Here is a 144,179-nt window from a genome sequence, read left to right on the forward strand (position 1 = left end):
AACCTGAAGGTCTAACTGCAGTCTCGTGTATCGTGCAGTTTCTTTTTGATGCAAATGAAGCTGTGTTTTGTCCGACAGACAGAGAGAAATCACACACTGCCTGACTCTCGCCTCTGACTGGATGTACTATGATCTACTCTTTACTTAATGAGGTGTCATGTACAGTTTATATAAAAAGGTATGACCTTATTAAACTGTGAGAGAAAGAGTGAAGCCATAGCTGGGGAAAGATACATGGCAAGGCTGTATAGAAACTCATTTTGCCTGTAACATCAATGGGACAAGAAGCCTTCATAGAGATTGTTCAGAGATGTATTCCTTACATTTGTGGCTCCATTCAAATGGTGCTTAAGGATGAAATATAAGCAATATTGAAACTCTGAATATTACATTTACATAAAAGAGTTCTTTATTGATTTTATTATTTTATTCAAGCTGTTTGAAAAACAAAATCTGACAAAAGATTTGTCCATTTTCATTCATGTGTAGCTATACAACAGTAAGGCTGTGGCTGTAAAATACAGGAATAAACAAATCAAATTAATATTTTAAGTGCAGATGAATTCATTGAAATCACCACATACAGCGAAGAATCCCCCAAAAATGTATTCATGGTCTCTAGATAATATCTCAGAGATCCAGACTGCTCTTTAAATCAAACCCCTTTTCCTGAGAATACTCCAAGCTTCCCAAACCCCGTTCTTGTTATTCTTTTCCTTTAACTTGATTTCTGACAGCCAATTCAATTAAGCTGGATATGTGTGGGTGTAAAAAAAGGCAACATGACAAACCCAGAAGATGGATGGCAACCTTTGCTTCACCATTAAAATCACAATTGCGTCGTATTGAAGCTCAGTCCATCGGCACATTACCAGCAGCAGCAAAATGAACACAGTTTGGACTGCTGCACCAGACAGGGTCATAACTAATCACCCTCTGCAGTTTAGTTGCTTTCAAAAGCATCTGCGTGCCAGATTTTCATTTTTGGCTGCCAGTGGAAGAGACATTATTTGTTAGATCGACCACTATTAATTAAAAGTCTGTCAAACAAAAAAACAAGATAAAAATAAAGCTATAAAAAGACAGACTGAGACTGTTTTAATTCGGCAAGTGTTTTGTTTTACAAAGGCAAGCCATGGTGACTCATTGGTCACCTGACCTTAATGGCAGTCTGTGGGGACATGCTGTCCGGCCGCGCCCTGGTTGGAGTCATTGGGCGCTGGGGAAGAGCTGACCTGTTGGTAGATGAAGGAGTAGAGGCTGACGTCAGGGCGCCGACTGAGGCAGCTCTTGCACACTGAGCTATAGTACTGCCCCAAGAGATCATAGACCTCCCCTACAACAGAGACAAGAAGTGCATGTTGGCTAGTGTGGAAAATGTGAACACGTTTTCAGAAACAATAATTAGCCATTATACTTTTTCATGAGACCACATCATTAACAACTAAATCCTGAGAGGAGATGTTATTCTAAATCACTATTAATCCTATCATTATTCCATGGGATCACATCTGTAGCAGTGCGATCCCGATACAGAAAATAAAAAGGCAGAAACACAGTTGCTTATAAACAAGGAGCTTGCCTTACCGACACTGGTGTTTCTCTGTGTGAGGAAAGAGTGCATGTTGTGGACATCTGTCATGAGCTGGCTGTCACCAAAGGTGAAATAGGCCACATCTCGGCCCGCCTCGGCAGCTGCCAGCATCTGGAGCAGAGCTGGAAAGAAAATAAGCCTGTGTTAAACCTCAATAGTGAGAGTGACAATTTGTTTTAATGTAGTATATGGATTGGCCATGTAGGGCTTTTTTATGTGAGACAGATTTATAGATAAAACAACTACATAACCTGTAAACAAACGGAATGTCTACTTTTTCTCACTTGTTAAAAAGGTTGAATATACGGAGGTCTGACTAGACTTCTAGCTGCTGATGTTATCATTAAATGTGAGCGGCAGCAGCCTCTGTGGTATGTACAGTAAAAGGTAAATAATCGAGGGAATAGGTCTCACCCCCACTGAGAACTGTGGATTAGTTACAAAGAGAGGCCAGGTCTGGCCCCGGAGAGCTGTGAATATTTTAAGAGACTGGAAATATGTGTGCTGATTAATGAAGGTTGGGAAGGTGGCAAGTTAACGAGCAAAATTGAATCAACATTTCTTTTTAGAGGAAGGCTTAAGCTGAAAATTCAGCAGTTTCTCTCCCATCCTGTTACAACTGCTTTCTTCACAAATGATCTGACAATTAAAAAAACAGGTGGCTATGAGAGGCCACAGAAGGTAAACCTGTGAGGAGAACAGTGTTGGAATTACAAAAGCTCTTCCCAAGAGGCATGTCATTAAGCAGACAGCAGGTTATTGTGCCTATAGAAGGCTGTACATTGCTACAGCTAATTAACAAATATGTATGTGTGTGTGTATAGTTTGCAGGCACAGGGGTAAAAAGTGAGAAATAGAAGCAACTACTGCACACTGTTAGCATAAACTGTCTTGACACTCCCTGCTCTGTGACAGTGATACAAGGCTCAGGCAGAGCAGTCTAACAGACTGATGGACTAAAGCAAGCGATAAATTTCACTATTAATGAAACATATTAACTTTGTCATTTAATCAATAGGGGGAAGGCGACGAATAGGCTTTAAGTAAATGAATGTATATTCCCGGAAGACAAATGAATGCCCACACTGATCTACTAGAGCCTTTCAATCCTAAATGTATTCTGTTATCTCCAGGAAGAGAGTCCACTTAGACTGCCAAGTGCACGGCAATAATCTAAGCTCATTTTTCTACAAGATCTAGTGACGGTAGTGTTACGTCAGCACTTACCTTTCAGACGTGTGTCACCTCCAAAAACTCCACAGCCCCAGTTTCCTGTGGCCACCGCTGCAAGGTTTTGACTTTGTTCATCAGGGCGAGAAAAACCACAGTAGGCCTAAATAAAAATTAAAGATGAAATAAAGTTTGAAAGCAGCTAATTAATAAAGGTATGGTCAACATAAAGCAAAACACAATTTGATATTAAAGGACAAGTATTCTGTTCAACAATACTCATAATAATATCAAGGAGATACATAAATACACTCTGATATTAGTCTGAAATCATTCAATATTCTCTACATAGCAAATATGTAATATTTTACCTTATAATGAGTACATTGAAAGAGGATCATTGAGATTGTAGTCACTTATGAAGTGCTGCATTACTGTAATTCAAAGGCAAAGCAGTGCAATATGGGATTTTTAGCAGTACCTAACTAGTATGTTTATTGTGTGTGTTACATTTTTTGTTAATTTTGAGAGCTTAAATTTTACATGTAGAATTTTGACACTGGTGGAATATAAATCAAGTGCACCGGTTAGCATATAGGAAGTGATTTCAGACACTGCTGTCATCTCACAATAAGAAAAATCCTTTTGTCATCAAAAACCTGAATGAATCTGGTTTTCCTAGGTTGACATTACATCAAGTTGTCAGCCACATGAGGCTATTCACCAGTAAATGGAGAATGATATGTCATTTGGTACATAAAGCTGGAATCAGCTCTGATGAGCCTCGGGTCTCGGGATCACCTTGCTGTTCCAGATCACTGGTATGCTTCATAAGCTTGCTTCAAACTATCAGATGTAAATTGAATATAGAAAGCAACACAGTAATTCCATTTACTTGCAGGCTTGTACTTGACACATCGTTCAATGCATGAACACATACATGTTAGTAAGATGTGGTTGGCTTGGCTGAAAATACATTTTTAACTTTGTATCATCTGGCAACTTCTTACCTTTTTCCCCTCCGTTTTTACTGCTAGACACGACAACATGTCAGGTGGATTGTGTGTCACATGATAAATCATTTGTAAAAGCCAGGGATGTTAAATGAAAGATCTGAGGGGGCTCTGCCCATTCATTTTCACAATGGAAATTAAGAGAATAGTGAAAATAAATTGTAAGTGCCCATCCTCCCCCTGACCAGTCATAAATTCTTCCTGTGAAAGGGCAGATATGACAGTTGGCTGAACAATATTCGAAACGGGATTGATCTTCATGTTGATGCATTCTTCACATCCTTGCAAGAGCTGTCAAACTCCTCCAAGCTTTCTGACTGCACACTTGACAACATCAACATCTTGATTTTCTATTACAAATGAATACCTCTGCCTGGGAGAAGAACTGTATTAATAGAAGGATTTACGCATTTAAAAAAAATAAAAAAATAAATACAAATCTGTGATGTAAAATTAATAATTGAGATTAATTGCCCTGAGGTCAGAAATGTTCATTAAAATTCATTCTGCGTCTAATGGACAGGGTAATGAATTAAATTAAGCTTATTCTCTATAAACATGACAATCCATCAGTCTGTATTACAGGCATATGATATTTGCCTAGAACTCAATATTAAATAAATATTAAGTAATAAGATTGATTTCCAATCATCAACCAAACGGATTGACAGTGAAGCCTTCAAATATCTGCAAACAAAACATGAGGTGAAATGCTAAATAATATATTAATATATAAAATAATAAAAGTTAAAACATTACTGCAGCCATATTTTGTTCTGTTAAATAGACTTGACTCTACGTAAGATCAAAGCGTAACATCAAAGAGCAGTGGTACATTGCCCCCAAACTTCCACTGCCATAAATAATACAAACTCTTCATTTGTCTACAAAACATTTTTAAACATTTTCCTTACGGCAGCACTCGCCAAACAGTTTCTTAAGCCTGATTTGCGATGAGCTGACATTGTTTTTTGTTCTCAAGAGGTTTCATTTAAACTGATGACGGATCCTCACTAATGCCAAGCGCAAGAATTAAAGGCACAACCCTACACTCATATTTGAGGACACGCAGAGTGAAACCAGAAGAAAGCGAACAGACAGATGAGAGAAAGAAGCAAGAAGGGTAACCTTGTTGAGCTCCCGGTTGATTCTGTCTGGGCGAAACTGTTCAAGAAGGCTCCTGAACTGCAGGGCATCAATGGCCACGATCTCTGTGCATCTCCTCTTCCAGTCATCTCTGGAACAAATAAAACAGATGGTTTTTTTTTTTTACATTTTTATGTGCAACAAAGGGACTGGGCTTTGGTCAAATGAGGCAAATATTTCTCTTGGTTACATACATGTTAGAGCACAAAATTAAGTCAATAAAACCTGACACCAAGATTTGTGATGCTAAAATGTGCTCATTAGCACTAAACACAAAGCACAGCAGAAGCTGATGGGAATGTCATTAGTTTTGCAGATAAGTGGTCATAACCCGAAGTAAATCAATAGTCAAAGAGACATTTCTACTAAAGGAAGGAATCTGTGTGTCTGTGTATATGTCCTTCGCCTATCTCTTGGACCGTTGATGCGATTGGGTGAATTGTTGGGGAACAAAGGGAGTGTCATGTACGTGATATGTTTAAGCTGCTCCTCTCTGTGCAGGGGCAGGGAGAGACCAGAGACGAGGCGTGACACGAGTCAGAGAAAGGAAAAGCAGACAGCGAAAACAGAGCTTTTATTTAAGAATGGAGACTCTGACATGACTGTAGTTAAGTGAGTAAAACGGAGCAAAAACTTCCACGGGTATTTCAAAACCAGTTTGTCTCATGTGTGCTGAGACTGCCACTACAGACAAAACAAACATTTTTGAAGCAAACATACCCACTCAAATCCGAATTGAAAGCGCAGAAAATAGGAACGATATAAGAGCCCGATATATTTGATCCATTTTATTTCTGTTTTATTTTTTAAAAGCAGCCCTTATTTTACTTGAAATGAAAAAAGAACATTTATTTACTAGTAGAGTATTAAAGTATTATTTATATATATATCAAATTTTGTTATTATCATGTTGTACAAGCTCATTCACACCTCACATAAACTGTATTAATTTTTCTATGTGTTGATGTAGTGGCCAGAGGTCAAGCAATCAGCCCATTCTGATCAGCCACATTAGTTTTACTCAAAGCCTCATATGTCAACCTCACTAAAGGAAAAGTCACAAGATCACCAAAGTCATTAGGATTAATCCTCTGGGGACTGTGAATCTCTTGACATATATCCATCCAATAGTTGTTAAAATACTTTAGTCTTGATTCAAGGTCACAGACCAACCGACTGAAATTGCCTTCCCTTGAGCCACATCACCAGCATGGCGAGAGGAGATGATTATGAAGGGGTTAAACTTAACATTTAGTTATTTTAAGGCGTTTAAAGGATCTGGGTGCAATAAATACCTTGGAGTTGTGTCCTTATGGCTGCCAGCCCACTGGTAGGTCTGTGCATAGCCCGTGTATTTACTGTACTGCTGTGTACCTGGTGATTACAAACAACAACATTAGTCACACAACACTGCAAATATTAAACATAATAAACTTTACAGAGATTGTGATTGTCATTAATTTCTTATAAGTTGGAGGACATATTTTGCTAAAATAATTGTGTGGCAAATACCATACTGAACAACTAATAACACACAACCACATTTGGCCCTTAAATGTATATTAAGCAAATCCACCTTTTACATATCTAAATATTTAGATGAACATATAATAAATAAATGAGACACAAAGAAAGAATTATCTGAAATGTGTCACTGAAAATGTTTGCATTGACTTTCAACGATACAAAAAGAACGATTATATAACAAAAAAAATCACTGTAAAACAAAAGGTTTTCAGGGGGTGCTTGTAGGGATTCTGCCTCATGTGGTCGGATGAAACAGAAGCAGCTGTCTCCTGACAAGAAGAAGGTTAAGTTATTACACCACCCTGACCACCCCGCCTGGCCATCAACCCACAGGGGAACACTCAACACCTGTAAAGGGGGAAACTGGAGGTTGGGGAGGCAACAGCGCAGTCAAACAAACGAGGCCACAGATTAACTTCCCATTCATTAGTGCTCATTAGTACCTGGCGGTCGAGAGCACTCGCTGAGATGCTTCATGCTGCAAAGTGAATAAACCAAGTGATTAGTAGCAGGGGCTTGGTCAGCAGGTATAAGGAGGTGTACATGGGGGGGAGGGAATCTCTAGAGTGTGCTCCACTTGACAGACATTTCACTAATAATCAGAAAGACTCTCACGTTTCTTTTAAAGTGATATGCAAAATAACTAAGAAAGATACTCAAGTGCATAATTTAATTCACCAGTGTGCCATTAATAAAAACACATAAGAAAAATGTCTTTAGTTGAGTATGCATGATTCAGAAATTTGAAAGTTGATTCAAATCTTATGAATACAACAATATAGATGTATCATGAGTTTGAAATATTCTAGTGATGCAACAAATAAGATAAAAATGTAAAGCATGTTAAGTTCAATACAAGGTACCACAGCCTAGATGAACATGTTTTAACTATGCATGCTCGAGACCTTTACTGGTCCTCCGAAATGATCATTTCCTTATACCAGACAGAATTGTTGACTTGGTGGAGTGGGCAAATTCAAAGGTTTGGACCATGGCAAAAAATATCGAACTCTATAATAAACCATATTTGCACATGAAAGGAACAACCTTCAGGAACAATATGAATTGTGCTTTAGATTTTTCATGCAATCTATTTGCCATTTTAGATTATTTGTAGTTGGAGTCAGATCAATCCTGACCAGGGAAAGATATGTCTGGATATTAGAGATTTTCTAAATAACAAATAGGTTGCATAGAAAACTGCGGGTATAATTCACAATGTTTCTGAAGGTTGTTCCTTTCATGTGTAAATACATCAAAACAACGAGCCAAATATTTGTGGTGGACCAGAGTCTTGAAAAGGTCAGCAGCGCATCTCATAAACTGGGCAACGGAAGAAGCTTTACTGTTGCATTATTTTTTGCAGTCTGCATCAGAACAAATGAGAATAACATTGCGTCTCGCCTTTAAAAAAATTAAAAGTCATAGCGTCCACAATACATGTAACATAAATATACTGTAAAAATATTGTCAAAACAGGTTTCTAAATAAAAACATACCACTGTGGAATGCCACCACTAGTTTCTCGGCTACTATCCACACAAAACAAGATTTTGTGCGGAGTCAACAAACACTTTCCTGTGTCACTACATCTCGCTTGCATCAAGCTTGCACCGCATTTTCTGGTCAGTACTACCATCAATAAATCATATGACTTCCCCTTGATACTATTTATACTTTTGACCGCCCTGATGGCCGCCAGAGATCTAGCAATCATGGAAAATGCAATTAAGCCCGGGCACTTTTACAAATTTCAGTGCAGAGGTAAGATCCATTAGCTTTCCTACTGTATGCCAAAATGCATCACAGGGTAATATGATTTACCACACGGGCACAATGTAGCTAAGGCTTGGATTTTTTTTACGGGGAGGACAAGAGATACGGGCAGGGTTTAATAAAGATGATGGAATGGAAGAGTCCATTAGCGGAGCAGGTCTTGGGCAGGTCTTCCAGCTATAATTAATTCTGGGCCTATGTAATAACGTTAAGTGGTGTAAGTGGAGAGAGAGGAGAAATGGCAGAAGTCTGAAGGTGACTCCGCCAAAGCGAGAAGCTCTGATGCAGCGGTATGACTGGTGATTACAAGGGCGGAGCATCTGGTGCCTCACTTCCTGTTCTAATCCAAGCCGCTTGTTACGCAATGTTAGGGCAGTACACATATCTATGGGTGATGGATGTTTGCGTAACCATGGTTCACGTCATTGACTCACATTTATTAGAAAATACTTGGCTATAAAAAGAGAACCAATTTTCAAATTAAATTAAATTAAAATTAAATTTTAAATTATAACAAGGGAAAGAGCTGTCACTTTCTCCCGCAAAAATCTATTAATTCATGTCAGACGTAAAATGTATTCAGACAATATACAACTGGATTTGTGTAGCTTCCTTTCATTTTGTCTAGCCGTTTGTTTTTTGGAGTTAACATAATTCTTGTTGAAAGAGTAGGCATTATAAGCTGTATTATACCTTTTTTCGGACTAAAGATAATCTTTTCATTGGGTTATTTTGCTGTGTTGCTCTATTTTTGTATCGTCTTTTCTTTTTTTGGTTTGTTTATGTATCAATATGAATTTGTATATGCATATTCATTCTAAAAAAAAAAGCAATTACTATATAAAATAACATTGGTTTTCTAAAGTCGTCATCAAATGCAATCAAGCAGCTACAACAGTCTAGACAAACAGGTGGAAAAAAAAGAGAGAAAACAAAAAGGTGCCATCATCAGCCTCCTGCTGGGATTCCTCAAGTCTAGCTCGTGTTACTGGTGCTACTGGCCAATCCCAACCTTGTTTGTTGCAACCACTCAATACTCAAGTACAGCCTGTTGGAATTACTCAACACAAAGACCCAACAGAGCAATCAGGACAGCCCCATCTCCCGCCTGACGCTCCTCTCCTCTGCACCCAATCAAAAGGAAACATGACAAGGACACATCCAGAAAACAAGGCAATTGCTACAAACATCCTTTAGCCTCTTGCTGAGCCAGGATGGGGTAAATTGAAGGACTACCATGTGTACTCCATGCTGTGTGTGACTAGTAATGTTCACAATATTTCCTCTGTCAAGTTATAGGTTAAGGATGAGAAAAGCGAACCCAGGGTATTATTGACCTGATCAGCATCAACAGACTAAATAATGAATAATTTATATTTTTTTAACAAGGTGTAGGAAGCTTTTGGATCACTGACCTTTGATGATCAGACATTCATTATGATCCAGGGCTTCAGTGAAGAGTCGAGAAACGATGAGCTCGGGGTTGATCAGAAAATAAATTTCCTCCTGAACTAGACCATGACCGATGACTCCTCCTCCCACAAACTGATTGGCAAAATCCACCTGCAAATCAAAACAGATAACAGAAACCTTTAACATGCATGCACTTGTGGATAGTATCTTTCAATTTTAATTGCACATAAAAAGCATCACCTGAACTGTTCACATGCACATATTCGTATAAAACAAAAGAGCTAGATGACAGTATATGAACATTTTCTTTGATTGTGTAATTTATAGTTTCCCAAACTTGGACAACAGGATGAAAAACACCTCATGAAAAGGTCTGAGCCCTTTTTCTTTTATTTGTGACAGATTCCCTGACAAGCTGATTCGGAAGGTGGCCTCAGGTGATCGCATTACTCAGACATCTGTCCCCCACCCAAAATGAGCTCTCCCCAGGAGCAACATTTGAGTGCACTGCTGCCAGTAGCAAATATCAAAACAAGACAGCAGTCCTATGGTCCAAAGTAAACATCTCCCTCTAGCAATAACATGCTGGTAAATTGACTGCTGACTAATGCCTGTGATATCTTTTGCTACTTGTGTTCTTTCAAGTTTGTGAGTAGATCTGTGGATGACACTGATTTACTTGTTTATTTGGTCTCTTAATGATTCAAAAGAAAATCTGCATCTCATTGTTGAAGCTCAGACACAGACGTGACAACTTATTGTTTTAGCCAGAAAGCAGCCATATGGAACGTATAATTCTCCGATTTCAGGATTGACAGTTGTTGCTCATTGGCCTGTCGACAGCCCGGGCCAACCCTATCACAACCCCAGCAAGAAGCTGCAAAGGGGTGAGCAGCAGTCTGAAAGCAGATCTCCCCAAACTGGTCACTCAACTCTGGGACAGCAAGCTAGCCTCTAAAGTCTACTTTGACAGGCTGTCAGCACCCCACCCCACCCCTACCCCAGCAGAGTGTCCATCAATCCAAGCCGCAGCGTGCCCTGGAGCTGGTCATGTGTGCACATCAACTGTCAGCTTGTGGCAACTGGAGGCAAACAAAAGGTGAAAGGCAAAGCGGGCCATCCTGACAGAGCACAGGAAGCATGGCCCACAAAGAGATCAGAGGAGGCTCAGAGGCCTCGACCCCAGTCCCAGCACACACTCCCTCCGACATGTCACAGGCTCCCTAAATGGCCTTTTCAGCAGCGGTAAGCATTCTGGGTGAAAGCCTCCAGAATGTGGTGGCTCAGGGACTGACTACAACAGAGGGAAAAGAGGACGGGACAAGGAGGAATATCACTTCAACTGAGAGCTTGTTTAAGCAAAAGATCAGCATTCTGAAAGGTTAAGTCCCTCTAAACCACATTATTGTGTTTGTGTATTATGTGCTTCCCCACCTTTGTATCTTACCTGAAGCATTCCATATCCATCCTCCTCAATGGTCCCTTTGCATGTAATATGGAGCTTTGTGAGCGGAGTCTCTGAGCTGAAACAAAGAGTAAATTGTTCTTCAGTTATCAGAAGACAATAGATCGAATCCAAAACCACAGCTGGGCCCGGAGGAGAAGAACCTGCAGGGCTCCTACAAGAACATGGAGCATAAAATCCAAAGTGATACATATACTGTACATCCCAGGGGACAGCTTCCTACTTTCAAACAATTTCAAATATATGGACAGCATTGTGAATGAATTTGATGCAGCCTGTTTTTACCTGGAGAACCAGTTTCAGTCACAGGGGAATTGATCCCAAACAGACAGAACAAGCCCTGATATACCAAAGCATGTTCGAGCGTCTCACATTCTACGAGAAAATCCATGTGGTTATGTACTATGACTGACTTGTCCCTGAAGGAGAGAAACATGACTGGGCTCTGTGGAGAAGATCTGGCTGCTGAACTCGAAATCTAGGAGGGTCACCTGCAGAGGCTGGCTCAGGTTCTTATTTGGCAGAACCCCCCTCTTCTCACTGACAGGTAACTCAAATGGCCTGTGATATCATGACTTTATACAGTGCTTTAAGTGGAAAAAAATAAGTGCCAGTACTCCCCTTATAGAACTGTTGCCAGGTGAATTAGGCGGTGGGCGGTCGGTTCCAGTAGATCATTAGGTGATATATTCAAATACTAGAACATGATGCTGATTTTTAAAAAGAAAATTGTTTTATTGAACTTTCCAGACAAATTATGCTTTTTAACTTGCATGTGGCCCAAGGGGGGCACCTGGAGATGGAGACCAGACATGGAGAAAATTGGAGAAGCTATGCAGTTGACAAGTAAATCAATTAAATGACATACTCCTGTGTTTGTTTCCATCATAACAAAACAGTAGACAATGACTGTCTATTATTTTAGACCTAAACATATATTTGATTGCAGAAATAACCTTTCAGTAACTGTATTTGGCCTACAATCAATTTTTGGCAGGTGAAAATGCCTTATTATCTGTTGTAATGATCCTTTAAAAGAATTCCAAGCTGTCCTGTGAGCTCTAGTGTTTATATTATGAAGCTTATGAATGAGATCAAGTCATATTTAAGCAGAAATCACCTAACAGTAACTGTATTTGGCCTTCAATCAATTTATGGCAGGTGAAAACTGTTCGTTATTTTATAGGCGTATGTAACCCTCCCATAAATCATGTCTTTTATAGTCTTGTCTCCAAATAGTAGGCATAAACAATAATATTAGATATACAAAACACATCCAAACATGGGAAGCAAATACTACGTAGGGCCCAGATCAGATAAAAAAAACAATGCAGAGTCACAAGGATCATTGCAAAAGTGATCATTTCTTTATTGAACACACCCATAAATCACATTCATTATAGTCTAATTTCCAAAGACAGGGCTAAACAAAGACCAAGCACATTGAAACTTGTCTATCACGTAATTGCCATGCCTTATTTCGCTACAAACTACACTTCTTTTGGCCACAGTTGTGATAATTACGTATCAAAAGTTAAACTTTCTAAGACACATACCTTTGCTATAATTGCGGACGTACAGTTTATTTGTATATGCATATTATGACCGTTTAGCGCTACACCTCAACGGGCTGCTGTGCGCGCACCCGCGGCCAGAAATCAGATTCTGGCAGACGATCACTTTTTGGCACGACACCTGTACACTCGGGCAGGCGTGCGGTGCGTACCAGTGCACACTGGGTAATGTAGTATAGCCATAGGAATATGAGTGTCACGAATCGCAAAGAGAGAAATAGAACAGGACAGGGTACTGTGAGCTCATGAGAAGTCCTGGTACGCCGTAAAAAGTCCCGGCACGCCAGAGGCTAAAATTGAGAAGTGCCGGTACTCCGTACCGGTGCGTGCTGGCCCACTTAAAACACTGACTTTATATAAATGAGATAGTAGCTCTGTATTGCATCCCATTCATGATTTTACATTTATATAGAATTCACAGCAGCTGTTCTCTATGTTTGTCTACACTATTTTATATCATAAAAAATTAAATAAAAAATAGTATCAGCTGTGTAGAATAACTTGAGCTTGAATTCAGATCCTTCACACTCTACCGAATGTACAGCAGCTTCCATGTCTTATGTTCCATGTCTTATGTTCTGGATGCTCGTCCCCACCCGCCCCCATCAGCTGATGATTAGAGGGTTTTTTCTAACAGGCATGGTAACAGACCAACAGTCTCTTCTGCTTGTTTAACATGAGCAATGCACTGTATAATATATATCTCGCAAATGCCTCACACTAAAGGATGGAAGTTTAGACTCATACACATTAATGAACCAGTATATACTGGAAATATCTGCAATCACAAGTCTTACTCCTTATTGAAATTGTGCTGACACTCAGCTTGCAAGAACAATTGTGATTTTTCAGAGATAAAGCTTGCCTCCAAAAAACCCACTGGATTCAGCACACTGCAGGGACTTTTGGAAAAACATTGAAGACTATACTTCTAACAGCAATAATGATCAGATTTCAGTATACTTCACCTTTTCCAATCCGGAGGTTCATCCAAGCTTTTTCGTGTGAATGTTACAAGACCAGTGGGCTCTGAATAGCAAAAGGAGGAAAGAAGAAATGTCAATATTACTTTACATCGATAAGACTATAAATTATACATTTGAAGTTACTCATGAAATTAAAATATAAACACCTACTTTGCTCAGTGATACTTTGAAAATAGCACATAAGAGTTTTCAGCTTCTCAATCTTCTTTGAGGAGGACCCCTCGAACAGCCTGCAGGCAAACAGATTATTTATTTAATTCAATTTTTGTTGCTATTAGACTACATATTATGCTCATCTTATAGAAATGAAGGGCATACTTTTTAAACAAGAGATGTATACATGGCATCACAGCCAACAACCAACTCTTTCGATCCAATGCTACAGCCAAGACCAGGAAAAACGACACTCAATATAACCAGTGCCGTAGAGACAAAAGACTGCCACTCTGGCCATGTGAGTTCAGTCATGCTTTAAGTTTTGACATGAATTAGTTCATCTCTCACTCAGGTTCCCTTTCAGTCACTAGCCGATTATGTAGAAGCTCATTCACTGTTACGACAATGGAGTTGCCTCGGGCTTGCCATCACAGAGTCACACTCATGTGCCACTTCACAGCACTCACACAAAAAAGCAATAGAGAGGGAACCCGCGCCCCCTCCTTGGGGATACATTAAGAAGTCCTGTGTCCCTTTTGAACAACAGTGTCCTCAGGAAGCAAAAGGTCAACCCCCCTGAAAAAGAACACACACACACACACACACACACACACACACACACACACACACACACACACACACACACACACACACACACACACACACACACACACACACACACACACACACACACACACACACACACACACACACACACACACACACACACACACACACACACACACACACACACACACACACAAACAAACACACACACAGCTGCTAGTAGTGAGGTGCAGTGGGCGGGTATGAATGCACAGCATTAAGCCCACCATCTCACTCTAGAGCAAACTCCATAAAGAACTCCACTACCCACCTCACATGCACATGCCATCATGAAGAGAAAGAAATTTCATGTGAGGGAAATTAAATAATGACAAAAGCTTGATGCACTGAAAGCCCTTCAGGGGTAGAGAAACTCATTCATCAAAGTCAACTTCTGCATTCATTTCTCTCTTTTTTCAGAGTGGGCAGTAGAAACAATTGTGCGTCATGTGGTCCTCAGGGCAAACTGTCTTTAAGTTAGGCTAGACACTGTTGAGAGCAGGCTTTTAGTAACAGACTGTGATGTATCTTTGGGGAATGGAGAATTAATACACAATTATATAATATCAATAAAGTCCCCCACAGAGTAAAAAGCTATGGTGTAACTCAGGAAAAGGGTATAAGTGACTACAGTATGTATGCCAGCTGGGTTTCTGCATCATCAGCACAGGAAAACATTCCTTAAAAAACTGGTAAATTCAGCGTGCAAACTGAATAAACTTCTAAAAATAATAGAAGTTGCTAAAGAATACTTTGAATGATTGAGGCAACGCTCAAACGAGCCAAACAAATAATAATTCTGCATAGATATAAAAGAATCTCTACAGATATAAAACTCAGTTTTATTCATTTTACCTTTCCTGTGAGTATTCTTGTGAAGTAATGTGGGGAAAAAATAATTTGGATACCACATATCTTATGTAGCTTTCCTTTCAAATCAGAACAAAACCTTTATGTGAATGAAATAGTGATGCGAATGAACGCTGTTATAGCCGTCTGCAAAAAGCCAATGGCCTTCTCCATTGTCAAAGCAGCCATCTGAATCAATGTTAATCTAATTCCCTCCTCCATTTAGGTAATTACACTGCGATGCCAACAGAGATGGGGGACATGACTGCGTAGTGATCTGCAGACTGATTTTGCATTACACCACCCAGACGATCTTCACAGCAAAAGCTCGCAAGGAACAAAAAAAAGGAGGAAAAAAAAGAAGAAAGAAAAGACTATTTGTCATTTAAAGGTTTGGCTCTAAGCTACACATAAAGAAAATATATTTACTATTCTGGTAAAACTGACAAGTCCCAAAGGAAGACAGCAATGAACAGCAAACTGTATTTCAATCCAGAGTAAGGCTGCTCAATTATGGCAAATCTCATAATCACAAATAGTGTGATCGATATTGGGATCGCAATTATTACTTAACAAAATTACTCATTGACTTAAAACAGAGATGTTTCCATTGTATTAAATGTATCAATCCACACTGTCTCATAAAGACACCTTGTGATTTTATTTTACGCTTTGAGTCTGTTTCTGTTACGTTTACTGAAGCACAATCTTCACAGATATCACACAAATATCCCGCTGTATATGTATTTTGAACTTATTAAGAAATTGCCTGATCAAGGCTCCAAGTCTATCTGTGAAATTGCCTGTTTCACTACAGATGGATTCCCCTCACTTGCTTAGGTAGGTGGGGAAATAAAATCAATGAATCGATAAATACAAACACTGTTTCCAGACATAAATATTTTTTTGGTTCAGTAAATTTCTGCTGTCAGTTAGCCAGGTGAAGGCAGGTTAGCTGGTCACTGGCCAGTAACTGCAGCTGATCGAGGGCCGGTTCTTTGGACAGAGACGCTGAATGCAGGTCAGAGGTTTTTAGGGAGGGGCGAAAGTGCACCACTGTAAAAAAAAAAAAAAAAAAGTGTGCTGGACTCCTAAAGCAAAGGGGTGCACTGGAAATAAAAGTATCATTGCAAAACGAAATGTGGCACAATATCCATTTTGTCTATTATCTTGTTTTCATAACCAGTGGAAGCTGAAAATGTAATTGATTGATAAATCGCCCAGGCCTAATCCAGAGGTCAATGAATCAATGTACACATATATCGAGAAGTATGAAATGTGAGCAGATAGGACTCTGTAACAGATCTTTGTTAAAGCCTGTATACTATTAACAAAATATATCAGGTTTTGATAAAAGGTACCCTTGCAGTGAACAGTGAACCCTTTACAAAGCTGAAATCTCAGTATCCTGTCATAAAATAATGGAGACTATTGTCCCTTTTCTGAAAGAGCACAAATGAGTATCTGCCTTATGAGACATGATGTATAAGACTGATTAATAACCTAATGTGTAAACAGTAGTGTGGTGACCTTACAGACAAACTGTAAAAGGTGGTTCTGGTCAGGGGAGCAGGTTAAATTAAAGGTCTGTACTGTACTTACTGTAATAATGTGATCACACAATGAAAAAGCTTGGTGGTTTTAATAAATGGTCAAATGAACAATAATTGATAAGCTCAATGTTGATTTAATGAAAGGCAAAATCTTTCAGATCAGTTTTCAAATCAGACTGCTTGCTATGTTCAATGTACTCTTGGTACAAGGTGTATGTTCATATGTAATTAAATCTACAGTTTAAATGTTGTTCGCTCTAACACGCAGCCAGAAGATAAAATGATTAGTGAGGAAATCATATACAGTAGTGCCCCCTCATGGAATTGAAGCTAGTTGTCACCGTCCTCTCAACATTTACAACCAGATTATGTAACTTTAAATACAATGTGTGAAACTACCACGTTCTTACATTACCTGACGAAGTTGATGTCTGGGTAGTTGTAGTACTCTGTCTTTCTGGAGTTGCGTCGGGGGAAGGTACAGAAGAAGGCGTTGGCGAGCAGACATGCCACCTGCTCCTGAGACATGGTGATGGAGTGGTTCATGCCTCTCTTGAGGAGGGGTATGGGCTAGAGGAGGAACAGAGGTACATTTGAGGAAGGTCAAACTCATTTGTTTTGTCAATTTGCCAAACGAGACATTGAAGTACATTGCATAAATATACTCATTTGGTACCACTCTGCCCTTCTTGAATCAGTCTTCATAATAACAATCAAGGTCCATCCATGCTTACAAGTGATCTATACTCCCAATAAAGGCTATGGGCTTATAAATAAACAAAGCATGTTCATAAGTAATTGTACTGACAATGGGGAGAGCATGTTGCATGAAGACAACAGAAAAACAGGTAAATTGCTTATTTGTTTGGATACAAGTTGCGTCACTACATTCAAATTTAAAGCAATGAACACAGCCATAATGATGTGTTAATCGTACTTTAAGTTCTCTTGTACTGTTCAACACACTGAATCCAATTACTATCTAATATGTTTTATGTTGTAGAAAATCAGTAATGAGAGAACCCATTGAGTTCAGAATTTTTTTTAAGTCGATTATGGGTTAGCTAACTCAATTTCTATCTATTAAATCCAAAATCTATTAAATAATAAATGCTACTCTATTAGCAAATCCCCTACATCAATTATTATATTAATTTTCTATTGGTACCAAATTAATTGTGACAAGTGGAAAATAATGAATTCTTACACTTCAACACACATCACAACTTTCTATTGTACTCATGTGTAGAGTGATATTTAATGCTGATGGCTTACACCAGAGTTTGTCACATGCATTCATGGAAAGCAAAAATCTGCTTGCTTTGGTAATTTTTTAACTTGGGTGATCCACTGATACACTGATATCAAATTAAATAAAAGATTACTGGCTGCTCAGCCAAATGAATACACAAAAACCTTCTTAATGTGACCTTTTCTGCTGCAAACACACGTTGCTCTTAATCATCCACACGCCAAAGAACCAAATGGCCAAAAAGCCTCTAAAACATCAAACAAATGACCATCAATAGCTACATGCCTTGACCTCTCCATTTTACTACCATTTCACAAGATTATTTGTCATATTGTGACCTTTGGGATCAACCTGCTGCAGTGATTTACTGTGTCACAGACCAGTGAGTCAGTGTCCATTGGTTAGTGATAGCTGTTACCTTGGTACAGAGCTCAGATGCTCTCAGTGCTAATTGCACCATGTCTGGCAGCAGGGAACTAAACAGATGTTCGGCAGCATCAGGCTCCAGGACCTTGGAGAGAGAAAGAGATCTGTTTATGGTTGTTGTTATTGCCACAAAACTCAGCTGTTATTATTATTATTAGCTGTTTGCACTGATTAGTTTGAGACAGAGAGATAAAAATAAACAATTCTGCTAAATATCAAAATCTTACAATACATGTACAGTTTTAGGGACAAAGCAGCAGCACACTCCATAGTCTGAAGAAGTACCCTTACACTAATCAAGCTAATATATTGATTTAAAATGTGAAAAAAAGAAAAACAAAGAGAAGACTATTACATGTTATTGTGCATTTAAAAGGGAATGTGACAGATACTCTAGGCCTGCCTTTAACTGGATGGTTCATCAATAATATCACCAGAAACAAATATTTAACACCAACCGTCAATTAACTCACAACTGTGAACCAACGTATAATATTTACTACCCATATTTACACCCATATTGGCTACCAAATGTCGGAATGATCAATCACAGAGCAATTTCATCAAGGTTAGACGGCCATGCCAGCTGATTAAACAGTCTTCCTGGAAGAAATGCAAATGACCAAGCATTTGAAACAGAAAGGACAGTGTGTTCCCAGGACAAGGAGCCTTGACTGGTGATTTAGCCTAGGACATTTATATTATGGCAAAGGAAGCCTGACTAAACACTGTCATAAGTAATGACCTGGTTGACATCATAAACTGCTCCTATGGGCGTAATAAATGAAGGCACTTGACAGGGCGAGACGGTGGATATAGCTGAGGTAGTATAAGCCAAGCTCTTTAAATCAGCACAAGCAGTGCATCAAATCAACTGGACTAACTCTCTGTATGACTCGATACAGGTCTGTACATCACACCAAACTGACAAAGTAATCAAGCAAGATATGGGGGCTGTGGACAGTAAGAAACAAGAGCTCCCGTACAGATTTAACACAACGCCTCGCGCTCCTGTTCCTATTCCCCACAGGTCCGAGCAATAAAACAATCTGCTTGACTGCATCTGTGGACGTGTGACCGTGTAAAAATAAAACACTTGGCGTGCTCATAACCGTAAATACAGCACTAGTTGGACTGTTGGAAGAACTAAACAAAACTGACGCTGTCCATCAACAGCTTTTCTGTTATTCATAAGGTGTACGTGGTGAGATGAATATTCAATGAGGGCGCCGGGCCCGTCACTCTATGCCATTCATAGTCGACTTTTCCCTGACACTCAAAATCCTCCTACTACAGTGTCTCCACTCTGGCACCTCCAGGGGAAAAGTAACAAAATGAAAAAAATGTGCTTTACATTGCACTGTTTACCATTCCTCATTTTACTTGTGTAGCACTAGATCCTCTAGGATTGTTTTTTAAAAGTTGAATGTGTTAATAACCACCAACACAATATTCTGTGTTTTATGAGCAGCTTCCCATCAGTGTATTGGGGATACATACAACCCAATTGCAACTGCATACATACAGCATACCAGACTACTAAAATACAGATTCATTACTTAGTCAAGCTCTGAATAAATCTGAAAAGAGTACAGCCATAAACAGTCTTTGTTATGAGGAATGGTGTGTGTCCACTCTGTAATAACAGAGCATAAATGAAGCAAGTGTATTTTGTCTGAGATACAATCATATACATGTAAATTTAAAAAGTTAGCTGCAAGTGCCCAACATAAAAAACAATTTGCACATTTTCTTTTTCACTACGTCATGGTAAACAATGCACCCACACATTCAAAAGTTTACGGTTTGGTATGAAATGATCAGTGATACTGGCTTCTCTTCACTTCAATCACAAAACAGTGATAAACATCTTCACTTAATCAGTTATAAATCATGTGGCACACAAATCACATAAAATCTAATTCAATTTTAATATGTGGACATTTTGCCGTTTGACATTCTAGTAGACTTGACAACAACAAAATCTGGATTATGGCTAAAGCCTCTCAACATGCTCAGCTTTTATCAGATACAATTCCCATTCTAACATGATTTATGACATAGATACGGTACACAATTGATTCAACAGTATTAGGGTGGAGCAAAGCATTCTCTAATGTCAGCCATTTTCATTTCTGACAAGTTACCAAACGTGACCTTTTGGCAAAAGATTAAATTAATTCTCTAGACTCCCACTTTGCCTCTGAAGGGCTGCAACATTCTCCTGTGTGATATCCAATTTCTGTTTTTGTGCAAAATGACAGGAACATATCTGACATACTGGCATCCATGAAAATAAGGTTCCATGTTTGTTTGTTTTTCCTGAGATGTGAGATATCTTAAAAACATGGAGCTGATGTATTCTAGATGATGACGTGTAGCACAGAGTGAGTGAGGGGTCTCTTACCATAAGGAAAATAAAGCCTATTATCTGTCTCCTCTTACAATATCAGGAAAGATTTCTTATATCATATCATGTCACAGCCAATTCCCTCCCAATGGAATATTCCCAGCGCTTCATGAGACAGACAGTACACAGGATGATGCAGAGTGCATCAAGACCACAGATGATGGATGGCCTTTAAACAGGGCTGGAGAAGACACTGTCAACTCTGACAAATGACCAATGAACCAACCATGTTCTGGCCATCATGATGCAACTAAAGCCTATTTTACCCTGAGTCTGTTTAGAAAATTACTTGAAGCTGGGGACAGTAAAAAAAAATAATTTAAATACAGAAAAAAAACACATTTAATATACGGCTTAATCTGAGCTTCAGAATGCCAAACAGCCAGATGTCTGGACTACACAATAAGATAAAATATATACAGATTTATTACATTATGTCAACTGGGAGCAAGTTTTATGACATAAATTATAATACAGAATAAACCTTTTTCACACTTGGCACTTATAGGGCTCAGTACTGTACTGCTCTAATTGTTCAGATGACTTGGGTGTCTACTGTTGGGCAGGAAATGAGTGGACATCAGAGAGAGAACCAAACAGACTATTATGTCTACGATGATCATAGAACTACTGAAGACAAGGTTATTTTTAACCCCGACAGTTGATTCAGTTTGTTTTCAGATTTCTTTCTTCATTGCCATTTCTCAGCCCTCACAAATATTAAAAATGAAATTAATCCTCTACACTTAGCTCATACTATACACTAGGAGCAGTGGGCAGCCGCAATGCAGCGGCCACGGACCAATTTCAGTTCTTTTTGTCAGTGCTAGTCGTCAGGGGCACTGACAGGAGCATTAACCCTAACATACATGTATTTGATGGTGGAAGGAAACCGGAGCACCCAGCTCAAACCCTGACAAACTCCACACAGAAAGGACCTGGGTTCGACAGCTGATCTTGAACCCAGGTCCTTCTTGCTGTGAGGCACTGAGCTACTGTGCCACCTTTTTAAACATTGCTTGACTCATTCATGTAAAACCCATGTTTTAAGAGGGTTTTTATATGCTCAACTGTTTCTATTTCAAAGGGAAAATTGTCTTAGCTTTAGGGTGCAAATCAATAATAAAAAATCCATCCATCCATATTAATAAATCATAAAGAAGTGGGAAAATGGAAATAAAACAGGAAATGAGAATAAGATATAGGTGGCACACTTATTATATGGAGAAAAACAATTGCACATATACTTGTTTATTTAAATTAAGATGTTACGAAGCTTTAATTATGTTTTACCTCTTAGTCCTATTTGTCACATACATCATGTCTTCCATCCCACATTTTTCCATTTTTTGTTAAATCACTAACAAGCAGTTAGCATTTTTATCATGATGCCTTCTTTTTACATGTGAAAATATGAAGATATTAGACCTACTACCCATCTATACTGATTTCCAATACCACTAAAATACTGTACATGCCAAGCCACATATAATCTGGCGTCAAACGAGACATCTGCTTAACTGTGTGTTCTATTCCACTAATGAGCCACCTGCACTTTCTTTGACCCAAGCTCTGTGAGAGACAGTAACGTTGGTTTATGATGCCTTCTGTTGAGCAATCAAGTATCATGATTGGACAGATAATGTTTCATTAGCCTACAGCCAATTCTTTGACATCTTCAAAATGTATGTCCATATGTGTTTACATGTCCGCAAGACTGCATTAATTCAGTGATTCCTCTATATAAGTATTTTTTGAGAACAAAAGAGATTCAATTCACTACTTCTGGACTTACTGATATCCTTAAAAGAAACAGTAATCATTAGATAGGTGTATTGTTTACCTTAGTGCAGTACAAATGTAATGCTGTGAAGTCCCATTTCTTGGCGAGTGAAGAACAATATTTCAATATTGCATTCTGTAAAAAAACAAATTCAATAATTATATTATTACGTGACAAGCTAAATATATCAGAATTTTTAAAGTCAGAATTACTATCTATGTTATTAAAACAACAAGCAGACTGTCCAAATATAAAAATTCTGGCTAATGCAGAGACCATGGGCATCTCAGTTCCTGAGCTCATGACGCCATCTTATGGCAAAAACTAGAAACATCAACTGTACTGCACTGTGCCCCTGTGTGTGTTTAAGAGGTCAAATACTGACGTCTTATCTAAAACAAACAGAGATGTGAAACTTACCCGCAATTCCAGTGAACTCGTTAATTTCTTGGACAACGTTTCAGTGATCAGCTCCCAGCGACTCTTGTTCTGTCGCTCTCTCGTTTCCTGTGAAAGCAGAAATTAAGTCAGCTCTCTGCAGGGGGGAATTCTCTTCAGCTTCTCAGAATATAAAAGCTGTGTTGGTGCTCCTGTTTTTTTGCAGTAATTTCATGCGATAATTTAACATGTGCCTCTTCTCTGATGCCAATCATTTTCATACTATGGTATTTCATTATATTCATTTATACACATACAGATTTGAGGCATGAAAAGTAGATGTAAAGAGCTTTCAGAAACATTTTCAAACAAACACTAATAAAATTAAATGTTGCAGTGTTAATCTTATCATCCTGATTGGTGGTAATAAAAGACTGCAAAAGACTTGTCAGCCATACAATGTGATTGCACTGTTTCGATGACCAATATTAAATTACTGAGCCACCTGTTGTGCAATGAAAAACAGTCAGCATGCATTTTAATAATCATGACTATAATTGTTACTGATAGGTATATACAAACATGGACCATTACCTTATCTTCAATGGGAAACAGGTTACTATCAGAACAGGGCATTTTGACATGGACATCGTCCCAAGAATCGGTAAACTTATAAGGATATGGAGCAGGAACTTTATCACTCTGAAGAAGGTCTGTCTGTCAATAGAAGTGAATGAAAACAAATGGCATTAGTACATGTGATACCTGTATACCATTATTATCCTGAAAGTCCTTATAAAAAAGATCTTCTCATTGCACAAACTACTGGCCTAAACTACAAAACACTATTAAGATATAACTTTAGTCATTTAATCTACATAATATTCTGAAATGTTAACTGGTAATGTAATTTACCACTTTCACGAGGGAAATGTCTGCATTCATAGTCTGCATAAACCTTCAAGGACATCAGGTTGGCCTATGAAATTACTGTATTTATTGCTAAACCACCTGAATTACTGTAAACAGTATAGGAGAGAAAGAATTATGCAAACCCTTATCATCACAGTATGCAGGCCAGGAAAATCCTTCAGTGGAGGAAATGGTCTGCCACATTCAGGCATTCTTTTCAGCTCACTGATTGGCGTCCCTAGCCAGGTGACATTGGGGTCGACATCAGCTGAGGAAGTTTTCTTGTCTGCATTTTGTTTCATTTGAGACTTATTTGGCCTGCCCTGTGTTAAAGGGGAGCCAGATGACGACGAAGTCCCTGAAAAGAAATCTGTTATTTTGGTATTGTGTTTGACAGAGCTCACTGAGCACGACACTGTTTCTCCTTCTTCTTCTTCTACATCACCATCACTGCACGTCAGTGTCTCTGTAAGCTCACTTTCTGCTGAATCCTTCAAAGCTGGTGACACAGGGTTGTCTTCCTCCAGGTCTTGTGGTGTTAAGAGTTGGGTTTCTTCATCTGAGTCAGAGATGGCAGGTTTTTCAGACTTTTGGCAGTCCAGAGATTGAGCTGAGGAGCTTTGAATGTCGTCACCATCAATCATTTCTACATCCTCTTGTGTTTGGCACACTTCAGATGTACTTGGGGTGTTTTTGGGCTTCACCAACCATCCTTTAAGAGTATTTTGAAACTTCTGTTGTTGTATGGGGTTGATTTTGTGGTGGGAGCCTTTTGTCTTTACACCTCGCAAACCAGCTGCTCCAGTCTTTGGCCGTATATCCATCGTTGTTTCTGAATTGTTGTCTTTCCTTTCTTGATCTACTGTCTCATTATCTCTGCTCTGAATGCATGCAGATGTGCCTGAAGAACAAAACATGTCATTTGTTTTAAATGCAAGTTTCTGACAAGGAGTCATTAGCTTTATACATCAACATACCTTGGATAGAAGATGAAGGGGACGTTGGGGCACTTGTTTCAACCCTGAGTCTCTTTGCTAAAGGTTCAAAGTCTGTCAGTGCAGTCATTCTACAGAAGAAGGCAACACATGAGATATAACATGCTGTATTTGAGACAGTTTAAACATGATAAACAACACCACTGAATACTTACAATACAACCTGAGCTGACACCACTAACGAAGTGTTATTTCGTCGTGTCCAGATGTGTTTCTGGGGCAGTCCTTTCTTCAACAGGTGAGCAAATCTCAAAATACCATAGCCAGCCATACATAATACGATCTACTGCAGGACAGCACATACTGGTGCATTGGTTTGGAAGATAACCACCTGTGTTGCCATGTGAACAATTGAGTAAGAAATTACTTGATTTAGTCGAGTACCTTATTGAAAATCTTTAGTATTTTATCATTCAGACTTTTGACTTATGTCGTCATTTACGCGAGTTGTTGCAGTGGTTGACAGACCGTCTAGAAACAACTGTAACCTAGTTAGCTTATATGCTAACCAGCTTTGGACATCACCGTGTTGTGAAACCGACCGAAAAACAACGTGGTGGGTTTGAACAACTTCTGTACGTGATAGCTGTCTAATAGAAAGAGCTTCAAAGTACAATATGAGAACATGTGTCAGATTAATACGCACAGTGAAACTTTGTGCTAAAAGGTAAATACTGCTGCTCGGTTCAATCACTTCCTCAAGCTAGTGACATCACGACGATAAAATAACGCGATATTTCACATCATCCGAGATTATCGTTTAATAGAGAAGCTACAGATCCAAATTATAGGCCTATTTAAAAGATATAAAATTATCGACTAATGTTTCTTATTATTATTTATCTGAAACTATTTATTTATTTATTTATTTATTTATTCCTCCTATGTATTAATTTGCATTGATGAATCCAGCCATATGCCTCAAAGTATATGACTCTTTCATACCATCAGCCATCAGACTGTCTACAACACCACAGCTCCCAGCATAGTCACATGTATATGTCTGTAAACTGATGCTGTCCCTACTTACTATGTAAATCCCAGGAACATTGCACATATATACAATACCAGTCAAAGGTTTAGACACACTTTCTCATTGATGTGAATGGGAAAGTGTGTCCAAACTTTTGACTGGTATTGTATATAATCTCAGGGACTTCTGCATTGCACATTTATTGCAGATTTACTTACACAAATATTGTCTAGTATAAGTATTTTATTTTATTTCATTTTGTCACTTTCCCCCTTACGCTGCTAGTTTTTTTCACTATAACATTAAATATACTGTCTATTTTAATTTGTCACAACTGAATTCCCTCCTCTTTTTGTTATTCTAACTCGTTTATATCTTACTCTGTCAATGAAGATGATGGGGGGGGGGGGGGGGGGGGGTGGGATTACTTCACAAAAAAATGGATTACTTTTTTTATTGTTGTCATACAGAGATGCATGACTTATGCAACTTTTTTTTTATAGAAGCATTTTATTGTAGACCTCTGTGTATCTTTACAATAATAAAGCTAACGAATCAATGAATAATATAACACAGAAACACACGCACTTGAGACAGAAAGTGAAGGAAACACTACTATCAAATCACAGTTACAGTATTTTATGGTATGAAGTCATTGTCGGGAATTTTTGACGATTTTCAATGAGGAAGTCGGCTTTGACTTTGGTTGAATGATGGACATATGTCTATGGCTTAAACGTCAACGGACCATAGCCTAAATGAGGACCTGAAACTTGTGGAAGACATACGTCAGCAAGATGGACTAGCGTGGGTTTACTTAACTGCTTAATGCACAGTTAATCTATTTCTTACATTATTACATTGAACTGATCTCTGTGAATTTTTGACTTTTTTGAGGTTATGTTATTGTTTGAAATTGTGAAAGTCCTGAAGTTTCAACTGGTTTTGCTGAAGATTTTCTCCACGAAAAAAAGAAAATCCACTCAAATATTTGCAATCTTGTCAGTATACCGGAAGCCGCAATAGTTCACTTGTCTTTGCCCACACCCATCATGCACCTGTAGGAGGGATCGAAACCGCCTTTTAATGATTTCCTAGCAGTCATACTGTAGGCGCATTGGAGATGTGAGCTCGATAAATATTACTTTAATCAGCATCATGGTCAGAAAGTGCGTCTTTTTCGCGTGTTTCTTGCTCACTTTCGTTTTTGGGATTGACAGTAAAGGTGAGGAACCCGTTTTCGATTACTTGTTGTATAATCCTTCGATGGAAAAGAGTTTGTTTTTCTCTCTATACACACGCCGACAACTGTGGACAGGATTTGTATTTGCCATCATTGCTTGTGGCTTACAATAGTTTTGTTTATCTAAAAAGGGACAATTGAGCGGACAAAATATTAGTACTTGCCAAGAAAGAGACCGGTTACTATGTGTGTGTGTGTGTGTGTGTGTGTGTGTGTGTGTGTGTGTGTGTGTGTGTGTGTGTGTCTTGATAGGGAATCACACACAAAAAAAAACGTGATTGTTGTGATTATTTAAAATGTCTCTGTGTTTTCTCTTTTATTCCAGACATTTTCAATGGTCATACATTAAAACTCTCCAAGTATTCCATTGTTAAACCTCAGGTGATTCATAGATGGGCAAGGAGCATCAACAGACAAGCACAGCCAAAAGAAGTAGGTTACAATTCTGGTTAAATGATCTTCTTAACCAATATTTTAATATGATGACATTAAGAATGATTTCTTGCTTTTAACTTTACGTTCCAATTCAGATATATGACGAGGAGAGGATATCATATGCTCTGATCATAAAAGACAGAAAGCACCTCCTTCATCTAAAGAAGAACAGGTATGCTACCCTTACTGATATAAGTCCTTATAAATGCTTCAGATCAAATAAAACATATTTCATTTTCTCTTCTTCTCAGAGACTTTTTACACCCAAACTTTGAGTCAACTTATCCGAAACAACATGTAAGTAAGCCCTTCCTCATTCTGGGTTAATCAGCTGGTTTCAACACTGACCTTTGATCTTGACTTTATGTTTTCTTTTTCTCAGGTGCATTGCTATTATCAAGGCGAGGTAGATGGATATGAGGACTCAATGGTAGCACTCAGCACATGCTCTGGCCTAAGGTTTGAATATGAATATATTCTATCCTATTCCTAGCAACAAAGTCACCTCTTATTTAAAAATTGTGAAGAGATGTATCCGATGTGTATTATATGATAGTGATATAGATATTAGCAGTGTGTTTTTGTCAACATCTTGATACTTATTTCAAGTACAGTCGATCAGGTTCATAACTTCAAAGGTTCTTGTCAGGTAAATTGTCTTTCTGTTCCGCTTTCTGTAATGTCATACCAAGTTATGCCAAGTTGGCAAATTCCGGCACAGCCCATCTTTGGAATGACGTTGTAAATGTTGCACTACTGCTTTACTTCATTTCCTTTTCTTTACTTTATAGGGGTGTGATCCTGTTCGGAAACGAGACGTATGCACTAGAGCCTGTGCCACAGTCTGCCAACAACGAGCACCTTTTGTATCTGCTGGAGGACATTGAGTCAGAGCCCGTCACATGTGGGGTTGTCAACGAGGCTGCACCAACACCTATCCACGAGCCCTTTGAGCCCGGCCAATCGCTGACGTCACTGCTGAGGGTAAGCACTTGCTGTGTTAACCCTAAAGCCGTGTTTACATTGTGAACAGGTTTTAAGCAGGAATTTTAACTGACTAATTTCCTCCTTTATTGTTTGTGGTCTCAACAGAGAAAGCGCAACTTACCTGACACCAGTTATGTGGAGTTGGTGTTTGTTGTTGATAATCTCAGGGTGAGTGTGTGTATCTTTTTTTATGAACTCACTTGTGTTGTGCTTAAAAAGGAAATAGCTGCAACAGGTTTTTGTTTTTTTTTAATAAGTAAGCAGATGAGCAGCACTGCCCTAATTATGTATTATAACCCATAAATACTGTAACTCCAAACAATTGTTCCTCTGTTATTTAGTATGGTACCAAAAGTACTGACAACTGTTATGATTTTTCTTATTTCATTAAAAGTACAATTACAAGAAACAAAATGTGACAGCAGTACGAGAGGAGATGGTGGAAATGGCCAATCTGCTGGATGGGGTGAGATTTTAAGTTTTTGTAAAAGAGAGTGTAATTAATTCTAAGCATTTGTTTTTAAATAATGCTATCGTATTATCACACACAATTTATAATTGAATTTAAATCTTAAATTTCATTTCTGTTCTCTTCTAGTATTACAAACAGCTGAATATCCGCATTGTGCTTGTGGGCCTGGAGATTTTTAAGGATAGTAATCCTTTTAGTGTGGACGGCTCTGCAGGACAGGTGTTGGGGAGGTTTGTCAGTTGGAGGAAGACTGTTCTGATACCAAAGATCAAGCATGACATCGGTCAACTCATTGTGTAAGTAACAGCTTTTTTCTAAGACGATGCCACCAGATGATGAAACACAATTTGTTTTGATGCGTGCCGCATAGTCTGAAATTTTTCTGAAAAGTACAGTAAAGAGTATGATGCTTTACTTGTATTTCCCTGTTTTTGTGTTTCTTAGTGGTCAGCCCAAGGCATATGGAGGAGGTGTGTTGGGCATGGCCTTTGTGGGAACAGTCTGCTCTGTGGCCAGCTCTGGAGGAATCAACGTGGTTAGTTTAACTCCCTTTTAACTTCTAACACCAGCTGACACCATCACGGTGCTCTGGTAGCAAGATCTTGAGTACAGAAACAGATACCCTCTGTATTATTCATGAGAAGCTCAGTCCCACAGGCTCTGGATAACACAGGAGTCAAACAGGTTAGACTTGAATACATTCTCATTATGCCTCATGACAAGGCAACTTTCTTCGAGTTATTGAATCGATAGTTACTTTACTGTTTAAATACTACGGTGTCTCACTAGCTTTTAAAGTCACATTGGATGAACAATTTAAAATAATTTAATGGTACCATGCATTAGTTTAAGAATTAATGTAAAGAATGACATTCAGTTTCACTTCACTGTGACTTAAATATATTCTTGTTTAAGGGAAGATTCATAGTGAAGTTCTTTTTAGATTTTTATATAATATTGATTAATAACTTTAATTCCAATACAGGATCATATATTTAGATATAGTATATAAATTATGCATAATGTTTGCACTTGAAAGAACTGAATTTCTATTCACAGTTCGGCAACGACGGTCTGGCTTATATCTCCACTGTGGTGGCCCATGAGATGGGCCATAACCTGGGCATGAATCATGACTCTAACAGCTGCAAATGTAATGGAAAAAGCTGCATCATGGCAGCCACCGCTGGGTAAAACATCTTTCACAAAATATTTCCTCAACTCCTTGACATGAAAGTTAAAAATTGTCCTTACCATATGGAAAAAAACAGCAGATAGCAGTTTTGTTAAACCCACTATTACAAAGTGTTCCTAATATTGTGCCCTCCTCATACATGTGAACTGGGACAAAATATTAAACGGCATTCACGATCAGAGCTGATATTGTTTTGGCAAGAATGTCTTAAAAGTTTTTGTTTTGTTTGTTTTTTTCATCTTGTGTTGCGGACTTTGGTGGTTCCCTAGTTTGGCAATATAATATAGCATTTTGGAAACTATACAAAAGTAATGACCTCTATACAGGTCATTACTTTTGTATAGTTTCCAAAATGCTATATCACGTTAAAAAACTACTAATTCATGTTAGTTTAAGAACTTAAGTGTCCACTGTACATATTTTTTTATCAATGGTTTATTCTGTTACCTTGTAGTGGTTCCACCAGTTTCAGCACCTGCAGTGGAGAAGACTTTGAGAGGCTGATCCTTCGTGGGGGAGGCGTGTGTCTGAGAAACCAGCCCTCCCTGTCAGATGTAGTTGGTATTGCCAAATGTGGCAACGGCCTGCTGGAAGGAAAAGAGGAGTGTGACTGTGGCACACCAGAGGTACAGTCATGTCTGTCAGACACACACACGCTCACACACAGCACTGAACAATTAAGTAAGTCTTTTTCTTGTAAAGTAAGTCATGTTTTATTTTTAATAGGAAAACTTTTAAGCTGGCATTTTAGGTCTGACAGCCACTAGACAGAACTGTTGAGTTGTAAATTGTCAGTATAGAAATGTGTTGGCCATGAACCTGAAAAGCAAGAACAGTGCAAACTTTATTTTTCAATATGGAAACACTTGCTAATCAATGATGCTTATAATTACAAATAAATACTTTTTTAAAATCAAGAATAATATTTTGCTGCAACATAAATGCACAAATATTTACAGAGTCAGACACATTTTGCTTTTAGTTCACAGACTAGACCACACACATATCATGTGAGAACCTGATGGATTTTACAATTAAATTCTACCTTATTCTGACCGTGTTCAATTTCTGTACTTTTTCTGTCTTTTAAGTGCGGTGTTAAACCTTTTTTCTCTCTTTCCATTTCATACAGGAATGCAAGAATGAATGCTGTGATGCTGCCACTTGCAAACTGACACGCGGATCTGCCTGCGCCCAGGGGGAGTGCTGCAACAACTGTCAGGTCAGCATTATGTTGGGCGTTAGACTGGAGTCATAGCTCAATGACTGTACTGCAATAATAATAGTGTGTAACCATGATATGTGATGGGTTTTTGTGCTTTAGATCGAAGTTGCTGGGACACGATGCAGAGAGTCTGCCAACACCTGTGATCTTCCTGAATACTGTGATGGCAAGGCTGCGTTCTGTCCCAGTGACTTCTATGTCATGGATGGCTTGTCCTGCGAAGATAATGCTGCGTACTGCTACGAGGGCCGATGCCAGACATACGATTTCCAGTGCAAAAATATCTTTGCCCCAGGTACATTTAATAATGGCTGATACTCAAAGATTTCTGCAGCTAATTAAACTCCAGAAACTGTTAGGATCCTGTACTTTCGTTCACCATTTCCAGGTGTGAGTCACATCCTGTATCAGTCAAACATGTGACACTAAATTTGTATTTGTGTAACACCCTAACTATGGATAATCCAGTCAAGAATGCGTCAGACCACTGTCTACCAGGATGCAGCAGCATGATATTAACTCACTTCTCTTGTCATAAATATTTTATCTTGGATATTATTTCTCTCTTGGGCAGAACCAGCAACAAAGGCAGCAGACACTTGTTTTAATCATGCAAATACTAAGGGAAACTTGTTTGGAAACTGTGGAATCACCAGCAATGGACAATATAAGAAATGTAGCGTAGCGTAAGTACAGGTTTTTTTTAAATTATTGAATGATATGAACTTAACTGCTGATCCATATAAAGTGTGTAACTCTGGGGAAAACTGCAGTGTATGCAGGGTCACATCCTTGAAATTCCTGAATTATACATTGTACCCCTTGTGTTGAAATTATTTGGGGCAAATTTAAGGTTTTCAAGGTAAAGTTATTCTTATCAAATGACCAAATAATCTGATCATCCATCCTTTCAGTAGAATTGGGTTTAGCAAACCCATGTGGAGTCTTTTTAACATAGGTTCTCTTGTTTGTTTAAGTGAGAAAGTTTGTTTTATCATACTTGTAGAAAGCCCTTCAATTTAATATACTTAGGATTGTAATTATAAACAAAATGAAGTGATGCACCTTTAATGTGTCACTTAAAGGATATATTACTTTTGTACTTCCAGCATGTAACTCATTAACAGCTGTGGGAACTGATTGTGTTCTCTTGCATCTATACCACAGAAATGCTATGTGTGGAAAGGTGCAATGTACTAACCTGGACGTCAATCATCCTCCGCCTGGTGCCCATGTCAGTATCCAAATTATTGATGGGGCAAGTTGTGTTAATGCAGACTTCAACCTTGGCACAGATGTGCTAGATCCTGCCTATGTTAACCCTGGCAGCCCTTGTGCTAAAGGAAAGGTAAGCAGATTTTGAAGACTGGAAACTATTTGAAAGAGTGTACACACCAAAGAGAAGGAATGTAATCAGGAACTAATTTGATTTTTTACTTGTTCCTGGTCAGTACTTTCATTATGAAAGTGGAAAAATAACAGTAATAATTCCTCTCTGTCAGACCTGCATTGACTTCCAGTGTGTGAACGCCTCTGCTCTGCTGCCCAACTTGGACTGTCATGCTGAGACCACCTGCCACGGCCGGGGTGTAAGACAATATTTTCTTTATAGCTGCAAGACTTGGACAATGGACAATAAAAAATCTGCAACTCTTTTGATAATTGATTAATCATTTTGGTTAATTTTCAAGCAAAAATACAAAACATTCCCTTGTCGAAGCTTCTCAAATGTGAAGATTTGCATCTTTTCTTTGTCATATGTAATCTCTAAATATTGAAACTTTGGCTTTAGAAAATTGTACAGGTATTTCTTAGTATGTTTTTTACATGTCACTGATAAATAAACAATTTATAAAGAAAATAATCATCAGATTATCAGTCCTGAAAATAAATAATTCCCAGTTGCAGCCCTAATTTTCTTCACTTTCTTTGCTCATTTACCAGCCAATAGTGACCTGTCTGACATTGCTGTTGTAATGTTTTCTTCAGATGTGTAATGACCAAGGACACTGCCACTGTCAAGACGGGTGGGCACCGCCCAACTGTGACAGATCTGGACGAGGTGGCAGTATAGACAGTGGTCCTGCTCAGATAGGTGAGTTTGGATTGTTAAAGTCACTCTACTATATACAGATTACTTATCTCTGTGACACTTAATGCCACACTCATGAGCCCTTGAACAAACATGAAAATCAGCGATGAAGCTGTCCAAATGCATCACTAGATACACAATAATCTAGTGACCAAGATTATGTAGCCTCATGTAGTCATTTAAAAGGGCTTCATACTATTCAAATATGAAAGTTTATGTCCTCTGCTGTCATGCCTAAGGTAACTCATCTAATAGTGGAGTGAAGAGTTGCAATGATTACCAAATTAATCAACTAGAGTGAATCACAGAAAGTTAATCAGCAGCTAGTTTGATAATCAAATTGTTGTTTTGCCAAAGTTTTGCTGGTTCCTGTGAGGACCCACGATTAACTAAATATGTTTGTGTTCTGGACTGTTGGTCAGACAAAATAAGACATTTAAAGAATTCACCTTGGGCTGTGGAAAATTTATAATGGACATTTTTCACAAAATGTTATGAGCAATCAGATTAACTGATTTTTTTTTAAATATTATGAAAATGTAATTTCAGTCTTTCCATTTCCTCAGCTGTATGTCCACTGGATCAGAAATGGAAAAAAAAAATTGTAGGTCATCAGCTAGAAATACATGTCAGCTGTTATGTGACTTATGCAGCACTTTATACTGTAATGTTCCACTTTTAATACCTCAGACTACTCCCTGAGGAACGGCCTGTTGATCTTCTTCCTTCTGGTGGTTCCTCTTCTGGCTCTTGTCATTGTGGCACTTCTCTACGTCTTCAGGAGAGACACCCTGGACCCCTGTCTTAAACGAGGCCGTGCCAAGTAAACATCAACACACATTTAAAATATCCTGATAAATATTTTAGAGGTTGCAGTTTGTGTTTTTGTATTGTAGTTTTGATGAAAACATGATTTCCTTGTTGTTTTTGCATTTACAGGTCACGTAATGCTCCAAGTGGAAATACAAACAGTCAGCCAAACAGCAATGTTCAGACAAGAGCCACAACTCAGCCCCCAGCACGGGCTGCTCCTGAAAGGGTAAATACTTTTGTTTTTTCTCAACCATCACTGCAGGGAAGTTACTCAAATATCTAGTTTCCTGTAGGTAAAACAGGTATTTATTTCCTGAAATGCGGTCATACAAATGGGAACAGGTAATTTAATCAGTAATGCAGTTTTTTCAGTATATCTCTAAAAACTGACTATAAGTTGACCTCAAATTGATTTTTTTTGTGTGTTTAATTTCAGCCTGCACATCCACCAGCTACCTCAGTTCCAATTTCTGGGTATGAACCTGTTAAACTTTATTATTTCACAGCTACCTCAGATCCAAATTCTGGGTATGAACCTGTTAAACTTTATTATTTCACACGATCCAATGATCCATACTTTTCACACACTTAAATGGAAATTAAAACTTTAAGTGTACAAGTGTAAACATAACAGGTTTAACTGAGTTTGTACACAACTTGTCAGTTTCAGGTATGGAGAACTAGATTATTGGAATACGGAAACAAGCGCCACCCCCAAGCAGGGCCCCGGAGTGCCCAAACCAATCCCACCTCGGCAACCGCCAACATGATTCTCTTTTTTATACTAAATATTGACAGTTGTATTGTGACTGTATGAAGTTAACTATATGAAGAGACAATTTTAAAAGAATGTGATGGACCCACTGTACTTTTTCGCCAGACCTATATTTATTCAACTGTAATGCTCAGTTGATCATGTTTGATAAGGCTGTTGAATGTGTAAATATTTTTAGAATATGGTTGTTTTTTTAAATGAGATTCCTGTTTATTACTGATTGGAAATACCTGCACATCAAATGTAAAAGAAATCATCCACAAATCTTTTGTATTTTATGCCATTTTGTTTAGGTTTTGTTTTTTTGTTTGTCAAAATATTTTAATGATTTTGTGAATGTTAATTGTAATAAAAACTGTATCAAATAATTAGTTTCAAGTTTGTTTTTTGTTTGAATCTTTTGTAATGTAAAAGATTCATTTGTAACTGTAGTAATCATAATCTATGAGAGATACACATTGGAAGTATGTAGAATTATGGAACTGGCCCTGAATGGAAATACTCTTATCTTGCTTCTGCTCTTATATTGGAAGTTTAGACATTTAACAAGCATATTACTGCTCTTCATTCGTACTTTTGGACATACACATGTATCATGTGGGGAATTAATAATTGTAAAAAAAAAAATGTTTTTAAAGAATAGTATATAACTGTAATTACCAGTCAGATGGTGGTTCTGTATTTTATTGTAAGAAAACAAAACAACCTGAGAGCCCACCTGTTTGTGTCTACTTTTGACCCCTCATCACAGGTGTAGTGCAGCCATGAATTGTGAGCAGTTCAACTTAAGAATGATTTTCCCTCCTAGATTGTTAAATTTAGTAATAACTTTATTTGTATAGCACTTTTCTTCATAAAAGAAATACTGCTCAGTGACTTACAACAAAAGAAATTACGGGCACCAAGTGTTTCACATTAAAAGGCTATAAAATAAACAAAAACAACATTCATGCAGCAAAGAAATGAATGTAAAGTAAGAAAGAAAATAACATTTAGATGACCAAAAAGATGAGAAACATACATTTATACATACAACAACAAATACTCTCAATATATTAATATTCTCGTGAAGGACTGTCTCAAGTTTATCCCGTCTGTAATTCACTGTTTCTGCTCTTTACTCGCCACGCTTCACCAGGTGGACTTTTACTTTGAAATAACCTGTCCGGAAGTCGTTTTTTTTCTTCTTCTTCATTGTGATGCGGAAGTCAGCTGTAAGCTACAACAATTATGGATGTATGAAGAGACAACACGTAAAAGGCTGACACCGGTGGGCTGTAGTAGGCTACATGGCAGCGGAGCTGGCTGCGGGTGTCGGCTGGGCTCCGGCCTGTTTGTGTGTCCTCTGCGGGCTGCCGGCTGCGGGGAAGTCCACTCTGTCCCGCACGGTCTGCAGCACCGCCGCAATGCGTGGATGGAGGTCCACTGTGGTGCCCTATGATGACCTGATTCCCGAGCATGCTTTTCAGGCCAGAGTTTCAGGGGAAGATGGCAAACTGCAAGAAATGGTAAAGACGGATCTGTTAAATTAGCAGATATGTATTACTGTCCCGAAAAAGTGCAATCTGATAGGAGAGCAAATCAGAAAAATATCACAGTTATAAAATGTGAAATATTGGGAGGACTGAACAATTCTCTGGCCAACAATTGAGTTGTAGTATTTTTCCAGTGATAACAGTTATGTCATAGATAACACTAATTCCTTTCATGACCAGTCAATTTCATTTAACTATTCAAGACTAATTCTGTCAAGTTATTAATGTAAATGTGAAACTGTGATATCGTCGGATATCAATTAATAGAATTACAACATATACTTCGTTGAGCTGACTTTATTTGCAGGACCCATCACGGCATAGTACATGATCAACGTGTTAGTACCATTTTAGCATGTCTTCTTCTGTATACACACAGACTGCCTAATCATAAGATACTCCAATCCAGGTGCGCCCTCTATAGGTCTACAACTGTAACAGAACACAATAGTCACTACAACAGAAACTGTATGTTATTGAAGACTAATACTGCATTTGTATTCCTTGTTTTCTTTAGAACCACACACACACACACAGTCAAACATCCAAACCTATCCCTTGTGCTCATCCATGATCCATGTTAGCTCAACGATTGATCATTATTTGGATATAACTCTCTGTGCCCTACTGTCTGATCATAGTCCCCGTACTTAAAGGAGCCATTATTTCAGCACCCCAGAGACACTCTATCACATGAACAGTAATATTAAACCTTCAGTGTACATAGTAGTTATATCATGAATAATATAACAATAACTATGGGAATAACATAGTTAAGCAAAATGTCTTGTAGTATAATAGAAATATTTGAGGGGCACTATTTGAAATGTTGAAGAGGAATATACAATAGAGGCACATATATTCACTGGAGACATTAAAAGCTTTTTCCCTGTTCTAGTGTTTATATTGTGGCCTCCTGCATAATATTACATATACCATGACAATTTAAATTCAGTTTCATATTCTCAGCATGTGTTTAAAAAAACTCCTCAGACATTACTTTTTTGTTTTGTTTTTACCTTTCTAGCACACTGAATGGAGGTTGCACAGACAGGCAGTGTTGCAGTGCATTGAGCAGTTCTTGAAGAAGCCTGAAATGTTGGCAGTGCCACCTACAGGTAGCAGCTGCCAAATCAACAGTGCTGCATGGGAGCGATGCATCCAAGCTTTGCTGAAGCCTGAAACGTCGGACTACTCTCAGGCTGACCGGGCACCACTCGTATTTCTACTGGATGACAACTTCTACTATCCAAGCATGAGATATGAAGTTTTCCAACTTGCAAGAAAGTGTACGTTTTCTGTGTGGAGCATAAGCTGATAATTTGGATGATCATAAAGGATACTGGTAGTCTTGCATGGTTCTGCCCATCAAGCATACTTGAGATAACGGGTTACAATTTTGTAGGCATACTGACAATTTTAATATAGATTTAATACTGCAAACTTGCTGTTAAGAACTACTGATACCAAACAATTTTAATTGTTTTGCAAATAATTCTTTTTAGAACACTTACATAAACTAAAACCATGGCAGCCTGGGCGAACAAGAAATCTGATTAAAATGTTGTGGTACACTTTGTAAAATCATCATTTTGTATGGGTTATTACATGTGAACTACCACTATGCCCTTGAAGTGTTGGTCATTTGATTGAATGAAAAGGTCAATTGTTGTTGCAGATTCACTGGGCTTTTGTCAGGTGTACCTGCAGTGTGATTTGGAGTCATGCATCAGCAGAAACCAGAGCAGGTCTGAACCCATTCCTTCTGAGGTGATACTGGAGATGGCAAAGCGTATGGAGACTCCAAATCCTCAGAAAAATTCATGGGAGACAAACAGCATTTTACTCAACACTACAGAAAATATTCCCACATGTGACATGTAAGGCACCACAATGATTAGTCAATAATCAATAAGTACTTCAAGTCCATAAACAGGTATTCATTTGTTGTGTGTCTTCATGTGTGGCTTGTCCTCAGCCAGAGGGTGATGGAATTGATCTCTGCTGCACTGAACAACCCACTGAGCCCAGTTGAGGACAACATGGAACAAAAGGTGTGTCAATGTAGTACCCCTCAAGCGTGAGTCAAATTTAAACTTACAGCTACATTAGTGGAGAATAATTTACTTTTTAATTTTAATTTTTTCTTTTTTACAGGAAGCTGACCGCCAGAAATGTGCCAATAGTGTGGTTCACCAGGCTGACCAGACCTGTCGACGCCTGATATCTGAAGCCATAAAGACTGCCAGAGGTCAGTAGTTAGATTAATATTATACATGATTTGCATTTGTCACTTGAAACCCTGCATAACAATCATTTTGTTATCTGAACTTCAGAAAGTCAAGTACGTCCTGATCGTATGAGGTCCTTGGCCACTCAGCTGAATGAATCCAAAGCGAGATTTCTTCACAACCTGAGGAAACAGTTCCTACAGGAAGTGCCTTTCAGTGAAGAGGACATCGATGTGGAACGTGTGGTGAAAAGAGCAGTAGATGTTTTTGACAATGATAAAAATGAACTCTTGTTAAGAATCATAAATGACCATTCTTGAGTTTTGACAATGGTAAATTTAATCACATCAAAGGTCACAAGTGAAACTGTGATACAGTAAATTGTATTTTATTTTTTATTTTTCCTGGTCACTTGTTCATCTTCCTTTGTGGGGCTTTGTCAAAAAAAAAACTTGAAATGTACTGTATGTGTAAGTTATTTACTAAATTTTGTTTGGTAATTAAAAACGTATAATATATAATATACTGAACACTTCACCAAAGTGAAGAATCTTGACTTCAGACCAAGATTTAAACAAAATCTGCAGGTCACCTTTACAGTGTCTCAACATCAGCTACAATACAAAATAAGTTGCTACAATGAAAATGGGTTTGAACAATACCACAAAAACTACTCAAGTCAATGTATAAATATTTGTAGAAAAAGGTTTCAATGGTATAAATTAGTACCAATAAAAAGAAATAGTGAAATCCTTCTGAAATAATACTAACTGATTTGGGCGACACCTTCAACAGTCTATGACGTGAGGTATAAATAAATATCAGGACAGCAAGCAGGATCATGGGTCAGGCTGGACACAAACTTAATGTTCTGAACAGAAAATGAGTCAGTTTGGCCATCAGCCTCCAAACATCCAGCTTCAGTTTTTAAAAATATACCAAACTGGTGAGGTCATGATGTTTAACATTAAATACTGTTAAGTTGTATTTTATTACAAAAGGTTCTATATCTAGATGCCCATATGATAGTGATTTACTTCAGGAGCTGAGTGAAATCCTGGTGAATCACTGGAAGGTAAGAAGATTTGTCCCAAACACCATGATTACATGTACCAAACACATGTAGCTGCATTCAATAAAGACAGTGGTCAGAATGATCTAGCTCAATGGTTTTTCATGTCAAGGACCCCTAAACTGACCATGCCCCCCCCCCCTCAACACTTATAGTAAATATATATTATTATTCCACTTTTTGCTGGGGACCCCCCAGAACCCTCTCAAAGACCCCTAGGAGTCCCCAGACCCCACTGTGAGAACTACTGGTCCAACTAACTAACACTGGCTATGCTGCAAACTATGCCCTGTGTTTTTCTACTGCAGAGATGCTGTATTATAAGATGTTTCTGTGCATTATGAGTTGTTAAGTTATGAGTCGCGTGGAACTGCAATAAGGCAACAATATAGTGCAGTTAAGTGTAAAACAAAAAAGTAATAGGAAATTGTACATAAAAACTTAAAGGTGTGAATCACTGTTACTTATCAATGCTGTACATGTACTGAAAACAAGGATCAAAGACTGCACATGCAAGAGATCACTTGTTATGTTGCCCTCGGGCAAAATGACATGCAAAGTCATATTTGTCTATGCACGTGTAACCGCAGATGTTGCATCTGAATGGATGTTCGTAGCCATGGCAACCCATGTGAATGGTATAGAGAATATTGTCAGAAAAATGAATTTCACAGTGCGGGCATTTATGCAAGAGATGTTGGTCTGGTGTGGTCAGGACAGGGGTGGGAGTGCCTGGCTGGCTGTTGCTAACACTTGCAGTAGGAGCGTTCACGCTGTTCTCAAAGCCGAAGCCAGGCTCGGGACTGCAGCTCCTGTGGCCTGAGATGGGAGACTCTTTTGTAGGTGGGGAAGTCTGCATTCCATTTGAACACAATGCAACTGGTGTACCAGAGACCTGCTGAATGAGGATGGGCTTCTCGTCCTTTAAGGACTCCCTGTCTGGGGATGCAGGAGTCTGAGACTCAGGATGAAGGTCAGCCAACTGGCCAGCAAGTGTAGACAGCTGGTCCAATGGGTTATTAAACGTCAAACCATTAGCACCTCTGTCACAACTATCGTTCTCATCCCCCTGGGGAAGATTCTTGTACTCACTGCTGTTCAAATGGTGGTGGAGCTTGTGAGACATGTCATTCAGGTAGTCTGACTTTGGCAACACCACGGAGGAAGGGCTGAAATTGATGAGTAGTCGCCTACTGAAGCCGAGCGAGCCTGTCCTCTTCTGCAGGGTGGTCAACATTCTCTTGTTTGAGAAGGGAGAGCGTACAACCCTTGCAGGCACAAGCTTGTGGCGGCGGCGACGGTGGTGCGACAGGTTGCTGCGGTCGCTACAGCGGAAGGCGCAGAGGTCACACTTGTACGGCTTCTCTCCTGTGTGTGAGCGCATGTGGGCTTCCAAGTGGCGCTCATACGCTGAAGCAAATGGGCACAGCTGACAGCGGTGAGGCTTTTCTCCTGGGTGACAATCAGTAAGGGAAATTTACAGGAAAATAGTGAGTGCAAAATGCAGTTATGATATAATAAGGGGTTATACAAAGAAGGGCTGGTAGATAAAAGAAAATTCTGACAAGAAGACCATATGTCCAGTATTAACATTTATATGCTTTGTAATGTAAGAGAGTCACCCTTCAATTAATCTGGTTGATGTAGATCACATCATGACTGTAAATTAAACACATTTTCAGCAGGAATTCTTAAGTATTTTAGAAATTAATGTGACATACAGTAAATGTGACTTCATAATTGTTTTGTACTGTTAATTTAAGCAAAATTAGTTTTATGTATTTTTAATGGCTGCAGTATGGGTGGTTAGCCCAAGACAAATGTCCTACCTGGTGGGACAATAAGGTTTATCTTGATCTTGAGAAAATACTGATTAATTAGGAACATTCCTACTGAAAAATATTACAATTCAAAAATATTATTCGTTTCATAATTTGTTATAATTTTGTTGGGAATTACTGAACTTCCTTACAGACCCCAGCTTGAGAGCCATTAGTATATAACAGTACCTACAAGTGTGTCTGGATTACTTGCATTGTTTTATTATGTTTCCTAATGAAAGAAGTGGAAACACTGACCTGTGTGGATCCTGATGTGCTCTATTAAACGAGCCATGCCCTTGTTGGCATAGCTACAGTAGCTGCACTTGTACTTTCCATCGCAGGTCCTCTCCAGGCCGTCCATCTGTACATCTGAGCCATCCTCCACTGACAGGCTCACCTCCACAGACGGAGGGTCCAGACCATTGTGCTCACTCCTCGGGGCAACTAAAACATAAAAACACAGCATGACTTTAACATCTTACTCTTCACTTATCTAAGAGATATCACGGTGTCATTTGTTGTGCTGCCTTCCCACCGGCTGGAAACGGCTCCGCTGACTCTTTTTCTCCACAAACCGAGCCAGAGATCATGTTGACATGCTGGGTTTGCTGTGTCAGGTATTCTTGGAATTCCTTCACAAAATCCACAGGTTCGGTCTTAATATCTTCCATTTTTTCTTCTTCGGTGTTGCACCTGAAAAAATCAAGACAACGCAAGCCTATGGTGAACAATTGTGACAAATCTCTGCTTTCATAATTGACAGTTGATAACCTACAGTAGCTAACAAAGCTGCCTATAAAGGGTGACTAGGATGGTTAGCTCACAGCTATTAGCAAGGGTTAACATCACCCAGCTTGCGCGGCCCTTACGGCAGTTTTTATTTCTTTTACACCAACTATCTAACACAATTTTCAACGAGGTCGGTACCTTACCTTTCAGCTTTTGAATAACATAACTGCTAAGCCGAGAGAAGCGTGAAAAAGGGGCCTTTGGGGTAAATTATCCAGCCACAACCGTAACCAGGTAAACGCTTGACAGCTTCCGTTTCCCTCTGTTGCGTCAATATTACGTGTCCCCACAAACGCAGCTGTTGCATTCAGGGGCTGTTGGAAAAAATGTGATTAAACTTGCCTTTTAAAAACTAGTCTCAAAAACACTTCTCAAACCACATATATTTTTTTGTGCGGTATCCAGAATACCTTTCTTGTAATCATCATAGGGGGACATCCTATAATTAAGTATAAAAAATGTTCATAATATGCCTTAATATGCATTTTTCCCACACATAGCATTGGGATATTTAACGCGTACAGGGGGCACTTGAAAGCAACGTCACCCCTCAGCTGCATGCATGTAAACATTTTGTAACAAGTCATGGCGGCTCCGTTGGTCAGGATTTTCTCTAAGGTGAGACTGACTAAGATGTCAATGGTTATTTACATGTGCGTGTTTCTGCATTCGTTTTTCTTTTTATTTGTTTCCCCTGTATTTGTCGTTCACTCTTGAATTACGTAACTTGTCTAGGTTTTGTAACGTAGTTTACTAACGGCTAACGCTAGCTTTAGAGCGCAAATGAACTCGTATCAACACAAACTGAGTAATAGCAACTCAGTCCTAATAAAATGTCCAGATTATCGGAGTGGTGAATGGGGGCTGAAATGAGTGACTTGCGCTGTTGTGCACTTATTCAAACTCGCAGATATAGGTTTCCCCATTGTGGGACTAATAAAGTATTGTCTTACACTGTTGTCTACTGTGTTTTCAGTCTTGCAGACAGCTCTGTCGGCCTTGGGCTGCAGGTCAGGCTGGATGGAGGACCAGGTCCACGAAATCTGCCCCAGATATGGCCTCAGAGCAGGCAGCTGGGGTGGTCGCCTTCCCTCCCCTGCAGACATATTCAGAGGAGGAGAGCATGATGAGGGAAGCAGGTGAAAAATTGGGTTCATGTTGTTGTTGTTGCTGTAGACTGGAGATTAAAAAAAGTTTTTAAAAATCTAGAGCACTAATTATATGTTTTGCTTTTTAACAGTGAAAAAATATGCACAAGAGTGCATTGCTCCCTTTGTGTCAAAGATGGATGAAAATTCTGTCATGGACGAAGAAGTGTTAAGATCTCTCTTTGAACAGGGAGTAAGGGAGTTTTTTTTATGTTTGTAACACATCTAAATAAACAGATGTCAGTAAGTGCTTTATTTCTATCCAGTAACTGATCTTGATCTCTTACAGCTCATGGGTATTGAGATCGACCCAGAATACGGTGGCACTGGCTCATCGTTCTTCTCCTCCATTCTGGTCATTGAGGAACTGGCAAAGGTTGACCCCTCTGTGGCTGTGCTCTGCGACATCCAGAACACACTGATCAACACACTGTTTTCCAACCTGGGCACGCCAGCTCAGAAAGAGCAATACCTCAGCCGACTGTCAACTGACATGGTCAGAAGTTTTACATTCTGCCTCCTTGGTGAACTCCATAAAAACACTGTATTGTTATTGACAAGTCAATTAAAAAATAGCTTTTCTTGTTGTATTGAGACCTCTCAGTGATTGAGACCTAAAAGATGTTATGCGATTGTCCAAGTACATGTTCATCAAGTATATTCTGTGCTGCATTTTTGGGAAAAAATCCTGTATGTTCTTTGTTTGTGTCTTGTCAAACACAGATTGGTAGCTTTTGTCTTTCTGAGGCACAGTCGGGGAGTGACGCCTTTGCTTTGAAAACACGTGCTGAGAAACATAAGGACTATTACATCATCAATGGATCCAAGTTGTGGATCAGTAATGCAGAGCATGCAGGTGTATTCCTGGTGATGGCCAATGTAGACCCCTCTGCTGTAAGTACATTCTAATGTTTCTATTCTAACTTCTTGTTAATGATTATAATAATAATATAATATCCTATTGTCACTTAAAAATAAAGGATACATCTTATGCATTTATTTTATTGAGTTAAGATTTTTTTGTAAAAAATAATCCAGCAGCTGTTTACCCTGAATTAACATTGCGTCATCCAGTTGAGAGATTGCAGTATCTCACCCAAATGAAATCCATATGTTAATCACCAGAATAAATGTAATCCAATTTAATAACATGGCAAGTTATAAGATTAAAGTGTCATAGATTTGAATTTTTCTAATTCAGTGCTTACAAAATTCATAGACACTGATGCATTTTGGTTACTTTAATGTGTTGCCATGTAATATACAAATACAACATCAAACTTGTGTGACTGGCAGGGATACAAAGGCATCACCTGCTTCATTGTGGACCGGGACACAGAGGGGCTTGAGATTTGCAAAAAGGAGAACAAGCTCGGCCTGCGTGCATCCTCCACCTGCCCACTCAACTTGGACAATGTCAAGGTACTACCGAACACTTTTCTACTGTACCGAACCTCAGTGAAAGAATACAAACTTTCTGCTCTCCGTTGTAGGTACCAGAGCAGAACATTTTGGGACACATCGGTCATGGGTACAAGTATGCCATTGGAATGTTGAATGAAGGCAGGATTGGAATCGCTGCTCAGGTATTTTTAACATTTCTCTTTTACATGAATAATGTTCTTAAAGGTATACTATGCAAGATTTGTTAGTTCTAAACAAAGGATTAAAATTTGGCTCCTCCTCATTGGGTCAACAACACCAGAGCGAGCTGAGAGCAGAGTGAGAGAGCAGTAATCAAACAAGCTAGGTAGTAAATAAAGAGAGAGCGAGTGGTGGCAGCAAGAACAAAGCTGTGAATCAGATAAATATAAAACATTATTTTCTGATGGTTTCATGGCAGTTACGTTACGTTCATCCGCACAAACCTGCGTCAAGTTGCTCAGTCAAACAAAGACACAGACAGCAAAGGAGCGTAGTAAGGGAAACACTGAGGCACAAAAAAACCTAATAAAAAACAGCAATGTATCCTGGTGGCTCTGCTATGAGTCCCAACCTCACATACCTCTAGATGGTTGTAATTGATTGAGCAGGATTATTTTTGTAGGAGTCTTTTTATTATTTTTTCGGAAAGTCCTGCATAGTATTCCTTTTAAAGCAATCGATGACTGTGAAATTAATATTATAAGCATGCTTACTGTGTCTGTGTTTCAGATGTTGGGGCTGGCACAGGGTTGCTTTGACCACACTATTCCATACACCAAACAGAGGATGCAGTTTGGAAAACGTATCTTTGACTTCCAGGTAAAAACTCCAAATGATTTCTTTCACTTTTGGTAAGATGTCTGTGGTTATTGACCTAACTCTGGAGGGCAACATATTGTTCAAAGAGTTTTTATATGTTATGGTGCTTCTCTATTCCAGGGCATGCAGCACCAAATAGCCCATGTAGCAACACAGATTGAAGCTGCTCGGCTGCTGACCTACAACGCTGCTCGTCTGAAGCAAGCCGGCAGACCTTTCATTAAGGAGGCTTGCATGGCTAAGTACTTTACTGCAGAGGTGGGATTCCTGATTCACTGACTAGAGTTAAATACAAGGATGTTTTGCTGATTGTAACAGTTCTAGCATATATTGTGATAATCGTGTCCTTCTGGTTCAGTCTTCAGTCTATTTTCAGAATTTGTCTTTATGTGTTGTTTAACTTCTGTGGTAATATTTTATATGATGTTGCATTTTTGCCCACAACACTGTTGTAAAAAACAGATTTTCAGTCCAAGTTAAGCATTTTCCCGATTAAATATAAGTTGTTATAATATCTGTTTTGTTTTATTTTCCACAGGTTGCGACCTTAACCACATCTAAATGCATTGAATGGATGGGTGGAGTGGGCTTCACCAAAGACTACCCCATAGAGAAATACTACAGAGACTGTAAAATTGGTGAGCATGACCGCTGAAATTGAATAGATTGTTGTTTGGATTGGAGGTGGCTTTGGTAACTGTGACTAAAGCTATAAGTGTGGAGAGGACACAGCTCATGAGGGCTGCTGGAGGGTCAGGTGTAGTAGTTGTTTGTGATTGGACCAAAGTGGGGCGGAGAGAACGGCTGATAGCAGTGGCTGTAATCAGACACTACAGGAATTCCCCTATCTGACCCCTCCCTCCCGAGTGTCATTATACCAACACACAGCTAAGGAAGCTGCCAGGGCATAATGTCACTTTTCCTTTCATCACCTCCATTTCAGCTCCCCAGTTCTTCAGCTGGAGCACCGGCCTAACTGAACTACATAATGAGCCAGTTGTTCCCTTGTCTCCTGACAGTGAAAGCTGCAGATTCATGTTCTGTGCAAAGGAATTTAACAAAATTGACCTTGTTTTGTACAACATGAATTCATTCTAATGCTGTGTTTTTTCTCCTTGTGCAGGCACCATTTATGAGGGCACGACAAATATCCAGCTATCTACTATGGCCAAGTTCATTGATAAGGAGTATGACCACTGAAAATCATGTGACTGGATCCTTATAGATTGCACTCTGCTGTGTTACACTCCATATATTTGTCAAATGACGTTGGTGGGATAGCTGTAGACCTGTGTTTATGTTTTTACTGGTTTGTTGCAGTTGCACATGTTTGCCTTTTAATATTACCACCTTATACTCTTGCAAACTTAAGTAGTTTTAGTATGTTGCTCCTTCCCATTTCTGATGTTACTGATGTGGTTACTTCTGTTCAGCTCCTTGGTTAAAGTTGCCCTGGTGTAATGATGCTTTTTTACTTCCCATTTGCTTTCTAAGAGACTTTTCCAAAAATCCATGAATCAGAATGTGAAACGTAGATTCAAAACACATCCTTCTTGTTTATACTTGTCCTCTCGTCCACCTGCTCATCAATCATGTCCAAAAACATGACTTCACATTTCTGTTTTGATACAGACCCACACATTTTCAATATTAAATTAAAGTGTTGCTTTCAGTATCAGAATGAATTTTTGAAAAATGTTTCTATGAATGTTTCAGTGCCTTCAGGAAAGTCCGTATTGCCTGAGATCAATAACTTTAATAGTATTTTTTTTTCTGTGTAAAATACTTCAAAACAGGTGATTGTAATGGTTTACACACTAATATGGTCTATAAATACTGTACATTTCATTTTCAGAAAATATGAGAAAAATAAATCACAAGAAGTTATTATCTGTAAAATATCCATATCTGTCAATAACTTAAACAATATCAATAAATGTGAAAGGTAACTGCTCATCTTTCTTTGTTGTGATTGACTGCATTGCGGGTTATTATCAAGTTCTGTCACTAGATGGCAGCATTCTCCTGAGCGATAACAGCGCTTGGAGTCGTGGCAGCTACTCACTGAGAGCAGCAGTCAATTACCATATCTTATAACAGCCTGTCACCTCTAATGATATTTTATATCAATTTAATTATGCGGGTGCTTCAGATGAAAAGAGCCTGCCGTGCATAATTGACTCACTGATAATTTTTCAGGTGAGATTGATTAAATTTCCGTGGCCTGTAAAACATGTGCAGTGTAAAATGAGGTCTATTGTTTTACACAGACAAGCTGTGGCCAAGTTTACAGACACCTAATATAGCCACTACCCATGAACACCACCTATAAAAATGAACAAGAGTTCTAAAACGTATCTGTTTAACAAAAATACAGTCATGAATCACTGACAATATTTGACAATATTTATTAACTTAGATGGAACAGTGAGAATAAAAAGTGCTTGAATGGTAGAGATTGGTAGTATTGATGCCATATATGGTGCAGTAAAACACAGCATTACAATACAAAGATTCCCATGAAGTTATGGAGTAACACAGTGGTCATACAGTTGAACAAGATTATGTCATTCTTTTAAAATTACACTACGTTGTTTAATGGGATTTAAAGCGTTTCCTGTTTGGTTTTCCACTATATACAGAGAAAATTGCCTTTAAAAGAAATTTGACTAAATGTTGATTAAAAAATGTAACATTTTACATTTTATTGATCATTCCACTTAGTTTAAAAAACAATCTATCTTCTGTCCTATCTTGTGCTATCTTACACAAATCTAATCTAAACCTTTCCCTGGGTCTGATCAATCTGAGGTATACAGGTAATTGTTTTTGCTTGCTTTGGATTGATAGGGTGAAAGTGAAGCATATACACAGAGAGAACAAAATGTTATGAATAAGATCAACTCCACATTTACCCAGACATTTCCAAATCACTCAAAAGACAAAATTGAAAAGGGAAAACTCAGGCTTACGTTTGCATCATTGATTGAGTGCACTTTGTTTTCCCCTCTATCCACTCTGACTTGTTCTAGCCCCTGTTTAATGAGCATAATCTGATGAAAACACAGCTATCTGCTCTACACTTTGCATTGGCAAATGCAGCTCGACTGGCCTCTTTCTCCACCCCCATCTTAAACACAGCTATGAGACCTCTAATTATGCAGGGATTCAAGTAGCTTTTCACAAAACACAGTGTTGTCCTTTAGAGCTGGAGAGTGCTCGATGAGCTAAAGGACAGGCTGCATATTTGTAGGTTGAGCAAATTCAATTTATTTGATTAGTTCTCTGCATAAGCTTCAAATTTGATTCAAAGGATGAATCTTAAATGTAGTCCATGTAGGATATATATGTATTTGCTACATTCCTACTGATCACCAACAAGTCTGTGCCATGTTTCTCCCCGCAGGTCTCTTTTTATCATTTGCCCAGAGTGAGACGTGTTTTTTGAGTTTGCTTTAGGGCTTTAAAAGTGACAGATTCCAGAGTTAAATCCAAGGAGGAGGCCAGTTCTATAACTCAAGTAGCATAACATCATTCATCATAACTCATTCATCCTTCAGCCTTACCAAAAAAAGCTCTGTGATGGCTTATAAATATGAACGTTGTCTCCCTCCTGCTCATTGCCCTCTATTTATCACCAAATCTGATAGTACCTGATCATATAAATGTGACATACAAGTATAATTTGTTGCATCCCATCACCATATTATTACACAAGACGAATGTCATCCTCATACATTAGATCACTTGCTGTCGGTGTGGGTTTACATGCTTTTGTACAAAGCTGATGTGAAAAGCCTTTATCACAATGGTAAGCATTCAATTTCTGCCTGCAGCAAGTCCTGACTAATAAAATTACGCTGAGGTCAATGAGCTCTGGTCCAGTTGAAATGTGCAGGGCTTTCCTGTTGCACACAGGTGGAACAGACCATGCTTGAAATAAAAGATGAATGACAGGTTGATCCTTAGCAGGTTAAAGTGTTCAACTGTAAAAAAGAGTGAATCAAGAAATGTCTATCATCTACTGCATTCGTGTGCGATACGAAATTGATACAATATTGTTTTATGTGTAAGATTCTCCTATTTTTTTTAAATAATTAATTCAGATAACAACAGGTTACTGTTTATTGATTTGTCTTGTTCTCTTCATTTGTCAAAACCAACAAAGTAGCCTCTATCTGTTTTACATGTTTCCGGTGGCTTCAATTGCGTGCGTAAAATCGATGCGTAATTTGTGCAATAATTGTGCTAAAGCCCAGCAGTTTTGAGTGTCTAGTGTGCTAATCTCTGGACCATTTATTCAATTTACTGAGAGGTGATTGCGGCTCGTGTACGCCCCCAAAAACCTTGAGACATTTTCCTCTTTAATCTAATTGGATGATAAGTGGGTGCGTACTGCTCAAACTGAAGCCAAAACGCTTGCGCGGCCTTTTCTTTGGAGTCTGTTCTCGTCACAGCCCCTCGCGGGTTCATCTCAAATCCCATTTGCTATTGTACCTGCCCAATCGCAGAGACCGAGCGCGTTTTAACTCGGATGGCATTTTTTATTTCATCATTACATCAATCCGGCGCAAGTTTGGCGCAGTGATCTCTCTGCTTTCACTCCGATCATCAAGATCTGAAAGACGCAGCTTCGGACGACTTTCGGGGTATTTTTTCTTACTTTCTCTCGTATGATTTCATCACAGCCTGTGAGCGTTTTTTAGGTTGCTTTTTTTTCTTTATACATTTTTGATGGTGATTCTAATCGGACAGTAAACGGTAATGGCAGACTCTGATGCGCAAGAGACTCGCCAATCTGCAAAAGACTCACCGTTCTCCATAAAGAACCTGCTGAACATCGAAGACAAACCCACGAAGCCTAAAACCGTCCTCGCTTCGTCTAAAGGAGTGTTTGAAGGCAGCCTCTTCTCTCGGTTCGGTGACTTATCTTTCCCTCGGTTTGAGTTGCCCACACAGAGAATTGGACTATCAGCGCAGTATTTGGAAAGAGCGTCTACCTGGTGGTATCCGTACACGCTCGGGACTCATCTGAGGACTGGAGGTAAATATTATTAACTCCTTTTATTTTGCAGATAAAAACATCGTAGCGTTTTACTATATAAAAATCAAAAAATCTATTAGAAAGGGGCCTATAAGCATAGATTGTCACATCATGTGGGTAAAGAGATTTTTAAAATACCTTACATGATGAATTCATCTCATTAAACCCTAAAAAGAAAAGTAAAAATACATAAATAAGCATATTTAACTGGTGAAACACAAACAGCCTATCAAGATCTTTCCCTCTAACATACAGGTTATTGTCATTTCAGATCACTTTTGAATAAGTGGATCAATTGAAATCTGTAATCTATTTTTTCTGCAGGGTCTGAGAAGGCCAACCTGAGGGAACCCTTGTCTGTTCATGACAGGCGCTCCCCTGATCTCCAGAAAAGTGACCAAGATGCCAAAGAGGAAAGCGCCGACGACGACATCGCACTAGATGAAAGTGACGCAGAAGAGCCAAAAAAAGATACAGACCAGGAGGACGACTGGAGGAGAAAAACAGACGATCTGGACTCCGACAAGAAGCCTTGTAGGAAGAAGAAGACGCGCACGGTGTTCTCCAGGAGTCAGGTCTTCCAGCTGGAGTCCACCTTCGACATCAAGCGCTACCTGAGCAGCTCGGAGAGAGCAGGGCTGGCCGCGTCACTGCACCTGACAGAGACGCAGGTCAAAATCTGGTTTCAGAACCGGAGGAATAAGTGGAAAAGGCAGCTGGCCGCGGAACTGGAGGCGGCCAACTTGAGCCATGCGGCGGCGCAGAGGATTGTGCGGGTTCCCATACTTTACCACGAGAACGGAGCCCCAGAGACAAGCGGAGGTCCCGCTGGAAACTCACCGGGCAGCCAGTCCCTGCTGGCTTTTCCCCACCACATGTACTATTCCCACCCTGTCCCGCTGCTCAGGCCTGTTTAACACCGACTGTGTCCTACTGCGTTGTACATATGTTTTTAAATGAGAGTGACCTTCATTGAAAAAAATTACAATTTTGTATATTTTGTAGATTGAACGGACACAATGTTAGGTCAGATTATTATTATTATTATTAATAATATTATTATTAGATCATCCTTTATCCTGCTGAAGTGTCCTTGAGCAAGACACTTGCTCCCTCGTGTGTTGCAAGAGGGATCATTTAAAATTATTATTATTATTATTGTTGTTATTATTATTATTATTGTTATTATTATTATTATTATTATTATTATTATCCTATTGTTATTATTGATGGAATCGTTAAATGCTCAAAAGTGGGTGAATATATATTCAATGTGTTCACCATAAAAAAGAACATGTTTTGAACAGGGTTGATTGTCCATATGTATTTTACAGAGACTTGTGTTAGTGTTTGTAGCTAAAAATTGTGGATTTTAATATTTTGATATTTTCAAATATCGTGCAATACTGTGGGCTTCACGTTGGCTACCAGCCTTTGGCATCTATATTTCACTTTTACAGAAAAAAAATCCCATAACCTTTTTTATCTATGTAATAGTGAGGACAATCATGTGATCCTTGAAATAAACACCCCCGAAAACATTGCAGGTGACAGGTTGTTTTTAAGACGCAGTGTTTTGCCAGTAATTTTTGAAGCCATGATGACAGAGACAAAAAAAACAGCCTCTGTTTTTGTGTATGATTTTCCTCTGATATTATTGAAATTCTGTATGTTATATGGTCTTACACTCAGTAAAGATTTTGTTCCAAAAAGAGATGAATCTATCCTTAATATGATCGTGATGTGCATTGAAAAAAAAGAATCATTCATTTGAAGATGGTGAGATCTTTAAATATTTAAAACGAAACAGAGAGCACATTGAGCAGAGAGTTTGGTGCACTCTAAAATAAAATATAAAAATTTGATCATTTCAATTTAGTTTGTTAATGATAGTCATCTTTTTAAATCTGACTTGAGAAATCGTCAGCGATAGCTTAACTGTAACCACTATTGAGAAAACATTAGGCTATATTGGATTCTTGTTACGTTTTTAGGCCAGTAGAAAATATCAGAGCTGGTCTCTATCGGCCTATTGTTTTATCACATTTTTGTACCTTCTGAAATAAGGGAAAATTAGACACATAACAATAGAATAACAATATTTAAAACTATAGGTTATATCACACAATTGCTCCATTAATCTGGCCAAAAAATTGAGCCTGTTATTATTTTTCATTCATTTAACAACACTAATAGACGATTGCATGGGCTCTTTGATGACCCTTGGCGTATAAGAAACTGTTATGCTAGTACACTATTTTGGCAAAATCCTTCTCAAACTACAGAAAGAAATAATGACGGCCTACAACTACAGTCACCGGCCACTTCATTAGGTAAACCTGTGCAATCTAATTCAATCCAATACAACAGCTCTGCCATAAATTCTACTTTTTAGTTTATAGTTTATAGTCTAGTTTATACATTTTCAGTTTTGTTGACATTGTAAGAACAATGATAATTTTACTTTATGTTTATTACTGAGGTCGTACTAAGTGGTGGTGGTGCATCATGTTGACTGGTGGTCCTAATATTTTGCCCCTCTCATGTATGTTAATGGGGTGGACAAATATTAGGGAACACCATCCAATAAGTGCTTTATAAATTTAATGTATTATTGTCATTATTATTATTAATATACTCTAGTAGGCTACATCACCATCACCCATTATTACCTCAATAATAATCATACAGCTGAATTATCACCTTTTTGATAATGTCAATAAAAACTGAAAATGTATATGCTTCATAAATGTAAAATTGAAAGCAGAGCTGTTGTATTGGATTGCATTAGATTGCACAGGTGTACCTAATAAAGACGCCAGTGAGTGTGAATTATCATTGTATATCACGGTCTAATTAACCAATTTTGATAGTCCTATTTTTTTTGTGGATATAGGATATACGATTATACTATAGGCTACTCTATTGTCCTAGCTTAAATAAAAGATACACAAAGACCATACGCAGAAAATACATCGTGTGTGTGTATGTGTGTGTGTGTGTGAGAGAGAGAGAGGGGGGGCGGGCGAGAGAGAGAGAGAGAGAGAGAGAGAGAGAGAGAGAGAGAGAGAGAGAGAGAGAGAGAGAGAGAGAGAGAGAGAGAGAGAGAGAGAGAGAGAATCTGTCCTGTGTCACATGATTTGTATTGCGACAACGGAAAACCTACGTCAGGGTAAAACCAGCCAATCAGAGTCCAGGCGGGAATTTGAACATTCGGTTTATCCAATCAGCGTCTTCCTACTCTGGAATACCTGCAGGAAGCACTTGCAAGCGCGTTAGCTTGGTGCGCTTCATTTCTTTTGTAGCATTTCCCACGTTCATTTACTTTGTATTTTATCTTAAACTAAAAGGCATATCAATTAGTCTCGTAACGAGAAGAACCACGACAGAAGCGGTAAGTGAAGTTAAAAAAGAGCCAGCAGCACCAGCGGGCTTGTAGTCTACGTTACATCTACCGTTAGATGCTAGCAGATTTAGCAGCGCCGGTGACAGAAATGGGCTCGGTGTAATTGCTGGATATAACGGAACAAGTCGCATAGTCTGTGGGGGGAAATAATAACAAATGCAATCGTTAAACTATGAATTAAAATCAACCTGTCACAATAGAAACTTGTTTTATTTAGCTTCAATGTTAGAAAGCTAAGTGCTCGGTGAGGCTAGCTAGATAAGTCACTGAGCTAAGCTAACAGCAAGCAGGGAAGCTATTGATCCACCAGTATACAGACTTAACTTAGTGGTTTACTTTGATATATGTTTTTAGATAGACTAAAGGTTATACACTGCACGTTTTATAGTACGATATCAATTAATTTCCAGCAAGCTCAGCTCGGTATTAGCAACTCTAATTCACCAGCATTATGTAGAAAATTAGGGAGAAATTACCTCCAGTCAATTAAATTAAGTGATCGAGTACATAATGTTTTTAACCCAACTTTATAAATGTAAAAGTAATTGAATGATTGGTTATATTTAGCAGTCAATAATAATTTAGCAGTAGTTTAGGTAGTCCAGTTTGTGGTAGCTGTGGTTCAGTTTCAGCTGGATGAGATAAAAGTATATCAAAAGTGAACAGGAGGTGAACACTAACATTACTTATAGTATCTAACAGAAACTCATATAATGTGTATGTAATATTTTCTATGTTTCTGAGGTTTGTTATGAAAATACATTTGTTTTGGCTGCATATTCAGCATGGTGGCAATTCATCTTTTTTGGGTCTTGTTTGTTGTTAAACTGGATTGCACAATCCTGGAAGGTATTTATGTAGCATCCACAGAAATATATTGTTATATTAAAATATGTCTCATATTGCATCCATTAAATATGCAGGTCTAACAAGATCTTAAGTTTGGTCTGCCATATAGTCTCACTTTTTTTCTCTGTTGTCTTACTTTTCTGCAGATGACGGGCTCAAACGAGTACAAACTGAACCAGGGACCAGAGGACAGCATCTCTGCTGTCAAGTTCAGCCCAAGCACAGCTCAGTTCCTGCTGGTTTCCTCCTGGGACTGCACTGTCCGTCTCTTTGATGTTGGAGGAAACACCATGCGGATGAAGTACCAACACACAGCTCCAGTTCTTGACTGTGCTTTTTATGTATGTCACAGATTTTATGTTGGTTTTAGCCTCCTTATTGTCATGCTCTAGCATAGAAGTCTGAGAGAAACATTAACGTCACCTTTTACTTGCAGGACCCAACACATTCTTGGAGTGGAGGTTTAGATGCACAATTGAAAACTCATGATTTGAACACGGACCAAGGTATGTCATGACACTGTATTCGTCAGTCAAGTTTCTAAATCCTAACTAAGCTAATTATATTATTCCCAATTTCACCAAAAGCCTGTTAAGTTTCAGACAATAACTTCACTTACACCTGTCAAATTAAGTCAGGACTGTGAATTGAATGTGCTGCATGTGTTTATTCAAATGCTATTTTCTATATTCTCCATTTAAACAGATACAATAGTTGGAACGCACGATGCCCCCATTCGTTGTGTGGAATACTGCCCAGAGGTTAATGTCATGGTAACGGGCAGCTGGGACAGATCAGTTCGACTGTGGGATCCAAGGACGCCGTGCAACGCAGGCACTTTTACTCAGCCTGAGAAGGTAGAGCAATAGATGCATCAATGCTTAATAAATTATTGAAGTAAAGTAAAGTATTGTAAACAAGCTGGATTTTTTCACGACTTAATTGCAGGAAAGCATAAATAGCCTACAGTGTTTTTCAGTACTTTGTCTGTCTCAGGTTTTATCTATAAACTTAAATGAGATGGTATTACAATCACCACAGCATGACATTTTTAGCGCTTCCTGCTTTATAAAATTGTTGTTTGTTTGTATGAAGAAACAGTGTTTGGATGGAACATAACATGTTGAACACTGGCACTGGTTCACGATAAGGTAGCCATTAAAGGTTCATTGTTGTCCAAAAATTACCTACATACAAAATAATAATACAGATACTTTATATATTCTTGTATTTATTGTGAAAGTGTTGTACACTCCACTATGGCAGAGACAATTTCCTCTTTAAATGTCTTCTCCTGAATCCATGACATTTTTGTATCAAGTAAGATTCATGGCATTGCTAATGTTGTCTCCCTCTTGTCTCATACTTGCTGTCTTTGTAACAGGTGTATACGCTGTCGGTGGCTGGAGATAGGCTGATCGTTGGCACAGCTGGAAGACGAGTCCTGGTGTGGGATTTGAGGAACATGGGCTACGTACAGCAAAGAAGAGAGTCCAGCCTCAAGTATCAGACTCGCAGCATTAGAGCCTTCCCCAACAAACAGGTACACTTTGAATCAGAGTTTAATTTTATCAATTAAACAGCAGTATGAACATGCACGACATGTACACAATTCTAATGAATGATACAGACGGCCGTTAAAACTGACTTGATATGTTTCTGCTGATAGTGTATCGTGTGACTGACACAAATTCCTGTTAATGTGAAGACACTGGTTAGTAACCTCATATTTTTTTGTCTTGGCTGCAGGGCTACGTCTTGAGTTCAATTGAGGGACGTGTAGCAGTGGAGTACCTGGACCCAAGCCAGGAGGTTCAGAAGAAGAAGTATGCCTTCAAGTGCCACAGGCTGAAGGAGGAGGGAATTGAACATGTTTATCCTGTCAATGCCATCTCATTTCACAGTGTTCATAACACCTTTGCCACAGGTACGAGTGATTGATTAATACTTTACAGTTATAGGTTTGTGAAAAGATTATCGACAAAAGTGAGAACTTTTTCTGTTGTTTATTTGTTTCTGTAATTAGTGCTGGGTCAAACATGGCCAAAATTGTTATCCTGGTTTAAAAAAAAAAAAATCGATAATTAGCACGATAAATGTCAAATTATTATTTCTTTCAAGTTTAAAGGCTGATTTTTGCTCCTTAGTGAAAGTTGAAGAAACCAGATGGTTAATTGTGATTTTAAATGATTCTTTATGGTCCAAATATGACAAACTGAAGTAGAACATTCAAAACAATTATGATAAAAAAAAAAGTTCAAAATGAGCATTAGTAAAATTATTTTTCAGTCCTTTTTCTTCAAAGAAAATATATATTTAACAGAAAAATGAAGTGCTGCAGTATGATACAGACACATGTAAGTTGGCTCAGACTGCAAAGTTAGTTATATGTATATTAACACACAATAAACCTGATTTCCTGATGTCCCCTAAACGCCTCATATACAGGCTGCTGCTACTGGTCGTTTTTAGTTTTTTGCTTCTTTTAATCCAGTTAAATTATTACATTCATTATCCGTTGTACATTTAAACTTACATGCTCAAGCACTTATGGATCTCCCCTTCTTCTAATGACTTTCTCACCGATCATACTGATTTTTACACACTTTTCATATCTGCTATAACTCTTCCCTCTTAGTTTAATTACATTGAAAAATTTTCAAACATTTGTCATTTCTAATGAAGAAAATGTTTATAGTTTTATTTCCCAGTCCTATCTGTAATTTGTTTGGTTTTTATGAAGCTCAGATTTTTTTCTTTGACCTTAAAGTGCTGCCAAGGTTGCTAGCGGAACAGCTAGTTATTATAGATCTATATCTCAGCAGTAACATGGCCTAAATCTTTTGAGTTTGACCTTGACCCTCTCCTTCTACCAGGTGGCTCAGACGGCTTTGTGAACATCTGGGACCCTTTCAACAAGAAACGCCTTTGTCAGTTCCACCGGTACCCAACCAGCATTGCCTCACTGGCCTTCAATAACGATGGCACCATGCTTGCCATCGCCTCCTCCTACACGTATGAGAAGGGAGACATCAGCCACCCAGAGGGCGCCATCTTCATCCGCCAGGTCACAGATGCTGAGACCAAGCCCAAGTGAGTCTTCCTCAGCCCTGTGGTCCTCAGTATGACGGTTTGCTTCACTCGGAATCTGTGAGCAGCTGTATTTACAAGGAGCACGTCCAGCTGCAGCATATGCTGATCTCTATCTCTGTCTACCCACTTTTCAATATCCGACAGTTGAAAGATAGACAAGAACTTTAAAATCCTCCCACCCATCTATACCGTTGTGAATATACACTCATTACAATGGCCTTATAATGAATACCAGCATTGAGGAACTTGAAATGTTAAATATTTGTTGACACCAATTCAGTCAGGTGGTCATTTTTGAGGTTGTTTCGTGGTATTGTTGTATAGGCTTGTGTTATATTGAACTGTATTTTTGAATATTTTGTCTCTTCCCCCTCCAATATGTATTGGGGTGGCCAAAATATTAAAAACACATTGTTCGATAAACAATTTTAAGTCTGCAGTTTTAAAGAATCGGGTTAACATGTTTTAAGTTGGTCTTAAGTGCATTCACAAGTCCAAATGTACTGGACTGCTCCCCCCACACAGACTCCAAGTGTCTTATTGACACCCCCTGCGTTTTTTTTGTTGGTTTTTTGTTTGTTTGTTTTTTAATGCTCTGTGTGTTTCTGTCACATTTGGTAAAGCGTAATCTGTCCAGAAAACTGTTTAAATCACACATATCCCGCTGTATATGTGTGTTGAACTTATTAACAGCATCTACACTGAATGATTAAGACTGAGTCTGTCTATGAGCTCGCCTCTTTCACTACAGGCAGATTCCCCTCACTCGCTGCAGTGGGCGAGGAAATGAATCAATGAATCAATAAATACAAACACTGTCAATTTCTTTCCATGGAGCCGACATGAAAACTATTTTGGTTCAGTAAATTTCTGCTGTCAATCAGCCTGGTGGAGGCAGGTTAGCTGGCCACTGGTCAGGAACTGGTGCTGACAAACGGCTGAAGAGAGAACACAGGTCAGAGGATTTTAGAGAGGGGTAAGGGGTGCGCTGGATTTATAACACAAGTCAACATCGAGACCATCATTGCGAAACAATGCGGCACAATAATCATTATATCTCAATTGTTTTGTTTTTCATAATTATTGGAAGCCAAAATTGTAATTGAAAATACAATTTGATTAATTGCTCAGCCCTAATATGTACAGTAATTGACTTTTACTTTGTTTGCTTTAATCATTCCTCATTATGAGAATGTTTACTAATGTGCTTCCAATGAAAATCCACTTTTTGTTCTGTGCAAAAATGAATTCAAAAGTCTCACTAAAGCCAATATGACAATTCAGTCGCATGAGTTAGTCAAATCCAATACATATCTTCCAAATTCAAAAAAGTCTTCCAAAGTCTTTTTTTTATACAAAACTCCCTGTTTGTGTTTCCCTGGACTCTATTTCCATGTGGAGGCAAAAGCAGGATTTAAAGTAATATAAATTATTTTCCTTTTATTTAGAGGATTTGGACACATTTTTGATTTAGAATGCTAACATAGTACAAAGCAGATGTCTGTAGGTGCGTGACAGTCTGACATTGTGTCAATCCATTGAGCGTACTTTATGCTGACTTTGAAGCACTTCAAGCAGCATTGATGAATCACTGTCGAGTGAAGAGTCCAGGTGGAAACTGAACAAGGACAGAACTGGCAAAAATGTTTTATCTGAACCTGTAACACCATCAAAAAGAGAGGGGTTGTATGCAGTATGTGTTTAGAAAGAATCGACTCAACGCATGGAAATGCACGTCTTGGCCTGAACATGAAGGTGCAACAACACAAACAAAATCCAGTTTGTTGATCACAATTCTGTCGGAGAGAATCGTGGGCATTTTGTTGGCAACATCATCGAAATATAGATTTGTTGTTTTTTTTGCAGATTTCCATGTGTAGTTCTGGTAGTTTACAAAATATACAAAACAAGTCTGTGCTTGCCTAAACAACATTTAGTAGCAACTAAACATGTCAACATTTAGTAGCAGCAAACAAATGGCCTTCATTCATAGTGAAACCTAGAAATCAGTGATTCTGGAGTTGTTCACTTCATCAAAATGTTTATTTAGAGTGATTTACTCCACATCAACTTGACCTGATGTTATTGGCACTGGGTGGAAAAGTTTGCTTCAATTTTGTAAAATAATATGAAACGGTCCATGAATGGGATATCGCTTGCCTCCATGCATTGATTCAGTGATTGCTCCTGAGTTGATTGTCTATTTTTGATTTTACAGGTCAACCTAAATCCACCTTTGTATGGTTCCCTCTGTGTATGAAGCCTTTATCACATTTAGGTTATCTGCTGCATCCAGTGTACCATTGCTATATTGTTATCAGTCATTTTCTCCCATTTCAATACAATAGTTGTTCTTTCTTTTCTTCTTGTAAGTAATGTCTTTAACATTTTCTTCTCTCTTCTGGCTCTTGTTAAATATTTCAATGTTTCATGTATGTTTGGAAAAGCAACTATTTGTTTTTCTTGAATAAAACCGATTTATATATAAACCTTTTTGACTGACTTTTTTGTGCTCATTTTGGAGTCACCAAACATTGCTGCTCATCTTGTTACAGTCTTTTAACGCTTAATAATTCAGACCAATAGAAATACTTCAGTTAAAACATCAACATTTTTACATGTATTACCTGCGAAAGAAACCTGAGAAATGTTAGGAATGTGTCGGGGCAAAAGAGGTTGTTCTCTTGATGATGTGTTGAGGGAAAGCGATGATCCACTCGTCTTGCCGAGGGCTCCACTTGCCCCCTGACAGTGACCTGTGCTGATAGATATCAGAGGTCTGCGGCCTAAACCAGATCCTGCTTTATTACTGGTGAAAATTGGAGGAAAACCACTAAAAACTGGATGACTCGCTTGCATTTGACGGTCTGGGAAAGCAAAAAGGTTCACGCTAAAATAAAATGATCATGAGACTCATTTCTAGATTTCCCTAATTTTTAATGGTGCATTATCAGTTGAGTACCCTGAGTGGTAAAATCTGGTCCGTCAGGGCTGGAGTACACTGTAGACACGAGTGCTATCCATCTTTATGGTTTTACTGTGCTGTGGGTTTGTTTTTTTAAACTCGTTTATTGAGAGAGAGAGAGAAAATCTTAGTATGAAAGTTTAATTCAGAAAAGTACAATATTTTTAGATGAAGTTTGACAGCAGAGATGTTTGAGTTAGATATACGTTGTTTTTCATCATTATCGCTGAATTTATCTGCTGCCGTTCTGCAAGTTGTTACACTGCTGAGAGTCAGATGCAACACAGATCTTTTTAATGCAGTATTCGGCGTTACATGAATGGGAACAGTGAATACAGCAGTGCCTTACAAAAGTCTAAGTGGTGCCTTTTTTCCCCTCAGTTCAGATTTTCTATTGCATCTAATGCAATTTCTGAAGCCCTTCGGCAAAAGCAGCAGAGAAGATATAGATGTCAATTATTCTATTTAAGAGCTCCATTTTTTTCTAATGGCTCTATCTGCTTCTGCAGTATCCTGGAAATGATTAGTCCGGTTTGGTTAAATGATGTAACTAATTCCCATGATTGTCGATAATGAGTCCGTCTTTGACGTTGGATTATGATTGCAGCTTAATATGAAATGGCATTCATTTTCAGACGTAATTACTGCCCATGGAGCAGACAGAGAATGGCCGGGGGTTTGTTGTTTGGGCTGCAGCGAATTACCTTGTTTCCTGTCATCTTTGGCTTCCGCTAAATTGGAAAATCGAGTTCTTTGAGTGTGCATTAGAGCTGTTAAGGTTTTCTTGTCTGTATTGAATAGCTGTTTTGAAGGGGAAAGTAATTCAGCAGCTAATTTGGCAGGTGCATTAAAGCAGTTGGCATTTTTGTGACCTCAATGCTTTGCAGTAGATTTAAAAAAAAATTTAGTTACAAATCTAGTCCTCTCTTATTCAGTAGATTTATCAAGATCTGTAATTTACCAGATTGCATCAGATAAATCTGTTGCACTATCTATCAGGATCTTTCCCCAAGTCTGTTTCCACACAGCTATCTCCAGGGCTTTTTTTTTTTTTTTTTTTCTTCCTTCAGCAAAGGCCCAGTTAACCACATCTGTGGTTGTGTGGCCAGGCTCTGGTTTCCAACTACTGAAGTGTTGCAGACAGTTTGGCTCTACATGAAACCATTACATGACAATTAAAATGGGTGATTGTGCTCCAACAGCCTGTCAGGTGCATTTAACCCAACCACAAAAGGCTCTTATGTTCACTCAAGAGGGCACGGATGACCTTCAAGCAGACACCTTATCTCTCAAGACCGGTTTCTAATATTATATCAAACTGATGATACTGGCCTTCGTGAGCTGTGTAGAAATGGGGAAATCACATGATGCATCAGGAAACTATAGACCGCATTCTGTATTATGATCTGTCTTCTGTTTCATTGCCACATACTGCAGACCAGAGATCAGGGCATAGTGAGACCAATCTTCTCCCTCAAACAAAGTCAATTCATGATTTCATTTAATAAAGCTGAAGAATTTTTTAATAAGTGTACAACATCACTATTTGATAGTACTTTCCGTAATAATGTGCCAAAAAAGAATAGTTTGATTATAAGGCCTTTAAAGCATGTTTGGACTTCCATTAATGACAGCACGTCAGCAGCTCTTTGTTATAATGATCATGATGAAAGCGTTTTAAGATTTGTGGGTCCTTCTTTCTAGTAAGGATTTTAAAGTTGTCATAATGTCTTTATCCATTGTTGGAGCTTTGTGGGTCAGTAATAAGCCATTAATCAGGATTTGTTTTGGGTTGCCAGGTTGCTGTTTATAGCATTGAACATCAATATGGCTGGTACAAATCCTCCTCCAGCAATACCTTGCTTTGTATATTTAGTTAGCTATATTTAATTCCTCACAAAGAGTCTACCAGTGGGCCATTCAGCCACTTCAGGAAAATAGCTGCAGTTCACTTTGACCAAAATCCATTAATAACAACTTAGATCTGCTAGTGCAGACTTGATGGATTATTTTAGAAGAACCTTTCGTCAATACTGGGTTGAACTGGGTTTCCTGCACAACCCAATATTACATTATCTCTGCTAACGTAAGAAAATAAATATATCTTTATGCAATAAAACTAACTTAAATTTACATTTTGTGAAAAAAGAGCCAAAGTTTTATTTCATAGACCAAAAGCCATTCATTTAATGAGTTTGGCTGTTGATTAAGATGTCACATAGGCTGTTACCTACAGACTAAACTGAACACGAGACGAGATGCATCAGGATTACCACCACTGCTAAACAATTTCCTTATTATAACCTGTGGAAGGCTTCTCACTCATTGTCAAGTATTAATTTGTAAAATTAAATAACTTGAAATTGAATTGCATTAAAAAATGTATTTTGGTCCATTTTGGTGCAAGGCCCTTCCTTGCAGAGCACCAGGACCAGGGAGCCTTCGACAAGTGATCGAAGGCTCCATGGGTAAATTTAAGGACAAGCTGTCCTTAGTGTTGTAAAGTACTTAGTGTTGATCTGTCAAGCATTGCATTAGTGCCATTAACATGCTAAAATGAATGTGTAATTAGAAAGTAGTCATGATTTGGGTAAATGTAGATGTTTAACAAGGTATATATATATGCAGGTACAGGAATGTAGCATGTTTCAGTCATTTAAAACAGCATCATGTTGGCCTTTCACATGAGAGGAAAACCTACAGTTTGAACAAAACCATCAGAATGGGCCAAAATGAAGATCCAGGCCCTGTCCTGTATGGAGTCCTGTGTCCAATACATCCCAGCTGGGAAAAGAAACCTGAGGCTTTAACACGGACGTGGCTGTGGCCTGCCATAGCACCTCACTTCAAGCAACCCCTGCCCCGGGGAGGCTTTTAAAGAGCTTTGGTGGGCAAGACAACATCTCCTAGAGAGCATTGTAGTTACATTAGAGCCTAATTAGACGTTAAAGCTCAAGGCCATGTATCCCACTGCTAGGTTTCACACTTGCAGCCATTCATCTCTTTACAGGACAGGCAGGTAAGCAGCATGGAGCTGACTGTAGTGAAGGGGAAGCTCACCTGGGAGTTGGGCTGTAGTAAATCAAAAATCTTTGGGCGTGACAAGAGGGTCACAGATTTTGGGCTGGAGGTTCCATGTTGGCTTCTGGGCTTTGTCTTGCAGATTAATCATTTGGTAATGAAATGTGTGGCATTGGTGTTTTAACCAATGCTTTTTCAGATGGTGATTGAAAGAATGTGTGGTATTATGCTGAATTTTGACCATAAAGAACCAGAAAAAATACCCATTTTTCATCTAGAGATGTTCAATCAACAACTCTGGTCCAGACTTAAATATCTCAAATAATTATGTTGGGTGTTGTAGACATTCATGTTGTGCAGATGATGAATCCCTACGATTTTGGCCCCTGATTTTCCTTCTACTGCCATTATTGACAACAATATAAATTTGGTTTATTACCAAATACCTGCAGAGTCTTCAGCCTGAGCTGCATTTTGTATTTACTGCAAATTAGAAAATGTTAGCCTACCAACAGCTGTGTCTAAGCTTCTTTAAGTTTATCTATACTTGTCTTACTTGAAAGCTCTTCACCAAGATATCACAGTAGACCTTTTACTTCAAAAGTTAAGTTGTAGAAAAGTGTTTAGGTGGAAAAAAGTGCAGCTTTCAAATCAGCTTTTAAGTCACCTGTCAAACTGATGAATGTATGTACAAAGAGGAAGGGAGCAGTCAGTGCATCGGGGTCATGTTTGAAAATGTAAGGCCAGGGGGCTCCAGAGCTGTAGAGATTAAAGGTGAAAGAATGCTTCCATGAGTTTTTCTCACCCAGGGAAGAAACAAGATTTATTTTAGGTATACCAATTATTTTATTCAGAATTTGTTTGTATTAAGTCTTTATGGTGTTCCAGTACTTTGTAGTTCATACTCATGATGAGTTACACCTTTCCCATGTATAGTGTATCATATTGTACTGTGTTGTTAATTTACTCCCGGGGTGAAGCCACAGGTACTTAACTAATCCGGTCCCTGTCAGATTCTGTGAGAGGTAAGGTCATGGCCGGCGGATCACACAACATATGACACATGAAAACATAGAACCTGTTGCATTGTATGGATGATTTGCAGTCCACTTTGGAGTGACAGGTAGTTTTCTTTTTTATTGTCAAAAAAAACAAACTGGGGGCAGATCCCATGGGGCCTTTGGAAAACAGTAACTTGTTATCCCCATCAAATTGCAAGCCTTTTCAGGCCAGCCTCTTTGTACACTCTCCATGTCTATGAAACCCTCTGTGCCGTTTAATGGGTTCATGGCCACAGGGCAAGGGTTACAGTTTGTCCTTCCTGCAATTAGCATTCACGGTTAGCTTAGCAGAACTAATGCACCACATCTTTGAGGCTCAAGTTCCCTGTGTGCCTCTGAGTGACTGCGGGCAAGATTTTAACTGACTCGTATCCATTTCAACCTGCTTTAGTAGATGTTGTTTGCAAAATCCCCTGAAGAATACCATTTTAAGCCAACTATTATCGGCCAATTAAGTGTTTGTGTCACATTGTTGCTGTCAGGAACAAATGAGATGGATAAACGTATGTATACTGTGTGTTGATCCACAGTATAGCTCCAGGTTATACAGTTACAAGCATATTAGTACAAAGGTCTGAATGATCACTAGCAGGCAGAGCCACGTCCCATGTGGCTCACATTTTCACATCACTGATCAATGTGGGCCATTTCCGCTCCATTGTCAATCTAAATTTGTTTGCCATATTTTTCTCACCTTTCTGCGTCACAACAAAATGAAATGCAGTCTCTGTTTTGTCTTTATTTTTGTGTTCTGTTTGCCCTGTGACATTTAGGTCAAGATACTGAGCTCTAATGGTGGTTCTCAGCATGCAGGAACATTTACACCAATGCTATTGTGGCAGCAGTTGTGGGCCGCAGGGATCTCATGGGTCTTAAGTGACACTACTGCTAAAATAAAGTAGCTCTCATTTGTTTTCTGCTATTATCTTTCCCTGTGTTGTGTAATATTACATAGTTTATGTATCAACCCACAGATGTTTATGTAGGTTGACTGCAGTATTGTTTGAGAACTATAGCAAATATTTAGGCTGTAATGTGGACTGGGGGAATTTCAGAGAGCAAGTGATTGCATCTTTTCAAATCATGGGCGTAAAGTGACAACAGAGAAGTGCAAACACTGCACTCCGGAGCTAAAAGTGAATTAAACAATTAACTGTTTAAAAGTAAAGGAGGGAAAAGTGCCAAATGCGCTTCAGTTAATAATAACTTTATTAACTAAATTTGAAAATAGATTTACTATGTATTTTTCTAATGAAGTTACCAATTGCTTTAAAAAGACAAAAAGAGGATGCATAGAACAGAACAAACTAATAAAATAAGATAGATGAAAGTTTAATAAAATATGAATGCAATAAAACACACAGACTTACAATTTTAGGCTCAATTTTCAGACTGAAATATTTAAACAACTTTTGGATGGATTGCCAGAAAATGTAAACAGAGGTTCAGGTTCTCTAGAGGGTTAGAGACTCTCTATGACTTTGGCGATTCTCTGACTTTTCCCCTACTGCCACCAAAGTTTTCCGTTATTCTGTGAAATATCTCAACATCCAGACAGATTGGCTCAAACTTTTGTACAGACAGAAGATGTAAAATGTCTCGACAACTATGGGCTGGTCTGCCATGAAATTTTGTACGTTTATGTGCCTGTCACAATGAAGTGCCGCCAGGAGAAGAAAAAAAAAAAAAAGATCAAATTCCTGAAAAACTAAACTCTTCTGTGTTTTTATATTTTAAATAGCAAATGTTAGCATGCTGACACATTACTGTTTAACATATGTAGCCTTCAGTGTTCAACATGTCAGTAACCATTAAAGCCAGGTGTTCTTTATCTAAATTTGAAAGAGAAAAGGTCACTTTTACTATTTATTTTTGGGATAAAACAGCAACAACTCACTTCCAACATAATGTTTTCTCGTTCAGTGCTACTTAAACCCAGAGTTAATGTCGATACTTATTTTGGATGTGGAAATATAATTTTCATGAATTTGTGTTTAAACTCCAACCTGTGGCAAAGCAGGAAAAATCTATGCTATTGAATATAAAACACATTTGTCATTTCCTAAGTGCATTCTGTCTGAGTGATCAGTGACTGCAGTGCATTATAGAGCCAAATCAATGACACAAAGAGAGGTGCTTTCATAAACAGCTTTTGATTATTGGACATTATTAACTTTTCTGAATTCAGTGAAGTGAACTATGTGTTGTCCCATCGACTCAAATGCAGATTAAGCAAACTAATGTGAATGCAGAGATCAATGCATTGGTGTAGTGATGTTTCTGTGTGTGCAGCCGCAGTGCATCAAGAAGTCTGGCTCTAATTCATCATCGTCCGCACATTATATTATTATTGATGGCTCTTGCCTTGGGCTAGTCCATTTGTTTTTTTCAGATTTGTGACAGGCGGCAGAATGCTGGATGGAGGTTTATTCTGCAGTCGTGCCAGCAGCACCGCACATAGCTCGCTCTTATTTATCTATTGATCATCATACCTCCCAATAATCTGGCGCCTGACACATTTGACAGCATTATGTGGAACAGGTCAGAGGGCAGAGCTAATGAAACTGAATGATGGATGGTGTTATACACAGCATTAACCTTGCTAATAGTTGTCACATTTACTAACACATAGCTGCTGCCCTGCTGAGCCTGCTGGGATTGCCATAGAAATAGAGACCTGAGCATTCATTGAGGTCTTTCAGGGGCACGCATGTAACAAAAAAATACAATAAAACATCACATCGGTGATGCAGCCTAGTAAATATTTACAGGCTTAAAAGATGTAAGCATTTAACAGCATTGAAATGTGTTTAAATATGAATCAGGTTCAGACTACAGGTTTAAATATAGTCACTAAAATGTAGTTGATACAACAATTACATGTCATCTAAATGACTAAAAATGTTAACCTTTTAGTCAAATATAAGGAGGTTTTAACCACTCCCAGAGGTGTTTGACCTGCAAATCATCAAAACTATGCTTACTGGGACTGCTTGCGGAAAAATATTAAAATCAGCCTGGAAAAAGGGAACCAGATTGTTTGAGAGCACAGCTACCTGTAATAAGAACAGTCAATCAAAAATTAAACCACACATCAATTTCATCAGTTTTTTATCCAAAAGATTTTTAAAAAGCAAGCAAACAGATGTTTTCTATGCCTGGTTTTTAGTCAAGGAGGTAGAAAATTACATTGTAAAAAAAAAAGAAAAAAAATCATATTTTGTGCGAGCACTGTGAGTGAAGTCATATTGTAAGAGAGGTCTGCAACACCAGGCGTGAAGTGAGCTGTATCACTACGAATGCTCCGCTCTGCTCCTCTCCACTCCATCCATCCATCCATCCATCCCGCCTGGCTAATGTATCCCTCTCAATAGCTGGGGACAAGGGGAGAAAAGACTGCTTGTGTGAAGCACAAAAAGCCCCACCGCAGCCACGTTCGCAACAGTAATTGGCAAGGAAGCTTCGTTCCATTCACTCTTGCATGTCTTTTGTTGTCCTGTAGGTTTTTACAAGTGTGGTGCTTTTGAGAGTTATTTAAAAACTGGCTAATTTCTGCAGCCCTCTGCCTGTTTATTTATTTATTTATTTTGTGAATGCACAATTGAAAGACTCTTTCTTTGTCTTGATGGACACTGAAGCGTATTAATAACTTCCCATTTAATAGCATCTTCATGATACTTTTGAGCACCCTTCAGCATTTTTAAGCATCTGCAAGGTGGAAAAACATTTAATCTCTTATGAATCCTGCAGCTTTTTACGCTCTGAAAGCTTTGTTGCTGCTCGGTAAAGTAGTGGTCACAGAATAGAGGTTGGTGGGCATTAGAGGGACGGCCTTTCTCCTTTCATCATCGCATTGTAGTACTTGTATAAAAGCCTGCAAAATGTAACATGTGGTTATATTTGCACCACAATTACACTTTATCCTGTTGTAAAATGTGTTAAAAGATTTTCACTATGTGCATTTTTCTCTCATGCACACTCTTAACCTTGATACATCAGTTTTATATAAATGCAGCTGCTACCGTAAGAAGGGCCTTGGGGGAATTATTGCTACTGCTTCTATATGTATTTTTCAGCATTATTTCCTATTCTTTTTCATGGATACTGTATTTACATGCAGACAGCAATTTATATAGCTGGTTTGCAGCCTTTTGTTTTTGCTCATGACCTCTTTACACAATGCCATGCAACACCGAATCACAGGTTGATTTTTCACAAGTTAAATTGAATAATTTCCCTGAATAGGTCAGACGATATAGTATTTCACAAGAAAAAGAGAAAGCAAATTAATGTTTTTCTTGTTCCTTAATCATCTCACAAACCTTTGAGGTGTCCTAAAGGTTCAGAAGAATGTCAACAGTTGTCATAGGAAATATTTATATGCTCTATTAAAGTAGTTTGAGATAAAGAGGTTGACAGCAGGGTTTTTAGATTATACAGAGTAGCTAGGGCATAGTGTCTGGAAAGATACATTGCATTCGAGATTATTTCAATATACTTTGTAAAAATGAGCAGCACAGCAAAATGAAAATCACCATCACTGGATTGGGGTGAAGGCAAAAATATTAGATGTTCTCAAAACTTTGGCGGATATACCCAAAACTGAGTATGACTACCACCAGAAGTAAATGAGAAAATGTTTCTTTTGTAATTCATATGATTGTAAAATGGTGGGATTCAAAACTGAGACAGCAGCCATGATAACAGGATGATGAGATGCAAAGTGATTTCCAGAAGATAGTTAACAGCTGAATATTAATGCAGAGACTATTTCAGTGCATGTTGGTGTTCGTGTTGTGTTTATGTAAGGGCCTAATCAGAGCCAAGAGTCATTCCTCACTGTTTCCCCACTTAAACACAGCATTTCCTGCGGGGTTAGACACAGCCTCTTCTCTAGGGCCCTTTACAGATGAAACTGGTTTGCATCTCAGATAATATTACAGTTAAAAGGAGGATGTTGACCCTCTGCCTGAGCAGAACCTTTGAGCGAGTCAAGCTGAAGCATCAAAATCACAGAAGATAGGGGGTCAAACTGTTTGTTGAGTTTGTTTGACGCTGAAATGCGGCTGTCAAACTGCATTTGTGTTCAAGCAGGTGCAAGAGAGTTTGGAAACATTTGGGAGAGGAAAAACTGTTATGTCCTCGAGTTCTTGCCTGTGTGAATACAGCACTGTGGTGCAAGATTTCCTTCTGAATGGCTGTGGTTTAGACGGTTCCTCCGCATGTCATTCGAGAGGGATCTGTCCTTCATGTCCAGGCGGCTCTACAGTTCCATGTGTTCTGTGTAAAGGAAAGGTCAAACCATTCACCTGACCTAGCAGCCCAGGGGACTGTGTAAAATGGCCAGAGGTCAGAGTTGGACACCTGGTCTTACAGCAGGGTCAAGACCTTTGGTTCTTCACCACCGGCTCACTCAGTCTTTCTGCATGTCAAAACATGTAACTTATCGAGTCAAAACTGCAACTTTCATCATGTACATGTTTACTGCAGAGGAAAACAACTGCATATTTACAGCTGATTGTATTGTGCTATAGATTAACCTAAACTTGATATCCAGGATTTCCATTTTAAACAGAACCCTCATTGTTTCAGTTTCCAGAGGAATTGCAGCCTGGATCAGTTTACCTTGTTACCTTGTCACACTATGTTCTGGTCTGATCTCCATGTCCATTTCCGCTCTGCTTCCCCTCCCAGTTGCAGCCACCCTGCCCAACAGAGTTCCCTTTGTCCCTGTGACCAGTCATCCATTCCTAATCTCCAGTCCTTTACCGCACTGGAGACATGCTGCATGCTTTCAAAGAGCAGAGTGAGATGTTGATGGATGCTCTCCATCTCCCCAGTATGTGGCTTTGAAGAAACCTTGTGACAAATACTTTTGAATATGGGGTTCATCTTTAAAAATTCTTCACACCATGCAGATCTGCATATGAAGAGTACACAAAGTACCCTGAACACCTTAAAAAAGAAGCAATCAGGTCCTATAAAAGTGAAAGAAAAAAACTGAGATGCATTAAATCTTTTATTATGTCACCAGAGTGAAATACATGTAAACATAAAAACACATGACTAAATAACACACCAAATGAATGAAACAACCATGCTTAAATCAATGTCAACTGAAGACTGTGTGTGACAATCATGCTGCTTAAGTTGGCTTGATGCTGAAAGTGCTTGAAGTTTAGAGAATATTTATAGTGAAATATTTATGCTGACGTGTGATTAAGACTGTAAACCTTGAATACACGCATCACTTATCATAATTACATTTAGTAATTGCTTGAAACCTCTTCTAAAAGACCATCTGACATTCTCACTATTGTTTATCAAGTGCTGTGGAGAAAAAAAGTTCCTGAGGATGCTCTTAAATAAATATGCAGAGATAAATTCATTGGAACACTTTCAAGCAATGATGACCAAGATCTAAAAAAACAAAAACAAACTGAGTCTAAAAAATGTGCGCTTACAACTGTAAACTACACAGTGCTGTTTGTACAACTACCACTCATCTGTCCCTCAGGTAAAATAGTAAACAGACATTTTAAAAAGCGAGGAGCTTGAGTACAGTGTAATGATGTTTCAGGTAGAGAGATGCCATGCAAAGAGATACCATCAACACAGATAGCTTCTTCTATTGCATTAGCTAAAGGCACTGATATCTAGATGGAAATAACTTCATTTTAGCCACTACCAGGCACAGTAAATACAATTGCTAGCTGTTAGCGCAGCTGTGTAAGCCTGGTAACTGATGGAAAGTGACTCAGACACAGTTATGAATGGTGCTGGTGGATGCGCCTGTGCGCTCTTGAATACGTTATCGTCTCCTCTGTGCGGTGGAGCATATTAATAAAGCACCTTGCAGTTACACCATCTAAACAGAGTGTAAATCATTGCCCATTAAACCAATAGAGGCAGTAACATGTCCTGCCCTCATCGCGTTGGGGGCCACCAGTTTTTAAATGCCACAATTAACACATTAAACACTTCAATCCTGAACTGATGTGACACAATCAACTAACATAATGATTAATTAATGGCTAGTGTAAAGTGTGGGCCAGCCCTAGAAATTCAAAACAAGAGAAAGTTAATCAGGCTAATTGTCTGAAACCATCTTCATTAACATAATATTGCCACTGAGGATCGGAGAATCGGGACAATTGGCAAATGGGGATTTTTCTTTGCTTTTGTTTTTTGTGTTTTTACTATAAATGTTCACACAAAAATACTCAGAATCTGTATTGTTAGTAAAATATAACAAAATACAAACAGCACATAGTAAAAGGCACTGAATAAAAATGTAATTTGGTTTTAGCTACATTAAGAGTTTGGTTTGTAGGCTGTTTTGCAGCTGCACATGCAATATCATTAAGAATGCTTCCTCTCCCTGCAGCCCCATGTTTTGATGGCTATCCTCTTTATTGACTGATACACACCATCATATGCTGAGTGTGATGCTGTGAATGGTGTTTGCTGGGATTTTGGCATCTGCTTCCTCCCCGCTGATCCTGAAGATCACACACGTGTTGGAGGGGATGGTGGTAGTGGCGCTCACAGACTTACCCAGCCAGCCCTGAGAGCCGCGCTTGTACATTTTAACTGTTACCTGCCAAGTGGGAAAGAGAAACAAGGAACACAGTTAATTAAGGTTATTAACATGATCTTCAAATGGCTAAAACACAAGGTTTAACCTTGTTAAACGTCTGTGGACGTTCAGGGCTTTTCTTTGGGATCATGACTCTGACTGAGACCTCCTGACCTCTGGCTGGAACTAAACACACACTCATGACCTCTGCATGTACAAGCTGTTGCTTAGTCTGAGAGGTTGTAGAATAGGGAGCGAGGTCCAATTTGACCCAAAAAGCATAGATTTTGTGATGTTTAGGGCAAAATAGGATTATGTAAATGATTTTTATTTATCTAGATTATATATAACAGCTGTTTCAACAGCATGACAGCTATAGTTAGTTTATAGAAGGATATTTTACATGAAAATGTAGTCTGTAAAAGATTAAACAACAGTCTTTTCTCTTTTGTAGCCCAGTTTGAACCTACATACCTAAACAACAATCCATGTTTTTTTGGGAGAATGTATTATTGATAACAGTTCAAACAAATCAGTTCAGCAAGAATATCCTAATTTTAGAAATCAATTAGTCACCCACTCAAACGGCCTTAAAACTACGTGAATAAAAACTGTAAAAAAAAATTTTAAAAAATTGAAAAAAAAGAAAGAAAGAAAGAAACATTCCTGCTAAATATTGTGCCGCTCTGTTGGCACAGTGAACCAAACGGTAGTGTAAGAATAAATATTAAATTAACCTTGTTCTCGCTGTGAGCTTTTTTAATTCCCCTCCAGATCTTGAATAGAGTCATACCTCTCTTGATTTTATGTAGGTTGTAGGGCATAATATGCTTTAACACCACATCAAAACAGCCTGTTATATTTGAGCCTGACAATGGAAGCCTTAACTAGATTTAGACATGCAGGTAATTGAACCACATCCATTTCAAAAAGAATGCCTCACTGTATCTCTTGTTTGGCTGCATTTATAGGGGATAACAGAATATTACAGTGCCTTTTCACAGTTCCATTTTCTTTCACTTTAGTATTAGGCAATTTTTCAATTATTATTTTTTTTCCATGTTCTTTCATCCTCGGCTCTCCATAATGTCTGGGCCTTTTAGTTAATGGTAGCGACAGTCAGAGCCCAGTATATCGGCCCTTGTCCATTTTGCAGGTCATTGTGGAAGCCCAATAGGCCTTTTATTACGCTGACATCAAAAGGCAGATAAGCATTAGAGGTGGGGAAAATACCCTGCACTAGATATGTTCCCTCTTTCCTTTGTCTGCTATTGAAAGTGATCATTTTAATAGTGAAGAGGTTGGTGAGCTTTGGGGCTGATGGGAAGTGCGACACCCCTGACAGCCTACGAATATGAGCAAGTCGATAACACACCACGAGCACACAGCACACCCTCAACACCTGCACACTCTTGCTGCTAACCTAATTATCTACAACAAAGGCCAGTGCGATTTCAGACACACATCTTTCCACCATTTACTTACTTATTACTGTGCATTAAAACAGGGAGACAAGAGAGAAAAAAGGCTAAACAATTGTGTCTTATACTGCAGCCTTGGCCAAATGCCACATGGCTTGTATTACAATAGCATCAGACACTTCAGAGTGAGTGAGTGTCTATTAATTTGGGATGCATGAAAAAATAGCTTCATGACAGCTGGTGGCAGAGAGGCGCATAAACCGACACAAAGAAACGCGAGAGAAATTATTCTAGCAAATCATAGCTAAACGTAATAGTTGGTAATCAGCAATTAAATAATTTAAGGGAACTAAAGATGAGTGCTTCCACCTTTGTGGCGCTGCAGAGACGGAGAAACAATACTGGAGATACGACTTTCAATCCAGACAACAGAAGTAGAACAACTCTTCACTTCAGCAAGAGCTGCATCGTAGGCTATAAACACACATACTGCCTATATACAGTACCTCCATCAAGGCCACACAGTCCTCTAAATCTGTTATTATAATTATATAAAATGTTAGATAATAGATAATCATACTGAATAATACATTAATTAATCATGATTAATATTTTTTTTCATTTTCAGCCATTCAAATTGATCTTGTTTCTGTGGCATCCAAAAAATGTCAGAAAAATAAAAGTGATTAAAGTAAAACTAAACTAAAAAATTGATATTTGCATATGTCATCTAATTTAGGACTGCAACTACCAGTTAGTTTCATTATCTATTAATCTGTTGTTTATTTTTTTGATTAATTGGTTAGTTGATTTGTCTATAAAATGACAGAAAATGGTGAGAAATGTCAATTATTGTTTCTCAAAACCCAAAGTGACATCCTCAGATGTCTTATTTTATCCTGATCAACAGTCCAAAAAGATATATATATATATATATGTATATATATACACACATTATGAGATATATATATTATTATCACAGCTAAAGGAAAATGGCTTGGAATATTGAAAACAAAATATTTGAGTGCCCCAAAAATGATTGAGCATATACCAATATAAAGTAGAAAATCTACAGAGACATACTTTATGATTTGAAATGTTACGCCATGCAGGAAGGAAGGATGCTGCCATCTTTGGCATGATATCAAAGAGGGGAGTCCTGTGTGGTCTAGACTACCTGCCCGCCAGGTTTTGTTCTGAATCTGTAGAGATGGTGTGTCAGATACAGGAACTGTCACAGCATGTGAACCTCTCAACCACTTGAAACAAGTGTCTGAGGGTAAAGACGATACTGTTGCTAATTTACAGTAGATGAAGAAAGTGTAGAGGAGTGTTTGACATTAAAAAATAACAATGTCATTCAAAGTTCAATCTGCATCCTACACTTAACAAGAAATGCAGCATGTTACATTTGCACAACGAGCAAGGATGAACAGATCAATAATGAGTTTTTAAAAATTGACTGTGCATGAATTGTCCACAGGTTTACATGCATCATTACTATTTCAAGCACAGACAGGCCTGAATGTGTGTGTATAACACTTCATGGCGAGGATAGGACCCTCGGGGCTAAGGCTGGGTGTCATACAAAGGGCTGAGAGCTCACCTAACGGTGTCTACCCCTGTACTGCCTCTCACTTTCGGTGTCGGGGGAGTCGTATGAATGACATCACTCCTCACATTTCAACCTGATAAACTCCTTATTTACCGTCTGCTAATACTCATAAATCTTGCCCCTGGTTCACTGTTCACCTTTTACCCTGCTAAACTCAAGACGACAGCTCATTCTTTGTCCAAAAAAAGAAACATCTCCTTACAAAGCGCTGATAGCAATCTCCACTGCAGAGCGGAGATGGCTTCTTTATCTTTTACCTGTAGGGATGTTTATGGCATAGATTCTCAGTCACATTGGTATACTGACACCCAAATAACTTTTTTTAATTAAAACTAATAAACACACATTTTAATTGTTTAAGAATAAATAAATGATTATTTGTGATTAAAGGTCTGACAGGTCTGACAAAGGTGAATAATGTGAGGAACTGTGTAATTGGTTAGGGACATGTCACCACCTGCATGTATTTCCATTCACAAAGTTCAGATTCTTGCCCTGATAGAGTCAAAGAATCCCAGTGGGGTATCAGTCAGCAGGGGCTGTTACCTGGAGCCATGGGTGCAGTGTTTCAGTTGAACTCTGAGTGAGCGTAACGCCACACCAGCTTCAGACGACGGGCTCTTTGTTCCACGCCGTGTCTCACCAGACACAGATGGGGACTAACAGTGAGGAACACACCTCTGGCGCACCAAACATCTTTGTCGACCGGCCAAACGCGATGGAATCAGACTGAAAGTGGTTTGCTGTCATTTCAGCTGGATGTAACACGGCAATTAGGTAAACACTGTGTGGTTTGGCTCACTGGATGAATGTATCAACAACCTGCTCCAGAGGTGTGAAGCAGCTTGATTCAATATTAATTGATTCAGATGAGATGATTGTTTTTCTTCCTTAATTCAATATAATAAGATTAACAATTGTAAATGTAACAATTAGCAAAACATGTATATTCATTAAATAAATATGCAAAAATATAAAACTAAACCTTTTTCCCTTGCAAAAAGAAAAGCAGCAGAATTATGTTTTCATTATTCTAAAATAAAAGACAAACAGTGAGATTTCTATTATTTCACTAGATTTTTAGGATAAGATACCAAACACACATCAAACAGACTTGTCAGACAGGAAAAGTAAACATATTTACCTTTTCAATTCAAGCCTGTGGTACCAAAGCACTATGTAGAATTTACTCTGACTGCAATTTATAAATACTTTTTGGCTATTGTGGTCATTTTCAAAAATAATGCCCTGTTGTAAAAATGATCCAGGTACAATGAATAGCAAATATACAAATGAAACCTTAAAAAAATGGTATCTCTCTGCCTTTAAAGCAATCTGGCAGTCCACAGAATAACAAATCCTTGAAATCTTGATTCATCACAAGAGTCTAAAGACCATAAACAGTTTGTTTTAATTTAGGTGAATCATTCTCAATTGGTGGTGAATGTCAAAGGGTTAAACAAGCTAAAACCATTTCCCGAATTAAACACGCATTTCCACCTCATCAGGGGTAAGAATTGCAGTCGTGACAGTGGCAGCAGTAGTCGCAGTAGCATCGATTCAGTGCAGCTATAATGACTTTAAGTGTTTTATTACCTTTAGCAAAATTATGCATTGGATTTGCATAATTCATAATAGATGCATCAATGTAAAGAGTGAATCTTTGCAACCTTGCCTGCTGCAATGAGGACAGTTGGGCTGCATTCTTTATTTTAATATTGATGAAGATGTCAAATTATTTTCATTTAATCAATTAATCATGACATAAAATGTCAGAAAAAGTCTGTCTGTTTTCCTATTAACAGTCCAAAATTAAAAAAAGAAGTTTAGTTTTTTAAGCATAGAGAAAAATAGAAATCCTCGTATTTCAAAAGCAGCAACCTTTCTTGAAACAGACTAGATTAATCAGTGATCACAATTCTTTTCAAATATTCTCTGCTGACTAACTTAAAATCAATAAATCAACATTGTTTCAGCACTACAGGAGAATAAATGAACCTCCAGCTCAGTCCTATAACTGCTTGTTTGGAAAATACACTACACTATGATGCATTCTGCTTGAAATACTCAAACATTGTAATTGAACTCTCATCTTATCTTACCATCGATTAAGATGCCTAAACTTTTGTTTAGTGACGTTACAGTCTACTTCAATATCCAATAACTACATTTGCCTACAGCCATGACCGCAAAAGATGGCTGGTTAAGTTCTGAATAGCTACGTCTCTGCTTCTAACCAACCTGCCTCAGATAACAGGAAGCCATTAGACTTTCTGCAATGACCATTTACATCCATTCACCCAGCTCTGACTTTATTTCCATCCACATAAGTGCATTTTCTGCAAGAGGTTAAAATATGAATCCCCCTCCTTTTTCTCCTCAATGGGTCTGGTTGTCTGGCCGACTTGAGAGGACACAATCTATGACTGATTTAATTTGCTCTTTACGAACATCTCTAACAGCATTACCCCCAGAGCATACACTGACTGCCCCCATCTGACTCCATTAACTCCCAAATCAGGTTTAAAGACCATATTGATGCCGTCCGTTATTAAGGGTGATTATCAAAACAACAGACAATGGGCCAAAGTGTCTGTTAACTAGTTTATCCATAATTTCACATAACTGTAACAGATGGCAGGGCTGTCAATTATCTACTGTATCTGCTGCACACAGTGGCCACACACTGTCTGGATATGCAGCATATTAGCCTTTACATTAAAAGAACGATACTCTGCTCACAGGTGGTCACAGGAAATGGCCAGAGCACACAAAATAAACTACGATATTAAACGTCTAACCGAATTATTCATGATAAACGTCTAATTTGAGAGAATAATGAGAACTTGCCAATGTACCCAGTGTTTTTAAGCTGTCAGTTAGGGTCTTGCTGAGTAATATCTTTTATAATAAAAAAACAAAGTCACTGATAAAAATTTCTAATGTTGCCATTTAGAACACTTCACCACCTTTATTCTCCTCAATTAACGAGAATGGCTTTTGAAACGGTAATTAAGTGTCTCTGCTCCACACGGCCTCTTCACTATTCACAAACCCCTATTGATCCTATCATACAGACTATACTGTGGGGATCACTGTAATATCCTGAATCCCCAAAACAAATAGCTGCTGTTTTACTGTGCAAACCTCATCAAGATAAAATTAACACTATGAGCAGTGACCACAGAAAGGTTTCTGTTAGATATTAAATCTAATACTTGATGCCAGACTGGATGATGTCAGGAAATCATTAATAGGACAAATCCTGCGTAAAGCCTAAATAGTCTTATTAGGTTGGTAATTGAATATCATTATTGACTTGACTGCAGCCTTATTATGACAATGTGATCACATCATTATGACTGCCACTAATGATTATTTCCATTACTGATTAATCGTTTGGTCTTAAAAATGTCAGAAAACTGTGAAAATGTTCCTTTCACGGTTTCACAGAGTCAAAGGTGAAAGGTCAAACTTCTTGTTTCATCCGACCGTCACTCCAAAACTCAAAGATATTCATATCTATTACACATGATAAAGAAAAGCATCTAATCCTGATGTTTCACATGCTGGAACCAGACAATATTTGGTATTTTGCACATATATATAAAATATTCCAAACAAAAAGTAATAAAAACTAACAAAATTACTTATTTATTTGATGTAAAGCATCACAATGGGACATAGTTCATTGCATTAAACATGAATCTGATTATTTTACATGTAATTCTTCATACAATTGCAATACAAACTATATTGATATTGTCTAAATATTCTTAAATATTTATATATAAATATTACATATTTATTTTAAATATAAATAAATATCCAGAAACTTTTTATTTTGTGTTTTTTTCTGGTTGTTGATACATGTATTAAATGTACAATAGAATAGTGTATACAATATTTATCACAGATAGTATAAGCTACTGTGTGTCTGACACAACCACGGCTCATTCTGCATTCAAGGGAATTATTTTTTAATGAATATTAATGGTTTGGAGCATTTTTTTAAACATGAATTCAGATTTACTGAAACTCAATCCCCACCTGTGTTAAGTAGGAATGTGTAAAACATGAACTCTACCGGTTGATGTTTAACTAAATTAACAAAAGAGTGCTTGAAGAGCCCTCTAAAATGACTGGTAAAGCATGCTGGGTGATGAATTTTGAGGAAACACATTGAGTCATCTTCAAATCGACAGATGCAGAATCTCTCCACGGGACTCTTCACTGTGGCTTAGTGCTCCAGTGAAAAAATAGATTTTTACCAAGTTTAATCACACGCTATTACAAGGCAGCTTTTATCATTGCCTTCCACTGTATAAGTGCTGGTGTCTTCACTAGTTCATTACAGACACTTGTGATTCTGCAGCACTCTTCTCATGTGTAATTGCATGGTTAGCTTTCCTCTGTAGCTTCCTACACACACTCTGGTGCAAATTATTTCCAATTTTGGTTTCCTTTCGAGAGCGATGCTGCAATTACAGAAATATGAACATCCTGGTAATTTCCCCACAATTTTCATTTTTGTTGAAAAATGCTGTGCGACTAATAGATATTTTCTTTCATGGGAAATTCTTCAGAAAACTTTTCTTTGAAACTTTTGTTTAGTACAGAAATCATCTCTCCATCAAGTTTAGTTGGGTACTTAACGAACCCGATGAACAGTGAACTCTGTGGAAACAACTTTTAAGTATGCTTTTCTTGGTCTGTGTCTACTGACTGAAATAAATATATCTTTGTTGCTGTGGTTTGAAAACATCAATTCACAGGTACACAGGCTTTTAGTGAAATTACAAGCACAATCATGTTCTCTTTTTTATTTAAACTTACAACAGCACACATAAGGTGCTGCTACTTTAACAATGCTCATTATAAATCATATACAGTATGTGCTATATATGTGTGTGTTTCGGTAATTGTATCCATCAATAAAGGGTACTGCATATATTTTCTTTAAATGGCCTTTTTCTCCTCTAGAGAGCAAAAAGCCACAGTAGCTGCCAATATTCTCTATTTAGGCAGCAGAATTTGTAGGCTTTGTAAATGGCCAGCTCCTGGCCTTTTGTGTGCCTCCATTCATTAGCACCACAAAGCGGTTGATGTCTCCATCGCCGCCTTTTCTGTGCTAAGCACCGAGTGCCCCAGCCTGTCCATTACAGGCCTGTGACGCGTGCAGCCTGGGAGATGACCAAACAGAGAAGAATGTCACCGTAGAGTTAAATTAACAAGCTACATCTGTGAGGATGTATCTCCGGCAACCAAGGTCTGATTATTTGTGCTGCTCTCTGTTAGTTGAGATGTTGTCGGTGAATTTGCAGCTTTTCGCCTGGCGGCTCGTTTCTATTAATCAGCTGACAGGGTTGTGTAGTCAAGTTACGGTCGAAGGAACTCAATTGTTGTGTCCCAGCTATGCAATTAGTAGACACTCTATATGCTGACTGTGAGTTAGGAGTTTTTTTTAAACACAGGAGCTCCATTTCTGCTCCTCCTGAGAAAAACTGGATTATATTATAAACTGGTACAAAAGCTTCATGAAACAGTCAAATATCAAAGTAGGAGATGACATAAGGATGAACAACATAAGTAATCTGCACTTGAGTTTATGACATGAATAGATCTTTTACTCATCCTTCCTCCCCCTAACACACACACACAGACGCACACACACACACAGACACACACACACACACACACTAACACACACTGTAATTACCCCTCAATCCATACAAATTGAATGAAGCCAGAACCGTGGTCTAAGAATATAGACCATAATTAATAAATTACAGCCACTCTACTCAATCATTCTCCACTTTGGGGACATGTAGACATCCCGTTCTCCACAGAGTAATTGACTGCACCCACAGAAAACACACCTAGTGCCTCCGCAGTGGCTTTGTGTATACATCTGGTGCCATTTCTGACAACCAAACAGATGCCTGAGTGAAAGTGTAGGTCATATCACAGATCTTTTAGCCTGTGTGTTTACAAGTAACAAATCAAAAGCATGCATTATTTCTGAGCTCTGAAAATACGCCTGGGGGGGCTATCAAGTTTCTTCGCCGACCCCCAAGCTTCTCTTGGCAGCTGTTGCACATGAGCAGGGATCTTTTGTTTTTTTTCTACAAACAGAGTGCTGAAGTTCAAAGGCCCAAAATCTTATCTTAAATCTTAAATATATTACTTTTTTTTTTTTTATTGCACAAATCCAATGGCTGAATTCTTTTTTCCTGGTGATCAATGCAGTTCAATGCAAATATGATAATAACAAACAGACCATAGGTAGGTTAAAAGAATATTAACCATATTTCTCTGTGAAATATGGGGAGGAGGTTTGCCTCACGCTGCCTCCATTTACAAATATTTCTTTGAAAGTAATATATTTTGTTGTCGCTGTGTGTGTCCCCTTCGGCTAAAAAAGGGCCCGCTAGAGACTGTCTAATGATTGTTGGGTCATGTATCAAATGCACAGCAGCTGGAGGGGAGAGGGGAGAGTACAGTCTGGATGTTGGGGGGTGGGCAAACTGAAGCCTGGGTAGAGTTTGTAAGGAAAGCCCAGGCTGAGTGTTTGGGTGCTGAGGGTGGGTGTGAATCTCTAATGGAGGCTTTGCAGGAGGTTGTACTCACTGGACCTTAAGAGCTGTGACCTTTGTCTGTGTAACATTTACATCATTCAACAAATTCATGTAACAAGCTCGAGTGAAGCACTGTTGTGCATACAAAGGTAATTAAATGTTTGTCAATGCTTTTAGATAAAAAATGTCATCAAAATAATTCTGTGTAAATATCATAATCACTCGGATTCAGCTAGTACATCAATAACCTTTACATTCATTTCTATAGTGACGGTTAGGATTTGCTTTCATGCCACCTGGAGAGACACCATTTAACTAATAAGCCAAATTAATGAATTGAATTGCAATAAAACAAACAACAATAATCCCAAACATCAAGTGGTATGAGAATCTAAATAGGCTTAAATGATTCTCCTTTAGACCGCACAATTGCCTTACCTTTTGATTCAACCACATGAATGCAGCTAATGAGCACCATGCAGGCTGACAGAAATAAGAAAGTGAAAGCCTGCAGAATTAAGGAAGTCATTAACACTTAGACTGTTCATAGCAAATCAAGGAGGGCACACTGAGTTTGAAGCAGCAAAACAGGTTTTTAAAAAGCCTCACTCAGCTTCTCTACATCATGAAATGAAATATTTGTCAGAAAAAGGGCCACTATAACTGCAATTGCTTGACTTCTAAATGAATCAAGGCTGTAATTACTTGGAATGAACTTGATAATTTTAAATAATTTCTATCTTCAGGCTTGAATTAATTAAATAATTGATTGGCTCCTGACCGAAATTGTACTGTAATCACTTAATCTGATGTTTATACGCTAATATTCTGACATTTTTAATTAAAAATGGGCTCTAATTGTTTTCAAATAACTGTCATGTTTTGCAGTCCTTAACCTAAGTCAAACCTGTTTTTTTTCCAGTTCCCAGAACAAGAGGGGAATGTCTGAAAATGAACTAAGACAAGTCATAAAGTACTACTGCCACCTGCTGGTCTTATGGTTCGTGTTGGGCTTTTTGCTTTAGTTAATTATTTAGAGCCACAGCAGCATTCAGGCCACATCTACAGTCAGTACCTCTGGTCCTAGTAGCTCATCAGAGCAAAGTGCAGCGGACTGACCTGAGGCGCGTGTCCCAGCAGGGCCCACAGCGAATCAGCCGACAGGGTCTTGAGTCTGGAAAACTCGAGCGTGTCCGTCTCCTGCCGGTTGAGAGCGATGTACTGGCAGCCCTGGTAGTCTCCTCTCAGCTGCTCGCCACAATACAGTCGCACCAGATCCCAGGTTCCCACCCTCCTCAGGACCTCCCGCACTGACTCCATCTGCCTGTACGACAAATGACCTGCAGAACAATAAACATAAAAAAAAAAATCCTAGGTGAGCTGGTGGCATTTCTGTCCTGCCTGCTTAATAAAATTGTAGTCTATGGTTGAAGTTAATACACAGATTGGAATGAGGATAATTAGATCTCTGCACAAATGCAGACTCTTTTTAAAGATAATATTTGCACAAATGAATGCACCTTGATCTGTGTCCATTTAAAAAAAACTTCACCTCAAGCCTTACTATCTCAAGTTGATACATGAAGTCCCTTTTCTTGTTTTTGTGTGTCTTTATGTTCATTTCTTCTTCTATGAGTTCATTTTTTTATATAATTTTTCTGTATAGTGGGCCGAACTCCAACAAAAAGCATTTTACTGATACTGATATTTACCTGAACCTTGAACCAGAACAGTCTCTTTATGTATTTATGTCTTATTTTCCTTACATATTCTTCACATTGCACTTGATTCCATCGATTCTTTAGACAAGTTTATTCGTTTTGGAAACAGGTCATTGTTCTTGAATCTAGAGCAGTTCTCTGAACTATTCTGTCTTGTTCCAGTATAATGACATTGATTTCTGGCGATTTTCAGAAAATAAGGTTTAGCACAAAGAAAATTCATGTTAAGACTGATTCTTTTATTGTAGTTCAGTTCAGTCCCTAAAGTAATACTGTGAACCTCTTAGGACCCACTCACCAGACAGCCAGGACGGTGTCACTGCATCTGATATCCAGGCCATGTAGCCCTCCCTGAAAGATCTAAGGAAGTTGTCTATCTGGTTGTTGGAGACCAGTTCCCTCGTCTTCTTCAGTTCCTCATCCAGCTCGCACTCTGGGGAGAGGAAGATGACCCTGGGGAAGAAGAGGCTTTGGCGAATAGACACTCCACTCCTCTTCAAATGGCCACATAAGTTTGCCGCCTTGGTCTGGAGGAGAAGAAGGTGAAATGTAGAGCTGCAATGAAGTATCAACGGCTGAGTATAAAACCTTGATACTTGAAATGTGTTTGTTGCATTGAGAATCAAAACAGTCAAGTACGGAATACCTCGTCAGATTTTTATTTGAAATGTTTGATTCTTTGTTAAGCCATGTAAAAAACATGTTTATATTCTTTTAAGGATTAAAATGATTGGTATCAGACATTTTTGTCTAACCAACAGTCCAAAATCTAGAGATACTGAATTTATGATGATATAACATAGAAAAATGAGCAAATGATTAACTGATTGTCGATTAACCGGTGGTTTATTCTAATTTATTTATCCACAGATCACTTAAACTTTAGTAAAATCAAGCCAGAAAATAAATATCTGTAAGCATGTGCTGTATGTATAACAGTCCTTTCGAATTATACAACCTAAAGTTGGCACAGACGGTTCAGCTGTATCTGCTTTGTGTAGAATAATGAAGTTAATACCTCCAATTCAAGCACAGCTATTTAAAATCATGTTGTGTGTGTTTGCCATCAGACTTTTCTGTCAAGCTTCCAGTCCAAATTGAACATCTATAGAGATGGAAATGAACGACTCCTAACTGACCCATGCACATAAGGTGACAGCTGTGTTTAGGCACCTGCCTGCTTTCAACACCCCCTGTGAACATAATTATGGCCTTTCAAATGAAGTACCACCACTTGGGAAGTTTAGGAAGCCCCGCTTGTAGTGTTTGAAATTTACATATAAATTGTTAGTGTGACTCAGAATCTCTTAACCCGGCTGGAGTTTGGATGAAAACAATTTGCTGGACAATTGATTGGACCTTGGACACAAGTGTGCCAGTTTGACATTTAGGTTTTCACGATGGTATTTAAAACTTTCAAATTAATGCGTCTTTTACCGTGATAGCTTTGAGGGGATCTTCCATCTGCTCGATGCAGGTATTAGTAAAGTTTTGGTCCTCTTCTTTCACTTGCACATGCCAGTTTTGGTTATGAGCGGACACTGTGCCTCTCCAGGGTTTTACATCTATGCAGAAGATCCCTTGGCCTTTCCAAAAAGAAAATAAAGCATTAAAAGTCAAAGTTTACAGACTTGTGTAATGACACACTGTCATGCATTATTGGGACACTTGATTAGAACAGAACTATTATTATTGTTAGAAGTAACAGCTGTGATTTCCTATTATGACAAGTCAAAATGTCAGCTGTGAAAAAGGCTAATTATAACAATTCACAGCTTGCTTTAGTGTAACTCATCCTGAAAGACAACACTGAAATATATCTTGATTTTACAATAACCAAATCCCCCACAATATTGAATCTTACAGCATATATCACAATATCAACTTTTAAAAAAATCTAGTTCTTTCAAGACATGCCATTTCATTCTTGATATCAACCTGTGAGAATAACAATGTTAATGTCATCTTTAGCTGTCTGAAACTGGTTGGGGATCCGCAGATTGCAGTAAACATCTTCCTTTCTCAGCCCGGCGAGTTTCCTACAGTGGGATTACATGGAAGACAAAAATAGAAAACACAATATTAGGTTAGTTTTTTTGCAAAAATTCATGAATAAAAACAAAAGGTTTGGGGAACCAAACCTTTTTTTGGGGGGGGAACTTGGAGGATAGCGAACATCCTGTAAATAGTCAACACAACATTTTGAGTTAAATGTTTGCCCACTATGATACATTTTCAGCTTTGGGAATCTAAGTCTCTAAATGCTCCATTTTATTCGCCAGCAAGTTTGTCTGCTGTTTAGTGCTGGTCAGGTGGTGCACAGTGGGTTTTCTCAGAACTTTATCAATTAAAACAGCAGTCTGTTGTGGCTGGAAACAAGGTTCATGATAATGAGTGTGAACTGAAACAGTAGAGTGCAAGCAGAAAAAGCAAAACAATGAGCTTAGAGATACTAAAACGCTCTGTAGAGCTTAAGTGACACAGAGATGGGTAATTATTCATTGTGGGTTACTGGATACAGTGCTATTATAAAAATATGAATTCAGCTCTACACAACACTTACCTCACATATTGTAAAAAATCAGGCAGTGCTTGTGCCTGCAGTGGGCTCTGGCCTTGGCCACTTGCTGGAGCTCTCGGGCTGAGATGAAACTGGGTAAACAGACTTCCAAGCTGAAGCATTCTAGTTTTTATCTAGAAAAAAAAGAATTCATTTAAGCAATTAGAGTTGGAGATAACATTTAAAACAGTGTTGCTGAAAGAAATATAGTTTCTACATAGACATACAAATATGTTTGGCTGTAATAACATTACTGAACAACATGTTTGTTTGTTTTTAGCTACACCCATCATGTTTATGTACCAGTTTAGCAAAATCCAGCATTATTGTAGCCATAAAATCTCAGCAAAGGAAAACATTTCTTCAGCATTGTTGCTTTGACTTCATGAAAAAATGGCACTGGCACTACATTCATGTTTAACAGCTTTGTTGACAACACTTGAACTTGAACTTAAAGTCCCTGCGAGGAGAACAAAGAGGAGCACAAGGCTGCATGGTGAACTGGCACATGCTGCGAAATAAAACAATACGTACTGTTGAGGCCTCGCGTTGTTAGAGGAGAGAAAAACAGCGGATTCACTTCGACATTTTATCCCAGCGTGAATGTCGGTCTTTTTTTTCCCCTCCTAAACGCTGAGCAATGTAACTCTATCCAGGAAAGCTGTTTCACAATGTTCCCCGCCCCCCTCCTCCTCTCCCAGAGCACTTCCAGCGTTCCTGGAAGAAGTAAACAACAGACCACGTGGACCACCTGCAGCATCAGATTACACCCACAGAGACGTGACGTAGCACTGCGTCACCTAGTCCTGCAGTGCATGCGTGATGCCTTCAATAAGTAAGTAAAGTATAAATAATAATTTTGGGTTTTTTTTTTTTTTTTTTTGGGGGGGGGGGGGGGGGGGGGATGTCATGAATGTTTCCTTGTTAAATCAGAATTTAACAATTTTTTGATATTGTACTCAAAAGGAAAATGGCACCTATATAGGCCTATATTAATGTTCCTTGTGCCAAATTGTTTCAGAATTTGGGTATTTTGTAACCTGTGGGCAGTTCACGTTGAAATATGGGACACTAGATTTTTAGGCTTGGAAATACTTTGATTTATTCAAAGCAGCCTTATCTGCCAAAATATCCCGAAATGTGCATACCCATCATTTAATTTAGTAGGCCTACACTTTTTTGCTTTCTTCTTCAGAAAGGTTAAAAGACTAGTAGCCTGTGTGTTGACAGTTAGCTTTAAAATAATCAAATAGAAAAAGAGATAAAACCACTGGAGCTTAGTGGTCCCACATTAGTCAACGTCCCACATTACCCTAATCCACCTTACATTTTTACTTTATTGACTATATTCCTTATGCTTGTTGTAAGTGTACTTTCTGGTTGCCTTGTGTTGCATGTGTACCAGAGGCACCGCCATGAAAAGATATCACATTGGTCCCCACCACCACACACAGGTTAAGCCAACCATGCACAATTTCTGTAACATAACTCTACCTGTGAATGTTCGAAACTATCTTGTAGTCCAATACTAACTGTACAATATTTACTGACATTTAGCTATGATAATATATAACACTGTGTAGACATGCATGCAACATTCTGCATACAAATAAAGCGTTAGTTTAATGCGTTACTTTAATTGTAAATGAAATATTCTATTAATGGCTATTAATGATGATATGTTATTTTAAAAAATCGAATAATGTTCTAATATTTTTTAGGGCCCCTGTCAGTCAAGGGCCCTTAGAATTGTCCTAACTTTTCACCCCCTTATGGCGCCCTGTGTGTAGCCTCCACTTGGAAAATGAAATAAAAAAATTGTCACAAAAAAATAAGTTATTTTATTTATGGTGCTCCTTTTGAGAGTAGAGATAGCACATGCTGCATTATGGGCAAAATAGAGCATACGTGTATTCATAAAAGGCAATAAAAATAAGTCTAAACAAATGGGAGCTGCCTTTTAAATGCATCCACAGATCACAGATCTTAAAGGACCAGCATGTAAGATTCAATGGCACAATGATTCTTAATTGCAGGTGATTATACACTAATGAAAACATAATTTTAAATATTATATTTATGAATAATGAATCAGACACTTGACATGTTGAGTCCAATTTCTTATGGAGGATTTAATCAACAAAGTAAGAGACCCAAGATCAACCCAAGGGAAATACTTTTAAAATGATGTATTATCCGTCCAAAGGGAAGCATATACAAGGCAAACATAATAGGACCAAGAACTGAATCTTGGGGTACACCACAATACAAAGTTTCAGACGGGAGGTGAAGCTGCCAACAAAAACTGCAAAAATCCTGTCAGAGGAGGAGAAGGAGGACAACCACTGCAGGGTCAGGGAACAATTACAGATATTTCCATGTGATGTTTAGATGACCGTTTGAAGATATTCCAGATAATCTACCTGACAATATTCACAATAATGTCAATTATTGGGTTGCGTCATGGAATTCATGATATCTCACAAATGTTATGAAGATTATTGAAATCTTTAGAATAGAGTCGTTAGGGAACTCAATGTGAATTATGTATTCTTAGTTCAGCTATAATTTTTAAATAATTTGGCAATGGTTTACAAAACACTGAGATATTATTATATCATATGCATAAGCCAAGTAATTCCAAGTTAAACGAATGATTGTATGCTAGTGGTGACCCCTTGGAGTGCAAAGAGCAAAGAGCAAAGACCTTTATCATAAAAACATAGAGAAATAAAGAAAAAGTTTTTACATTTCACATCGCATATGAGAGGACACAGATGAAATATATATTGTGTTTTTTCCTGAAGTCGATAGTCTACATAAGGATTTGCTAGCACGTCTATCAGGATTCTCACATCCTGCATGAGCCTTCAGAGAGGATATTACAAAAGTGATGAAGAATATTTAATTCAGTAGTAAATACACAGAGAATGTCTCAATGCGGTGATAAACAATATCCGTATAGCACAAAATACTATGAAAGAGCTTAATATCAAGAGCAGATAGCCAAATCAGCTCATATGGGCTCAATGGAAGCCAATAAACAGAGGCACTCTGCCTCTCCTGACCTTCACTTCTGGTTTAGATCGGGGCGATACAGCAGGCGCAACCTCAATAAAACCCAAACAATGGAGTAAAATAAATAGATATTAAATTAAAGCAGAGGCAATACTGGCAGAACTGCTGCAGGAATTCGAGAACAAAAGCTCCTTTGTGCAGTTTAATATTGTCTACAATCACCACCTCATGATACATTTCCAATCATTTCCATCTCCTGCCTTGACGTATCAACACATATAATCATCTTGTGTTCGAACTTGCAAATTACTTGTGTTTGAGCAGCCGTGTTTATATATTAAATGCGCCTCATGCTCCCAGTTTGGCCTTTTTGTGTTGGAGTTAATATCAAATTTGTAATCTGTCTCATCTCTGGTGGACGAGGAGGATTTTATGGTGTCAAACATTGTCATGAGTGCATGTTTGTCTTGCACAACTTTACAGTCTCTGCATTTAATGTTCTTTTAGGTATTAGGGATCACCAAATACCAAAGGAAATATTTTGCAGAGGATTTAGCTATTGTTTTTTTGATGTTAGTATATGCTGCTGCTGCTGCAAGGGTTATATTGCTGTCTTCAGCCTTTTGTCAGGGCTGAAATCCGACCCTCTTTATGTCCACTGCATGCTTCAAGTGGTTCCTGAAGCCTTGGGTCTACCATTGTCAGCAATAATGTCATTTTCACCTAATGCACCTGAAGAGCTCCACTGTGTGTGCGAGGAGCTGCTGAGGGTTTTCAGGTCCCCTCTAAAGTGTAATTAGGGTTCATACTTATGGAAAGCTTAGTGACCATAGTATAAAGAAATTAGTATGATCTGTAGAATGATAGTGGTATGAATTTCAGGCAAATTTGTTAGAATCTGATGGTCACACACAAGCAGATGATATTGAGTTTCTAGTTATGAAAAAATGAAAAAATCATAATTTTTCACACTGACGATATTTCCATTTTCAATCTTTCAAATCAAATATCTCATTTGCAGAAGTAATGGCTACATGACATCGCTGGTGCTCTGCTCACTAATTTTTGCTCATTTCCTTTGAATTATTAATACGAGAGATTCTCCATATGCTCTCTGAGGATTCTTGTTCATTCGTTTCAGAGAGAATTAGCATTTTACAGTGAAGAGTATAAAGAGCTTAACTGCCCCAATCAAATGTGGGTGATTTAAATCCTGTCTAATCAAGATGTAATAGGGGTTGCAGCTGGATGACCTGAAGTAAATGGCCTGAAAATGTTCCCGGGTCTCAATCACCTGTATAATTAGGGACCATTTCACCTGAAAAAGCCTGGGTGCTGCTAAAAAAATGTTTTCAAAAATAAGACTGTATAAATGAGGTGAAATAACCCTTTTCGGGCTGTTTTTTTCAAAATTGCTGTATGCTAAATTACTAACAAAACAGATAACTACATAATAATCCCGCTGATATAATAAACCTGGGCTCAAAAATGGAAGCACGAAAGCGTGAAAAACAGTTTTGGTATCGACCCCAGTGAGCCTTCTTTGTGACTGGCCAGCGTCAGTAATTAGCTATGCAATATGAAGAGGTAATTTGTATGCTAAAGTTTAATTGTTCAATTATCACTGGATGTGAGAGGAGGCCTTGATGCCATTTCATCATGTTTGAAAATAGTGTTGAACCCCTCATACTGCATATTGTAATAGTTGGCAATTACACAGAGAGCCCTCTAACTAAGTTGATTGATGCAGGCTGGCCCCACTGAAAAGCCTCTGCTACCTGCTCAGTGCAGTCGTTGGCAGTGAAGAGTCGTGCCATTCAGCCTGCAGAGCTGAACCAGCCGGGCTCTCACTGTGGAAAAGGACCTCAACTAGCTGCTGATAGACAGCATAAACACCAACTGTGAGTACTGAGGACAACATGTTAAAACAACATTATTACAGAGTAAACAAGACAAGATTAGTTGAGCAGTCACTGTTATCAGGAAGCGAAGATAAAGAAGTTGCTTTTACTTTTGTTTATTTAAACAGAAGAAGAAATTAGTTCACATGGAAAAAACATCATCATTTCTCATGCTGTCCTGAATTGCTTGTCATTAACTTTGCATCTCACTCTTCATGATGCAGCTTGTATTGAGGCCAAACAACCAAACAAGAACCAAACAACTTAGCACTGTCTTGTTTATCAGTGATAACATATTTGCATAGTGACAGTTTGATAGTAGTGATAGTTTTAAAATTAGTCTTTTGAGAAAAAAAAAGATTTTCAATGCCAAACCAAAAAGTCAAAGGAAAAATGAATGATAGGACAGTCCATTTTATGTTTTTCTTCTTCTTCTTTTTTTTTTTTTTTTTTTTACAACAGATACGGAACTAAGAAGCCTAGCGTTGCTATACAGGCTGCTATTAAACAAGACAATAAAAGGCACCCACCATTGAGATGATTACAAAGCTTGCACACCTTAAGAGGTCCACTATCCTACTGTAAAGCAGTATCAAAAAATGAATGTATGGGAATTGTATTTGATCACTGCAATTTTAGGCTGCAAACAAAATAAGAAGGTAAAAAATAAGATATAAAAGTGTGTCCCTCTGTGATCCTTGTCTTCTGGAAGCTTTGAATGCAGTATAAAGACATTTATCATATAATTACAGCTTCACAATCAGTTTCTGATGACCTGGGATGATGACCAATGATTATGGTCCATTTCATGCTATTCAGGGGCCCAGATGGGAATCCAGGAGACAAAAGGGGCCCCTTCACTCTCACCCCGGCAGCTTTTCAAGATTCTCATTAGTGCTCTAAATTGAACCATATGTGTCCGATTTGTAATTAGCTCCTATAGAACAAGAGGTGACAATGTCTGTGACAAAGTGGAGGTCCGCTTTGTTTGCAACAACAACACAGGTGACAATACAGTAAGATAATTTAGCCTGTGGATTTACATTTTTTCAGCAGAGGGAACAAACATGGACGGAACTGTGAAATCTTTTTATCTACATTTTGCATAAGCAATTTTCATGTTTCTATGTCTATATAAAGGAGAAAGAAATGCTGCCTCAGTGTTAAACTGGATATTCTGAGCTTAAAGTACACAGAAGAGAAGAAGCATTAAACAAATGTTCAGAGGTTTCAGCGCTTTCAGACTCCACAACAAAAACCACAAAGACTGCTTGAAATGTGCAAACTCCTCCTGCTTTAGTTTACATAAATCTTCCCCATGACAGAGAAAACTAGCTGAGCGACATGCTGCTCACCTTGTTGAGCAGGGTGGAGTTCCATTGTTCGAAACTAATGCAAAAGTCATGTGGGTCAGGTAACTTGTACATTCGTTTAGACTACACAAACCTTTTTTTGTGACTGAGGTAGAACAGCCACAGTGTGAGTGAGGAGCCAACAAAGTCAAAAGTGAAAAGAAAAAATGACACAACACAATAATCTTTGTACATGTATTCTGACATCCTCAGACCACATGAGGACTGTTAATCTGGTCATCTGACCTAGCACAATAACAACCTGAGACATGATCACTAATTTAAAGCATCACTCCACTCAAAAATGTGTTTCTCTTTACTTCAGTTGGATGTTTGAGTGTGCAGAATGATGTATGTGCAGAATTTGACACTGGAAAACTATTTTCACATTCGGCTGCTGAGGGGGGGAGGGGGGGAATTAAACATGTGTATGTATCAGAATTTGAGATTTTTTGACATCAGGTTTGGAAGCCAATCATGGCCCAGCATGCAGCTTGGCAGTGAAAATCGACTTTTCAGTGACACATCTTCTGTCTTGTGCTGGTTAGATTCTTTATTTCAATGAAGGAAAAACAGGAGAAATACATTTTCCAACAGTTTTTAAACAGTATATCTACAGTTATCTTTAAGCACACAAGTTGGTAGGTGGTTGGCTTTTCCTGTTCCAAACTTCAAATTAAGATGTTTTATGAACCACGTAATACTTTTACGTGGCTTTAACCTGATTATCTTGCCAAAAATATGATGTTTATCTGTCGCTATGTTAGTGTGTTAGCACAATACCTTATGGCCACACTTAATTTAGGCCAGGGCCCAAGGAACATGGGGTTGCTTTTCAGTATGAATTTCTAAACATTATTAAGGGCTCTTTTGAACTTTTTCCACAATTTTCTCAGACTCAACATGAATGAAAAACATCTGCCACAATGTAGTCTATAATTGTCTATTACTATAGTGTATTTTAATACAGATTCACTTTCAGAAATACTACAATATTGTTTCTAAAGTTTCTTTTGTTTTGTTATTGAGCAGATTGTGAAGCCTTGTTGGAAATATGTATTTTCTCTGTGGGTTATATAATGCTAGTTCATTTTTATTTTGATGATGAAATGCTATGAACGTTCTTCTGCACATGTGGCACTGACAGAGACAGCCCCTTTGATGAGTGATTTGTAAAACCAGAGATATAACAACAGGTATTTTCAATTCTCCCCAAATGCAAAATGCCCCTTTCATGTTCCTCCAACTTGGTACTCACAGTCTGAAACAAGGGTACAATTGTGGTTGTCACCAAACAATGACATTTTTTCTTTCTTTCACTCTCTAAATTCCCCATATCATCTCTACACAGATGAGCAATTTGTCTGTCATGAGGTCTGGGGCATCAGCCCACTCTGGGCCTATTTCACTGACAACACTGTTATTAGCGGTAAGCCGAGCCAGTAGCAAATGAATCTGCCTACTGTTCAGAAGGCCAGGGCTCTTTTCAGTGATTAATTTGATAAATATATTAATTATGAATCTGGATGACAGTACAATCAGATTGTCAGGCTTCCAGACTTGGCCTTTGTGATAAGTCGGCTTTGAGAGTGGGGTTCCTCGGGTTTCAGGAGCTGTCATCCCCATGGCTCAGTCTCTTATCAGCGCCTGACCCATTCACTCGGTAATTTCCTGTGTGTTGTAATTAAATGGAGGCTTTCTGATTGCAAGTGACTCTCTTTAAGAGGTGCGTCTTGGATTACAGGTGAAAGGGATGTTGAATGGACTTGCTGTCTCCCCTGCCCTCTGCAGGACTCAACAGGCACTGAACGGCCTATTTACACAGCAGTCTGTGGACCTTTTGTACATCTGATGAAGGTAAAAGTCTTATTATTATGCCCTAGTAGTTTCTATTGCAAAAGGCACCTTTGAATCCTGAAAAGCATCTGCGTAGTTTGTCTATCAGGCTGTTTTCAAATGCACAAATGAGTAATATTTACGCTGGTTTGTCTCATCACAAAAGTATTGAAATTACTAGATTTGTTCAGTTTATATAGTACTTCAGGTTAGCTTACACCACCACTGCCATGTGACGAGAACAGCATGAATTATAAAAACTTTGTCTTTGCACTTTGAAACATCAGCTGAATGATGATGTGCTACTGTTGCTATTTATCTGTATTTACTGTCTGTACTATTTGTCTGCTGGCATTTTTTGGCTTCTACTTGGAAGTTTAGGAAATCCTTTGCTGGCTGCTGACAGTGGATCATGAACATCTACTGTAGGTGCTGACGCAAGCCGTTCATCTCCACTCCGATACTGTTACAGAACTGGCAGGCGAACATCCTGAGCCTGCAGCAGCAGTTTGCTGTCAGTCCGGTCTGACAAATGATTATACGGCAGTGGAAGTGTAAAAAAGGGGTAATAAATAAATAAATAAATAAATACAGTTTAGTTTATGGAAACTTTTATACTTTTCAATTAAACACTTATATCTGCTGTATGCTGTATTCTCTGTCTACCTCAAAATAAAATAATGCTCATTATAATAAAAATGAATACTTATAGAAGTTACAAATCACACATGCAGGGAACAGCAACAAAAATTGTGTCTGAAAAGTATTAAAATGACAAGATGTTATCTGATCTAGAAGGTATAATTAACCTGTCGATAAAATAATTTTTAAAAAAAGATTTAAATACCATTATATTCATTTAAATTTACATTTTTTAAAAAGTTTGATGAGAATTAAAAAGTAAAAAGTAATCTCTCAGCTGAAATTTCTCTATGAATTGAAATGTACACACATTCATTGTGTTTGATCATTTCCTATTTTAATTCACTTGTTAGAAAAGGCCTGTGGGCTTTGTAACAAGTGAATTAAATTGGGATCCAAATGAAAGCTTGAATTAGCTCAGCCGCACTGCCTCTGGAGGCACAAAAGCTCTCCCTGCTGCCGTCTTTCACTTCTCCCCTCTGGTATCGCCAAGGCCTGTAATTAAAATCACATTCTTTCGTATGGCCGGTGAGCGCCATTAATTCAGAGAGCAGAGCCATTATGGAGGCTGTGGCTCCCAGGGTAGCACTGGGGAAAAGGCTGGGTAGTGGCTTTTCAACATTATTGGACCCTGTGTGTGCCTGCTATTCATCTCAACAAGGAGTGAAGTGGCTCCATCCCAGCTGCAAGAGCAGGACAACGGCTCCTAAAATGCCACAGGGATTAAATAAAGTTTCATTTTAGGCCCTTTGCTTTGTCCTTTCTGACATTTCAGTAGACTCCAACTTTGTGCTCACCTTTGCCTGTAATTCTTTTCCAAAATCAGGAATATGGTTTTTCAAAAAACAACACAAAAGACCTAACACCTTTCAGCGTAAGCATCTCTTTGATTCAGGAATCAGTGTATTTGTGCAAAGTGCAAATGTTTGAACAGAAACAAATACTACACCTTATTATTATATTGTCCTGTAGAATAATAAAAACTGTGATTTTTTAGTCTTTTGGCTGAAAATCTGTGGGTGCCAAATAATTCTTATATTTATAACAAGCAGGACAAGCAATTTACAAATGTCATTCAATAAGACGTGGACTATAATAACAGCAATGACCTTGCTTTGCCACAAGGCGGTACCACTGATTACATTTTGCTGCAGTCGGAGCTCACAGCTCCTCTGTGGTGGAGGCTTTGAGTCTGTTTGTGATACTGCAGTGTTTCACTAGATGGCAGGAGTAGATGGTTTAATGACTGAGCTTTGTACTATCATGACAATGAACTTCCAAGATGTCTTTTATAAGAGAACCACCTGAACAAACAAGAGAGTCACACTGTGAATTTCAATCTTGCCAACAGTGATCGCAAAGCTGCAAACCAGTTGTATTGTTTCATGGTAAATCCCAAGTATGTATGTTTAAGTTTCCATCTGCAGAGCCCCCTGTGTCACTAAAAGAAACCGTTGATGCTTTAATGGTTACATCACTGCATGAGAGCTGCCTGCTGGAGAGGGGGCATTAGAGGTTAATTGCAGTCTCCAGCAAGCTAGATAGGGTGCCCTCATGCAAACAAAAAAACCCAAATTACACTCTCATATTCATGTAACCATGCTGATATGAAATTAATTTTATGAAGCCAAAATCTGCTGTCATCCCCCTGTTGCATTCTATTCATGCTGGCTACGTTAAGCCGAAAATAAAAGAGTAATTACGCATTAGTGTTTCTCGTTAAGGTCTCTCTCAGAGGTGAATTGAACACTGATGAGATTTATTTGGGGGGAATTTATTAAATTACTGTAAAGTCAAATTAAAGGAACAAATTAATCCTCTCAGTAAATTAGATTAGTGAATGAGAAAACAGATTTTTTAACACATACTAGCAGGAGATGAAGAGGTGGGAATAATACTGTAAAACATACAAACACAGCAGATTGTTGTGGTCAGATCATTATCAAGGATAGGTGGCTGTTCAACTGAAGGTTTCCACTTGGGCCACTTTTGCATGTTGGTGGAGGCAGATTATCCAGAAATAATCTAGAAGAACATTTCATCATATTTTCATCTCAGAGAGGCAACAGAAGTGCTTTTGGCTTCTCAGTGCACATGGCTTTTATTCCTACTCCTGCACTTTGATGGATCCTCTCAGTGACATATTGTACAGCAATACACTCGCCTCCCATCACTGTATTTTCCAGGCTATTCTTTATGTGCACTCAGAAAACCTGTCTCTGTTTCTGCAGTGATGTGCACCAAAGCTTGGCAATACACTGTACTTGCCTGTTAACATAAAACTGTTGCTACTTGGGAATTTTTTTTTCATAAAATTTGTAGCCTTATTGAGCAGTGGTTGCCAAACTTTTTGGCTTGTGACCCCTTAAAATGAATCAATGCTGCTCAGAGGCCTGAAGCAGTAAAATTAGTCAGTAAATAACTAGAAAAAACAATGTTTTAATATATATTTATCTACGTTTCTCTCTTATCCTGTGACAATTTCGATTTGAGACATTTAGAGGGTCCGGAAATGTGGCTTGGAAACCATCTTGGGTGTAAAAGTTTGATATATTTGGGGAAATACAACCAAACACCTTTCAGATAGTTAGATGAGAGGATTGGGGAGGACCACTCTTTTATCATAAATACAGAGCAAGAACCAAACAGCTATTAGCTTAGCTTATTGTATCATAAAGACAAGAAGCAGGAGCCTGTAAGTTCATAGGAACACCTGCCAACAAGTTTAAAGTGACTTAATGTGTCTTGTTTATTTCTTCCATTCACAAATAGAAAACATACTGTAGCTAACTATTTATTTGTGAATAACTGTCTGGCCCAGTGACTTCTCAGACTTATCGACACAGTGATACAGTGATACAAGCACAGAAATATGATGTGGTTAGATTGTCTTTGTCATTAAATCATTTTTCGATCTTAAAGTGTTTTATAGGCTGACTTTGGATCTTTTGACAGGCTAGTTGTGTTTATGCTAAGCTAAGCTAACTGCCTCCTTAGTAAGTAATTAATCTTATCCTCTAACTATCAGCAACAAAGTTAATGAATGTATTTTCCCACAATGTTGAACAATTCATCTAATCTTGCATTAGTGTACCATCACAACTGACTTCTGCAGCAACAGAAGAGATTTAGCATAATCAGCCTTTGTGTATTTTACATTCAACTGATTAGAACAGAAAATAATTACTTTTGGTAGAGCAATACACACTTTATTTTCTATGAAGCAGGTTTCCGTTATAGTTCAGTGGTCTTTAGCTTAAAGGAGGAAAACAGTTAATATTGACAATTACTGATTATTTACTGGGCCACAAATTCATTTACGCTTCAAGGGGGGGATTTCAACACTCAGATATATTTCACTGATCATACAAGAAAAGACAGTAATATATCTAACAGGCCTATCAGCAAACAATCTGTTATCAATTATAGAGAACAATCTGAGGCCAATGTCTTTCTCCTCCAGTGTGGTGGAGAAAGTTCAAGTGAAGTGAATTAGAAATAATAGAAGTTTTGCATTTCAATCCAATAAAAAGCGTGTGCCATTAAAAGTCAAAATATAACCCTCAGCTGTATATTTATCTAGACAATACTGAACTCTGAAGCCTTACAGCAAATGTGACATTTGTTTCTTTGCTGGAGAATTGCTAATAAGAAGATCAATACGTTGCAAATTGCGTTGGCTTTTGTTGTTTGATGTAGCAAAGGCTTCAAAGAGCAGCTGATAATGACACTGTGAACTCATCTGTAAAATAAAGAGATGAAAGACAGATAGCCTCATATTTAGGTTGCCATATGGCCTGAATTGATGCCTTCAAGGGTGAAAGTACAAAAGCTTGTCTACTATTTTGTGAAGTGGTGAAAAATCATAGTAGGATCAAGCTCTGTTGCACTTTTTTCCTTTGTCATTAATCCAGAAATACAGCTCAACAGTTTTACATAATTATGCTATTAATCTGACGACATCCTTCAGAAGCTGGACAGCAAATATTCGCAGAAAAACAGTCCAGCTTGAAGATAATAATCAAACCCCAATGGTTTATGATCTAAATATTAACAAAGTGACTAAAGTAATTTATCAGCACCTACTGTAAAACATTAACACCACTAAAACCCATTGATTTTATACCTGTAGAATAGTTCCCTATTTGCAGCCTTCAGCATATTGTCATGCTGCCAAAACCCTCCTGGATCCATTATGAAAATAAGCTTGTACTCCATAGTCCAGTGCCTGTATTAACAGTGTGCTGATTATGAATTGCTGATGGCGAGCTCAGCCTCAGTGCTGGGTTTCCTCGACATCACCACGGCTAATGTGAAAAGACAGGGGCCCCAGATTGTTCAGGAGGGTTTGGGTGGTGCACCGCTTAGCCAGGCACACACTTGGAGGACATGGACAAAAGCCTCTCATCAGGGAGGATTTTTCTAACATACATGAGTGCTGTGGCATTACATTATTGGATTCTTACTGCTGATGCATTAACATGAGAATTTATAATGTTGTAGCTGGTTGTGGTGTAGCTAATTTTAAGTAATTCCAGAAGTTTGCTAAAACAATGCATCGTAATTTATTGGATGACCATATGTTGTGATAAATTAGCACTACAAATATTAAGTTGTTAGATAAATATAGTGGATTTAAAATGAATGTAATATGCAATAAAGTAGAAGTGTAAAGTGAAGAGTAAAATAGTTTAAAAAAACGACCTTTTAATGATTTATGTAAAGCACCTTTATTGCTTTGTTGCTGAAATGTGCTACATAAATAAACTTGCCTAGATAAACATTTTATACATGTAAATAGATGCTACTTTCCACCACTGGTAACTCAGCTCATATGTAAAGTCCCCCTCCACTTTCTTTTTGTTCCTTCACTTCAAGTTTCACCATGCAGATTTATATATGCATTTGATACCTGAAGACTGTTTTCACATTCATTTAATGATGTGGGAAAGCTTCTCTGTGGTCACTTTAAATCAGAGTTGAAGGAGCATACCTATTGATGATCACCATGATCTACTTTGGAGCCAATTGAGGTCCAATATTCAACTTACACGATTTAGACTTCTTATGTCCAGAAGGTAAACGTTTACAAAAAAAAAATATATGCATATTCATAGAGTCTGGATTTTTCAGTGAGGGAAAAGGAGGGACGGTCATCTTGTACAGTATATATTATTCAAAGTAGTGTATTTTTATATATTTTTATACATGTGTGGAGGGGATTTCATTTTTGTTTACTTATGCACAAAAATGGCTCCTGTAATTTTATAATTTATTATACTATTGGGTTGTTATTTCTGATGCATTAACATGTCAGCAGCAATAACTTGTCAAGAGGAAGCACATTTTGAAAAGTAGTGGAGTAAAAGTATAAAGTAGCATGAAATGAAAATCCTCAAGTGAAGTACAGTGGCTGCCATAGTAAAGAAAGTATCTCTGTGTGTGAAATATCATAAAGCTAAATTATGTTAGTGTTTATAGACTTGATCTTCAAAGCAGAAACACCTTTCTATCCGAAGCAGAAACACTTGTGATGATGTAATCACTGACAAAAAGTGATGTGAGCAAGGTGATATTTTTAGCCTTTTATCTTCATTTGGTTTCCAACAGCCTCATAAAGCCAGGAGCTGTCATGATCACTCATTGAATGAACCATCTACTACTGTAATTATAGACCTGTCTGATGAGAACAGGTAGCCGGAGACGTACAATGTGACAAAAGCACTATTCAAGTTCATCAGAGGAGCCCCTCTGAGCATCGATGCTCGTCATCGTCATTAATGGATACATTTAAATTAAGCTGAGTGTGAGTTGAACCTCACTGACCGGGGAGTCTCCCGAGGGGAGGGGTAGGATATGGTCAGCCGTTTCATCACCACGGCAGTTAACTCAAGGTGACAGCTAAAGAAACAGCTCCAGAATTTAAAATACTGCATTAAAAATCTGTATAATGGGCTCGTGTTGCTATTAAAAATGTATTTATTGCTGTGCTCTTCAACGTTTCCTTATTTGACCTGTGTAAAATTACAAAACAAATGAACTTACACTTTTAAATGTATCCAAAAGGGATTTTGATATGAGCTCAGTGTGTCTTTCATTGTTAAAACATTTAATTTCCTCTTCTTCTTCTTGTTTCATAATTTTTTTACTTTATTTGGTACTAAAAAATTTGAAAAAGGTCCACTTTTACTCTGCATTTAGCTCCATTTTGGTCTTAATCAACACCTGACAATTGGTGTCTTTATGTTAAATGCTCCACTATGTTCACCAGCTAATTGATAACTTTGTCTGTTTGCTGTTTGATGCTGGGCAGGTAGTGCAAAGTGGGGTTTGGAGCTTTTCTGTTAAAAACAGCTGAAAACGAAGATAAAGAGAGTGTTGAGAGTGACGCAAAATAGATAAGATGGGCCTGAAGCTTTAACTTCACCTTTTGATGGCTTGTGAGCATTTCATGATGCTATATCAGATTATATCAGTTCTGATTAGACAGCTCCCAGAAGCTTCACCTCCACAGACTTCCACGTCTCCGGAGGCTGCATAAACAAATAGTAGTCAGAATTTACATTCTTTACTTGAAATATAAACTCCTCAAATTCATCTGAATGTGTCTGAGCCCAGATCTTTCCAAAATATGCAAGTAACAAACTCAGCAATAAAAGCTACAGAATGGACGGCCATCTGTGGGCATGTGTGAACAATCTGACATCAGTTTTACTGGGAAGAAGAGGTAACTTTGCAAATGAAGCATTCAGAGCATGCTGGAGCTTGGGCTTCTGACTTGAAGGCAGAACTTTTACAAAGTTCACCTCATGTTTTAGATGTTTGACAATGTTTAACATAGACATCCAAAATCATAACAGAAAATCACAAAAAACATGTTATGTCCCCTTAAATGCCAGCTTCCCTTCACGATCCAGCAGCTTTGGATAACTACTTTTCCCCTATATGGTTTTTATCATATGTGCAAGCTGTCATACACATTGTACCAAACTCAATAACATCAAACTGGTTGCAGTCATGATGAATACTGTTAGAGATAACAGGAAGCTGGCTTCTCAACATTATCGCTAGCAGTGTCAACACAAGCCTTTGCTTGCAGGTTTGGCATTTCACTCTGTTTGTATAAAGCTTCTTGTCTGAGTGAGTTGCCTGTCCTGTTTTCACCTATGAGACCTTTTCAAGTCATAAGACTGCTGTGCCATTCAGCTCTTACAGTGTGTACACACTCCTCCGAGTTACACACACATAATCTAAAGTCTGAGTTGTACAAGTTTTCCATTTGTCATATTTGCAACAAATCCCCAAAACTTTAATTTTCCAAAGTAAGGTCCTCTAAACATATAAGTCACGATTTGAGATATGTTCATGACAAGTCTATATCCAGAAGGTGAGTCAGGAAAACGTAGACGCTGAAGTATACATCTTGGTCGAAAATATATGCCTGCCAATCTGAGGCAAGTGAAGTGTGGAATTGGAACTGGCAGCGGATTCAAGTCCACACTGTCACAGCAAAAAAGGAAGACTGCTGCAGGCTCTCTCTCATCCCACCGTCTCTCACAGTCAAGTCCTGCTCTTGTTAAATCTTCTGACAAGAGGTATTATCTTCAAAGTGCAGATCTGCAGACTTAAGATCTTGTCTGAAACACAGTAAACAGCAATTTATCTGTTTTATATCTTTGTAAATTGAATACATTTGGGGTTTGGACAGTTTATCGGCCAAAACAAGCACTATGAAGATGGATCCTGGAGAATTGTGATGCTATTTTCTTTTACATTTTATAGATTAAACTAGGGGTCTGTTATTAGGTTCAAACCGTTTATTCGGGATTTTTTTTTTTCAGGCCCGTTAACCAGTGCAATGGTAAGGCAGACCTATATGTTTTGTTTGTGTCTTAGTTCATTTAAGAATAAAATAGATCTATACAACTGTTAAGAACTGCCTCTGAGGGGAGGAATGGCATCAACACACTACTACTGTTTGACTTCCAACCATTTGTTATGGTTGCATAGACTTAAGTTGTGGTAGGTTTATTACACTTAATTTCAGCACATTTCACTGTTCAAATGGTATTGTGTCACCATGGTTTTCATGCCTCTCCTGGTGTGGGGGTGGTAGATGTAACAAGGTTATATTATAGTAATTGGGATTTTGAGGAGCCCTGTATTCCTTTTGTTATCTACAGTATATTTATGAAAAAGTATGTAAAAGTTTTGATGTAAACTAACTAAATGAAACTACCTGCAGAACTTACACTCATAATACAACATTCACATAGTTGCAGAACATTCGTACAATCTATATAATATCAAATGAACAGAAAACATTTAAAACTTATCAGTGTTTTGCCATGGATGTACAGTGAAATCAGTAAGGGATAATGGCTTTTGCCTGGATTGACCTCATCATGGTTTACTTCGTGAAAATATGCAGGTGTGTGTTTATGATGTCTATATCCAGCGTGATTAATCTGTGAGACACACTTTACCAGCATCAGACAAAGGGGCTGCTGTATTAATTCAAGGTGATATTACCTGAGGCCAGGAGGCATCAAAGCCTATGTGTCCACCTCGAATCAGGCCTCATTTACATGGATCTGCATAGACATAATACTCTGCAAATAATGGCTCCTTCAGGTGGAATGAAAGAGGACATTCTGTATTTTTGCAAAACTGCATTCATATTTATCAAAAGCTATTTCCATGCACATTTGTCTAATGTGGCATGATGCTTAATGAAGATGTTGTGTGGCTTTGTTCCGTCTGATACATCTTCAGCAAAAATATTAATCTTCACCATTTAAATCTTTTTTTTCAGCAACAACAAAATCTCCTCATCCATCCACATCACTCAATCCTCTCAAAGCAGTATTTTTAGACTGGCTTTTTTCACAGATTTTATTGTCTAGTGAGCTGGCATTTCATTATTAAAAGAATAATTAGAGCGATGCCTACAAGAAGCTGCACCTGTAACTGAGATCAACTGGTGGCTCTGTGCTGATAAGGCCTCTGAACTGACAGGAGAGAGCTGCACAAGCACTTGCGTGACAGCTCTCGAGTGTGCCTTTCTCCACAGGCTGATCGCCTCATCACATGTGAAAATATAATGTTGGAAATGCATCCATCATAGGCAAATCCTTACTCGGGGCCAAGATGGAGCTGCATTTCAGCTTAATAACACCCAGCAGCTGGCAGGGTTGTCCTCGCCCTCCAGCTGCCTTCTCTTTGCATCAAGAGCAAACATCAGCCCAAATACTCTACACTCATCATAACAGCATTTTAATGAGCCTCAATTTCTGAGCAGATCTCACTTTTCTTCCCTTGTTCCTGTTCACCTTTCACCAACCAGGAGAGAGTGATGAGAACACATTGGTCTGCATAGTATCACATTGCATAGTGTCATACAACAGCCCTGCATGTGCATGTGTGTTGCAGTAACAATCTTTTCGCCCACACACACACACACACACACACTTACTCACTCACTCACTATAAACCCCCCTCCCTCTCGTAGCAACCACAACCACCACCTCACCCTGCTCCAGTGCCTTCAGTGGCTCACGTGCCACAGCACACTCCGATGAGTCCCACGCTTCAGAGGAAAAATTCTCCACACTCAAGGCCAGAGGGGCAGCATAGTGCGGGGGCGTCATCATCCGGCTTCCAGGGAGGGGAACGGAAGATGTTGCTCCTTATCAATCTGATGAAGCAGACTTAATCAAGATATTTGAGTAAGCGTGAGGGGAAGAGATGTGGCTGGAATGCAATGATGGTTCAAAGCACTGAAACCACAAAATAACACTGACTCTTATCGATCAATTTGATCCCAAAATCAGGCTTTATGGTCGATTTTAGTTAAGGCAGAGAGATTAATTAAGAATCAAATGCATTTGAATCGTTATGTTGTGTTTTTTGGAAATTCAGATGCATCTTAGCCGGATATAGTCTGTGCTCTTATGTGCAATGTGTGACAGTTTGTTTGTAGTCTGTATTGTATTTATATCTCTTGCTCATATGCTGTCTTCTTGGCCACATCTCCCTTGAAAAGAGATTTGCAAATCTAGACTTGAAAGCAAAGAAGAAGAAATACACCTTCTGACACTATGGTAGTCATAATTAAACGAATGTGAAATTTATAATACATGATTTCTAAAAGTACTGTTCCAAAAATAAACAAAACATATTATTCACACCTATTAGATGGGTTATTTAAGGTTGGACCTGTTTATTTTTTTCTACAAAGATAATTTGGATCATGTGAAAAGAAGGAAACTCTCTAACCTTAAAGAATCCCCACTTAACTGCTGTCAACAGTCTTCGTCTTTCACTGTTTCTCAGAGCAGACAGGGGAGAGATCAGGTAGCCCACACACTGTGCAGTGTGTGCGGAGGGGTGATGCCTCGAGAGCGCATCACAGGACGACAAAACCCCACTGCAAGACGCAGTGCCAGAAGAGAGGAGCTTTGGCACCGGAGGTTGTTTCCTGTAGTTTGTGGGAAAAGCGGGAGATCGACCAAACGAATCACCAAACATACTTCTTCTCATGTCGGAATCCTCCTGATCATCTTCGCTGGCTCGTGTACAGAGACAATGTAGTGGGGAGAGGAAAAGGGGATCTCCACCAGTGGAGAGATCTGGGGATGCATGGACACGGTTATGGGTGATTAATACCATTTTACAGCTGCAAACCAACAATGGATATGCGTATAAAAAGTAGGGATAAGTGAGTTTCGGGAGCCACAGGATGGACACTGCGGAGGTAATTCTCTCTGTGTTGGTGGTTGTGATTATTATAGTGTCGTTGCTGTCCAACATCCTGGTGCTGATCTGCTTTTTGTATAACCCGGAGATCCGCAAGCAGGTCCCCGGTCTGTTCAACCTCAACCTCACCTTCTGTAACTTGTTGCTGACCGTGTCCAACATGCCGCTTACTTTGGTGGGACTTGTCAGTAAGGCTCAGCCAGGGGGTGACGGCTTTTGCCAGATCGTGGGCTTCCTGGAGACCTTCCTGTCCACCAACTCTATGCTGAGCATGGCAGCTCTGAGCATCGACAGGTGGATCGCCGTGGTGTTCCCCCTTAGATACCACTCCAAAATGCGCCACAAAGACGCCGCTTTTGTGCTGGGGTACACGTGGGCGCACTCCATGTCCTTCTCAACGGTGGCCACCTGCCTCTCCTGGGTGGGATACCACCGCCTTTACGCGTCCTGCACCCTGTCCAACCCGAGGGCGAGCAGTCGGACCCAGTTTGTTATCTTCACCGTCTTTTTCCACTCCTTCACCTTTCTGCTGTCTTTAATAGTGCTGTGTGTCACATACCTCAAAGTGCTTAAAGTAGCACGGTTTCACTGTAAGAGGATCGACGTTATTACAATGCAAACTTTGGTGCTGCTGGTGGATATACACCCCAGGTGAGCTCCTTTAACTTATTATTAGTTTGTTTTATCCCTGCAGCATGCACCTCTCAACACTGACCTTATATCTGCAGTGCAGATTCACATTCAAAGCAAACCATGAGGCAACTTCAGATTGTTCAGTCAGAAGAGACCAAGTAGAAAAAGAACAAACTGTACAAAGCATCCCTCTGCTCAAAAAGGCGAGAAAAAGTCTTGTGTCTGGGAGCAGTTGGTGCCATCATTTCTTTTCATACTGATTGTAAAGCCTGCAATGACACTGTTCTGTATGTTTGGGTATAACAGTACAGTTAAAGATGCTTTACGCTGACATTTGAATTGGACCCACGGTATTCAGAGGGGATTGCATTGAAATGTCACCCAGAGTCGTTGCTTTACTCTGCCTCGATAAACCAATATTGCATGTGTGTGTGTATGTGTGTGTGTGTGTGTGTGTGTGTGTGTGTGTGTGTGTGTGTGTGTGTGTGTGTGTGTGTGTATGTGTATGTGTGTGTGTGTGTGTGTGTGTGTGTGTGTGTGTGTCTGTGTCTGTGTGTGTGCGTGTGTTATAGCGGTATTTTTCATGCTAGAGTTCTAACTCCTCACAGTGTTGACCTACATAATCTAAAATATGACTTTAGGCAGTGTGCCAACATGACATCAGGCTCACCCACAAAGTCACACCTGCTTAATACTGTGTAGTAGTGTGTAGTGTTGAAACTGTAGTTCATGAAGTCTTGATAAATCAATTATTTTGTGATGCAAGCTCAGCGTCTGCTGGCTTCTCCTACTTTTAACCATTGCACAACAGAAATGAACAGGAGTTCACTCTCTCCATTCTACCATTTATTAGATTTGTAGAGACACTTTGTGGTCTTCCCCAAGTGTGCCCCACTGATTATAAATGCAGAAACTCTCTGTGTTGCTAGTGTTCGCCAGCGTTGCTTGGAGGAGCAGAAGAGGCGACGGCAGCGAGCGACAAGGAAGATCAGCACCTTCATCGGCACCTTCATGCTCTGCTTCGCTCCCTATGTGATCACAAGGTGAGTGGAGGAGAGACAACCAGGGGGGAGAGGGAATCCACACTGCAGCCTACGCAGCAGCTCTTTTTGTTTTGCTGGTTTCCCCCAAAACTCCCTCCTCTGCTATCAAGTCAACCCCCCCACCCCCTCCATACCACTGTCTCCTCCTCCTTCCTGCCTCCTCTATGGCCTCTCTACAACGGCTGGAGCTTGAAGATGAGATTGGCTGACCTTGTGATAAGTAATATGCCTCTGCTCTGCTGTTGCTGCTGCATTAGCACTTTTCTCCTCAAGTTCGCTGGGTGCATCTCAGTTTGTTAGTATCCACTCGCATCACTCGCTGGACAAAGAGAGGATATCAAATGAGGTCCACTGAGCAAGACAAGTGATGTGCAAGTGGATGTGTGAGAAGTTTTTAATTTCACTTGTGCAAGTTAAAATCACACAGGCGACATAAGAATAACAGTACGTGCACAATCCATTAATTTGAATATAAAACACTACTTAAATGTCACAGGTATATCAGGTTAACTTTAATGTCCTCTTTTGTTGCCCTTGGGTCAGATCATAGACAGATTTAACATAATTTATATCATTTATTTGTGGATGATATCCAACCCAACTCTTCTTTCAAACCTAGTGGGGCTTTTAGGTTATCCAGGCTCCTAGACTGCCCTAGACACTATCAGGGACTTTACGGCAGAATTTCTTTTACAGCTCAATGATAATGAGATCTCTAGAAAAGGTTGCCCCTTTGATTATGAAAATTACCTGGCCTCTCTGCTGCCCACTTCAACCTGTGTAATTTAGGGGTAATATTTGATAAATCCTCTTCTTTTGGCACTGATGTTAAGAAGCTGATCAGATCTAGTTTTTTCCAAGTTAAGAAATATTAGCAAATTGAGGTCCTTAGTTTCAACTGATAACTAGAGATACTTACACATGCATTTATCTCATCTCACTTCGACTACTATGATGCACTATTCTCCTCACTTGTATTTCTGATCTTGATCGTCTGCAGATAATGCAGAATGCTGCCGCCAGACTACTCACTAGGTCATAAAAAAACGATCTCATATTACCCCTATAGGTAAATATCTTCATTGGATCCCTGTTGCATATAGGATCCAGTTTTTAATTCTCATGTTTACTTATAGACCATTGCACAGTCTCCTGCTGCATATGTGGCTGATCTACTACGCCCTTATCCTGTGGTCTGTCCCACATACCCGCCTAAAGACCTGTGGTGATCGAGCTTTTGAGGTTGCAGTACCTAAACTATGGAGTGCTCTGTCTGCACCCTTACGGTCTGCTGATTCTGTGGATTCTTTTATGCCTGTTTAGACAGGTGATAACCAGTATGCACCTGGTCAGCATTTTATGTTTTTTGTTGTGTATTTTTACTATGTACAGTAGGTTTTTTTTAAAATTCATTGTGTATTGTGTGTTTTAGTTTTGCACTTTTTAATCATGTTCAGTTCATCTGCAGTGTTTTCTTTCTTTTTTATATGTTGTTTTACACCTTGTAAAGCACTTTCTGTAGTTGATGATGAGTTTTATACAAATACAATTTACTTACATGTCAGTAAACTAAATATCTTTGGATTCTGGACTGTTGATCAGAAAACATGCAATTTTCTCTATTTTCTGACATTTTAGAGACAAAACGATTAATTAATTAGTCCAGAAAATAATTAGGAGATTAATTGATAATGAAGTTGCAGTTGCAGCCCTACTTACCTTGGTTTGTAAAGGGACAGGATATGTGACTATTTAAACTTTTGTATGTAATTTTTAAATTCCAATTACCTACATTTTTGAAGAATCAACATCAGTCTCAGGGACAGATATCTCTCAGGCATATAAATCAAAACATGATTGGCTGAATACCACTAAGTGAGTAAAATTACATGTACAATAAGTCAGAAAATATTTTGACAATTTGGGTGAATCTGTCCTTTAAGATATATGCCTGTGCATCTTACTTAATACTGACATGATAATACTCTCATCATCAAAGAACACTGATGGTTTGTTGTTATCAGTAAATTTTCAGTAATGAATGACCATAGTAGCACTGCACATGCTCTCATTCTGGAAATGGCAGTTCCCTAATTACAAACTGAATGTATTACACTAAAAGCTCCTCCTCTGCCTCTCTGATGCTCATTTGTTGTCAGTGTTATCACACCTAATTGCATATAGTAAAAGCCCTGCTGTGCACGGTGACAGCTGACTTAACCTCCTGTTCACTCTGTTGCTCTGCAGCGTGTGGGCAAATCAGTGATTGCGACCGTCCCATGTACAGCCAGTGTTAATGTGCTGACAGGGCTTGATTGTGGAAGTAATCATACAGAGTGCAAGACTAGAGGATCAGCGATTTTTTTAATACCTTTTATGACAACATGTAAGGTAAAATAATTGTACACGTGACAAAAAAAATTTGTGAAAGCACCAATTTTATGTCTTTACAAGCATGAGTCAGATCAGCTACTTTGAGATTACAATAACAGGCCCCTATACAGTAAGTACATGTAATATTTTTTAGTTGCAGACTGCTAGAAGATCATAAGGAAGCAAAAATCACTGTCTGCTGTCAGTTCAGGGTTTCTGCTTAGTCCTTAGTTCAATATTGCATTAGATAACAATCAGTTCACTACCTTTTTTGACATGAAATGCTGCTGAATGCAAATAAAAATGAGAAGATATTGTACATCCACTCATACGAGAGACAGAGGAAGAATCTCTTCATGTAGTTTCACTTTATAGTTACCTGTATTATCCTGTTTGCAATTGCAAATCATAACTACAAACACAATAAAGTAAAGAGGGCTCTTGCTGGAATAAATTCCTATACTTCAAATAATCACAGAATAGCAAAAGAAGCACCCTGTTCCCAGTGAACAAAATGATGTTATGGGCAACAATGTCTTGCAAATGTATTTCTATTTCTGCATAATAAGCTTAGGGCATGCATGTCTTTTCCAGCATGTTGACTTGCCTTTCCACTGCACTCTCTCTATCACACTCTACCCTCTCTTTATGCATGCCTGCAGGATCGTGGAGTTATTTCCAGCGGTGCCTATCAACCCTCACTGGGGAATTGTCTCCAAGTGCTTAGCTTACAGCAAGGCAGCCTGCGACCCCTTTGTGTACTCTCTGCTTCGAAACCAGTACAGGAAGACATGCGCTGACATTACCAACAGGCTGCTGAAGCGTAGCTCCTTGAACGCATCAGGGCGCGGGCACGAGAGTCAAGGTAACAGCATACCGACGGTAGAGTGACAACGGTGCGGGACTGATGGGACACAGTCCATGGGAGGGTCCACCTGGCAACTGTCAGGGAAAAATGAAGCTGATTTATCATCGATTGAAGAAGAGGAAGACAAATATTGGTTATTCTTGCCCACGTCTGCTTGAATTTGGTCTGACACACCAAAAAAAGAGTCGCTTCAGACAAGGGCAAATCCTGGCACAGGAATACCACTGTGCTTGCATACTGAGTGCCCAGAACAGCACATCAGTGCAGTGAACTTGTAGTGAGGACAATGAGCAATGGCAGATTTCACATCCACCTGGAGAGACAGATGTGCTCACCCAAGAAGAACGGATGGTTCACGGCCTCATTATTTTATCAAGTGTAGCTTTCAGATTTGACATAATATGGATTTTACAGTATAATTGTTGTTTTTACATTATTATAGTATGTATTCTCACTATCTTTAAATAGTGGGAAATGGCTTTATGTCTGTTATAGGCTGTGCAAAGTGTTTGCAAGTGACTAGTTGATATGTTCACATTGTATGTAGCACTGAAAACTAGCCTAACCAAAACTTGATACAAAACTGAGTCCTCTAATTGTATTGCAGATGACAACATACAGTTTGGCTCAAGTTATTTCAGACTTAATGAGGCAAAACACACTCTCAAACAAATACATTTCTGGGGTATTTTAAATTTTCTGGTACATAACTTTGTAGTATTATGGCCAATTTACAGAAAAAACTAAGATGCTTATGGCTTCTTTTGTTTCATGTATATTAACATGTTTCCATTGTTTGTGCTCTCAGCAACCATTTTGAAGGACTTACTGACCTGGCCATGCAGAGTTTTAATGGGTAAAATGGGCCTTCAAACCGACTGCCTTTGTTGTTGGTTTGTGCTTTATCATGCTTTTGAGCAAGATGGACTAAAAAAGGAAAATGAACATATTTTCCTTTGCTCTGCAGGGTTATCACATGCAAAGTTATTAAATCATGTGATATTTTGTAGCAATGACAGGTGTTCATGCAAGGCACATTTGGATACAAATAGTTTCTATTTTCAGTCTCAACATTTAACATGAACCATGCAGAAACACGTGACTAAGATATTTTGGGCAGCATGTAATATTTGTGCGGACAACTCTGTCACTGATATTTTCGAAACACAATCAGTGTAGAACGTATAAATACCTTTTAGGATGGTAGACACAATGAAGGCAATCATGCTAATAGAGATTAATTGCTCAACAACATAGCTGGGTCATCATACCTAAACTATTCTATATAGCAGATCAATCAAAAATATTAATGGCAATTACCTCTTTAATCCAACAATTTATGATCCAGGCATTCTTAGACAGTCAGCAAGTTAGTTACAGGGTATGAATGTGGAGGGTCAGTTAAGCTTACTGTTTTTTGGGTTTTTTTGTGATCAAATGTTGACTTCATTTAAAAGAATATAGATAGCCTACTGGTTTATGTAGATATGCTCAGTATGGTTGGATTGCAATACTTAGGTTAATTGTGCAAGAAGTAGATTATATATACAATATGAACTGTCTATTCTGATCTAATAGATTCTACCTCTAGAAGTGGCTTGTACGATATTCCAAAAACACAACAGGACACGTCTAAGCAAAGCAATAGATTTGAACAAAATGATCCTGGGACACTACCCATGAATATACAAGGCACCAGATCCACATTTTTTAAGAGGCTTTGGCCTAGAGTGGTGTAAGGTGGATGTAATCACAGTTATGGATTATAACCTTTATTCTCTGAAGTCTGTAGACCTGTAACCCATGAGCCTGCGGATTCACTGAGTCCACAGTCCAGTGGGAGGGCGCAGCCTTAGTGAAACAGAGCTACACTTCCCATGAAATAACGTCCATAACTATAAGGAGCAAGGCAAAATGATTGACTATTTATTTATTTATTGCTATGATAATATCCCTGGGAAACATTCATAAGGGGCTTTAGGATCAGTAAAGGATGCAAAAAGGTGTCATCACAATAATTGGCATTTAAAAAAAAAAAAAATGACTGACATAAATGTGTTTTGTATTGAGAGCTTCCCATTACAGTGCATATTTAATACTACAAAAGCTCTGCCTGTTTGAATAGATAGTGTAATGTGGTACATGTAGGCTCTGTCTGTTTAATTGCCCACAATCTATAAAACATTTCAGAGTGGGAGCTGTAAGGTAGACTGGTCATGGGTCAAACAGACTAATTTTCAGTGAACTAGAACAGACAGAATTTAGTTTGCTTCAGCTGCAATTTAAATCATTTTGCTTCCAGAGCAGCTCTGTCTCCAAGAAATGTTTTTTAGCCATGAAAATCATAACAGTGCTTTTAAGAAAGAAACCTGTTATCAACATTTATATTTGTTAATGAGATGGATAGCTATAAAACATTGCTGAATACACTCACACTGTATATTTTATTTAAGACATTTCCTAAAGATAAGTGTAAGCCCTAAGCCCTCTTGACTGACACTGTTTAACCCACTACATGTTGTATATCCATTTTTTTCTGTATCAGAAGACAGGCAGCTCTGTATCAGAGGGCTTTTGACATACTATAGATTGAGGTGTTTTGTTCGGATAACAAAGTATACAGAACATTATGCATGTTGAAATATTTTATCGCCAAAAAAGAAAGTTTACACTATTTAGTTGGGATGTGATGGGAGTACATTAGACTTATGTAAACGCAAGGGTCCAAGAGTGAGGTACTGCATGTATCTACAGTTAGAACATGAGTGCCAACATGATCTAAGATACCCAGTGAGCCAAATATTAGTAGCTGCAGTAAATTTCCTCAAAAACATTAGAAGATAAATAAAATACTGACTTTAAATCATCATGTAATTACCAGTTAATACATGTTTTCTTTAATGTTGTGTCCATGAGTTTATGATTATTAATTCAGAGGAGAAATGGTTGTCTTGGACAAATGATGCATTGTGTAGTACTGTTTGATACTCCCAGACAACCAATGCCTTAAATTCTGTAATATATGGTGGTATAAATGTTTCCATTCATGGCACCTTGAACAATATAGGTAGAATCAATCATTGCCTTATACATTTTTGTTCATTAGCATTACCCAGGAGCTGCCTCTGTATTTCAGTACCCTATTTCTGCTTTCCATGTTTATTTCTCGCCGATGTTTTGCACTGATGTAGAGTAGTTATTTTTCTCATAAATGATGACTATGGTTATTGGTGGAAAAACAAGCTAAACATGAAGCTGTGTATGTTGACAGATTTAGATAAATGACAACGTGAAACTTTTTTTTTTTTTGGTGTCTTTTAATATACATACACAACGTAATTTATTACAACACTGTATTTGTTTGAGTGTTACAGAATGTGCTGCTTTAAATGCAAAGAAGTTTGAACTTTTGCTGATAGTTGAACTGACTGTAATATACCTCATTTTGTTATGGTGACTGACTCAATTGCCTGAAATATTTTGTTAAACTGATTTAGTTATGTAACTCCTAATTTATTAAACCTTGGTTCGATGCTGCTGCTGCTGCTGCTTAAAAAGATGGCTAAGATGAAAAACACATGACAGTGATGATGACAATGATGACTGTTCATTCTGTTGAAGATGAAGGGAGAATATTTAGTTTTGGTGGTGATTGTATTTGTAATGTTGGTAAAATGAAGAAAATGACTCAGATCTTGACCATGATGATTAAACTGTAGACTTACCGTCTGGTGCTGTTGTGATTAATTATGTATCTCAGAGGAAACCTGTCATCATTTAAAGCTACATTTAGCATTTTTTGAACATTATGGAGAAGAAAAACACAAGCCGGTAGACAAAACACAAGCAAAAGAAGAAAAAGTTGAGCTGTGGAACTCTATCCAGTTCTTATAATACATCAAAACTACTTCTGCATTCAGCCTCAAGCTGCATGGTTGCCGCTTGGTTGAAGGAGATACATTTTTTTAATGTCTTCTGAAAATATATTGTATGCTAATTGCTTGAGTTTTGGGGTGTATTTTTGTAAATGTTGCATATGTGTTTTATATATATCTTGTTCAGCCATCATCATTTTTCAAAATTTTACAATGAACATGACAACTTTAGTTCCTTTTGAAGGAATATGTTAAGTGGAGTGGAGCAGGTGGACCCAAATGTAATAGACTGAAGCCTGAGCGAGGCTGAATGACTGCTTTATTTAAAATGTGTGCAGGCAAAATCAAAGCTGGCAGGTCAAAACAAAACAGACAGATTGTAGCACAAACAGGTCAGACTGAACTGAAAACCAGGACTTAAATACAAACTGAACTAATGAATAAACAGAACAGGTGGCAAGCCACAAGGGTAAGCTGGGAGCTGATTGACTGGGGAAGATACAGGCAGCAGGGCTAATGAAACTCAATGCAGGGCAGCTGTAAAGGGGAGGAGGGGAAGGAGAAGGCTAAGGAGGAGTACATGAACACAGGGGAAAACAGAGAGAAAACAGGAAACCAAAAACCCGGAAAAATAATGACTACAGTCTAACCAATAAAGACAACTGAAATGATATCATGCCAGAAGTATTTTAAAGTTACAACTCAAAACAGCTTTCTTCCACTCAGTCAAGCCCAAACAAAAAGGGAGAAAAGTCTGAGGGCCTCTGGAGGAGCAGAGGAGAATGGCAGCTTGGGGCACAGAGTTACACTGTGAACAGAACCATAACAGAATATGGAATAATGTTTTTTTTATTTTTATTTTTTTATTTTATCTGATTTAATATTTTTGAAGTTTAATGGTACAGAGGTATAAGCTATTTCAGGCAATGGCTGGAAAGACAACACTTGTTAGTTGGGTCAATAATTGCTGCTGAACTGCATCTACCATGGAGCGATAAATCTGTGTCATGATTACATGTTTTGTTGATTTGGGATTTTCTGAGGAACACATTGGTGTGTGTCAAGAAGAGAAAAAAATAAGAAGGTTTGACAAGAGTGATATAAGTTTAATCTTTTGTATCAACCACAATTCAGACTATTTCTACCTGCAATCAGTCGGAGCCAGAGGGAAGCTATTTTTCAGTTGACACCACAGTACAGGTGGTAATGAAACAACATCAGCGGCTGACTGAGATGGCCTTGGCTGTAAATGACTGTGATTCTGCACGCTGATTCCCACCCCAGGAGCAGCCAGTGATTATCCCCAGGTGGGCGGCAGTGACCGTAACACACGGCTTAATCATGGTTGGCCTCAATCCACTTGGTCAACAGGCCCCTTTGGGTGAGAAATAAACCACAACTCAAAGTGAAAAGTGGACGCCTCTTTCTGTAAAACTAAGGAATGTTTTTTTTCTCTCTTCAAAACCCTTTGACTGAGCAAAAGAAGTTAGCTTAAGGTTTTTTTTTGTTTAATGCATTGAAATAACATATCAAAAAGTGTGCGTAAAAGCTATACTTATTGGCCTCTTTTATCAGGTTAATATAAAATGACATATGTATCTCATTGGTAAAACAACAATCATTTGAGAGTAGAATAACATATTTCTGATAAGTACTTGGAAAGCCTCAAAGACAAAAATAAATAGAGGGTATGAAAAGGCCAGTGATAGCATAGACTGAATGTTGTGTTTGATGTTTTTTCTGCAGAATCCACAAGAATCATCAAATCCAAGCCTCAGACAAACAGATCTTTTCAATGATGTATCATGTTTCATGCAAAACCCTCAAAACCCTATGAAACTTTAGTTATTAAGCCTCTATATCTGAATGACATATAGATTAATATGTGTGATGGAGAAACTGACATGACTATTTATCTCATGCATAAATGAAAAAAAGAGAGCATGTGGTATTACGATGTATACTCTTCAGTTTCTCTCTCATATGTCAATGTGTACTTTCTGTTTGACTGTGTGTACTAGAAAATGTGTGACTCACATTGTCAGCGTACTGTTGTGGCATAGTATGTGTGAATGCTGCTCAGAAGTGTCATTACACCAACTGGGGAGATGATTTTCATGGATTCCTTTATTCGAGATGAATCTTTCAGAATAAGCCATCCCCTTTTATGACCTTTTCTCACCAATCTTCACCACCCATGGTAAACCCCTTCAGGTGTTTTCACTCAGACAGCCCAGTATTCCTAGAAATTGTGTGCTTACTTAGGTGCAAAATTTTGCAGCAAGTCATGTGTGATTTTTGTAGCTAAAAAGTAAAGCTTGCCTTTTAATTGATTGCAACCACAATCGTAACCTAACCTTAACAAAGTGGTTGCTTAATGATAATCATACCTTAAAGCAGGGTTCACAATTTTTCAGGTCTGTCTTTATACAGCAGTTTACATTGTACATTGAAACACATTTTTCTTCCTCTTGCTAACACTGGCAATTAAAAGATCCCTTTTAAATGTGCTTGCAATGTAAGTGTTGGGGGACAAAACCGACAGGCCTTGTTTGTGAGAAAAAGTATTTAAAAGTTTATCTTGCCACTGGCTCAGACAACAATACAACAACATAAACTAACTCTTAAACAGAGGCTAAAAAACTTGCATACAGTCGGCTGTCTCATTTTACAAAGCAAGGAGCTAAGTTTAAAATAGACACAGATTGTAGGTATGTAGAACAGGTGCTGAATGACAGACTATCACCATTTACTTTCAGAACATTTGTAAAATATATACTATATACAAGAAATACATCAAATGCTGACCCCTACTTAAATCTTTCTCACAGTATGCAGGACCTTGAACATATTTGGATATTCTTGGAAATCAGTGTCAAATAGACTGATGTCTACATCTGGTTGCCACACACGTGTGTCTGTAACAAGATGTAGATCACACGCACACATATCATCTGTGAGTGATCCTGCAAAATTTGATGGTCTAACTATAGTCTGGCTACAAATCATCATTGAACAAAGGCTCAATATTGTTTTTCATGCATACTATTAATAAACACACTTTGAGGAGTGTAAGGCTATAATGGGGGTGATTTGTAGTTGCCTTTATAGTGGATTATTACTATTATTGTGTGTGTGTGTGTGTGTGTGTGTGTGTGTGTGTGTGTGTGTGTGTGCGTGTGTGTGTGTGTGTCTGATACCTGTCATATGGTCTGCTTTGCTTCTTTTTAGCAGCTTGCCGGTGGGTGGAGTTGGATTGCTCGTTACCTAAACCTGTAACATCTGTGCAGGACCTGCTAAAGTTTAAAATGATTGTCTCACTGGATAGTCACTTCTTCTCTTGACTTCCCGGCAGCCTACCACACAACATCACAATTTCACTCACGCAGTACACTCACCACTGGTCCGTGCCCTCTTCACACGCCTCATGTTTGGAGAATCGCTTTTATTGTAACTCTGTATGTGGCCTCCCATTTTTTTCAAACAACAATTACACTAGTTACTCAATTTGGTCAGCAGAATACTTTTGTCTTTATAAATCCAAGAAGATTCTTGGATTTGATTCAGGTGGAAAATGGAGCATTGTTGCTTTGGGCTAAAGCATCTGCCAAGTGAATAATTGTAAATGTCATGGCCTAGAGGTGGCAATGTCACCCTGTTGGTCAGTCAGCTCTTAACTTTGTCCAGACTGAAATAGGAAATATCAACATCACCCAGATGGATTGGCATAAAATCTTGTAAAGATGTTTGTGGTTGCCAGGATTTCCCAGGTTTGGTGAATTTTCCTGTAGTGCCACCAGGAAGTTGACATTTGTGGTTTTGAGTGAAATGTCTCAACAATTTTTGGATGGACCATTATGAGAATTTTAATTTGTTTATAACCAAATACCCAAGAAACCAATGACATTGTAACTGCTAAACATCAGCATGTAAGTATTTTCAGTGTATTATCATGGCGTTGGCATTTAGCACAAAATCTGTTCAGTGTTCTGATTGGTTGTGTTTTCTTTCCCCATTTCACTTCTTTCTTGCAGTGTTGCCACATTCCCAGATGGCAGCAATTACTTTGGTCAGTAGTAAACTAATGGATGTGAAGGATGTCCAAAACTACCAAAATTAGACCCAGGCTCTATGAAACTGTTTTTTTTTTCATTAATTTTAATTGAAACAAGTAAATTAACATCCATTGAAGCATTTCTGTCTTTGACTCATAAGGGAGCAAAATGTAACACTTGTGTCAAAAATGACTTATTATGGGTCTCAAAATGTTGATATATTTACACTAGTGAAGTACAGTTTGCAGGATTATATGAATAACATTTTATATATGTATATATATATATATATATGGCTAAACTAAGTGCATCATCCAGAAATGACCAAACTTTTTCTACCACCCTTCCTGTCTTTGCTGATCTGGTTGTCGTCTTTGATGTCCATCAAACCCGCAGAGAATCTAATCCGTCTCTGAGGCTCAGGAGTAGCAGAGGGGAGAGAGGTTAAGAGCTGGTTTACCAACGCTGCATGCCACTCACTCCTGTGATATCCAGGCAAGCACTATAACACTTCAAAGGCTGGACCGACTTCTGAAGAAGCACTGGCCTTTCAACTGCTGGCAAGGTCAGCCTGTGCCTGTGTCTTCCCACACATCTGCACGGCATCACAGCTGCAGGCCACAGCGGCTACACAGCACACCCTGCACAGTGTACAACCCCCTCTCTTGTCCCACCCACGGTCCACACCCACTTCCAGGGATCTTCTGCAGGCCATATGGAAGAAGTTTGAACCTCACTTTGACTTACAAATTCTTATTGTAATTGAACATCACCACTGTTAAATGATCAAACCTACCTTTTTCAATAAATGTGTGGCTCGCTTTACACAAATCTAGCACATACTGCTGCTGATGCCACTTTTAAAAAGTTGTTGCACAAACACAATTGTTTAAAGGTAAATTTAGTATATGTGGGATTTACAACTTGCTGTACACTGTCTGAATTTTCCTTATTATATCAAATACCTAATTAGATCACATATCTATACCAACAGAGGAAAGAAAAGGGTGCAATCAGGATAATTAAAGTTTGTTGTGGGGAAAAATTACAGGCATTTTAGAGTGGGAGCTGGTAGGTGCTGTGGATCAATCTCAGTCACTCCTTTGTAATCTCAATCGATGCTGAAATGTCAAACTCTCAAAACAGTCAGAGCTGGCCCAGCTATGTTTTTGTTTTGAACAATTTAATCTCCCAGGTCCCTTGAACTACTCAAACTCCCTGCAGTTTGCACTTTTTTTTTTTGCTTCCCTTACCAAAGTCAACATTGGTGCAGCATTTGAAAGCTGAAGAAAACTTCAGGCTCTGAAAATATTTAATGATGTAGAGTTGATGTTATATTTGTTGGACATATATGTAGCTGTTAGCGAAATGTTGGTAAGCTAATTATTTTCAACAGATGCCTCATAACAAAGGCTTCATTATTCAACTTATATAATGAATATCCAGCAGTTCTCCCGTTCTTCCTTGTCTTGCTAATTTTCTCGTTTACACAACACTGAAGTTAAAGTTTTCATGTAAGGCGTTGCAACTTTAAGTTTTACCTCTAGCTCAGTGAAGTCCATAACATAACAGGAAGGATGCAAATCCAATATGCACATATTTTATGTTGGACTTCCCTTGAATGCACCAACAAAGAAGCAATCAACCTTTGCTCTCAACAGAAGAACCATATCACAACAGAGTAATAGAGACAGCAAAAAATAAAAGCTTTTGAATTATTCCCAGTAGAACTGCAACAATTAGTTGGCATTAATCAGCAACTACTGGGATAAACATTTTCTTTTTCCAGCTTGTCAAATGTGAGGTTTTCTTTGTCTTCTGTGATGGTAAACCAAATGTCTTTGGGTTTTGGACTGTTGGCCAGACAAAACAAAACATCTGAAGACATCAGTTTAACCATTATAGACAAAACAACTAAAAAGACTTAAAAACATCCTGCAAATTCATTGATAAATGTGAGAGTAATTGTTAGTTGGGTGTAATTTAAGATCTAAAAACAGTCACTAACCATGGTACAGTACAGAGAAGCAGTGATATTAACAAGCCCTGATACTGTATGTATTATACTCTACAGTGCTCCGAGATGATGACAGGTGTGAGCCTCTGTTCAATAACCTTTGGAGGAGGAGATAAGAGGTTAAAGTCTTCCTATACAGTAATTGCATGTTGGCCAGAGGGAAGAAAGGCTGGTGTTGTTATCAGAATAAGCCAGTGATCTGTAAAAGCCCCAGCAGAGCTCTGATAATTAGAGCCTTTCCACCCCGACACTCTCAAGATACAATCTCTCTACTGCAGGAATCAAATGAGATGATGCTTAAAATTAACCACGGTGATTACAACTGAGTTATGGAAATGAAATGGGGCTTATTTTCCATTAGGGACATTTAATCAAGCAGGAGCGAATTTAAAGTCAGACTTACTTTTATAAAATTAATCTTACAAATAACCAACAGTGTCACAGTAAATCACTGACTACTGCAAATGCTTTGACTTTCTTTATCAAATTATGACCTTGATTTAATTTGTGGTCTTTTCAGTGTGGAGCTATCCCTGCAAAAAATGCATGTTAAACAGGCTGGAAACTCCATGCTGCCTGAGGATTGTTTGCTTGTCAATATGAGTTAGCACTGTGCAGAAATGATGATTTATCCAGGGTGCGGGGTGAGCTGCAGCCCCCTGTGGCCTTAAAAGAGATCAGCAGCTAAAGAAAATGAAATCACTTTTTATTTTTTACACTTGCACTATGTATGTTGTCATTTTATCATGTTACAAATAAGCTTTGGTAACTAAATTCAAGTTAAATGTTGAGAAGAGAACAATCCAAGTGATTTTAAAGTGATTATTATTGCCTGTAGATAAACATGTGTAACATTGATCCTTTTTCAGTTTGGCTGTGCACTGATTAAAAGACTCTCTAGGTATTGCTTTCCCTATAATTAGTACCCATTCATATATTTGTTTTATTTTATTTGACAATTCCAGGTTCATGTGTTACCAACACCTTTGAACTGCATTCACTGTATAGAAGAACATTTTAATTGATTGACTGATTGCTTTCCAAAGTGCTTACTGTGAGTAAAATCCACAAGATTCCCCAAAAGCAGTTTATGTGCAAACATAGTCTTTATTTAATAACTTGCCAAAAGCAATGTGTATAAAAAACAATCAATGACACACAAAAAGTCACTGAGTCCACAAGTATTGAGAATTTTAGAAGTGCAGGTAATAAAGCTTTGTAATGGTTTACATAACTGCGTTACATAAGTTAATAAGTATGTACATAATGACAGTCATGGCCATTTCTCACAGTGGCTGAAAGTAGATGCTAAGACTCCTAAGATTCTTCATGTGTGGTTTGTATTTCAGCAGTGTTGGGCAAGTTAGTATCAAAATGTAATATATTACATATTACTAGTTACTTTCATCTGAAAGTGATAAGTTACTTTACAATATTACTGTCTGTGTAGAGTAAAACACGACTTTTGCATTGCTTTCACCAAAATAACCACTGAAGGACGTCAACCATGCATTCAAATATGGAAGAGTGTAATGTTGGTTCATAGTGGCCTAGACATAGATTGCACCTGACTATAATGTTATTTTTCTTTTAATTGATAACCTGAAAGTAATCAGATTATACCCATTTCAAAAATGTTGAGTCTGCAGCCATCTCAGTCATTGAATTTCAACAACAGAAACTCTTTTGGGTTTTTTTTCTTCTTCTGGTGGCGGAATGACGTACAATGTTGATGAATTCTTAAAAAACAAACAATTAATTTCAGGTGGTAATGTGTCATAGTCCCTGTAATAATATTACCAAAACCCTATTAGTAACGCCTTATATTACTCCGTTACTACTAAAAGTGATATATTACTGTTACCCCAAACACTGTAATTCAATTTTCTTTTATTTACAAAAGTAATGTTCTGACAAAATTGTTCATATTTTTTATAAATTGAAAAAAGAGCGGTCATGAACATAAACTTTGACAAATTAAAAAACTTAAATGTTTACGGTGGATATTAAAAAGACAAAGGTTGAGATGAGAGTGAACATAGAGCTTATATCTTGGGATGAAACAAAACAAAAAAACAAATAAAGCATCCTGTTTAAATTAATCCTCATTTTCTCCAAACAGCCGTTCCACTGACAGCACTATGAAGGAATCTGACAGAGGTCCAAACCCAGGCTTGGAGTTCACCCCAGTCTGATCAGAGCAGATGTTTGTGTTAAATTCTCCCTCCGGCCTCCTCATACAGTCATTGTGTCCCCAAACGTCTTTCTCTGGACCTGCGAGCTTGGAGCTGCCTGAGGGGCATTTTGATGGGCTGCTTGTTGAATTTTTCCATTATTTCTTTGATGCGTGACAGGTTGGTGCGGCCGATAGTGAAGTCGCACCTGGTGGCACCCATCTCGTAGCCCACCTCGCACTTCTTACTGCTAATGCTGTAGCCCTCAGCTCTGGCTGTTACTTTGTACTCTCCGGGGTTCAGCAAGCGCCAGTAGTCACCATCAGCAGCTGATAACACACACAAACACAAACACTGCTAATGAATATTTTGCACTTTTATGGTTAGGTTCCATGTGGCACCAATAGGAGGCATGTGTTTCATCCTCAAACTAACCTCACATTTTGCCACATTTAGCCTCCAGATGACGTTAAAAATAAATCAGACTTTTTAAAAGTCAGCACAAACCGATGGACTGATTTAAACATAAACTTTCCTGTGTTTTCTGTGACCAGCCATAGAGGCTACTCTTAATGTTAATCCTTGATCCACTAATACTAATCCTATCACATCTTAACATAATGTTATTTCAAATCAGTAATGTTTCAATTTACCATTAACATCAATTAATACAAAATAAATCAGTTATTGAACAGCGATCTAAGCACAGAGTCCAAGGTGCAAGGTGCCAATCTGCTCATCAGAATTTAATCTAACGTTTATTCACACACACAAAACTCACACACCGATAGTACTGGTGCAATTTGGGGTTTAGTATCTTGCACAAGAACACTTCAACATGCAAATTGGAGGAGTCAGGGATTGCACTTCCGCCAATCTTCTGGTTGGTGGACGACCCCCCTACCACAGCTGCCCTCCATCACTTAATTTATGCCCAAAGTAGAGGGTTAAACTAATTCAATTTCCCCTTCTGGAAGAAATACTAATCAACCACAGAATTTGTAATAGATCTAGTTTGATTCAGATTGATTGAGGTCACACATTTTGAAAAATCCAGTAGTCCATTTTGCGCATAGTTTTCTCAGTAAAACTCTCTTCTCATCTTCCTCCTCACAAGAGAGACTTCATATTTTTCTCAGGTCCTGTATAATATACCTGTAACATTACCAAAACAATCTTGAATATGACTGGGTTTAATGACTTCACAGTGACCTAAAAGAAATTCAACACCAGGCTAAAAAGCAATGTTTCACTGCCCTCTGTGGCAAAACACTGACAGGTGTTGTCAGCTATGTTGCACCTGTAATCAACAACAGCAGTACTGACCCACCTGGAATATCACATCACAGCAAGGTGATAGGTTGGGTCAGCTGGAAGACAGCAAAAATTCTGTTTTTTTAAAGGTACCCCTGAGGATTGTTTGACCACTAGCAGCACTATCTATGGAGCAATGCTTTCACATGTACAGTATGTCCCCGCTTGGGTTGTTCTCATGCCAACAAGGCAGTATATGCATGTGTACATAAAAATAGTCTTTCTAAAATGGTTTTATGAGGAATTGAAGGGGATGAAATGTATTGAATGACATGTTAGTAGAATATAAACCCAGTAGAGCTCTGAGATCTACTGACTCAGGTCAGATAGTGGAGCCCAGAGTTCAGACTAAACATGGTGAAGCAGCTTTTAGCTGTTATGCTGCACACAACTGGAACAAACTACCGGCAGAACTGAAATCAGCCCCAACTGTGAATATTTTTAAATCCAGGTTAAAAACACTTCTTTTCTCCTGTGCTTATGATTGAGCTCTTTCAAAGCACTTTAAATTTTAATCTTTCATTTGCACTCTGTCCTTTTAATGATTTTAAAGCAAATCATTATTTTATGCTGCAATCTTATTTTTAATGCTCTATTATAGTATTTTATTCTCTCTTTCTATGTTTCTGTACTTTGTTTTTATTATTAGTGTGTGTGTGTGTGTGTGTGGGGGGGGGGGGGGGGGGGGTATGTATGTGTTGGATGATTGGGTTTTATTTTTATTTCTCAAATTCCATATTTTTTCAATTTTTTCTGTTAAATGTTGAGTTGCCACTGTGTATGATATGCGCTATATAAATAAAACTGCCTTGCCTTGAAGGCTTGAATAATGCTGGTTGTCATGTACAGTATGTACATTTTTATAATGATAATGTGTCTTTACATAAAACCACATTGTCATAGCTATTCATTTTCTGTTGTCAGTGTAGAATAAATGTACACCAATAATAATTGAATAATTGGTTAAACTATTAGCTATTACACAAACATTAGTATTACCTACTTTGCTCATAGGTCAAACATGGACTTGTACAAATAAAAGACCATGTACATGAATCACAACAAGCATAATTAAAGTTATTTGTGCATCAGCAGCAAAAATGCAAATCTTGTCCTAGAAAGCTGTATTTAAACAGCCTACCAAGCAGGGGCAAAAAGCAAGCATCACAAAAAGCCTTCATCTCAGACCTAAAATAAAAGTTAGAGTTCTTTGTGTTCTACTTCTGGAAAAAGAGGTGTTCTGTATTCCCATTTGGATTTTTAAAAATAGCTCTGCTTTGTCATGTCGGATTTTCTTAGTCTCTCCCCGCTCAATGCTGCCTTTATGTGACCTGGGAAGAACGCTTGTGGTATATTTTTCAGCCTTTGAGTCACTCACAAAACGACAGCATTGCTTCGCTCCCGTCATCCGAACACCCACCTGACACGTCTGAACGCCCACTGAGACAAATAAAGTATGATGGCAGGTCTGCCTCTGCTGCTGATCTACAGATGATCCAAACAGTAGAACACAGGCATCTCTGCTCATGTAACTTGCATTCAGATGGTAGAAGGGAATCTATTTTTTTCCTGAAAAGGCTTCAATATAAAATGTTACTAAGCTATCTAATTTTAGAGTATGTATCTTTCAGATATTGATCAGACATCAGTAGCACTCCTGCCATCTCAGTGACTGTCAATTCATCCATGAGAGGACAATGCCTTGGCAAATGTATTTTTCCCATTGGTGCATGTATGTGTTGTGTGCAATGTTATGGGATATGTGCAATACTGTTATGTAATTGTTATTGGGATGGTATGGCTGGTGATGATGTCATTGTGGCTGTCAAGCCATTTATGGCGGAGTTGCTGAGTCCAAGATAAATTTCCCTAAGCGGGACAATAAAGTGTATTGTATTGTATTTTTTGAAGGTTCATACAGCTCCAAAAAAAACTCAAGTTAGGTGAAAAGGTACCGTTTTGAAAATAAAAAGCCTTAAATGTTTACTGACTGCAACTGAGAGTTGCAAAATTTCTGAGAGGAAGCGGTGACTTATACTTAGTTCCAGGAATAATAATGGCCTTTTGGACATTCGATTTCATGCTCTAAGTAAAAAACTGCTTTGGCTTTGAAGGCTGCATTTTTTAGGCATCAGCAGAGATTGCCTTGAGGACGCACAATCGATAGTGAAATTCAGAGCAGAAGGTCTGGGCGACACTGGCTATGACTGTGAATTGACTGAGACTCGTACCTGCGGCTGTGCTGAAATACATCAGCTGCTTTTGTTTAGGCTTTCTATTCCTTCTTACACTGGAATGCTAACTCACTGTAACAGTGACTCATTCCTGAGGAATATCAGCTCAAGTGTACAGACAGTCGAGTCAGAGCCCTGAGGTAGCTTCTGTTGCTTTGATTGCTAAATCTCAGTTTACTCAAATAAAATCTTAGAGATGGAGGGAAAAATATTCACATGCGGGAAAACAGAACGGAACAGATTTTTTGTTTATTTTTGTTTGCTACCTAAAATGAATGACTAATAGTGGAAGTTATACATAAAAACCAGGTGACATACAGTACTGTACCTGTGCGAATATCATGGCTGATGCCCTCCACAGAGACGATAGCATTTGCTATTCCGCGGCCTTGCAGATCCCTCACTACACCTTTGATCCCGCGATGGACCTGCATATGAAAAGCATGGCAGATGCAATAATGTGAAAATCCTGACTGAAGTTTACCCCCTCAGCATCTCCTGCATATTTTAATACATTGTATATTCCACTGTGATGATATGATGTATAATGTATGATTTAACAGTATTGTTAAGAATGTTGTAATATCTTCCCTCATCCAGCATCAATATTTAAAGAAGCTGCGTCCCAACATGGGCAGGTTCTTCTGAAGTTCAAATTTCTCGACAAAATACATCATAACAGGCCGATGAGCTTGTCAAATTTTAAAGTCTTTTCAAAGTAAGGCTGGATATGCTGCCTTATTTTGTCTGAATTTTAAGGGCACAACCTTTGTAGCCTGCTGGATCCCATAATTCACACAAAGGTAACCCTCATCTAATCATAAAGGCTTTATGCTGTCATCAATTATTGGTAAATACAAATAAAATAAACAGCACATATAATTTTGTATTTGTCTATTCGTATTTTCAGCCAGGATTTGGTATTAATCACACAGTGTTATAGAAAATGGAAATGATATAGATGTACTTGCTATTAAACTGGCACACAGTTTTCCAGGTATCCATCATGTGTTGGAGTAAAGTTTAAAAAAAAATCACAAATCAGGGGTCCTTGAACATCTACCACTTAACAATTTGTCTGCAGTGTGAGGACTAAAATGAGTTCACAATTTAACAAGGAGCACCTTAATGCACCATTAGTTTTGGTTTTTTGAGGTCAGATCGTCTCAAATTCAGGACGATGCTGAAATTCTTTAGTTTTTTCTTTGAGAGGATTCAATGCCAGTAATTGCTTCAGGACAGTTTCCAATCGGCTTTTACTGCAAACGTTAAGAAGTCTATTCAAATGTTTCACTGTTAAAATTCCTTGGAACACTTTAAGTAAATACTTAGGAGTTGAAAAACAACAAGAACAAATTAAAAGTCAAATAGGAACTAATATATTCCTAAATTAGAAAAAAGCATGTGTTTGTGTGACTCGTTTTCACAGCATGGGTTTTCTTGTGTGTTTTTGAGTTGCGGGGGCTACTTTGCTTTTGTACCTGCTCCATGAAGACAAGAAGAGACTCGCGATTGTTCTCCCACTCTTCAGGCAGTTCACTCTCATGAGGGAATTTGTCACAGCCCACATACATCGACAACTCAAAGCAGTTGGTGTGCAGATAGCTGAAATCATTCATACCTGCCAAGAAAGAAAGACATATCTTCAGGCCAGCATCAACTTAGGTTATCGTTTTCCCCAGAAATTTGTGGCAATAATTGAGAGTGGAAATCGAAGACGTCCCACTTTTCCTTTTTGTTTGTTTGCTTTTGAATTCTAACAAGACGCTTTGAGCTAAAACCTAGAAGCTTGGTGAGAGCCAAAGGGGTTTAACTGTGAATATGCAGATGTGCTCACGGGTGCTAAACAAAGCTAAAGCTCAAAGGCTCAGAGCTGAGCAGAGAAATCCTGCATAAGACAGCGTTAGGCTCAGTGAGAAAACACCCATGCAGCTATGGACACTAACTGCCAGCTGCAGTGTGCCAGGATGCGCCGTTGATGGTGCCGTCTTCCTTAGCAAAGTCCTCGGTGTGGCAGACCCTTCGGTTGGCATCAGTCATCAGGCGGTGGGTGGAGGCGTACGAGAAGGCCAGCCAGCGGAAGACGTGGTCATCCGGGGTGGGGGTCGGCCCCCTGGCCACCCCTTGGGTGCGAGTTTTGTCATATGGGAAGGTCACCACCAGCTCCCCTCCCTGGATGTTACCACCCAGTACAAAGGGCATCTTCTCCATCCATGTTATCAGAGCCCGCGTCTCCACGGCAACCTACAGTGGGGAACACAGGAGAGGGGAGTATAATGTAATTCAGGCAATCACCTCAGTAGTGGGACTGCCAAATTAACTCATGCTGAAAACAATTCAACTGCAATGTGCTCTTAAGAGATATCAAAAGGGCTGTTCACACACTCCCCAGCTGTAAACTAATTTCACTACTATTTATTCTATACGTTTTCATTAAGAGGCAGCAAGCCACCTATAATCCAGGGACTTGTATTTGCATGTTACAATCAGGACATCGATAAAAAACTGCCCTGCTGTTTGGGCTCATATAATTAAACCAGTCCTACTATCTCTGAGCACTGGTTGGGCCCAGTCAGTGAGGCGAGCGAGGACAGTTTTCACAGCTTCCTGAGCACAGATGGGGACCCCAACTCTGCAGCTGCAGCAGCTATTCTGAAGGCTCTGTGTGACTCACTCGAGGCTCACAGTAACGTCAAAACACTCGTGAGGATGAGCTTTTTATAGATCACTGGGTATATTTTAGCTCTCAGCCTCTTCGTCACAAATAGCAAATGCATCCGCTTCTCCCAAAATAGACACCACTGATATGCCCACGTGGCTGCTTTACCCTTTTCAAGAGATGGATGGAGGAAAGATGAAGCATATGGTAGATCAAATTTGATGCCGTAGGCAGTGAAAACTGAGAGCAGGACTTTGAAGTGATCTATAACACCAAATTCTACAATTAAAAATTAATAGTGAAGTTTAAACGTCTCAGAAGTTGCACTGTGCAGATTTTAGGCACAAATGTCGTACTTCCATAATCCCTGATGTGAAAAATGTATGCGGTTACCACTGATGCTGCTGAAATTTGCCCATTACGTGAGATTAAAATAAATCATTACTACCGTGCTGACCATAAAACAGAGTCACGTAAAACTCACTGAGGCATTTTTAGATTGGTACCACTCTGGGATGGACACATGGTGGTTTAACATTTTGCGAGGGATCCATTTCTTGGCCTCGGCTTCCCACAAAATGGAGTTAAGATCGGGGAAGTTATGGTGAATGTCTATTCCATCATTGCTCCAGCGCCCCAGAGACCAGCCACTCAGCTCTGAACCCTGGGTGAAAAGAAGAAAGAAACAACATTTGAAGGAAATTCTGAGAAAATCATAGTTACGAATGAAATATGATTGCAAATTGTTCAGGAGGCTGTAGGTGTGAGCACCGACTTTTATTCATTCTATATAAGGGTCAGCAGTAGCAGCAGGTCAAGAAAAGATGCAGAGCGGGCAGGACTTTGTCTGCAGTTTTGCCATTGGTGACTGTTATTGTAAGTAGCATACCGTCTGAAGGAGACCAATTATATGTACATCACATAGGTGCAAGGCTTTAGAAAGTAGCATTAATAAAAAACAGTATCCCTGCAAACTTACACAAGACACAAAATTTAAGCAGAACAATGTATTTATGCTGGCATTATTTCTTTCAAGGTGTTTTCCATATTTGGGGCCAAGCATGGACCTTGACCTCACACTATCATCTTGGCAGAAAGACATACTGTTTCTCTCCGTGAGATGGTGAAGGCAGCTGTCTGTGGTGTTTTGGGGAATGCAGGAGTCATTTTGATAACAGTGGCGCAGCATTGCTGTGGCACCCAAGGTCCGAGGATATGACTATGTCTGACTCTCTAAACCCACAGATGGGTAACTGTGTTTCCTTGTTTGTAGAACAACGAACAAGTAGGCTAATTTCTTTACCGTAGATGCATTGAGTATGACCATTTATGGGCATAGAGTTTTTGCGTGGTACTATCTGTGAAGGCTTAAAGACTATCCACGGAGGACAGTTTCTTCAGAATCGTGGTGGCATCAGGCATCAGATGGGTGGTATTGATAATACTTTGATTCTCCTTGGCCAAGCTTCAATAAACATTTTCAGCGTAAGACATCCTGGACCTCAGCAGTAGAGAAAAGTGTACAGGATTACAGTAGCCTACAATCTATGATCCAAAATAATGACCTAAAAGATGCTAAAAGCTAATATTTGTATAGATATACAGACTCAGGCATTCATTCTGGGTGGATTTGGCTGTTGGACTTATGACTAAATTGTCATTCCGTTTCACTTCATTCATTCATATGAATCGCTAAATAAACCATAGCTGTATGCAGCAATTTAGTGGTCTGGACCCAGGCTGGAGTTAGGCATTACTAGTGACCTTTCCCATTACACTGGATCATTTGATTTAGTTTAAATATCAAATGCATGCTGAAGTTTAATCACTGTATCAGTTATGGCATAATGTGATTACACAGTTGTTATTTGAGGAGCTGAAAAAAACTGTTGATAGGGAACATCTGCTGCCCTTTTAGAGACCTCATACAGTTGAATAAGCTCATTTTTATTTAACGGTGGATGTACATGCAATTTTCAGTGCAAAGGGAAATTATGGGGGGTTTCCATACACCTGCTGACAGGGATTTGCATCTCCTTTGCAACAGGGCTACCAACTTGAAGGTATGTCTTTTAACAGATGACACGCTGTCTTCAGTTGATGACATAAAAGACTTAAAAGCATTGCCCTCTTTAACGCTGTTTACTCAAGTCTAGAAGAGCCGCATCTTTAATCATTTCATCCCATTCAAGTTAGCAGAGGGCTAAACCTAAAGTTAGCTGACTCGTTCCTGAATGATGATGAAACCCATCTGACGTTACTGTAACCCGCTTGAAGATGCGGTTTGAGAGAGATGGTCCATATCAGGGAAACTAGGCAAAACTCAGTGCATTTAAACTGGTAATACAAACACAAATAAACACAGCATGGTTTGATTCAGAAAAGGCTATTAGCTGTGAGGGAGTCCCATTATAAGGGCCTGCATTAAACAGAGTGTTACGGTTCATAAAATGTACTCAAACACCAGTTCCCCAAAAGTCATGATGTCACTGGATGCACAGAGGCCAAGCTCTATCAGACTTGCTTTTGATCTCCCTCACTTGTCTTTATCTGTTTGTTTCATTAACACTGGGCCTTTAATCTGGCAGGCCTGCAACTGATTTAACAAGATACCCAACATGTGTTTCTGTGGTATTCTTCAGCAGAACAGGCAGCCGTGTCCACTATAGTTTATTTCTAGATCGCACACATTGTTCACAAAGATCCATTTTTATGTATCCCACCAGATCATTCAAACCAAATTTTCTTTATGCACCTGCATCACATGAGCTCTTATCAGGAGAAAACACACCTGTCAAACAGACATGGTGCTATTTTCACCAGAGGCCAGCGCGTGAGATAAGGTCACTAATGGCCGTCTTGCAGACCTACCACTTCAAAGGCTTTCTCGTACCCATCGGGGTTGACAGATGGCAAGAGATGGATTCTGGTTTCCTCCACCAGGTGACGTATGCGCTGGTTGCCTGACAGATACTCCAAACACATGAACTGCATCAGCAGAAGGAGCAGCTCTCGTCCCAGCACCTCGTTACCATGGGAACCTGCCGTGTAACGGAACTCTGGTTCACCTGGTCAACAGGTTCGTACGGAGGGAGCGATGAGGAAAATATAGAGGGAGAGAGCCAAAAACATGAATAAATATGCAATCACTGCAACCAGAGGAAAACAGATTGAGGAACACAGAGTGATGTCTCTGATGTTGTTATTGTACATCAAATTTGAGCAATCATGCCCTGTTGCTTTAAAGCACACTGTTCCCTTAAGTATACTCACCAACTTCATGCTCTCCTGGGTTATCAGAAATCTCTATGGCATACAGCTTGAGGCCACTGTGGCTCTTTCCTATATTGTAGATCCGGGTGACATTGGGGCACATTTCATTTACAACCTTCATAAGCTGTGAAAGGGAAATAATAAAGCATCACTTCTTGGTTATTTATTAAAAAAAAGTGCTATAAACTAAAATATCTGATATTAGTCTGACACATTGCATCACCCTTTGGTTCAATTGAGGTACTTACATTGGTGGATCGTAACAATTTCATTTACTCCCTCATTCAATACAATTTTGAGAAACTTTACATGTTTTGCAACTTCAATATTTAGAAAGAAAATACCTCTACAGTTTTCAACAGCTATAGTTACTTCACAGATAATGATTTTACACCCATAAAGATAACATGTAAATCGAAAAAACAGTCTAAGCTCAAGGTTCACTTAATTGCTTGATCTGGTGTTTTTGACTATATCTCAGGTTGTCATAGAAATATAACGTGTCAACTTTCCATTATTTTGAGTGCTTTTATGACTTTTCTTCTGTGTTGGCTTAAAACTTGAGCTTGACAGTTCAAATAAAGCAATCGGAACTTGAACTCTCAAGCCCAACGTTTATGCCAACATGGACGAGCAGTCATAAAAGTAGTAATAAAAGGAATGGAAAGTTTGAATATCTACAAGTGAGAAACCTCCCTCTGCGGAAAGCTCTGGCACAAGCAAGTAAGTGGACCTTGAGTTGAGATTGTTTTGTTTTAATGCTGTAATCAAAGACAATAATGAAGCATCACACTAAAGTATATTTTTACCTAGATCAGCTACAAGGTAAAAATGCTGGTTGGTCAATAATAAATTGATTGGTTAATTGTAAAATGAATTAAATAATGAATTTAACTCTCTGAAAAGGGTATTCATTAGTTTTTTTCTTTCCTCTTTAAAGGTGAAAACCTATTTTTTCAAAAAGCTTCTTACCATGAGTGATGAACAAGAATACATTATTTTCTGCCAAAGTTAGAGCAGTTTTTGTTATTTCGCATTTATAATTTGCTGTTTTGTCTGTGCTTTTTTTACTGCTTTGAAACTGAGCTGGAAACAGTGATGTTGCACCAATCATAAATGAGCAACCAAATCAAAATGTGATGACAGCGGTCAGGTTGTTTGCCTATTTTGCCATGCCAACATAAACCAAGTAGAAGCAGATAAGATGCATTTTTGTGCGTTAAACATTTTTTCCTCAACATTTTTATTTTAATTGTTGAACATTTGGTAATTTTGAAAATAGTTAAAACCATGTTTTCAGGGGCTTTAAAAACATTTTTCTATTGATTCTTTCAAATTGGGACTTTTACATGAGCATTTTTACATTGTGATTACTGGGTTACTTGAAGCCTCGAAACTGTACAAAAATAACACAATGTTATTAGAAATTTCAAAAACAATATTGCCACTGCTGTGTCACAGACCTTATTTAATAACTCTCTGCCAGCGTGGGGGGGGGTTGCGTGAGAAGCGGTAATTATGAAGACAGGCTTGTAGAGGAGTTGATTAAAATAGCAACAATCATTTACCCACATGGGTATGAGCGGAGACACAAAGAAGTGCAGCGGGAAATAGACTAACAAGCTGTTAAGTAAAGCAACCGCATTCATTCCAAAAATCTGTTTACTTGCTCTTCCAGCTGCTGCAGCAGACATTAACCAGTCAGGAGTGATGCGGTTTTAATTAGGTCTTGGTTGAGTCTTAATTTTCCAACCAAGTAAATCATTAAACAAACGTCTGTTTTTGTTCATAAAGCAAAAGAACAAAAGTCGGCCATGAAATTCTTGCTTTGCCTTTCCAGTTAAATACAAGCACAGTGTTCCCTTGATTTATGTAAAGCACATTGAGTTGCCACTGTGTATGAAATGCGCTATATAAATAAAACTGCCTTGCCTTGATAAATACACCTGAGTTGTTTTTCACCAGGATTACTGTATGATATTCTGTTTTAAAGGTTGTGAGTCTTTTTACATACACAACCAGCCACTTCACCATCACTTGGAGGTATTTATTTTCGTTATTTATGTATAATTCACAAGACTGGGACCAATTATGTATTAAGACTACTGCTGTCGTTAAAGAGAAGCTTCTTGGCAAGGATGTGCTGGGATAATGCCAAAGCTATACGTATGTGGATAATATATGTCAAAAATGCTCTCTCTTTCCATCTATTTTGTAATATCTCTCAGCTGTCCACATTCTGGCAATACCAGTATACCCAAGGCTACAACGTTATGATCAGCAGTGATGTCCTTGAGCTATATTAGAGATATTATTTGTACCCTTCTCATGAGGCATACACATTATTTGACAAGACACAATGGGCATTTTTTTTTACTTTGAGGTTCTGGCACTACCCTATTTGTAAGAGGGAGAGATATGGTACAGGTACCTGCATGGAGAAAAGAAATGTCAAGGGTGAAAAGGCTTTAGAAGCTGAGTTTTAAAAATAGTCCTTCCTTTCTTTGTGAAGGCCTATTGAGGCTGGACACCCTGCGTGGCACACATTAGCCTCAGAGGTAAGAAAAAGAAAAGAAAAACACTCCATTTTGATATTCCTGGAGTAGCATTTCAAGCTCTCACACCAGAAAAAAAGGCTGCTGTTTTACAAAGAGCCATACAGCCTAAGCATTAATTTGAGTAAGTCTCATTCTGGGTCATAACAGCAGTTGATGACATGTGTAGTTGGCTGTTTTGCAGCAGGGAGCTGCTACATTACAGAAGATTACAATTCACAGCACTTGTACCTTCACAACCACTCAATCACAGTGCACACAGTGACAAATACAGCTGTCCTCCCTCTCAGTACAAATAGGCTACTGTTCATGACAACTATATGAATAAATAATGACGCAACGTAGGAGATGCTTTATGCATTTTCATGTTGCTGCCAGTGTTCCTTTCATTTGTTGCTGTTACACACTTTGTTCTTGCAAAGGACACAACTTGTCTGATATTGGCTCGCAGTTACTCAAGATGTTTTATTGTTTTGTGCTCTGCTCTCTTTGCTGAATAAGAAATATGAGCTGGGCCTCAGTAAGAAGGCTGTTATCTGCTCACTGTGACTCACCTGCCTCATTTCTTTATAGCTGTGATGTCTGAAATCCAAGTCATCAGTTGTTATGACCTCATTGCGTCTGTGGTAATAATTATTTGGATCTGTGGGAATCAGAAAATATAAAGTTATGGTTAGCCAGAGGCGAAAGATGAATCAGCTTCTGTAATTAGCAATAAAGCCAAAGTTTAAAGGGCTAGTATACCTAAATCACAAATGTTGATTCATTTTTTAAAGTTTAATTATAACAAGCTAACAGTCTAGCAGCTCAGTGTAACATCAGCATGCTAACACGCCTGCAGTGCTAATGTGTTTACAATCTTAGTTAACTATGTTAACGTCATATCTGCTAATTAGCATTAAACCCAAAGTACTAGCTAGCTACAGTCATTAGTTTTGCAAGTATCTGGTCATAAACCAAAAGATGAAAAGTTAACAATTCATCTGCATGGGAACCATGATCATCTGTGCAGAATTTCGTGTCCAGTTGTTGGGACATTTCTCTTAAAAATAAAAATGTCAACCTCATGGTGGCAATTGAGAAAAGGTCAGAGGCAACTGGGAAACATGAATGTCAGTCTGGACCAAAGAGACGGACCAAACGACCAACATTGCCTTTACTGGAGTCACGCCACTACCTGGCTGTGGAAGTATTGCACTGGGACAATTCCAAGTGTAGCTCCAGTAGAAATTATCTCAAAATTTCAGCACTTAAAATAAAAACTATCCACATGATTATATACCAGTCAAGGTAAGTGAGAATATTGGGGGTTTTCTTTTATTGGTCATGTGACTAAATTTTGTATTATTTGTTTCCAACCCTCTGGTTTCAGGAGTAAATCATATGTCTGCTTTGTCCATACAAACCCTTCACCTGGCATAGGACAGCCAAGGATTTCCACTCTCATACAAATACTGCCGCTGCTAAACCAAGACCGAGGGTTGACTCGAATGTATCGGGCGACCACAGGTGTTGGGAAAATGTTTCGGACTGGGATCTCCTTTTCCCTGTTGGCACTGAAGATCTACTGAGGCAAACACATTCAGCCAGATGGTGAATAAAAACTCAAGGTTAGGATGTCGATTTTGTGATGGTGCACTGAAGTTCATTATTTAATTTTATTTATTTATTTTTCTGGGAAATTGCCACTAATTCAGAAGAACTGTGAGGCAGAGTTGACCTATAGAGTGCCTACTTTCATCAGTTGTCCCTGGCTGGACGTTAAAAATCTAAAAATCTAATTAAACTGTTATGTAACAATATATAAAAGAGCATAGCATAGTCCTAAAGTGTAGAAAATACTATTATACATAGTCCCAGTGCAGAATAAACAGATACAAACAGAATAGGGGGAGTGAAGAGGGATAAAAGAATAATCATGTTATTGTTGTCTGCAGTCACAAGCCAGATTCTGAATTCTGAAATACAATAATTAAGTTTTAAAAAGGACAAGACAATGAAAAATATGTTAGTTTTAAAATTTTACTCCACATAGGCCTTTAATAAAACACATCAACGCACCTGTAGAAATGGTAATAAACTGATACAACCGTGAGTTTATTGCAAATCTTAACACCCACCTTTTGGCATTTCAAAAGACAATCAGAGCAGTTTGATATTTGGCACAAAAATTTGGCGAGTGGGTGAGCGGGAAGCCTGTTGCAGACACTAAATTACTGTAGGGACATTATCTCCCACATCAATGACATCACCAGCTGCAAGAGTGTACAGTTACTCCAAAATGTAATTAGGAGAGATGTGAACCACTGTTGGGAGCATTGAGGATATGATTTCCCTCAAAAATAACAACATAATCAGATCTACATTTTCATTGATAATTGTGATATCATTATTTATTTTTTTTAGAGCTGAAAACACTGATGATACAGTTCGTCGTCAAAGTATTGCTATATTTGGTTTTCCTCTATTGAATTACATCAAGTGCACTAGCAGAAAAGGGAGACAGCTTTGACAATGATCCAGGATGAAGTTCCCATCTGCTCGAGGATCATCAGTATTTACTATTGCCCCTCAGCTCATTAAGCTTGGAAACAAGCAGAGATCTAAATCTTCCCTTGTAATAGCTCTCAAGCAAGAATTCCTTTTTCTGTCTGATTCCAGTTATTCAGGAACACACAAAACAAAACTCCTTATGAAGCTTGTTTACAGAGAGAAAGAATAATCATGTTTACATTTAAAAGGAGTCTTTACATTGTGATAATAATGTTCTATTTTGTGGATATTCATTGGAAGACACTTTGTTTAAATATATGTTACTTTAAAAGTCATGTCTGTGACTCACCAAGTCTTCTGAGCCATTTTTCAGCGTTATCCAGGTGTGACTGTCATTGCTCACCATGACCTTGTAGGAGGTCACCCAATCACTCCTGTTAACATGGTGAGAGAAAAGTCAGGGGGGATGAGAGGAAGACAAGAAATATCCTGTCAGGCTGAATTCAATGCAAATGCAGCTCTGAGGTGACTGTGAGGAAGTCGGTCAGCCCACATTCAGAGACGTTCCCATTCCCACTGGGTTAAAGTCCATTCGAAAATAGGAAAATGAGAAGAGGAGGTCAAAGAATTTATATTAGAATTGTCACTTGAGCATTTTTATCACTTAGAGTTTTGGAATGTGAAGAAAAGGGACATTTTTTCATGCAGATGGTTTTTATTTTAGTTAGAGTCCAGTTTTGATTCTGTGTTCCAGGAAATATCAGCTTCATAATCAGACTGAGATACCTTTTTGTTCTGCATCATTCATTGATTCATTCGTTCATGCAATTTAATACTTTTAAAATAAATTATTACAATGCATTAGCACGCAACAATCAGGGTCATATCTACCACTGAGGACATTAAATGATAGGTTCAAGTTTTTCAAGTCTGTCTTAATAACAAAAGTCAGGTTCTCACATGAACATTAAAACTGATTTTGCTCGCTGTAATTCCTCTTGTTCATACAGTCCATATGAACAGGAGGAATGATTACAGGAATGATTAGAAGATCCCCTCCAAACTCACTTACAAGATAAGTGATGGGAGACAAAATCTATAGTCCTCATTTTGAGCAAAAATGTTTAGAAAGTTTTGATAATATTAAGCTTCACCAGTCTGAAATAACATGGACATCTTCCACAATTAAAGTCTTTTTGTAAAACAATTCTCTCTTTGTGTCTCGATGGAAAATATTTTCCTGTTCAGCTTCAGTGAAAGGATTATAACAAAAAAAGGGAATCTGGCAAATAAACTTTTAACTAAATTTTTGCACAGAAGGAAGACTGTGGCTTTTGGCCCCAAAGTGCATAATGAGATGATCTCTTAATGGCCAGTATGAACAGGAGAAATGATTACAGCTAGAAAAACATGCGCCAGTGTTCACTTGGGCCCAATATTATATTGTCTCAATACGATTTATAGGAAATATATTGAACAGTTAACTGAATAAACCAAATATAACAAACCAAATAGGTATAACACTTTAGAAAATTATACATGTGGCCTTTCCACAATCCTGGCATACAAATAAAACATAGTATATTAGTAAAGTATATAATGCATTTAAAAATGTCCAACAAAAGTATACTGTATAGGATTTGGGAATAGACCTTGAAAACAAAGAGATGACACATCAAATAGTACAATATTTTCATGTCCATAAAGAATTCACTGATGTCCCACCATGCCAGGCAGAACTCTACCCTGTACAGTACGTGCAGTATGTAGGTTGGAGGTTGGCAGTGACTCCCATGCGTCTAGATAGAGACATCCGTGCTGAGCTGGTCCAGCCTGGTAAGAATTCCCAGTTCTGCTAATTAAAGCACTGTTATAGACAGAAGCCCCTGAGCTGGCACTGCAGACAGCTACATGCCCGACAGAGCTAATTGTGTAAAAATTCTGTCTCAGGCATCGGGGTCTTCTGCGTTCTTAGATTGTGCTGGTCTTGAAGGAAAATTACAAACAGTGCCTGATAAAGTATCTCCCTGTGCTCTCTAACTACACATCAGTTTCCAGAAGTCTATTCCACCCTTTCCAATTAAGAAGTACAAAAGCCAAAAGTTGTCAAATATTATTACAGAGTAAAATCAGGGTAGGTAGATTGTTGGGAAAAATGTGAACACCAGCAGTTATTGGTTTTCTTTGTGAACGGTGGACCAACTTCAACGGAAATAAAACGTTTCCCTTTAGTTTATTACTTTATTGCTGTCAACATTTCTTTTAAAGTCATTCTTAAAAAATGTAAAAAATGAGGGAAACGGTTCTATTTTATTTATTTTTTTGGGCATACTAAGGGGTTTATAACTTGTAACTAGTGACTTTATTATTGCTGGTCTATTATATGTCAAACCATTGAGGTGCCATGGGGGGAAAAACAAATTAATGTGCACGAGTTAGAAAATCTGTGTGCTCAAATGAACAATTTATGCCTACCTTCATGGCGTTATTCTTGTATGTAGCCTACTCCTCACACTCTCACTATGGACTTCTTGGATTTAACATTTTGATCTTGGACTGAAATATGTTGATATAAACACAATGTGTTATTGAGATTCCTTGAACTTATTTTACTGTATAACGGGCTGTTTCACTATAAAAACTTTAATGATACTGCAGATGTAATCCAGTTCATAAAAACTCAGCCTCAGGGTTAAGGAGAGCTTTATAACTGTCTTCTTCATCTTCTTCCCCAAATTTCCGCTTGAATGAATACGCCAGGTCAAAGTCGTTTGCTACCCTCTACAATAGCGGTACATGTAAAATATGTAAAATATCAAATTATTTCTTAGTGACTTTTTGTCTCCATGACACCTCCTGGGCTCAGCAGATTTAAGCCATTTACAAGAAAAATATTTGGATTGACAGGTTGTGAAAAAAGCGTTGTTATTTTTATTCACATTTACAACTTCACCTCTATATTTTCAGAGTGCATCAGTCTGCCACTTAACAGTTTGTTTTTCGACTGTGTCACGGTCACAGGTCGTCATTTGTCATTTTTGATTGACTGCCAACCTTCAAGTTGTCCTTATTAACAGATTATCACAGATTTTTAAAGCATGAGTAAATCATTTTTTTTACTAACATGAATAAAGCCAGTAATCCTGGATTATAAACCCTTAATAAAGAATGCCTTATTCAAAAATGCTACCCCAAAGCTCTTACCAAAACAAAATTTAGCCCACAAGTCTACAATGAGGAGGAGTTTTCTGTATTGTTCCCTGACACTGGAAGAGATTCACAGGTCTGGCATAATGTAGAATCCAGTCTTGTTTAAAAGTGTGGGCAGAATATTTCAGTATGATGAACCACAGCATGACTACAGGTATTTTTTTCCATGACAAAACACACACCTAATCCCTTGTGAGCTCTGAGGATTATCAGTCTCGTGGAATCAAATTTGTACTGTATGTGTTTGTGTGTGTATGTGAGCATAAATGTCAGTATCAGAAAAGGCACCTCTCTACAGGAAAATAGGTTTTAATGATACCTTAACAGTAGTGCCAAAACAGTTTAAACTCTGGCACAAATGAAGCAATGGTGATGCGTAGGTGAGATCTAAATATAGAGAAAGTATTTTTAAGGAATCTATGGATAAACAAAAAGGACCCAGCAGACTGGTGAGTTGAGGCAGTGGGGGGCAAAATGATACCCATCTCCCTTTGTATTTGTAAGTTTAGTACATAACATGCCATGGAGACCTGATGGTACTGTAATTTATCTCTTAACAAGCTTTCCAGCACACAGCAGGATGACTCATCCTATACTGTATTCAGTAAACAGTTTAAAAAATAATCCATAATCTTTATATATCCATCTTTTTCCCCTGTCATCTGTGTATGATAAATAAGTGTAAAGTCCATTTTCTCCAGCGTTATTTTTATAATGTGACCTTTTAAGGGAGATGAAAGAACGAGGCTGCACTCTAATCAATCAAACTCATAAATCCTTAATCCCAAAGTGAGATGATAAGAGAAGACTTGTGAAAAGGGCCATACACCAGTGAATGTTTTTTTGTTTATGTTTTTGAAGTCTTTTTTCCAGTTGTGTTTAAAGGAGAAATCAAGAGTCTGGAGTTCAAACTTCATGGATAATGATTGCTGTCTGTCCAGCTTCTATTTCCCACAGTCATTTTGAGACTCATGCTCATATGTAATTAGATTTTTTGCCATTTTGTATGCTTCAGTGTTTATTATTAGGCATGCTAGTATTGTGACTTATAGATGGCAATGCCAGTCTGTCCGGCACTAGTCCATCATAAACTAAAAGGATGAATTCTAATAACTTGCGATCTTCTATCTTCTCATCTGGCTCCATCATCTGGTCAAAATACAATTGTGTCCAATACTTTGGTTTATCCAGCTGTTCTTTATGTTATGTTTACAAGTGTAAGCATGTTAACATGTCAATCAAAGATGGTGAACGTGGTCAACATCTGCTACACATCAGCAAGTTAGCATGGTGATTGTTAGCACCAATTGTTATGTTGCCATGCTGGTGTAAGCATTATGCTAAAAGCAGTGCTGTGCATTAGTGCAGCCTCAAGGGCTGCTATCATGGCTGCAGATTTGTTTTGATCCAAACTTCATGATGCCAACTTGTGCTTCAAATTAACTGTTGATCTAAGTGTGTCACCATGTAAAAACAGGGATGTAGCATTGAAGGAAATCAAGCAAAAAGCTTTTCAGGGACTATTTCGTGGTGATAATAGGACACTTCCTTTTTTCGTTGCAGGTTGCATAAGCTAAGGTCTATTTTTCATCTTTTCCTCTTATATTTTATATGTATTTTATATTTTATCCTTCTCTTACATGAACTATAGCTCTGAAATAGGGGAAATGTACTGTATAATATGTGATAGGCTACCTCGATGAAATTTTGCACTACAAAGTAAAATTTGATCAATCTTATAGAGAAATTCATAAAAAATGTGCTGGAGGATGTAGTTCAGTGTAAGCTGCTTTGATGTTCTAACCTTCTTGAAGACACCACAAGGATTTAAGGCAACCTAGAAAACTAGCGCAAAACCCATGCCCACGCAATTATCCATCCAGTTAGCTTGAGCAAGAAAACTCTTATCCTCACTGTGCAACCATCTGCAACTCTCCATGCATGTCTGCAGGGTTCCTACTCACGACCAGAGGGAGCTCCTGCCTTGTGTGACGACCCCTGTGAACTTTGTCAGCCTCCTGGCATCCACCTCGAACCATTGCAGCGGGTCATCTCTCCCAGCACACCAGGCTCCATCATAGAGGTCATCTTCATAAAGGCCAGCCTGCGGGTCAGAAACAACCGAGTGGAGCAGGGTTTTATTCCAGATGTACATGTTCACACGCACACGCTGTCTATGTATAGTACAATCCAGTTGTCGGATGTGCTTCTTTTTCTTACAACTAAAGGTTTCCATCTAAGTGTTAACTGTGAAATATGCTTAAATTAACAAGTTTAAGATCATGGCTAAGAAGCCAGTGCAGTTGAGTTACAGGAATGAAGTGAGACAGGGCCAAGTGCTGAAAACAATCTTCTCTTTCCCGGCATTCCTGAATTTTCGGCAACAGTTTCAGCGTATGTACTACTGATATAAAAGTGCTATTGACACTTACTTGGTACAACAGCTGAAAATGCTCAACTAATTATAATACATTAAATGCTGCTCTATCCATAAAGCCTGTACAAGTTGTTGACACTGACAAAATGCGTGAACACATGCTGACACGCTACATTGCCCATTTTCTCTATCTAAACTTTAAAAATATGACATAGGGTACTATACACACTGAGTGCATTATAGCACTGCCTCTATATTACGTTTCTTTGAGGTACACCACTCTTACCATATTGGTATTGGACTTTTCAAGACTCAAACTCCATTTAATGTGTTTTCAGTGGAAATGTATTCAAAAGTCTCTATTGTGAAAAAGAACACATTAGATTTAGCCTTGTATGTATAAAGAGTCCTCAAAGGAAAACTGGATTTCTGGAAGAATGTGACAAGACGCATGTGGGTTGTAAATGCTACAGATGAGCTGACCCACATATCTTAACCATCATTTGCAAGGCTCTGAGCATCAAACACGCCAACAAGACTTGATCCAATCCAATCTACATTGTTTGAGGC

General features: G+C 38.5%; 9 protein-coding genes across 13 annotated transcripts in view; 6 read left to right on the forward strand and 3 right to left on the reverse strand.

Moving 5' to 3' along the window:
• Positions 1-418: 418 nt before the first annotated feature.
• On the reverse strand, positions 419-25,663 carry LOC134003346 (poly(ADP-ribose) glycohydrolase-like). Of its 2 annotated transcripts, XM_062442512.1 has the most exons (18): positions 25,140-25,663; positions 24,967-25,055; positions 24,468-24,890; positions 24,133-24,347; positions 23,672-23,794; positions 23,120-23,206; positions 22,760-22,834; positions 18,499-18,591; positions 17,244-17,398; positions 13,815-13,894; positions 13,647-13,707; positions 11,087-11,162; positions 9,642-9,789; positions 6,219-6,297; positions 4,906-5,014; positions 2,822-2,927; positions 1,588-1,716; positions 419-1,336 (listed from the first exon to the last, which is right to left on the reverse strand). In XM_062442512.1, the coding sequence occupies exons 1-18, from the start codon at positions 25,253-25,255 to the stop codon at positions 1,161-1,163; spliced, it is 2,340 nt and encodes a 779-aa protein (XP_062298496.1). In that variant the 5' UTR covers positions 25,256-25,663; the 3' UTR covers positions 419-1,160. The 2 variants fall into 2 exon arrangements, with proteins under 2 accessions (XP_062298496.1, XP_062298494.1); XM_062442510.1 differs by having other exon boundaries at positions 24,133-24,890.
• Positions 25,664-27,096: 1,433 nt separating this feature from the next.
• On the forward strand, positions 27,097-35,538 carry zgc:174164 (uncharacterized protein LOC570656 homolog). 3 transcript variants are annotated; one of them, XM_062442507.1, is made up of 22 exons: positions 27,097-27,182; positions 27,526-27,632; positions 27,731-27,807; positions 27,887-27,932; positions 28,018-28,094; positions 28,427-28,619; positions 28,728-28,790; positions 29,017-29,088; positions 29,221-29,390; positions 29,539-29,629; positions 30,154-30,284; positions 30,744-30,915; positions 31,422-31,511; positions 31,614-31,809; positions 32,089-32,200; positions 32,682-32,862; positions 33,017-33,103; positions 33,504-33,609; positions 34,297-34,429; positions 34,546-34,645; positions 34,856-34,947; positions 35,084-35,538. In XM_062442507.1, exons 1-22 carry the CDS (start codon positions 27,116-27,118, stop codon positions 35,187-35,189), a joined length of 2,469 nt encoding a protein of 822 aa, XP_062298491.1. In that variant the 5' UTR covers positions 27,097-27,115; the 3' UTR covers positions 35,190-35,538. The 3 variants fall into 3 exon arrangements, with proteins under 3 accessions (XP_062298491.1, XP_062298492.1, XP_062298493.1); XM_062442508.1 differs by having other exon boundaries at positions 34,856-34,893; XM_062442509.1 differs by lacking the exons at positions 27,887-27,932; positions 28,018-28,094.
• Positions 35,539-36,047: 509 nt separating this feature from the next.
• LOC134003275 (L-seryl-tRNA(Sec) kinase-like) lies at positions 36,048-40,138 on the forward strand. The gene is made up of 6 exons (XM_062442419.1): positions 36,048-36,702; positions 37,757-38,018; positions 38,408-38,609; positions 38,708-38,783; positions 38,887-38,980; positions 39,066-40,138. The coding sequence occupies exons 1-6, from the start codon at positions 36,484-36,486 to the stop codon at positions 39,278-39,280; spliced, it is 1,068 nt and encodes a 355-aa protein (XP_062298403.1). The 5' UTR covers positions 36,048-36,483; the 3' UTR covers positions 39,281-40,138.
• A 27-nt stretch (positions 40,139-40,165) lies between these two features.
• LOC134003274 (zinc finger protein Pegasus-like) lies at positions 40,166-42,900 on the reverse strand. 2 transcript variants are annotated; one of them, XM_062442418.1, is made up of 4 exons: positions 42,788-42,900; positions 42,391-42,548; positions 42,111-42,299; positions 40,166-41,484 (listed from the first exon to the last, which is right to left on the reverse strand). In XM_062442418.1, the coding sequence occupies exons 2-4, from the start codon at positions 42,524-42,526 to the stop codon at positions 40,553-40,555; spliced, it is 1,257 nt and encodes a 418-aa protein (XP_062298402.1). In that variant the 5' UTR covers positions 42,527-42,548; positions 42,788-42,900; the 3' UTR covers positions 40,166-40,552. The 2 variants fall into 2 exon arrangements, with proteins under 2 accessions (XP_062298402.1, XP_062298401.1); XM_062442417.1 differs by having other exon boundaries at positions 42,391-42,531; positions 42,772-42,885.
• A 326-nt stretch (positions 42,901-43,226) lies between these two features.
• acadsb (acyl-CoA dehydrogenase short/branched chain) lies at positions 43,227-47,990 on the forward strand. Its single transcript, XM_062442401.1, has 11 exons — positions 43,227-43,262; positions 43,621-43,783; positions 43,885-43,985; positions 44,082-44,288; positions 44,516-44,686; positions 45,089-45,214; positions 45,286-45,378; positions 45,947-46,036; positions 46,157-46,294; positions 46,575-46,674; positions 47,160-47,990. Exons 1-11 carry the CDS (start codon positions 43,230-43,232, stop codon positions 47,234-47,236), a joined length of 1,299 nt encoding a protein of 432 aa, XP_062298385.1. The 5' UTR covers positions 43,227-43,229; the 3' UTR covers positions 47,237-47,990.
• Positions 47,991-50,800: 2,810 nt separating this feature from the next.
• On the forward strand, positions 50,801-51,997 carry LOC134003705 (homeobox protein HMX3-B-like). The gene is made up of 2 exons (XM_062442973.1): positions 50,801-51,080; positions 51,405-51,997. Exons 1-2 carry the CDS (start codon positions 50,801-50,803, stop codon positions 51,995-51,997), a joined length of 873 nt encoding a protein of 290 aa, XP_062298957.1.
• Positions 51,998-54,339: 2,342 nt separating this feature from the next.
• Positions 54,340-60,909, forward strand: bub3 (BUB3 mitotic checkpoint protein). The gene is made up of 7 exons (XM_062442541.1): positions 54,340-54,474; positions 55,482-55,676; positions 55,772-55,841; positions 56,041-56,192; positions 56,720-56,878; positions 57,085-57,262; positions 58,212-60,909. The coding sequence occupies exons 2-7, from the start codon at positions 55,482-55,484 to the stop codon at positions 58,430-58,432; spliced, it is 975 nt and encodes a 324-aa protein (XP_062298525.1). The 5' UTR covers positions 54,340-54,474; the 3' UTR covers positions 58,433-60,909.
• Positions 60,910-106,439: 45,530 nt separating this feature from the next.
• On the forward strand, positions 106,440-111,396 carry LOC134003442 (G-protein coupled receptor 26-like). Its single transcript, XM_062442648.1, has 3 exons — positions 106,440-107,107; positions 108,019-108,132; positions 111,168-111,396. Exons 1-3 carry the CDS (start codon positions 106,440-106,442, stop codon positions 111,394-111,396), a joined length of 1,011 nt encoding a protein of 336 aa, XP_062298632.1.
• Positions 111,397-122,407: 11,011 nt separating this feature from the next.
• LOC134003195 (inactive carboxypeptidase-like protein X2) overlaps positions 122,408-144,179 on the reverse strand; it is a 31,037-nt gene continuing 9,265 nt past the window's right edge. Inside the window, exons 4-14 of the mRNA XM_062442321.1 lie at positions 143,197-143,336; positions 138,372-138,456; positions 136,943-137,093; positions 136,084-136,172; positions 132,975-133,098; positions 132,573-132,769; positions 130,186-130,365; positions 128,989-129,286; positions 128,524-128,663; positions 127,371-127,470; positions 122,408-123,823 (exon numbers count right to left, since the gene is read on the reverse strand). Of these exons, the coding sequence (XP_062298305.1) occupies positions 123,564-123,823; positions 127,371-127,470; positions 128,524-128,663; positions 128,989-129,286; positions 130,186-130,365; positions 132,573-132,769; positions 132,975-133,098; positions 136,084-136,172; positions 136,943-137,093; positions 138,372-138,456; positions 143,197-143,336 (1,764 nt within the window). The 3' untranslated portion in view covers positions 122,408-123,563. The remainder of the gene's footprint in view (positions 123,824-127,370; positions 127,471-128,523; positions 128,664-128,988; positions 129,287-130,185; positions 130,366-132,572; positions 132,770-132,974; positions 133,099-136,083; positions 136,173-136,942; positions 137,094-138,371; positions 138,457-143,196; positions 143,337-144,179) is intronic.

The sequence above is a fragment of the Scomber scombrus genome, chromosome 21 (assembly GCF_963691925.1).
Source record: "Scomber scombrus chromosome 21, fScoSco1.1, whole genome shotgun sequence".
In the NCBI taxonomy this organism is placed as follows: Eukaryota; Metazoa; Chordata; class Actinopteri; order Scombriformes; family Scombridae; genus Scomber; species Scomber scombrus.

Coding starts and splice junctions, on each gene's coding strand:
- LOC134003346 (XM_062442510.1), bottom strand. CDS start 25,255: ATGGCTGGCTATGGTATTTTGAGATTTGCTCACCTGTTGAAGAAAGGA. Junction 18,592..22,759: donor TACATTTGTACTGCACTAAG/GTAAACAATACA, acceptor TCTCTCTCCAAG/GTCCTGGAGCCTGATGCTGC. Junction 13,708..13,814: donor TCAAAGTATCACTGAGCAAA/GTAGGTGTTTAT, acceptor TTTGCTATTCAG/AGCCCACTGGTCTTGTAACA.
- zgc:174164 (XM_062442507.1), top strand. CDS start 27,116: ATGGTCAGAAAGTGCGTCTTTTTCGCGTGTTTCTTGCTCACTTTCGTT. Junction 28,095..28,426: donor AGCACATGCTCTGGCCTAAG/GTTTGAATATGA, acceptor TTTACTTTATAG/GGGTGTGATCCTGTTCGGAA. Junction 30,285..30,743: donor ATCATGGCAGCCACCGCTGG/GTAAAACATCTT, acceptor GTTACCTTGTAG/TGGTTCCACCAGTTTCAGCA.
- LOC134003275 (XM_062442419.1), top strand. CDS start 36,484: ATGGCAGCGGAGCTGGCTGCGGGTGTCGGCTGGGCTCCGGCCTGTTTG. Junction 38,784..38,886: donor AGGACAACATGGAACAAAAG/GTGTGTCAATGT, acceptor TCTTTTTTACAG/GAAGCTGACCGCCAGAAATG. Junction 38,981..39,065: donor AGCCATAAAGACTGCCAGAG/GTCAGTAGTTAG, acceptor TCTGAACTTCAG/AAAGTCAAGTACGTCCTGAT.
- LOC134003274 (XM_062442418.1), bottom strand. CDS start 42,526: ATGGAAGATATTAAGACCGAACCTGTGGATTTTGTGAAGGAATTCCAA. Junction 42,300..42,390: donor AGCGGAGCCGTTTCCAGCCG/GTGGGAAGGCAG, acceptor TTTATGTTTTAG/TTGCCCCGAGGAGTGAGCAC. Junction 41,485..42,110: donor GCACATCAGGATCCACACAG/GTCAGTGTTTCC, acceptor ATTGTCACCCAG/GAGAAAAGCCTCACCGCTGT.
- acadsb (XM_062442401.1), top strand. CDS start 43,230: ATGGCGGCTCCGTTGGTCAGGATTTTCTCTAAG. Junction 45,379..45,946: donor GGATTGGAATCGCTGCTCAG/GTATTTTTAACA, acceptor TCTGTGTTTCAG/ATGTTGGGGCTGGCACAGGG. Junction 46,295..46,574: donor CTAAGTACTTTACTGCAGAG/GTGGGATTCCTG, acceptor TATTTTCCACAG/GTTGCGACCTTAACCACATC.
- LOC134003705 (XM_062442973.1), top strand. CDS start 50,801: ATGGCAGACTCTGATGCGCAAGAGACTCGCCAATCTGCAAAAGACTCA. Junction 51,081..51,404: donor GACTCATCTGAGGACTGGAG/GTAAATATTATT, acceptor TTTTTTCTGCAG/GGTCTGAGAAGGCCAACCTG.
- bub3 (XM_062442541.1), top strand. CDS start 55,482: ATGACGGGCTCAAACGAGTACAAACTGAACCAGGGACCAGAGGACAGC. Junction 56,193..56,719: donor CTTTTACTCAGCCTGAGAAG/GTAGAGCAATAG, acceptor TCTTTGTAACAG/GTGTATACGCTGTCGGTGGC. Junction 56,879..57,084: donor GAGCCTTCCCCAACAAACAG/GTACACTTTGAA, acceptor TCTTGGCTGCAG/GGCTACGTCTTGAGTTCAAT.
- LOC134003442 (XM_062442648.1), top strand. CDS start 106,440: ATGGACACTGCGGAGGTAATTCTCTCTGTGTTGGTGGTTGTGATTATT. Junction 107,108..108,018: donor CTGGTGGATATACACCCCAG/GTGAGCTCCTTT, acceptor CTGTGTTGCTAG/TGTTCGCCAGCGTTGCTTGG. Junction 108,133..111,167: donor GCTCCCTATGTGATCACAAG/GTGAGTGGAGGA, acceptor GCATGCCTGCAG/GATCGTGGAGTTATTTCCAG.